The sequence below is a fragment of the Salvelinus alpinus genome, chromosome 3 (assembly GCF_045679555.1).
Source record: "Salvelinus alpinus chromosome 3, SLU_Salpinus.1, whole genome shotgun sequence".
Classification (NCBI taxonomy): domain Eukaryota; kingdom Metazoa; phylum Chordata; class Actinopteri; order Salmoniformes; family Salmonidae; genus Salvelinus; species Salvelinus alpinus.
The window spans coordinates 36,973,146-37,084,699 of record NC_092088.1 but is presented as its reverse complement, the minus strand read 5'-3'; the positions used below and the strand labels follow the sequence as shown (position 1 = coordinate 37,084,699).

Here is a 111,554-nt window from a genome sequence, read left to right as displayed (position 1 = left end):
TACTCTGCGAATGTTGTAGAGCATGAACCTACAGGAACGGGTCACCGCCTTGATGTTAGTTGAGAACGACAGGGTGTTGTCCAGGATCACGCCAAGGTTCTTAGCACTCTGGGAGGAGGACACAATGGAGTTGTCAACCGTGATGGCGAGATCATGGAACGGGCAGTCCTTCCCCGGGAGGAAGAGCAGCTCCGTCTTGCCGAGGTTCAGCTTGAGGTGGTGATCCGTCATCCACACTGATATGTCTGCCAGACATGCAGAGATGCGATTCACCACCTGGTTATCAGAGGGGGGAAAGGAGAAGATTAATTGTGTGTCGTCTGCATAGCAATGATAGGAGAGACCATGTGAGGATATGACAGAGCCAAGTGACTTGGTGTATAGCGAGAATAGGAGAGGGCCTAGAACAGAGCCCTGGGGGACACCAGTGGTGAGAGCACGTGGTGCGGAGACAGATTCTCGCCACGCCACCTGGTAGGAGCGACCTGTCAGGTAGGACGCAATCCAAGCGTGGGCCGCGCCGGAGATGCCCAGCTCGGAGAGGGTGGAGAGGAGGATCTGATGGTTCACAGTATCAAAGGCAGCCGATAGGTCTAGAAGGATGAGAGCAGAGGAGAGAGAGTTAGCTTTAGCAGTGCGGAGCGCCTCCGTGACACAGAGAAGAGCAGTCTCAGTTGAATGACTAGTCTTGAAACCTGACTGATTTGGATCAAGAAGGTCATATGACATCCCACTAGACTCAATAGGTTTGTAGCACAGGCAAAAATGCAAGGTCAGTTGATTTAGTGCAAGGATTGTTTTTTGGTTTTCTAGGGCCACATTCTATTTTAAGTGTTCTCTTAAAAGGCCTATGCGCTTATTTGTTTAACTGCTGGACTTTCGCTCAATGTGTTTTAAAGTGTATCTATGGTCAAGCCAAAGGTGCTACCAGTTTCCCATGAGGTTTGTATCAGACCAGATGTTGTGGAATTTAGACAACTGAACCTTATTCAGTACCAACCTCTGTGCAAATCTGAAATGGTGCCTTCTTCCCTATATAATTTTATTTTGGCCAGAGCCTTATGAGGAGTATATAGGGCATGGGTCTTCAAACGGATCCACAGCATGCAGGCACTGCAGGGGCTGTTAATAAAAAAAAATGTGTTTGTGAATATCCATGTACCGGGAAAGTGCCGATGGCTACTGGTAAGATTTCTTGACATGGACATCAATTTTTGCAGAAATGTGTTAGTCTATTAGCTATTAAGGTAATTCCAATTATAACTGAGGAGTTCAAATTAATATCTCCCAGATCAATTATTTTTATGTTACCTCTCCTTGCTATTTATTATACACATTATCATTTTTTTGCTAACATATGATGGGGGGTCTCTGGGTCAACAGATTGCCTGGGTGGGGGTCCCTGGGAAAAATGTTTGAAGACCCTTGGCATATGGTGTAATTTGGGATACAGACAATCAAACCACATGATCCTCTCATTCTATTGTGTCCTATCAAATCCTTGTCCCCCTGTGCCAAGAGCCTGATTATTTTATAGAGTAATATTTTGTGTATGTACTGTTTTACTGTTCATTTTATGAAATATCTCTGAAGCTCTACAATGACTGTTAAACAATCTTTCCTCTAATAGTTATCTCTGAAGCTCTACAATGACTGTTAACTACTATTAGAGGAAATATTGTGTTTGTAAGAGTTTATAGGCCTGTCAGAGTGAAATGTTGGAAAGCGTTTCAGAGAACTCCCCATGTGTCCACAAATAAAGTTAGTCTGACATTTTCACTGATGAACATTTACTGTGTTTCCTGTCCCTAGTTGGATCAGATTTTTGTTGATAGAACTGACGTCAGTGCCTCTGTGTTTTTAGGAAGCCACTAGAACTTGTCAGAGCCTAGGTCCACGCCACATTTTTTATCACCACTTTCTAGACAGAAACTCAGTCTTTCCTTCACTGTCACAATACGTGTCAACTGTTGTGTGAATATATGAATGTTTTGCTATGGTAGAAACAGAACCAGAGTCAGTCTACCATGGCCTTGAAGTGTATAGGCTCCATGCATTGTATAGACTGTATCCACTGTCAACCGCTCCTGTATTTTAATATACATCAGTTTCAATCAAGGACCTCTGTCTTTATACACATACAGCATCCCAGATATCTGTTATGCCATGACTGCATTCCATAGCTAGTTAGTCAAGAACAGGAGCTGACTCCCTCTTCTATACAGTGATGACCTGTTCACATGTATTCTACCGTGTCTTTTTTTTATTCTGATTTAGATTTTTTTGTTGTGTGGTCTTTATTATACTGTATTATTTTATGTTGAATGAAGGAATCACTAAACTGCCTGTTACTGTAATCACAAGTGCATTAAACAGAAATCGACATTCACGTTTGGTATGATGGTCTATACTAGTGTAAGTACATTAAATGTGTATGTAAAATGAATTCATTTCTGTATATTGAATATTATGCTATTTCATAATTTCCTTTTGTAGTATTCTCAGTTTAGGGAGGTCTGATACATGCATTCGCGGTGTACCTAGGAACAAAGACTAAAGCTGAAAGATTATTTTTGATATGATTTTTCCTCACCTGGGAATCATGAGTATCTCGGATGAGTTGTTTTTGCCACCGTCCATTTCCCGTGTTAAATGTGTATGGGTCACGTGATCGGACTGGAAGCGCTGCAACATAAAATCTTTGGCGCTGCTTTATTCGGAGTTGCATCCTGAGTGTTTGTTACATTCCTCTCTCATCAGGAGAGCTCGATAGAAATAACAAATAACAGCCTAAATAATTGCAGAGATGGGACTGGAATAAAGCGCCGAGCAAACACAGTCGAAGGACATGGACACCTAAATAAATGCTTTCTCTGCGGTGAAACCGTTTGACGTTTTCTGCTTTCGTGGACTAAAGCTTTTTGTCCATAAAGAAATGGTAAATACATAGTAACGTTGCTTTTTGATATTCTTAAAGGCAAGCAAGATGGCTGGCGATAACGATGACAAACGGTCTCGCTTTTAAAACCATTAACTGGATTTTAAGCGAATTAGGTGTAAATAAATACAATCCTTGACATGTAACTATTTTAGGAAAGCTGATACAGTACACAGTGTTAGGTTTAGTGTGCACATTTGTAACTGTTTGGCAGTTGAGTTGTGTTACAACGTATTCTTGTTTGATTGACTTAACGTTCTTGGAAGGGAATTCATGAATATTGTAATGAAACAGCAGGGAGCAGGTCTCGGACCTTCTAGCCCGAAGTCCGGCGCGCTATCGACTGTGCCGCAAAAGCATGCTCGTGCGGCAGGGTCGATTTCCGTGCTTATAAACCCAGGGTCGTTACACTACTCCCACCTTTCAAAGAGTGCGTCCTCGTGCTAGCTTGCGACTCTACGTCTTACAGGAACGCGCTCACCGGCCAAGCACACACACTGTCGTAGATGCAAGGTCCGAGCACTTCTGACACCAATGTAATGAAACAGCAGGGAGCAGGTCTCGAGCCCTCGACCTTCTAGCCAGAAGTCTGGCGCGCTATCGACTGTGCGGCAAAAGCATGCTCGTGCGGCAGGGTCGATTTCCGCGCGTATAAACCCAGGGTCGTTACACTATATTTGCGGTCACATTTTTGCACCCCATATCTGTGTCTGCCAAGAGCTTTTACAATTCATACTTGTTAGAGAAACGTCAAACGTAGACGAATATACCACAGCCTTCTATTTCAGCTAGCTAAAGCTTTTAATGCAAGAATGAAACCTCATACATATTTCCATAGGGAAAGCGAGTCACCTTTTTGGCTTTTCTCCCCTTAGAGACATTTGGTGGACCGGTTGTTTTGAGATTAGACTGACTATGCACTTTTACTTTTATTTCTGTCGGCTCTCTTCCAGTCTACAGATGGGCATCACATTGACATAGCTGCATTTAAAAATACTGTCATCAATATTGAATCTACTTGCAAATAATTTTTATTCATTGTCTTATGAAGAGAAATTATAAAATGTATCGGTGCTCATCGGCCATTGGACATAAACATTAAACAGCGATTTGGAAATCGCAAATTCAACTGAGTGGTTTGGAAGGAATCCGTTGCAATGGATAATTGCAAGCATTGCAAAGCAGTCACCAGCCTGCTATTCAGTGGAATGGCTGTGTGGTCCCAAATATGATATTAAGGGGCTCTTTTCCAAGTTTAAAATGATTAACATTCAACATTGGCCATGCTGTCAATGAAGTTGGAGTTGTGCCGCGCTCAAAACTGAACTTGGAACTGCGTAACCTTGACTTCAGTGAGTTCAAGACAACTGGGAAGTCGGGAATAAACAAGCTCTGACTGAGGAAAATACGTTTTGATCAGTCATCCGGCCTCTTTCTAGAGCTAAATACCTGTATCAGTGTCGTCATCCTGATTAGAACTTGTTTTTTCAGAGTTCCCAGTTGTTTTGAAAGCACCATAAATCCAGAGAATGCGAGATTTTGCCCATGAAGGACCGCTGCGCCACTTTCCTGTTCAAGTTAGCACAACATGAGGCCAAAAAAGTATTGTATGCTGCTGCATAATTTATGTAATATGCCAGGGAGATATGTAGAGGTCGACCGATTATGATTTTTCAATGCTGATACCGATTATTGGAGGACCAAAAAAGCCGATACCGATTAATCGGCCAATTTTTATTTATTTATTGGTAATAATGACAATTACAACAATACTGAATGAACACTTATTTTACCTTAATATAATACATCAATAAAATCAATTTAGCCTCAAATAAATAATGAAACATGTTCAATTTGGTTTAAATAATGCAAAAACAAAGTGTTGGAGAAGAAAGTAAAAGTGCAATATGTGCCATGTAAGAAAGCTAACGTTTACAGTCGTATGAAAAAGTTTGGGCACCCCTCTGAGGCTGCATAATAATTTAAAATGATCACAGTGGCATGCCATTCATTTTCTAATAAAAGCTGAGTACTGGGGTATTGTCCAGACAAATATTTTTAGTGTAGCAATATTAAGTTGTATGAAATTAAATCAGATGTGAAAAATAGGCTATGCAAAAATGTGGGCACCGTTGTCATTCTGTTGATTTGAATACCTGTAACTACTTAGCACTGAATAATTGGAACACACAATTGGTTTGGTGAGCTCATTAAGCCTTGCACTTCATAGACAAGTGCATCCGATCATGAGAAAAGGTATTTAAGGTGACCAATTGCAAGTTGTTGTTCTCTTTGACTCTCCTCTGAAGAGTGGCAACATGGGGGCCTCAAAACAACTCTCGAATGACCTGAAAACAACGATTGTTCAAAATTATGGTTTAGAGGAAGGCTACAAAAAGCTATCGCAGAGATTTAAGCTGTCAGTGTCCACTGTGAGGAACATAGTGAGGAAATGGAAGACCACGGGCACAGTTCTTGTTAAGGCCAGAAGTGGCAGGCCAAGTAAAATATCGGAGAGGCAAAGGTGAAGGATGGTGAGAACGGTCAAAAACAGCCCACAGACCACCTCCAAAGACCTACATCATCTTGCTGCAGATGGTGTCACTGCATCGTTCAACAATTCAGCGCACTTTGCACAAGGAGAAGCTGTATGGGAGAGTGATGCACACACGCCACAAACAGAGTCGCTTGAGGTATGCAAACGCACATTTGGACAAGCCAGCTTCATTTTGGAATAAGGTGCTGTGGACTGATGAAACAAAGATTGAGTTATTTGGTCATAACAAGGGACGTTATGCATGGCGGCAAAAGAACACAGCGTTCCAAGAAAAACACTTGCTACCCACAGTAAAATTTGGTGGGGGTTCCATCATGCTGTGGGGCTGTGTGGCCAGTGCCGGTACTGGGAATCTTGTTAAAGTTGAGGGTCGCATGGATTCCACTCAATATCAGCAGATTCTTGGGAATAATGTTGAAGAATCAGTCACAAAGTTGAAGTTACGCCGGCGCTGGATATTTCAACAAGACAACGACCCAAAACACTGCTCAAAATCTACCCGGGCATTTATGCAGAGGAACAAGTACAATGTTCTGGAATGGCCATCCCAGTCCCCAGACCTGAATATCATTGAGAATCTGTGGGATGATTTGAAGCGGGCTGTCCATGCTCGGCAACCATCAAACCTAACTGCAGATGTTTTGTAAGGAGGAATGGTCCAAAATACATTCATCCAGAATCCAGACACTCATTAGAGGCTATGGGAAGCGTCTAGGGGGCTGTTATTTTAGCAAAAGGAGGCTCTACTAAATATAGATGTGATTTTTCTATTGGGGTGCCCACATTTATGCACCTGTCTAATTTTGTTTTGATGCATATTGCACATTTTCTGTTAATCCAATAAACCTAATTTCACTACTGAAATATTACTGTGTCCATCAGTTATTTGATAGATCAAAATGAAATTGCTGATCCAAACACCCAATTATTTATAAATGGAAATCATGGAAATTGTCAGGGGTGCCCAAACTTTTTCACACGACTGTAAGTTCCTTGCTCAGAACATGAGAACATATGAAAGCTGGTGGTTCCTTTTAACATGAGTCTTCAATATTCCCAGGTAAGAAGTTTTAGGTTGTAGTTATTATAGGAATTATAGGACTATTTCTCTCTATACGATTTGTATTTCATATACCTTTGACTATTGGATGTTCTTATAGGCACTTTAGTATTGCCAGTGTAACAGTATAGCTTCCATCCCTCTCCTCGCCGCTACCTGGGCTCGAACCAGGAACACATAGACAACAGCCACCCTCCAAGCAGCGTTACACATGCAGAGCAAGGGGAACAACTACTCCAAGTCTCAGAGCGAATGACGTTTGAAACGCTATTAGTGCGCACCCCGCTAACTAGCTAGCCATTTCACATCGGTTACACCAGCCTAATCTCGGGAGTTGATAGGCTTGAAGTCATAAACAGCGCAATAGCTGCTGGCAAACGCACAAAAGTGCTGTTTGAATGAATGCTTACGAGCCTGCTGGTGCCTACCATCGCTCAGTCAGACTGCTCTATCAAATCATAGACTTAATTATAACATAATAACACACAGAAATACGAGCCTTAGGTCATTAATATGGTCGAATCCGGAAACTATCATCTCGAAAACAAAACATTTATTCTTTCAGTGAAATACGGAACCGTTCCGTATTTTATCTAAGGGGTGGCATCCATAAGTCTAAATATTCCTGTTACATTGCACAACCTTCAATGTTATGTCATAATTACGTAAAATTCTGGCAAATTAGTTCACAATGAGCCAGGCGGCCCAAACTGTTGCATATACTCTGACTCTGCGTGCAATGAACGCAAGAGAAGTGACACAATTTCACCTGGTTAATATTGCCTGCTAACCTGGATTTCTTTTAGCTAAATATGCAGGTTTAAAAATATATACTTCTGTGTATTGATTTTAAGAAAGGCATTGATGTCTATGGTTAGGTACACGTTGGAGCAACGACAGTCCTTTTTCACGAATGCGCACTGCATCGATTATATGCAACGCAGGACACGCTAGATAAACTAGTAATATCATCAACCATGTGTAGTTATAACTAGTGATTATGATTGATTGTTTTTTATAAGATAAGTTTAATGCTAGCTAGCAACTTACCTTGGCTTCTTACTGCATTTGCGTAACAGGCGGGCTCCTCGTGAGGCAGGTGGTTAGAGCGTTGGACTAGTTAACCGTAAGGTTGCAGATTGAATCCCTGAGCTGACAAGGTAAAAATCTGTTGTTCTGCCCGTGAATAAGGCAGTTAACCCACCGTTCCTAGGCCGTCATTGAAAATAAGAATGTGTTCTTAACTGACTCGCCTAGTTAAATAAAGGTGTAAATTTTTATTTTTTTACCGTTTTCCGATTGTTATGAAAACTTGAAATCGGCCCTAATTAATCGGCCATTCCGATTAATCGGTCGACCTCTAGAGATATGTATACTGTAGCTAAGAAAGTAATACGAAGTATATGTTGTGTAGTAAGATGTTAGTAACCCATGTGCCTCACCCTAATAATTTGGTCTATTTACCCCTCTTTTAATTTTGCCTACTGCTCTGACTTGGTGGTGCACATGTAGCCTATAGCCTGTTTCAGAGAAATGTAATCATCGAATATTGTAAGACCTTTCATTGTCTGCTAATATGCCCCCTTTATTTATCCTACGGTTCTGATTTGGTGTACAGGGAGAACACTAAGAATGGCCCATGTTCTGAATTCTGTTGCTGTACATTTCAAAAGTGTTAAACAAGTGGTTATATTGACTACGTCCATCCTAGTCCATCCTAGCTCGCTCATTATTGTCTTAATCAAAATTACGTATTGCCTCTAATCCGCTTGTCGTTCCCTTATGCCATAGTTTGTACATCTCAATTGTCAGTAGAAACCACATTTGTTTAAGCAAGTCAGTCATATCAGCTATGTTTTGTTTTTTTAAACGCAGTAAATGAGGCTGAGTGAACTGAGTGAACAGCTTTATGTAGGCTCTAACAGTTTGTGGGCACCGTTTGTCACCGTTATAGTACAATTAATGTATTGTTTAGTGTTGTGTAGTGGCTTTGCTGGCATGCATCCCACTTATTTTTTTGTTTGTTGCCCCACCAAGATTTACATGCTAAAATCGCCACTGTATACTACCTTAAGCATCACAGAAACACAACACAGACCTTAGATTAGAGGCTATGGGCATTTTTGAAAACTTCATCCTTCTTGGCATTGCCCCATCTGTGTAGGACTGTATCTCTGAGAGGAGTCTACTCCACACACACAGATAGGAAAGGCAGTGATCTCTAATTGGACAGTATAGGCCTTTCATAAAAGCCTAACAGCTCTGTGAGCCAGTTCGTTACAATGCTGATGGCAATGTTAAGGGCAGTTGGATGACATCAGTTGTGGGGAAGTGCTGTCAGTTGATTATGAAAGAGGTTCTCTGTTTGTTACCCTGGGGTTCCTCATTTATACATGAGCTAGTTCCTGGCCAACCCGTGGGTGTCTGACAAGGCGCCAAAATGGGGCTGTAGGGAAGGTAATCAGTGGATGGTTTTATCTTGATGAAGATAGGTTTTCAGTTCACACTGAGAGGTAGGCTTTCAGACACAAAGATGGAGAGAAAGGGGGATAGATGGACAGAGAGAAAGATGAGGGATCAGTCAGATCAGTTTCCAGATGAGGTGTAAGCAATGTTTCCATACAGCAGACCGGTCTCGAGACCACATATTGAGTGTCTCGATCTTGTCTTGGTGACAGATACATTTGTACTCGGGCTTGGACAGTGAGGACTCATTTCTTCCCGAGACCCGCTGAGTAAAAATTCTAAATTATCAGCTTTCAATCAGTTAGCGCTCAAAACTGCTTCGCCAGGCCAAATATACACTCCTTTCTTGAAACATTATCTTAACAGCCTTTATATCTATTATAGACATGTACAGTATGCGCAGTGGCGAACCGATAGACCTTCAGTGTGTGACAGGTTCGTGATTCTGAAAGGACAGCAACCGTAATACCATCGCACTCATGTAGGAGAGTGCAGTTTTTGTAAAACACAAAAGGCCAGTGGTGTAGTGGAGGGTATATACCAACTCAATTCATGCAAATAAAGTATTTCAGCAGATTTTGTGCATTTTTGTGTGGCTTAATTTGTGTGAAAATGCACACTTTTGTGCGACTTCATTCATAGGAAAATACATTTTTGTGGGGAAAACTTCGGAACAATCTTGAAAGTTATTGGAGCAATGCATTTTGGGTAATGGTGTTTGTCTTTGTGTCCCATATTTAATTATTTGTATGTATAATAAAAAAAAGTGTCAACACACCAATATTGTTAATCAACCAGGTTGTCACCAAAATACTTATAATAGTAGCCTTACTTAAAAAAAACATTTTTATTAATGCCAATGCTGTTTTCTATGCTTGTTTTTGCTTAATACTTTGGGATACTGGTGTTATGTCGGATTTTGAGGGTTGCCATATTGGAGTAAAAATCTATATTTGTCTGGGTTTTTGTGGTATCGAGGAAGGTATTTGATTGGAGAATGGGGATACATTTTTATGATGGGAATTTTTTAAATCAATAAATGTGGGGAAAGAAGACCTGCAAAAAATCTGTTTGGTTTATATTCCCCTAGTGCTACTGCATGGTATTTGCAACTATAACGAGTCTGGACTATGATCAATTAAGCCATATCAATGCAGTTTAATAGGTTAATGTAAACTAGTATATCATGTTGGCTTACACTAATGGCACTTCCAAGGCCGTTTCATGATGATTATTACGGTCGTGTCAATCATGTTATATACTTAGGCTATTGTAACAATGCATATGCCAGCATTATAGGCCTATATCTAGTGAACAGTGGATAAGTAACAATGGGCGTGACGGATAGAAGTAGTCACTACAGGTGTGATCAATCCTTACATCAAATTGCCTGAAGCTGAATGGAAAGTGCAATGCCCCAACCAGTCATTCAGAAGAAAACCTTCTGTGACTGTCTAATTTACATAAGTGAACTTATCAGTGAGGGTCCAAAACAAACACATTCTACACATTTACAAACTACCTGTTTAAAGTTATTACAACCATGGTGTTCTTTTGTTACTGAAGCTTATATATCAAATAACCTGACAATGATCCACATAATATGAGTGTGTTATGCAGCAAAACTATAATTTTTTAGGATGCAATATGATGCACTCTTGATCCATCCTGTTCTGATCTAATGAGATGGATGTAGGATTTTCTACGGCCTAGAATCGAGGCCTTTCCCAGTCATGAGTGACGAAGCTATGCCCCTATTGGTTCTCATTGGCGAAGACTGAACTAAAGTTATGGGTTATGTCAGACTCTCCTATACCATTTTGCCCAACATGTTATACCCCAGAGGTTGTAAATAAACCCCTTTTAAGGTGATATAACTTGTATTATTATTATAGGGCTATGAAACCTGTAGCCGAATGGATTCAGACAGCATTTCTCACTGGAAATTCCTACTGACATTGAATATAGCTTAGTATTTAATACATTTCAGACTCTCCTATACCACTATTCCCAACATCTTATACACCATAGGTTGTAAATGATTCATTTTTAAGCTGATATAACTATCATTATTATAGGCCTGTGAAACCCATATCCGAATAGCTTCAGACTGAGCATTTCTCACCATTTATTTACAGAGAGCAATTTCCATTTTATAACAGGTAGTGTCCATTTATCCATAGTAGCGTGTTGATTAATTATTGCTTTCTTCAGTGGATACAGAATATGTATAAAAATGCCAAGTATACCAAAAGTTAAATCATGCAGAGATTTACAACTATTTAACCATGTTAATCATTACTGAAACATGCAAACTACAAACATTTAACCAGATAAAGATAATGAATACATGACAACTAGATACAAATATTTTATTAAAAAGATTTCATACAAAAGTCAAGAGTTGGCTATAACACTCCCTAATCTATAAGGGATTTGCGTCAATTCAAATCTGGTATCAGGACAAAATGTGATTCAGAGTCACCGAATTTACTTTAAGTATTTTTATTAAACTCAAGCGATAAATGGTAAATGCAATTTTCGTATATACGGGTTCTCGCAGGGGCAGAACAGAGAACTGACTTGTTCCTGACAAAGATATTATAATATACTCTGACAGAGGTAGTTCCTGCTTCCGAGCCGGCCTATCACAGAGTAGAGACTGGGCGTGGTTTAGACTCACCCAGCCTATCGTTGATTGTTGGCGCACGAGCTGGTACCAGCCCCCGGGCGCTCCAGCGGTCAGTCGTTGTAGTTGTGTAGAATATACAGTTATCAGGCACCTGGCTCCTGTTATCTAACAAAATACCGTTTGTTCTCGCAACACTACGTTCTTAATGTGCCCCCCCAACTCATTGCACAGTTCCTGTCTTCATGTTATTCTGTATTTTTCCATCATGAGAAAGGCCCATGGCCCTGAAACTGTTAACAATGTCTCAAGTCAGCTATGTTGCATAACACATACATCCACACAAGCCAACAGCAAATAATATTCCATCACATATGATATGGTAAGGGCTATAGTGTATAACTCAGAACCTCACAAATCCCAGAATCAAATTCATTATAAAACGCAAATAAACAAAGTCAAAGTCAAAGATGGCTGCGCTCATTGCCTGAAAAATGTTATCTTAGTTTGGCCACATTTTTGACAAATCACAAAGCAAACAAAATGTTATCACCTCACAGATCATCACCCCAAATACAAGCCTACTTTCTAGCCTAACCGTAGCGCCAAAGCTAAACAGGGATGAAACCATTTTAAGGGGGTTTGTGGAGGGGTTAATTTCATTTGTGGGGGGGGGGTTTAAAGTCCATGGGGGTAGAAATGGGGGAAGGTATCATGGGGAGATATTATGCAGGAAATATTACAGGAGAAGTTTATACGTAAATAAAAATAAACCCCCTGGAAAGGAGGGTCTAAGCTGGCAACCCTGAGGTACCATAGTTACAATCTGATGCCATGTTCACAACAACTGGGAAATAGGAACTCTCCAACTTCCGATTTCAGTGCGTTCAAGACAACTGGGAACTCAGGAAAAAAACGAGCTCCGACTGGGTTTTTTTTTTTTTAAACTGTCATCCAACCTGGAATTCCAACTCTGGAATTCAGGCCTCTTTCTAGAGCTCCGACCTGAAGATCACCGACTTCATGATTTGACCTCGTATTTCTCAGAGTTACATTTACATTTAAGTCATTTAGCAGACGCTCTTATCCAGAGCGACTTACAGAGTTCCCAGTTGTTTTGAAAGCACCATAATTAAGATGAGTGAACTATCCTTGTTATATAACATCTTTGGTCTGACAGACGTTTACGTGACAACCAGAATGCATTGTATGATGTCAACAAACATGGTGCCACACATAGCTGGAATAGTGTAGAATTAGCACATTATAAATCAGTACAACCTTCAAAAATGTATTTTACACACATCATATGTGTCCATATGTGCCCATTACAATCTATGCAAGAATCGGAATTATTGATATGTCACCAGTACTTGAAAACAGAATAAAACATTAAATACATTATGATCTATACATGCATACGGTATGCTACAGTAGAAACGACAACACGATATACAGAAAATAAGGCACTTACTTTGATAGGAACGCACACATGCCCGAAGTCCAATTTGTAAGGAAAACAACACAAATTAACATAGCCTAGTTTCAACGGAATATAATCTGCAGACAGCAAGAGTGTGCAGCTCTCAACTAGTTTTGGCGTGGAGCAGCTCTCAGAAGAATGACATCGGTAGCCGGTAGGAAAGACATTTAAATGTATGATATCTACAAGGTAAATGATAACTAAGGCAAACCAGGTATTGAAAAAGTTTATTCCGATGGGTTGGTTAGTAGGCTATTTGTGATGCGGAATTGTCATCATGCGCTGTTTGCATCAGAGGTGTAAACATGGATGGGCCTGGTTGGACAGAGGCCCACCCACTGGGGAGTCAGGCCCTGACAGGCCCAACCAATGAGATTGATGTGGTTTAACCTCTTAAATGTAAAGTCCCCATATCTGGGTACCCTATTATATTTATTTTATTCAATTCCCAAAAAGCCGCAGCCCGTCTGGTGTTCAACTTTCCCAAGTTCTCTCACGTCACCCCGCTCCTCCGCTCTCTCCACTGGCTTCCAGTTGAAGCTCGCATCCGCTACAAGACCATGGTGCTTGCCTACGGAACTGTGAGGGGAACGGCACCTCCGTACCTTCAGGCTCTGATCAGGCCCTACACCCAAACAAGGGCACTGCGTTCATCCACCTCTGGCCTGCTCGCCTCCCTACCTCTGAGGAAGTACAGTTCCCGCTCAGCCCAGTCAAAACTGTTCGCTGCTCTGGCACCCCAATGGTGGAACAAACTCCCTCACGACGCCAGGTCAGCGGAGTCAATCACCACCTTCCGGAGACACCTGAAACCCCACCTCTTTAAGGAATACCTAGGATAGGATAAAGTAATCCTTCTAACCCCCCCCCCCCCCTTAAAAGAGTTAGATGCACTATTGTAAAGTGGTTGTTCCACTGGATATCATAAGGTGAATGCACCAATTTGTAAGTCGCTCTGGATAAGAGCGTCTGCTAAATGACTTAAATGTAAATGTATATGTAAATTCAGTCTGGTAGCCCCTACCTGCAAAACCAGGGTGTCTGCGGAAAGCTGAGTATCTTGGCTATTGAGCTGTGCCTTAAAATCTTTGGTGTGACTTACTACCATAAATGGGCATACACATGTATAGTCGCAGCCCGAGCCAATGACGTCATTTCAAGATAGCTGCTACCTACATTCCGGTTAGCGTTGTGAAGCATAAACGAAATAAACACGGATCATGGGGATGTCTTATTTGTCTGCCTGTGACCTACCGTTATTGATCACCAGCCCCGAGAGTCAAAATGTTTTAAATATATATTTTTTTTTACACAAGGTTTTCACCAAACATTTTACACGGTGAACTTCGATTTGGTCTGTGTTGGAGATATAGCTACATGGGGGTATGACATTAATCTTTAGATTGGCAGGAACACATCTAGCCAATTACATCTGATGATGTATGACTTATTGGCAACATCGAATCTCCACCGAGTGACCATATCTTGGCGCATGAAAACTGAAAACATCCATTACACGAGATTAGCTACTATGGCACCTTGACGGGTGGGTGTAATTTGTGGAAGTTCCAACAGGAATCCGTTCCAAAAACTTCGGAAATAGGTTGCCAACAAACAACGCATACAAAGTGTAGCGGTTATGCGTCATAGCGATATTCCATCCTCCCTGGAAGTAATCATTGCTTAGACATGATTGGGCAAGTCATGTATTTAGACATTATCATTGATTACAGGGGGGGATATGTTTTTTTTATTTTTTATTAATGTAATTCACTTTCAATCCATGTTCTTTACATTCAATGTCAAATTGAATGTATGACAAACATTCCATATAACATTCCATATAGTTAGCCTGTCTGGAAAACATGTCCTATGTGTCATCTCCATTCGTATCCCAATGTAATTTTAACCTAGAGCTGGCCGCCAGGCCAAACTGAGCAATTGGGGGATAAGAACCTTGGTCAGGGAGGTGACCAAGAACCCGTTGGTCACCCTAACAGAGCTCCTCTAGAAATGGGAGAACCTTCCAGAAGGACAACCATCTATGCAGCACTCCACCAATCAGGCCTTTATGGTAGAGTGGCCAGGTGGCAGGCACTCCTCAGTAAAAGGCACATGACAGCCCGCTTGGAGTTTGCCAAAAGGCACCCAAAGGACTCTCAGACCATGAGAAACAAGATTCTCTGGTTTGATTAAACCAAGATTGAACTCTTTGGTCTAAACGGCAAGCGTCACGTCTGGAGGAAACCTGGCACTATCCCTACGGTGAAGCATGGTGGTGGTGTGAGGATGATTTTCAGCAGCAGGGACTGGGAGACTAGTCAGGATTGGGGGAAAGATGAACGAAGCAAAGTACACAGAGATCCTTGATGAAAACCTGCTCCAGAGCGCTCAGGACCTCAGACTGGGTCGAAGGTTCACCTTCCAACAGGACAATGACCCTAAGTACACAGCCAAGACAATGCAGAAGTGGCTTCGTGACAAGTCTCTGAATGTCCTTGAGTGTCCCAGCCAGTGGCAGAACTAGAGTTTTATACATGGGGTGGCCAAGGCTACTTTAGGAGGTCCATAGACCATGACAGAAAATATGTGTAACCCTAACCTGGCATCTAAGGAGCATGAATGAATCCTATGATTGCTGATTAGAGGTAGAAGTGATAATTCACTTAACCCGGAGTTCTTCAATGTGACAGATAGTGTGGTCCAAAAGGGTTACTTCAGTAGAATTCTGTAACATACTATGAATAGTCAGTGTGTCTGCCTCGGAACTGCAGCACAATTTCTTTCTCACACACACACTGTACTGTACTCACATACTGGAGAGACTTGGATCACTCTGTTTTCATGAATATATAATCTGGGTCTATAAGTGTTGAACATCAACATATTTTCAGAAAATAAAGCTCAAGCACCAAGGAGATAAGATAGCATTTGTATGTTACAAAAATTGCATAGTTTATTTACAAAAAAGTAAATTTACAAAAAAACACACTGCAATTTGACATACCAGGTATCAAGCAGAAATGGACTTGAAAAAGAAAAATAATTTTAGGTGTCCATCAATATTACAAACTTACAGTATTCTATTAATGCTCATATATATATGATGTTAACTAATAGCAAAGAAACGCTTTGGAATTGGCCTAATCAAGCCCAAATTAAATCTGTGTGACATGATGCCCTTTGGATTTATCATTTTAGAATGTCAGTGTACTAGCTAGTACACAGTGCAGGTTTTAATCATGACCAGAGGGACCGCCTAAGTGCCAAATTATTCTAGGTAGATTTAAAACAGCATAATTCTGCGGTTCTGGTGAGAACTGGCAAAATGTTTTACAAACTCATCCATGTTGAGGGAGCGTGCCCTCCTTGACTCAACACTGAGAATTCCGAGGTGACATAACCTGTCATCAACCATTGTTGTCCTAAGGTGGGTTTTAATCAGTTTTAAAGCTGAGAAGCTTCTCTCGGAAGAAGCACTGCTGACTGGTGTAACAACAGAAATCTTACAAAGTCTAAATAGTTAATGGAAGACCTCTTTTATAAGGTTCTAGAAACACAACAAAGTCAAGGAGAGTAGACGGTCTGTCCCTTCCACTTTTCTCTCTCCTATCAAGAAGCCGCTTGTTTTGATGAACCTCATGTTTGAGGTCCTATAAATCTGACTCAAAGGTCTGAACAAAGGCAAACAGAGGCTCCTCATTCAATAATGTTGTACTCTTTGGGTTGAGAGACTTGACCCCTTGCATTATCTCGTAATTCTTTGAAAAACGCCTCTGCACCTAAGCTGTGAGACTGTCAAGCACGAAGCACCTGATAAAAGATAGCTCATCTCTTTGGAAGCTCTCACCATCACTTTGGTCACTATTTTTCTGTCCTACAGTGCTCATCATCAGTGAGTCTTGAAATCTAAAGCTTGTTTTAGGCTGTCTTTTACACACTGTTTGTACACTTATTTTGCAGTGCTCTGCAATCTCTTCAAACTCTTTCCATAGTTTTCAAAATTAACCCTCACTTCTGTAGTCCTGTAATGTAAAGGCACCTATTAGATCCACAGTCCTTGCTAGGTCAAGAGAGCTTGATTGGAGCATGTCAGAAACACATTTGGCATCACCAAGCACTTCACAAAAGGTAACCAAAAGCCCTATGAGAAAGAAGGCCCCTTGCCTCCACTGATCTATCCCCACTTTTTTTTTTCAAGTGTGATATCCTGTAGGACTCTCAGAACTGCTGGAAACTCCTGTCCCTCAGATTACAGCATGCCATGTATCTGCATGCCCACCTTACATCCGTAAGTCTCTGTAGTTCCCTGGGCTGCTGCTGTGGATACAGCTCTTTCTGAACTGCAAGCCACATGAGATGAACGTACGAGCCAGATACAAAGTTATAACTTTTTTGCTCTACTGCAGAAGCTTTAACTGCCTCAGGCACTGATTTTACAGCATCGACAAGAACCAAATTCAAACAATGTGCATTACAGTGCACATAAAATGCAAATCTTGCACTGTTTTTAATCCGTGCAGACACACCAGAATGCTTTCCGTTCATGACGGATGCACCATCATAGCCTTGCCCCACAATATTATTTCTGTAGTCCAGACCATGTTTTTAAGGCAATAAATTATCATTTTGTGAGACCTGCTGCATCTAAGCTTTCAGCTGACTGAAAGTGTAGAAAGCTTTCATGGATGGCCCTGTTGTAATAGTACCTCACAACTAAAGACATTTGGTGCTTTTTTCTTTAAATGTTTGGTTTCGTCTGCAATTATACTAAAAACTTCACTTTCTTTTACTTCTCTTATTATTTCACTTTGTACCATCTCAGCTAAGCCCTCAAGAACTTCGTTCTGAATTTGGTGGCTTGTGTACTTAGCATTGCAACATGCTTTCATCCTTTTCTCTGAGTGTCATGCTTTGCTATTTCTTCTAAGATTGTCAAAAAATGACCCTTGTTGTGAGAGTCATCAGACTCTCGATGACCTCTCTGCGCTATACTTTGAGTGGCAGTTAATAGGAGCACATCTGCAATAGTCTTAATGTAAGTACAGTTTTCCTCCACTTTATTTTTCCGGTCCTCATTTATGACATCTAACATTGATGAGTTACTGTCAGTAGCCCTTTTATGCTGATTCCAAGCATACATAGCATTGATATGATGCTCTGCCTTCGAATGGAGAATCTTTAAACCCAGAATCTTTAAACTGCGCCTTTTTCCAGTTACAAAAACCTGACTGTGATGTGAAGCCAGATTCAGGTGTATTGGGCAGAGAAAAATGCCTACAGGTGAAACAATAAGTAGAATCTTGACTTACAGAATATTCAAGCCATGAATTGTCCTTATACCAGGAGCTGTTGAAAGCCCTTTTCCTTGTACCATGCTGAGTTCTGGGAAATGTTTTCAAACACGGCTGTATAGGAGGGTACCACTTCTCTGGATCTTGAAATGTCTGAAATACACGTTAAATAATGTGTCATATCTCAATGGAAATGTATAATTAAGGGATCCACAAGATTAGATACTAACAGCTGCTAACTAAAATGTGTAGTTTAACGTATAGGCATGGCCTACCAATGGGTCCTTTTAGAAAAGCATATCTGGTGCTTGATGCAGTTGGGAGGGGCTCGATGACATCTAGTGGCAGCTCTGGCTCACTGTCTTGCTCAGAGCCAGAGGTCTCTGTGTCATCCCTTGATACATCTATTACATTAAAACAACACAAGAACCATTAGTGTATAATAACAATAAAAATGCCACAGCCATCAAAACAAGAACACACATAAATCAACAACCAACATTTTAAAGTGAGGCTTAATCTGACAATCATCTATTACAAGCTGAAGCTTAACTTAAATTCTGAACTGGGCATGTGACTGACTGCCTTGTAGATGCTTTGACCTGGTGGTGGTAGACTGGGTCCTTGTGAAGTCTGACCACACTGACTCTGACTAGCCTCAGGTAGGGAGCTGCTCTGGGGTCTGGTGGTGATGCAAGGGCTGGGGTCTGTTTGCACCTGATCTGCCTGTTTGTGCTTCTTTAAAAATAAGTCTCTCTCCATTTATTTTCATGTTAATTGACCCTATGCAAAAATAAGACAGTCTATGCATCCAATTACCCACATTGTTGTCCAATCTCAATCTATATTACAAATCCCCATTATCATAACTGTACCTTTTAAAATCAACTACCAGCCTAAGTTACTAGTTAGATCATGGCTAGCCCGACTCTGCAGTATGTAACTGAGCTAGCTATAATTTCTTACACCTTTACGATAGCAAACAGGCTATCTGCAAATTGTGGTAATCTTTTGAGTAACGCTAACAGATTGATAATAACAATTGTTCGTTTTCAGTTCAAGTACAAAAATCTGAGTTAATGGATTTCAAATTGCTGAATGTTAACTTGCTGAACACTGACAGCTGTAGCCTACTAGTTACCCCACATTAGCTAAACATTTGTATACTGTAACTTACAACTAGAGGTCGACCGATTATGATTTTTCAATGCCGATACCGATACCGGTTATTGGAGGACAAAAAAAGCCGGTACCGATTAATCGGCCGATTTATATATATATATTTTTTTAAATATATATATATATATATATATATATATCATACACACACACACATTTTTGTAATAATGACAATTGCAACAATACTGAATGAACAATGAACACTTTTATTTTAACTTAATATAATACATAAATACACACACGCACACAGCTCTGAAGTGACAATGATACTGAAGAGTCTGCTTAGGAGACAAATACTCTCAACTGTTTGAATAAAAATAGAGTTTAAGTTACCTGTGATGAATGTTGAAAACAAAAACTGTCATTTCTATATGCAGGAAATCCTATTTTAATAATGGGCATGGTAAGAATTGACAACCAAAGTGCGAGTCATAATTCCCATGACACCTAGCAAAATCTGAAAAGCGGTTCCTTCATTTATTCCATAGGATATTTTTAGATTCACTTAAAATAAGGTCTGTGTTTCGTGTAGGCTTACATCACCGTGCCAATTTTATAACTGTGTAGATATCCATAGGACAAGGTAACTCTGATCAATATTGGCTAAATATAAGCGAAGATAAAAAAAATGTGTAGAGTGGATTTATGAAAATATGTTGACAAACGTTACCTTATCCTAGTGAGATTTACACGGGTATCAAAACATCGAGGCGGTTTAAGCCTGCACGAAACACAGACCTTATTTGAAGTAGATCAAGACATTCTCTATGGAAGACATGAATGGTAAAATAACGAAGGAACCCCTTTCAAATTCAGCCGCAAGTTATTACAGGAATTATAACGTGTCGACTATTTCTCTCTAAACCAAATACCTTTGACTAATCAGGAAACTATCACCTCGAAAACAAAACGTTTATTCCGTTCCGTATTTTATCTAATGGGTGGCATCCATGAGTCTAAATATTCCTGTTACATTGCACAACCTTCAATGTTGTCATAATTACGTAAAGTTCTGGCAAATTAGTTCGCAAAGAGCCAGGCGGCCCAAACTGTTGCATATACCCTGACTCTGCGTGCAATGAACGCAAGAGAAATGACACAATTTCACCTGGTTAATATTGCCTGCTAACCTGGATTTCTTTTAGCTAAATATGCAGGTTTAAAAATATATAATTGTGTATTGATTTTAAGAAAGGCATTGATGTTTATGGTTAAGTACACATTGGAGCAATGACAGTCATTGATTGATTGTTTTTTATAAGATAAGTTTAATGCTAGCTAGCAACTTACCTTAGCTTACTGCATTCGCTAACAGGCAGGCTCCTCGTGGAGTGCAATGTAATCAATGCAAGATTGGATCCCCCAAGCTGACAAGGTTAAAAATCTGTCGTTCTGCCTCGTTCCTAGGCCGTCATTGAAAATAAGTATGTGTTCTTAAAACTTCTTGTCACTACAGGGGGTGCTGTTTCAACTTCGACATTTTGCGTCTCCAAATTAAACTGCCTCGTACTCAATTCTTGCTCGTACAATATGCATATTATTATTACTATTGGATAGAAAACAATCTCTAGTTTCTAAAACCGTTTGAATTATGTCTGTGGGTGAACCAGAACTCTTTCTACAGCGAAAATCATGACAGGACATGCGAAGGTCTGAAAACTAGGCTCTGATCTCGGATCAGTTTAAAACTCTGTGTGTGCCCTATGGATCGAAATGAACTGCACCCGCCTTCCCCTGGATGTCAGTAACCAATGAGAAGTGGAATGGAATCTCTACGTATTTCTCAGAGTTTATAAAAGGCAATGGAGTGACATGTCCCTTCTTTTCGTCGCTCGCCAAGGCGCAAGAGGGGACATCAGAATGGCATGTTGAATAGCTCTTGTTATCGGGCTAAGATATATCCGTCTGTGATTTAATTCGAAATAGGTGTTAGAAACATCATAACGAAGTTATTTGAAACCGATTTATATCAGTTTATGCGAGTATATTGCTATTTTCGGAATTTTCGTAGTATTGCGATTGAGGATTTGGACATGTGTGTGCCAGGTAGCTAATGTTAGCTGCTAGTTCCGATGTTGAAGTGGACGTTTTACAACAAAGCAACGATTATTTTGTACAAAAGGACACCTTGCCCAAGATTCTGATGGAAGCTCGTCCAAAAGTAAGAACTATTTATGATTTTATTCCGTATTTATGTGGAAAAATGTAAACGCATTTTTCGGCCAATATTGCGGCACTAGTCTGGCTGTAACGCACACTGTATGTCTAGTAATCCTTATCATTTATCGCCCTCCAGGTTCCCTTGGAGAGTTCATCAATGAGCTTGACGCCCTGATAAGTTCCTTTCCTGAGGATGGCTCACCTCTCACAGTTCTGGGTGACTTTAACCTCCCCACGTCTACCTTTGACTCATTCCTCTCTGCCTCCTTCTTTCCACTCCTCTCCTCTTTTGACCTCACCCTCTCACCTTCCCCCCCTACTCACAAGGCAGGCAATACGCTTGACCTCATCTTTACTAGATGCTGTTCTTCCACTAATCTCATTGCAACTCCCCTCCAAGTCTCCGACCACTACCTTGTATCCTTTTCCCTCTCGCTCTCATCCAACACTTCCCACACTGCCCCTACTCGGATGGTATCGCGCCGTCCCAACCTTCGCTCTCTCTCCCCCGCTACTCTCTCCTCTTCCATCCTATCATCTCTTCCCTCTGCTCAAACCTTCTCCAACCTATCTCCTGATTCTGCCTCCTCAACCCTCCTCTCCTCCCTTTCTGCATCCTTTGACTCTCTATGTCCCCTATCCTCCAGGCCGGCTCGGTCCTCCCCTCCTGCTCCGTGGCTCGACGACTCATTGCGAGCTCACAGAACAGGGCTCCGGGCAGCCGAGCGGAAATGGAGGAAAACTCGCCTCCCTGCGGACCTGGCATCCTTTCACTCCCTCCTCTCTACATTCTCCTCTTCTGTCTCTGCTGCTAAAGCCAATTTCTACCATTCTAAATTCCAAGCATCTGCCTCTAACCCTAGGAAGCTCTTTGCCACCTTCTCCTCCCTCCTGAATCCTCCTCCCCCTCCTCCCCCCTCCTCCCTCTCTGCTGATGACTTCGTCAACCATTTTGAAAAGAAGGTCGACGACATCCGATCCTCGTTTGCTAAGTCAAACGACACCGCTGGTTCTGCTCACACTGCCCTACCCTGTGCTTTGACCTCTTTCTCCCCTCTCTCTCCAGATGAAATCTCGCGTCTTGTGACGGCCGGCCGCCCAACAACCTGCCCGCTTGACCCTATCCCCTCCTCTCTTCTCCAGACCATTTCCGGAGACCTTCTCCCTTACCTCACCTCGCTCATCAACTCATCCTTGACCGCTGGCTACGTCCCTTCCGTCTTCAAGAGAGCGAGAGTTGCACCCCTTCTGAAAAAACCTACACTCGATCCCTCCGATGTCAACAACTACAGACCAGTATCCCTTCTTTCTTTTCTCTCCAAAACTCTTGAACGTGCCGTCCTTGGCCAGCTCTCCTGCTATCTCTCTCAGAATGACCTTCTTGATCCAAATCAGTCAGGTTTCAAGACTAGTCATTCAACTGAGACTGCTCTTCTCTGTGTCACGGAGGCGCTCCGCACTGCTAAAGCTAACTCTCTCTCCTCTGCTCTCATCCTTCTAGACCTATCGGCTGCCTTTGATACTGTGAACCATCAGATCCTCCTCTCCACCCTCTCCGAGCTGGGCATCTCCGGCGCGGCCCACGCTTGGATTGCGTCCTACCTGACAGGTCGCTCCTACCAGGTGGCGTGGCGAGAATCTGTCTCCGCACCACGTGCTCTCACCACTGGTGTCCCCCAGGGCTCTGTTCTAGGCCCTCTCCTATTCTCGCTATACACCAAGTCACTTGGCTCTGTCATATCCTCACATGGTCTCTCCTATCATTGCTATGCAGACGACACACAATTAATCTTCTCCTTTCCCCCCTCTGATAACCAGGTGGTGAATCGCATCTCTGCATGTCTGGCAGACATATCAGTGTGGATGACGGATCACCACCTCAAGCTGAACCTCGGCAAGACGGAGCTGCTCTTCCTCCCGGGGAAGGACTGCCCGTTCCATGATCTCGCCATCACGGTTGACAACTCCATTGTGTCCTCCTCCCAGAGTGCTAAGAACCTTGGCGTGATCCTGGACAACACCCTGTCGTTCTCAACTAACATCAAGGCGGTGACCCGTTCCTGTAGGTTCATGCTCTACAACATTCGCAGAGTACGACCCTGCCTCACGCAGGAAGCGGCGCAGGTCCTAATCCAGGCACTTGTCATCTCCCGTCTGGATTACTGCAACTCGCTGTTGGCTGGGCTCCCTGCCTGTGCCATTAAACCCCTACAACTCATCCAGAACGCCGCAGCCCGTCTGGTGTTCAACTTTCCCAAGTTCTCTCACGTCACCCCGCTCCTCCGCTCTCTCCACTGGCTTCCAGTTGAAGCTCGCATCCGCTACAAGACCATGGTGCTTGCCTACGGAGCTGTGAGGGGAACGGCACCTCCGTACCTTCAGGCTCTGATCAGGCCCTACACCCAAACAAGGGCACTGCGTTCATCCACCTCTGGCCTGCTCGCCTCCCTACCTCTGAGGAAGTACAGTTCCCGCTCAGCCCAGTCAAAACTGTTCGCTGCTCTGGCACCCCAATGGTGGAACAAACTCCCTCACGACGCCAGGTCAGCGGAGTCAATCACCACCTTCCGGAGACACCTGAAACCCCACCTCTTTAAGGAATACCTAGGATAGGATAAAGTAATCCTTCTAACCCCCCCCCCTTAAAAGAGTTAGATGCACTATTGTAAAGTGGTTGTTCCACTGGATATCATAAGGTGAATGCACCAATTTGTAAGTCGCTCTGGATAAGAGCGTCTGCTAAATGACTTAAATGTAAATGTAAATGTAGTAAGGTTAATTTAAAAAATCTAAATCAGCGGTTGCATTAATAACCAATGCATCTTTCATTAGCTGTCCAACCTGTATTTTTTTAGTCAATCTAATCGATAAATAATCGTAAACTTAGGTGCCCTTCCAAGATGGCGCCGGCCAGAATGCATGCCATGTTTTGACTGATTACATAGCATAACCACGATTTGTGATGCTAAATATGCACATTTTCGAACAAACTCTATATGCATTGTGTAATATGATGTTACAGGACTGTCATCTGAAGAATTCTGAGAAGGTTAGTGAAAAAATTAATATATTTTGGTGGTGATAACGTTATCGCGCTTTTTGCCTCGAATCAATGCTTTGGTGATGTTAGCTCATGTGGTATGCTAATATAACGATATATTGTGTTTTCGCTGTAAAACACTTAGAAAATCTGAAATATTGTCTGGATTCACAAGATGTTGGGCTTTCATTTGCTGTACGCTGTGTATTTTTCAGAAATGTTTTAAGATGAGTAATTAGGTAATACACGTTGCTCTCTGTAGTTATTCTAGTCGCTTCACAGTTTTGTGATAGTGGCTGCAATGGTAAACTGTGATTTATACCTGAAAAATGCACATTTTTCTAAAAAAACATATGCTATACCATAAATATGTTATCAGACTGTCATCTTATGAAGTTGTTTCTTGGTTAGTGGCTATATATATCTTTATTTAGTCGAATTAGTGATAGCTACTGATGGAGTAAAAAAATGGTGGACAAAAAAAAGTTGTGTCTTTTGCTATGGTGGTTAGCTAATAGAAATACACATTTTGTCTTCCCTGTAAAACATTTTAAAAATCAGAAATGATGGCTGGATTCACAAGATGTTGGGCTTTCATTTGCTGTATGCTGTGTATTTTTCAGAAATGTTTTAGGATGAGTATTTTGGTAATTGACGTCGGTCTCTGTAATTATTCCGGCTGCTTCCAACGCTATTTCAGATTGCAGCTGCAATGTAGAACTGTGATTTATACCTGAAATATGCACATTTTTCTAAAAAAACATATGCTATACCATAAATATGTTATCAGACTGTCATCTTATGAAGTTGTTTCTTGGTTAGTGGCTATATATATCTTTATTTAGTCGAATTAGTGATAGCTACTGATGGAGTAAAAAAATGGTGGACAAAAAAAAGTTGTGTCTTTTGCTATGGTGGTTAGCTAATAGAAATACATATTTTGTCTTCCCTGTAAAACATTTAAAAAATCGGAAATGATGGCTGGATTCACAAGATCTGTATCTTTCATTTGGTGTCTTGGACTTGTGATTTCATGAACATTTGATTATATGATATCCCTGTGGCTTTAGGCTAGGCTATGCTAGTCAGCTTTTTTGATGGGGGGGATCCCGGATCCGGGTTTGTGACTCGTTAGAGGTTTAACTGACTTGCCTAGTTAAATAAAGATTAAATAAAGTTGTAAAAAAATACCCATTTCCGATTGTTATGAAAACTTGAAATCGGCCCCGATTAATCGGCCATTCCGATTAATCGGTCGACCTCTACTTACAACACTGCGTTGTATATGCGTGTATTACTAGCACAGATGTCAACATAACGTTAGGCTAAATTGGGAACCCATCGCTCTTACCTTATCTGGTAGCCTAGTGGTTAGAGCATTGGGCTAGTAACCGAAAGGTTCCAAGCTCGAAATCCCCAGCTGACAAGGTACAAATCTGTCGTTCTGCCCCTGAACAAGGCAGTTAACCCACTGTTCCTAGGCCGTCATTGAAAATAAGAATTTGTTCTTAACTGACTTGCCTAGTTAAATAAAGGTAAAAAGAAAAAAAGAACTGTCTGTTAATGAAGCCAAAGGTCTAACGTTAACTTACACATTGACTCAACTTTCATAAAACTTGTTCAGGAAACCTAAACCCGATGCTAAACCTTAAAACTTACTTGAAAAATTATGCTTTCGCCAGTCGCGAAAAAAGCTTGTGGAGCTGTGGACATATTCTCTTCTTCTGTATGTTATTCTTCTGTATCTCGCAACCAACGTTAATATTCTCTCTTCCTTGTCCTCGATTTGAAAAATGCATCGCACGACGTCAAAATAAATGTTTCTTTCAACAGGTGAAATGAGATGTCAATCAGCATCAAAATGCCAGTAGTGAATTCAATTTTGGGGAGGCACCCGGGGTGGCCAATCAGATGTCAGGAGTGTCCAGTGCCACCCCGGACACCCCTCTTGCTCCGCCCCTGGTCCCAGCCAGAACGCGGACTTGAACCCGATCAAACATCTCTGGAGAAACCTGAAAATAGCTGTAAATATCCCAGCAGTTGACCAAAAACAACGGCGATGCAGAAGGGACAGACGGAGCAAACTTCTGGTCAGGCTTCGTAAACGGGCACATCGCTCACCGCTCCCGAGCATACTACTCACCAATGTCCAGTCTCTTGGCAACAAGGTAGACAAAATTTGAGCAAGGGTTGCCTTCCAGAGAGACATCAGAGAATGTAACATTCTCTGTTTCACGGAAACTTGACTCTCTCGGGATATGTTGTCGGAATCGATCCAGCCACCGGGCTTCTCCATGCATCGCACCGACAGAGATAAACACCTCTCTGGGAAGAGGAAGGGCGGGGGTGTATGCTTTATGATTAACAACTCATGGTGTGATCATAATAACACACAGGAACTCAAGTCTTTTTGCTCACCCGACCTAGAATTCCTTACAATCAAATGTCGGCCATTCTACCTACCAAGAGAATTCTCGTCAGTTATAGTCACAGCTGTGTACATCCCCACTCAAGCGAACACCAAGACGGCCCTCAAGGAACTTCACTGGACTCTATGTAAACTATAAACCCGGAGGCTGCATTTATTGTAGCTGGAGATTTTAACAAAGCAAATTTGAGATCAATGTTACCCAAATTTGATCAGCATATTGATTGCATGACACGTAGGGCTAATACTCTCGACCACTGCTACTCTAACTTCTGCGATGCATACAAAGCCCTCCCCCGCCCTCCCTTTGGCAAATCCGACCACGACTCCATCTTGCTCCTCCCGGCTTATAGGTTAGAAACTCAAACAGGATGTACAAGTGACGAGAACCATTCAACGCTGGTCTGACCAATCGGAAGCCACGCTCCAAGATTGTTTTGATCACGCGGACTGGAATATGTTCCGGTCAGCCTCAGAGAACGACATTGATCAATACGCTGACTCGGTGAGTGCGTTTATAAATAAGTGCATTGGAGATGTCGTACCCACTGTGACTATTAAAACCTACTCTAACCAGAAACCGTGGATAGATGGCGGCATTCGCGAAAAACTGAAAGCGCGATCCACAGCATTTAACCATGGAAAAAGGTCTGGTGATATGGCTGAATAGTTATTAGTCATCCCATCCAAGGCATTCAAACAAGCGAAATGCCGGTACAGGGACTAGGTGGAGTCGCAATTCAACAGCTCAGACACGAGACGTATATGGCAGGGTCTACAGGAAATCACGGACCACAAAAACAGCCACAAACTAAACACCTTCTTTGCCCGCTTTGAGGATAATACAGTGCCACCGTGGCGGCTCGCTAACAAAGACTGCGCCCCCCCCCCCCCTCCTTCTCAGTGGCTGACATGAGTAAAACATTTAAACATGTTAACCCTCGCAAGGCTGCTGGCCCAGACTGCATCCCTTGTCGCATCCTCAGAGCATGCGCAGACTAGCTGGCTGGTGTGTTTACGGATATGTGTTTACGGATATGTGTAGGGTGCCGTCTTTCGGATGGGACGTTAAACGGGTGTCCTGACTCTCTGAGGTCATTAAAGATCCCATGGCACTTATCGTAAGAGTAGGGGTGTTAACCCCGGTGTCCTGGCTAAATTCCCAATCTGGCCCTCAAACCATCATGGTCACCTAATAATCCCCAGTTTATAATTGGCTCATTCATCCCCCTCCTCTCCCCTGTAACTATTCCCCAGGTCGTTGCTGCAAATGAGAACGTGTTCTCAGTCAACTTACCTGGTAAAATAACGGTAAAATAAAAAATAAAAAAATAAATATATTTAATCGCTTCGTGTCCCAGTCGGTTGTACCCATATGCTTCAAGATGGCTACCATTGTTCCTGTACCCAAGATAACTGAACTAAATGACTACCGCCCCATAGCACTCACTTCTGTCATCATGAAGTGCTTTGAGAGGCTAGTCAAGGATCATATAACCTCCACCTTACCGGCCACCCTATACCCACTACAATTTGCATACCACCCCAACAGGTCCACAAATGATGCAATCGCCATCGCACTGCACACTGCCCTATCCCATCTGGACAAAAATAATACCTATGTAAGAATGCTGTTCATGGACTACAGCTCAGCATTCAACACCATCGTACCCTCCAAGCTCATCATCAAGCTGGCCCTGGGTCTCAACCCCTCCCTGTGCAACTGGGTCCTGGACTTTCTGACGTGCCGCACACAGGTGGTGAAGATAGGAAACAACATCTCCACTTTGCTGACCCCCCCCCCCCCCATCTATTGCATCTTAGCCGCTCTGTCACTGCTCATCCATATATTTTATACTTATATATTCTTATCCAATTCCTTTACTGGATTGTGTGTATTAGGTTTTGTTGTGGAATTTGTTAGATATTAGGTTTTGTTGTGGAATTGTTCCATATTACCTGTTAGATACTGCTGCACTTTCGGATCTATAAGCATTTCGCTACACTCGCAATAACATCTGCTAACCATGTGTATGTGACTAATAAAATTGTATTTCATTTGTTTCTAGGCTACATGGCTAAAATTCTTGTTCGCTAGCCTAACTTCCATTCAAGGGCAACTTTAGCTAGTGAACATTAGCCTTCTACATCTATCTACATATTGAGGGTCCATCCTCTCAGGCTAGGGGCAAAGCAATGTACTGTATGAGTTAATGATTGGGTCAGTATCGCCGTTATAATCATTGGTTGGTATGGAGAATTAAGTAAAACCACAAGTCCAAATCCCTATCTCCATCCATGGCTATTTTAGGAAAGGGCAAATTTTAACTAGCTGGCTAGCTAGCCACCCGTGGACAACAACACAACAATATGCAACAATTCAAGTTTTTCTGTCAATGACGTATGCTCTCAGTGGGATTTGATAGGAGTGACTGCAAATCCAAGTTGGCTTCCCTTTACACTTTTTTTGGTGTGCCAAGACCAATCACAGATGAACTCGCTCAGTTTAGCTCAACGCTGATTGGCTAATGTTTAAAACTTTATTTTGTCAAGGGAGGCCAGATAGCAGCAACAATGTCTTACTCATTTGGACCAGACAGCATCAGAGAGATGGCCTACACTATACGTAGAGAGACAGAGGGGCGCTGTTTCGCTTGCTCGGATGCTTTCTCCTGTGAAATTGCATTCAGCCTCTTGCGAATTGAAGGAAAATTATGAAACATAGAGAGACAATAGATTACGAATTATTTTATAAAAATAAATTATTGGTAAATTTTTTGGGGAAGGCCTGGCTTCCCTTGGCATCCATGAATACACACCACTGGTTAGAAAGGATTACCTACAAATACTGAGCAGCTCATGTTATAGACAGAAGCATGCTACATGGCAGACCAATCCGAACTCATCTCTCGGCATGTCCAGCCAATCCATTATCTCAGCCAATCATGGCTAGCGGGAAGGTCCCTGTCTTTAACATATTTCAGAATATATTTTGATATACATTAAATGCATTTTCCGACGCATTTAACATATATTTTGTGATGTACATTTTATATATACAGTGGGGAGAACAAGTATTTGATACACTGCCGATTTTGCAGGTTTTCCTACTTACAAAGCATGTAGAGGTCTGTAATTTTTATCATAGGTACACTTCAACGGTGAGAGACGGAATCTAAAACAAAAAAATCATACAATGTGATTTTCTGGATTTAAGTAATTCATTTGCATTTTATTGCATGACATAAGTATTTGATACATCAGAAAAGCAGAACTTAATATTTGGTACAGAAACCTTTGTTTGCAATTACAGAGATCATACGTTTCCTGTAGTTCTTGACCAGGTTTGCACACACTGCAGCAGGGATTTTGGCCCACTCCTTCATACAGACCTTCTTCAGATCCTTCAGGTTTCGGGGCTGTCGCTGGGCAATACGGACTTTCAGGTCCCTCCAAAGATTTTCTATTGGGTTCAGGTCTGGAGACTGGCTAGGCCACTCCAGGACCTTGAGATGCTTCTTACGGAGCCACTCCTTAGTTGCCCTGGCTGTGTGTTTCGGGTCGTTGTCATGCTGGAAGACCCAGCCACGACCCATCTTCAATGCTCTTACTGAGGGAAGGAGGTTGTTGGCCAAGATCTCGCGATACATGGCCCCATCCATCCTCCCCTCAAGACGGTGCAGTCGTCCTGTCCCCTTTGCAGAAAAGCATCCCCAAAGAATGATGTTTCCACCTCCATGCTTCACCGTTGGGATGGTGTTCTTGGGGTTAAAATCATCCTTCTTTTTCCTCCAAACACGGCGAGTGGAGTTTAGACCAAAAAGCTATATTTTTGTCTCATCAGACCACATGACCTTCTCCCATTCCTCCTCTGGATCATCCAGATGGTCATTGGCCAACTTCAGACAGGCCTGGACATGCGCTGGCTTGAGCAGGGGGACCTTGCGTGCGCTGCAGGATTTTAATCCATGACGGCGTAGTGTGTTACTAATGGTTTTCTTTGAGACTGTGGTCCCAGCTCTCTTCAGGTCATTGACCAGGTCCTGCCGTGTAGTTCTGGGCTGATCCCTCACCTTCCTCATGATCATTGATGCCCCACGAGGTGAGATCTTGCATGGAGCCCCAGACCGAGGGTGATTGACCGTCATCTTGAACTTCTTCCATTTTTTAATAATTGCGCCAACAGTTGTTGCCTTCTCACCAAGCTGCTTGCCTATTGTGCTGTAGCCCATCCCAGCCTTGTGCAGGTCTACAATTTTATCCCTGATGTCCTTACACAGCTCTCTGGTCTTGGCCATTGTGGAGAGGTTGGAGTCTGTTTGATTGAGTGTGTGGTCAGGTGTCTTTTACACAGGTAACGAGTTCAAACAGGTGCAGTTAATACAGGTAATGAGTGGAGAACAGGAGGGCTTCATAACCTTTACTTAATACCCATCCCGGATCCGGGATCCTCCTCATCAAAAAAGCTGACTAGCATAGCCTAGCCTAACGGGACAGGGATATCATATAATATAATTTTCATGAAATCACAAGTCCAATACAGCAAATGAAAGATAAACATCTTGTGAATCCAGCCATCATTTCCGATTTTTAAAATGTTTTACAGCGAAAACACAATATGTATTTCTATTAGCTAACCGCAATAGCCAAACACACAACCGCATATTTTCACCATGTTTCCACCGCATAGGTAGCTTTCACAAAACCGACAAAATAGAGATAAAATTAGTCACTAACCAAGAAACAACTTCATCAGATGACAGTCTTATAACATGTTATACAATACATTTATGTTTTGTTCGAAAATGTGCACATTTGAGGTATAAATCATAGTTTTACAATGCAGCCACAATCACAAATAGCACCAAAGCAGCCAGAAAGCAACGTGAAATACATAAATACTCATCATAAAACATTTATGAAAAATACATGAAAGATAAACATCTTGTGAATCCAGCCAATATTTCCGATTTTTTAAGTGTTTTACAGCGAAAACACAATATATATTTCTATTAGCTCACTACAATAGCCAAACACACAACGCAATTTACTCCCCGCAAAAAATAGCTTGCACAAAACCGACAAAATAGAGATAAATTTATCACTAACCTTGAACAAATTCATCAGATGACAGTCTTATAACATCATGTTATACAATACAATTATGTTTTGTTCGAAAATGTGCATATTTAGAGCTACAAATCCTGATTATACATTGTGAATACGTAGCATCGATTCACCAGAATCTCCGGAGATATTTTGGACACTCACCTAATCTGACCAAAGAACTCATCATAAACTTTACATAAAAATACTTGTTGTATGGCAAATGAAAGATACACTGGTTCTTAATGCAACCGCTGTGTTAGATTTAAAAAAAATAACTTTACCATAACATACAGCTTGCGTTATTGCGAGACAGCGCTCACCAAAACGGCGGAGAATAGGACTCAACATTTTACACAGAAATACGAAATAACATCATAAATGTTTTCTTACTTTTGATGTTCTTCCATCAGAATGTTGTACAAGGAGTCCTTGGTCCAGAATAAATCGTTGTTTGGTTTTAGAATGTCAATTTCTTCTGTCGAATTCGCGCCACAATGCTAGCCAAGGTTGCTAACATTCCCATCCTCTCTTGATGCAAAGAACGGAAAACTCCAAAAGTCCCAATAAACGTTGAATAAACTGATAAAACTCGGTTGAAAAAACCTACTTTATGCTATTATCACATGTATCAAATAAAATCAGAGCCGGAGATATTCGCCGTGTAAACCGAACGCTTTTCAGAACACAATGTCGAGCTCCACCGCGCGCTTGAGAAGACAAAGAAAATTCCGGACCTGTCACTCCAAAAGCTCTCATTCGACCTCAGATCAAGCTAGACACCCCATTCCACCTTCCACTGCCTGTTGACATCTAGTGGAAGGCGTATGAAGTGCATGCATATCGATAAATAAAAGCCAGTTGAATAGGCAGGCCCTGAAACAGAGCCTCGTTTTCAGATATTTCACTTCCTATATGGAAGTTTGCTGCAAATTGAGTTCAGTTTTACTCACAGATATAATTCAAACAGTTTTAGAAATTCGAGAGTGTTTTCTATCCAATAGTAATAATAATATGCATATTGTATGATCTAGAAAAGAGTACGAGGCCGTTTCATTTGGGCACGATTTTTTCCAAAGTGAAAACAGCGCCCCCGTATTGACAAGAGGTTTAAAGAAAAACTAACAGGTCTGTGAGAGCCGGAATTCTTACTGGTTGGTAGGTGATCAAATACTTATGTCATGCAATAAAATGCAAATTAATTACTTAAAAATCATACAATGTGATTTTCTGGATTTTTGTTTTAGATTCCGTCTCTCACAGTTGAAGTGTACCTATGATATAAAATTACAGACCTCTACATGCTTTGTAAGTAGGAAAACCTGCAAAATCGGCAGTGTATCAAATACTTGTTCTCCCCACTGTACATATTAAATACATTTCGTAATATGTTGGAATGTATTATAGGTAGACTCCGTGATATGACATAGATGCAGAAAGTAAACTGCATAGCGGGTCAATATCTTAAACGTCTAAGAGCGTTGAAGCATGAGGCTCAACTTCTCGGCTATTTTGCTGCCCTGGCTACCACTCTGTGAACAGCGTGAAGTGAACCATTGCACATGTGCAGATACTGTGTGTGACTGTGAGAGTGAAGTCTTACATCTCGCTCATCTCTTTGAAAGGAGGGAGTAGTGTAACGACCCTGGGTTTATAAGCGCCCGACCTCGGGCTAGAAGGTCGAGGGTTCGAGACTTAATCCCTGCCTGTTTCATTACAATATATTTTAAATGTGTTTTTTTCCATATGGGAGGACACCAGAGTTAACACCGTATGATAAGTGCCTTGGGATCTTTAGTGACCACAGAGAGTAAGGACACCCATTTTAACGTCCCATCCGAAAGACAGCAGCCCTCCATCAACACTTCCAGCAGCATCTGGTAATCTAGGGACCAACCAGGGCCAACCCTGCTTAGCTACACAGGCAAGCCAGCAGTGGGATGCTGGGTGGTATGTTGGTGGCAGTTTGTTAAATTCGGAAATATCAAATTTGGCACATTTTATTGTTTGGGTAGGCTTGCATAAATCTGCCTAGTGTGAAATGCAAACACACATTTCACTAGGCCTATGGTGCCGTCTACTGTTTGATTGATATGTCCAGTAGTATAGGAGGAACAGCCAGGTAACTCAAAGGTGCAACTGCCAATGGTAGGCTGTCCTAAAAAGCTATTTGGTGTTTTGATTTTATGACTTGCCAACAATACCGATGTACTATTTACCCAAAAATATAAACGCAACATGTAAAGTGTTGGTCCCATTTTTCATGAGCTGAAATAAAACATCCCAGAAATCTTCCATACGCACAAAAAGCTTATTTGTCAAAAATTTTGTGCACAAATTTGTTTATATCCCTGTTAGTGAGCATTGCTCCTTTGCCAAGATACCTGACAGGTGTGGCATATCAAGAAGCTGATTAAACAGTATGATCATTACACAGGTGCACCTTGTGCTTGGGACAATAAAAGGCCACCGCAGACTACGTGTAACAACGCCAGCCTAGGACCTCCACATCTGGCTTCTTCACCTGCCGGATCGTCTGAGACCAGCCACCCGAACAGCTGATGAAACTGTGGGTTTGCACAAACAAATAATTTCTGCACGAACTGTCAGAAACTGTCACAGGGAAGCTCATCTGTATGCTCGTCGTCCTCACCAGGGTCTTGACCTTACTGCAGTTCGGCTTCGTAACCGACTTCAGTGGGCAAATGCTCACCTTCGATGGTCACCAGCATGCTGGAGAAGTGTGCTCCTCACGGATGAATCCCGGTTTCAACTGTAGCAGGCAGAAGGCAGACAGCAGTTTGTGTAGTCGAGTGGTTTGCTGATGTCAACATTGTGAACAGAGTGCCCCATGGTGGCGGTGGGGTTATGGTATGGGCAGGCATAAGCTAAGGACAACGAACCCAATTGCATTTTATCGATGGCAGTTTGAATGCACAGAGATACCGTGACGAGATCCTGAGGCCTATTGTCGTGCCATTCATCTGCCGTCATCACCTCAAGTTACAGCATGTAAATGCACAGCCCAATGTTACTAGGATCTGTACACAATTCCTAGAAGCTTAATAATTTTACAGAAAAGTACTAGTCCTGTATTAGCGGACCGATATGCAGTGCATTCAGAAAGTATTCAGACCCCTTGACTTTTTCCACATTTTGTACCGTTACAGCCTTATTCTAAAACTGATTAAATTGTCCCCCCCCCCAATCTACACACAATTCCCCATAATGAGCAAAAACTGTTTTTTAGACATTTTTACAAAAAACTGAAATATCACATCAACATAAGTATTCAGACCCTTTACTCAGTACTCTGTTGAAGCATCTTTGGCAGCGATTACAGCCTCGAGTCTTCTTGGGTATGACGCTACAAGATTGGCACACTTGTATTTTGGGAGTTTCTCGCATTATTCTCTGCAGATCCTCTTAAGCTCTGTCAGGTTGGATGGGGACCATCGCTGCACAGCTATTTTCAGGTCTCTCCAGAGATGTTCCATCTGGTTCAAGTCCGGGCTCGGGCTGGCCCACTCAAGGACATTCAGAGACTTTGTCTTGGCTGTGTGCTTCGTCTCATTGTCCTGTTTGAATGTGAACCTTCGCCCCAGTCTGAGGTCCTGAGCGCTCTGGAGCAGGTTTTCATCAAGTATCCCGCTGTACTGTACATCTTCCGTCGATCCTGACTAGTCTCGCAGTCACTGCCGCAGAAAAACATCCCCACAGCATGATGCTGCCACCACCATGCTTCACCGTAGGGATGGTGTCAGGTTTCTTCCAGACGTGACAAAGCGTTCAATCTTGGTTTCATCAGACCAGAGAATCTTGTTTCTCATAGTCAGAGTCTATGCCTTTTGGCAAACTCCAAGCGCGCTGTCATGTGCCTTTTACCATCTGGCCACTCTACCATAAAGGCCTGATTGGTGGAGTGCTGCAGAGATGGTTGTCCTTCTGGAAGGTTCTCCCATCTCCATAGAGGAACTCTGGAGCTCAGTCAGAGTGACCGTTGGGTTCTTGGTCACCTCCCTGACCAAAGACCTTCTCCCCCGATTGCTCAGTTAGGCCGGGCGACCAGCGCTAGGAAGAGTCTTGGTGGTTCCAAACTTCTTCAATTTAAGAATGATGGAGGCCACTGTGTTCTTGGGGACCTTCAATGCTGCAGAAATTTGTTGGTACCCTTCCCCAGATCTGTGCCTCGACACAATCCTGTCTCGGAGCTCTATGGACATTCCTTCAACCTCATGGCTTGGTTTTTGCTCTGACACGCACTGTCAACTGTGGGACCTTAAATAGACAGGTGTGTGCCTTTCCAAATCATGTCCAAACAATTGAATTTACCACAGGTGGAGTCCAGTCAAGTTGTAGATAAATCTCAAGGATGATCAATGGAAACAGGATGCATCTGAGCTCAATTTCGAGTCTCATAGCTAAGGGTCTGAATACTTATGTAAATAAGGTATTTCAGTTTAAAACATTTGCAAAAAATGTCTAAAAACCTGTTTCAAGTGGTCTGAATACTTTCCGAATGCACTCTAGCCATCTGTAGCCCCATCAAAACAAACTCTCTCTCTCAACAACAAAAAAGCACCCCCACCCCCAAACATCTTCCCGCAGCTATGGTTCAAGTTCTTCCATGGCCTACATATCCCCAGACATGCCACCCATTGAGCATGTTTGGAATGCTCTGGATCAATGTGTACAACAGCGTGAAGAGTGGGACAACATTCCACAGGCCACAATCAACTCTATGCAACTCTATGTGTCATGCTGCATGAGGCAAATGGTGGTCACACCAGATACTGACTGGCTTTCTGATCCATACCCTTACCTTTTTTAAGGTATCTGTGACCAACCGATGCATATCTGTATTCCCAGTCATGTGAAATCCATAGATTAGGGCCTAATACATTTATTTCAATTGACTGATTTCCTTATATGAACTGTAACTCAGTAAAAGTTTGGAAATTGTCGCATGTTGCATTTATATTTTTGTTCAGTGTACATTTTTATTATGAGTACTTTGTTTTTGTTTGTTGTTTATTTCAGTGAAGTGAGATCCCTGTAGGGATGAAGATAACCCCAACCTGAACCTTAACTACTTCTACCCATACACATCACCTTGACCTATATCTTCACATGACTTCTACCAAGCTATGTATCCCATTGCCATCACCCCACTGATGCAGTGGCGCAACAACTACAGTCACGACCTTCAATCTTTCCCTACCGAGCATCAATTCACCTTAAACCTGGTCTCCAGGAGTATGAGGAAACCCCAGGGACCTGATCCCAGGGCGTTCCACCACTATCATCAACCTTACCACCTGCCCTGGTGTAACCGTAGACTTACAGTGAGCTCCAAAAGTATTATTTTGGGCTCTGTACTCCAGCACTTTGGATTTAAAATTATACAGTGACTGTGAGGTTAAGGTGCAGACTGTCATCTTTAATTTGAGGGTATTTTCATCCATATCGGGTGAACCGTTTAGAAATTACAGCACTTTTTGTACATCGTCCCCCCATTTTAGGAGACCAAAAGTATTGGGACAAATTCACTTAAAATAAACGTTCGACATCCAAACTCCAGATACTATATGTTTAATACAAAGCAGCCAAATGCTACTTATTTGTTCATTTTCTCCATCTCATTATTTTATTAATACATAGCTACCTCAGGCTACTTCAATGTTGGAGTCATTCAGGTCTGGTGTTTTCATTTGGCTACCATGTACTACTATAATTTATCAAGGTGTTCTGTAACATTAGCAAGTTTGCATAAGAAGAGAGGGGATTACTCGTTTTACTATTTGCTTTGCCACTCCTTATATAAACTCCTGTCATTTGCCTCTTACTGTATAACCTCGCCATGCATTTAAACCCTATCTCTCCTACATAACCCACTGTCGTTCTAACCTTTGTCTTTCATATATGTCACCTATGATTGATCTCTCTAACTGTATAACCCTCTGTCATATACTGTATTAAATCCAGTCGAATCTCTCATATCTCATCACTCCTCACATTAGACTGTCCATCAGCATAGAAATATAAGTACTAGAATGGACATTCCCATTGAAGACACTAACTGGTAACTCTTCCATGGAACAGGCTCTGGGTCTGAGTCACCTTTCCCAGTTGAGAGATAACACATAGTTGTGGCCAGGGTGTGTTGGTTGGGAATACGCCATCCTATTACTCTAGTTTAGAATGTTCCCTGAACTGTAAAAATGTACAGTAAAATCTATGTGCTTGAGCACACACCCTGTTTCTCTATAAATAAGTGTCACTGATGATTTTACTATACATGAATGTTTGACTGTCAATATTAATCCAGTCTGTAGTGTAAATAAACATTCATTATGATGAGATTGTAAAGATGAATGAGAAAGTGTATTTTCTGAAGACACATTTATTAATTTACATGATGTGTACATACAAAATACATACCCCAATTACAGACATTAGCAGTTTATTACTTAACAAAGCTGAATTGTAATGTGCTGACTACATGTAATCTAGAGAAGGACATAATCATTATTTTATTTGAAACCACAAGTTTGCCATGGAAAGTCAGAGAATCCATATTCCTCATATAGAAGTATAGGTGCTGTCTTGTTATGCTGATAAGCAGTGCCTTGCCAGAAGAACTGAGCCCATAGATGACATCTCCAGTAGCCACCATCTATGGAATTCAGTTCTCAGGGCACAACACCTCTCATTCTCCTCCCACATTGTCTTCCTGAGGTTCTCTTTCACTCTCTAGGCTTTAGCACCTTTTAAATCCATTCAAATGGCTGCTGTAACACCTGGCTCAAAATGGTATTTGTTTTCGTTCAAAGTCAATCTGTGACACTTTAGTATGATATTTTACGTTACTTTAGGTTACATTATGAATGGAATAACAGTGTACGATATCGTACGAATTACAAAACATATAGTTCCATACGTCTTACTGAGTACTACAATAGCATATGAATTGGATGATTCATTTATCATACATTTTGGAGGACGTATAGTATTATACGTCTTTCTCTAAGGCCAGGTTGCTTGTTGCGCACTCATAACAACAAAGGAGAATGACAAATTACGGGAAGAATATATGTTGGCGGTTAGGGGAACTAACGACAAAGGTTATGATCATTTACGTAGCAGGTTATGTGAATTGGGTTAAGTTTAGAATAAGGGTTAGCTAAAATGCTATAATTATCCCAGAAGCGACTCGAACACAGTACCTTTGGATTGCTAGACGGTCCAGGATTATACCCACCCGGATTGCTAGACGGTCACGGATTATGCCCACCCCTACTCCCGACCAACCTCCCTATTTCGTTTCTGTCTAAAGTAACTAGACCATTAGTAGGTATCATACATCTTGGAGGTGCTCAGAAAAATGTCAAGTATGTTTTGTATGGCTCTGAGGCCAGGCTGGTTGTGCGAGGTTTGCACTTTTGGGACTATTCAACCAGACCCATCAGGCAAGTTCAATCAAGTGTACCTCTCTACCATGTTGAAACATCTTTTAAAACCTCAGTAAACGGAACTGGTCTGACTCCTATTTAGAACGAAACCTCTGTACAGCTGAGTGATTAAAGGCAGTGAAACGACGAGGTTGGGCAATCTTTATTTCTATAAAAAGTCACTAAAATGGATGTGAGAAGATGGTGATAGAAGATATCAGCACCTCTTCCTCCTAAGAGTAAAATGCTATTTGGTTGGGCATATTCCATCTTCATCTTAGACTGAACGATGAGCCAGTTTGTTAGAGGGGTATGCAGTTCCTGATCCTAGATCTGTGCTTAAGGGTTACTCCTACTCTTAACCTTGCCAAAAGATGTTTAAAGGATCCATCTGCAGCAGCCAAGATTCCTGAGCGTTTCACAACTTCTGTGATGGAAGTTGGCGGGGAGGAAAGGGAATCTTCTGTGGTGGGGTGATGCAAGGCCTGATTTAGATTGCAATGCGAGATACTGTACAGCAGTGGTCAGCCACAAACAAGCACACACACACTACCAGCCACAGCACTGGTCAAGCCGAGACATGACTCGTTACATAAAACAGTTCCACAGAAACAAGGGGAGTATTCAGGAAGGTGAAACGTTCAGATAAAAATAAATAGTTGATTCACTACATGAAAGACAATCATACTGTATATGTACACAATACATATCTATCTTAACGTTCTGTAACGTAGAACCCTGGACAAGCCCCAGCAGTGTGATACAAACACACAATACTTATTTTATGTTGCTCAGTATATCTTTAAATCCACAACAATAGATATGGTTTGCCACTCATCGTCATCTGAACAATTTATGTTGCAGGAATATAACCCATTCAAATGACTAGAGTCAATATTGACAGTGTGAGTACAGTTCGAGGAATCTTCAGTGTTATCCCTGGGTGGTTTACAGTGCATTCCTGAGTGGACATACGCACACACAAACAAACAAGTACCACACGCACACAGAAAGTTGTGAGGAAGAACACACCTTAATATATGCTCAGGAAACTGCAGTCTTCCCGTCAATTAGTTGAACTGAGCAACAACCGGTTGAACTGCCTGGAACTAAACTGGAATAACCTTGCCTGAGACCTGGAGTCTTGTGTTAGCTCCAGGTCTTGTGTTGTTGACTAGGAACTATTGTTATTCAAAAATATCAATGAAAAGATATGAATCATACACACATGGAGTAGACTAAAGCGGGGACAGATCTGGCTACCAGGCAAAGTCTGAACACAGTCTCTAATATTTAATCAACCTCTAGCATATGTAACCCAGACAGAACCGGTTCAATGGCCCCTCATAGATCAGATACTCTAACTCCACACAGCCCTTGTAGCCTTTGGGTTTCTGCCATGTTGCTTACATCCATCCAATTCTCACAGAACGTTGAAAGGCCAACAAGAAGTGTACAAGGGTTTAGTGGTTAATTTCAGACTAGGCGATTTACACTACTTTGTGTGATACATAATGTCGAATAGTAACAGCTCCACAATCTCTTATTCCAATACAGAAATTATACTCACACAGATTAAGACATTTGTTACTCAAATACTTACATCAGACTACATACATTGTCCCATTGCTTCATCGTGTCTTTCCCAGAAACAATGTTTTGGCTAATTAAAAAACGAAACTCACAATAGTGACCTGGCCCTCACCCAACAAATAGCGGTATCTTCCATTTTGGCATCTGATATGTCCATTTAAAACACCATTGAGGATATTCTGTTTCATTCTGAAATCCTACTGGAGTTGAGGCCAGCCTCCACATTTCTCCCTCCACCATCCTCCACTGATATCCACCTGTACTGTCCAGCAAGGTCCCACTGTTCCCTGTCCTAGTCACACCACACTGTCTGACATTGAGTTGAGACTCGCTTAAATACCACTCCCCTCCACACTAGTCTCCCCCTCCTTGTTTTTCTAGCTTTCTCTCTGTATGACAAGCAAGGCAGTCACTTCCCAGCAAGGAAACAGTGGGAGTGAGGCTCACGCCCCCACACACAGTGATTCAACATAGCTGCTTCTGAGGAACTCCATCAGACCAGCCCTGCCCTCCCTCTCTCCCTCACTTCCCATCAGAAAACCCGGGGAGAGGCTAGGGGTTGCTTAATAGTCTATAGTCACTTCCTCTGCTTGTCTTCTCTTTTCTCTCACCTTCAACTCTCTCTTATTTCTCTTTTCTGATCTAAAAACATTGGCAAAAATATTAAGCTGAATTCTTGAGAGGAATTGTGTTGTCACGTCCTCTCCGGTCAGATGAAGAGGAGACAAGGGTAGGAGAGGAGGAACCTGTGTTAGAGTATTGATATGAAGCCCTAGTCTGGTGGAGGAAACAGGAATTCCCCTCAACCTCAGAACAGCTGCTGAGTGTAGGTGACAAGGCACAGGAAAACATGCATTGGTTGGTTTCTGTGTGTTTGAGTGAAAAGGAAGTGGATATTTTATGGTCACTTGTTGCCCTTTTTAACAAAGAGGCATGCTTCAAGAGTTGGTGGAATACAATTAGGTTTCCACAAAACCACAAATATTTTTTTCTCTCATATATGTCAATTAGGTTATTGCGTCATTGATTCCGATTAGTGCGTGTGGAGAAGGGAGTCAACTTGACCAATCTAGACAAGCTTGAAGCCTAAAAAATAACATTGACTCCACTGTTAGGTCTACACTATGTGCATGATTAAACTGATAATTAGCCTAGCGGTTAGAGAGGCAAGCCAGCAACTGGAGGGTTGCCAGTTCGAATCCTGGGTCTGATGGGAAAAATCTGGAGGGAAGTGAGCTGGCAATCGGAGGGTTGCTGGCGTTAAATCCTAGATGACATTTCCTGCTGTTGAGCCCTTGAGCACTTAACCCCCCACAACAGCAGCTCCCAGCGTGGCAACCCTCCACACCTTTCCAAAACCTGTATACAGTGCCTTCAGAAAGTATTCACACCTCTTGACTTTTTCCACATTTGTGTTACAGTCTGAATTTAAAATAGATTAAACTGAGATGTTTTTGTCATTGGCTAACACACTTTACCACATAATTTCAATGTTTTTAGAAATTTAAAAAAATTAATTAAAAAGGAAAAGCTGAAATGTCTTGAGTCAATAATTATTCAACCCCTTTGTTATGGCAAGACTAAATACTTTTAGGAGTACAAATTTGCTAAAAAAGTCAAATAATAAGTTGCATGAGTGCAATAAGTGTTTAACATGATTTTTGAATGATTACCTCATCTCCGTACCCCACACATACAATGGTCTCTCAGTCGAGCAGTGAATTTCAAACAGATCTGTGTCATAAAAGCTATTCACCTCACCCAGTATTGTAATCAAAACTTATCAGAAGGCATGTAGTCCATGCTTCAGTGTAGTAGTGTGGGCTCAATGGCATCTCATTAGTGTGCAAGATCTTGAGAATCAGCTGTACATGTGATGGAAGAATGCACTGTGCATGCAGAGGGTTGCAATTCCATTGAATTGGGGATAGTTTAACCAAAATATGCCACAAGACCTAGAATTGCCTTATGTGTATCCCACAAAAAAGGTTCACTGTTATAACTTTTTTGATGGATTTAAGGAAAATTCCCAGGCTTAACTTCACATGGAAAATTTCCATAAATTTCCTGGAAAGTTTCTGACCCTTTGCAACCCTAACGGCAAGACCTGAAAACGGTTGTCTAGCAATGATCAACAACTTATTTGACAGAACTTGAAGAATTTGAAAAGAATAAATGGGCAAATGTTGTACAATCCAGGTGTGGAAAGCTCTTATTAAGAGACTTACCTAGAAAATACTCACAGCTATAATCACTGCCATAGCTGTTTCTACAAAGTTTGATTTAATTTTCAATACATTTCTAAAAGCATGTTTTCACTTTGTCATTATGGGATAGTGTGTAAATGGGTGAAAAGAATACACATTTCATCAATTTTTGAATTCAGGCTGTAACAACAAAATTAGGAATAAGTAAAGTGGTATGAATACTTTCTGAAGGCACTGTATGTGTATCTTTCTGAGGTGGAAACAGGGGAAGTCAAATTTCAGTTGGAATTGACCAATAAAGTAATCTTAATCTTATTGGATGAAACAGGGCACTCGAGTTGTGAAAGTGTCAATGACTGGAACAGATTAGTCATACACAGAGATGAATGCGAAACACAGAACATAGATGAAAGTGTACACAAACTATCAGTAAGTGGAAGATGTCGTACGATAACCGTAAAACCCACGTTATCCTTCTTCCTCATCATGTTACATTGACACCAACACAGGTGTAACCCGCTTAGGTGGTGCTGCCCTGTTTATTATTCTTCCTAGGAAATCCCCCCTTCTCTCCCACTGGTTTTACTGTGCATTATCCTCCCTTCTCTCAGTCTGTGTTACAGTATTTCTACAAGCTTTAGATTTCCATGATAAAGCTAAAAGGGAATTCCACTCTAGCTATACCACTCTGTCACCATGCTGGACTTCTCTTCCTCAACAGAATCTACCCTGGTTTGTTCCTACTCATAGGTTTACCGTAATAAGTTAAGTGAAAAAAGTGTCAATCATGATTTGTGACACGTTACTATATTTATTCGATGACACATCCAATATGGTCACCCTTCTAGAAAATTGCCACAAGACATTTTGATATGCGTCTATCTTTGATAACATTAGATTGTAACATGACATTGCCAAGTCTTTAAAGCGTATACAAAATAATATTGATGGGGAACAAAATGTGAAAAGGTGAACTAGGAGACAGAAACCACAAAAAGCCCCACTGCAGAATAGATATGCTACACTACAGTGACGCCGGACTCCACTTTCAGACCTCGTCCTTGGGCAGATGGGACAATTTACATTTTGCAGCGGACTTCAGGAACAAGTCTAGCTTTCATGGTGCTATTTGAACACTTTGGGAATCACCTGCAAAGGTCACTGAGCCCATTTCCTTTCCTCCTCCCTACCCCCTATAAAGACCTTCATTTCCTTTCCACTTTTCTCCTGCACTAGCCCTATTCTAAATAAATAAATATAGAAAGTGAGAGAGGTATGTGAACAAAGGGTAAAGTTGACATGAAACGGTATCTTCTTTAGGGTAGTATATTGTGCCTACTTCAACTACCACTTATGACCCCACAATCAAAAATGAATACAAACTCAGCTTTTCTTTCTAGTGTATTTCACAAACATACACATAACAAATGGAAACTGAGTTGAAGACATTTTCACATTCACTAAGTATTGTACAGAAACTTCTACAGTATGTAGAACACAAGAAGCAACGTCCTGTTAAAAACCGACCTGCACCAAATACACTTGCCAAAATACTTTGAAATACTTGAGGTATGCTTGATATTGGCCTAGTTTGCACACTACAATGGAAACAATGGAATAGTGCCACGGTAATGGAATATCTGCTCATCTCCTCTATCTTCTTTATCAGACTTCTGCTTCTTTCCCTCCATCAGTGCAGCTATCCTGTTGTCCTCTTCAACTGGCGAATATTCAAACTCCTCAATCTGCCTTCTTTTCGTGAAGCACATCTCCAGTATTTGACATACAAGGTTTTACCACCAAGAAAAAAAAAAAAGCCAGACTGACATACCTACAGTAAGTCTTAAATATTCTATATGTCTTTTCATTATCTGTCAAACAATCAAACATATGGTCATTTTAATTATGCGCAAGTCCTGTTTCTTTGTCACAATTGACACCCGGGTGATCTTTATAGGAAAACGTTTATTTGAAACTGATTGAAGTTAGCACACCGTAGGTAGCATAGAAGTTCCAGGTGCATTGAGTAGAAATTAATTTGAAACTACACAAAGTAAAAAGTCAAGACTTGATTGGTGTTTTGAAGTGCATGGCCACAACATGTCTCTGTAGCCCCTGGTCCACGTCCCACAGTTTCTCCATATCAAACACTCCCTTGTCCTCTATAAACTGTTCAAATAGGTGCAGCCCACCCCCCACCCCAAAGTAGTGGGCCTTGGTGGCCAGGTAGACCACTCCCCTCGGGGCCAACAGTCTGTGGAGGGTGTCGTGAAGAGCTGAGTAGTACGCCGTGTTGTAGATGGTCTCTGAGGTGAAGATGATGTCATATTTAGGGAACAGGTCTTCCTTGAGGACCAGTGCTAGGAACGTTGTCCAGTCGCCCGAGAAGAAACGACAGCAGGTCAGCTTCGTATGCTGGGATGGGTCCAGGGCTTGCCTCTTGGGCGACGGGCTGCCATCCTCTCCCTCTTTTTTCTGTTCATTCTTCTTCTCCTCATCGGACTTTGCCTCTTCATCCTTTTTCATCTCGTCCTCTTCTATAATTGTCTCATCGTCCTCCTCCTGCAGCCCCCGTTTCTTTCCCTTCCTCCCCTTCACTTCTTCCTCCTCCTCCTCCTCCTCTCCTTCCACCTGACAGTTGAGCAGTGCGTTAGGCAGTGTGAGCTGTTCTATAACAGTACTATTATAGTCCTGGAAATGGACCTGACTTGCTCCGCTCTTTAGCGCCAGTAGGCCCAGCAGTCCAGCACCACAGCCCAAATCCAGAACCATCTTCCCCCCGAACGTCTCCCCCTCCCTCTCTAGCAGCTCCAGGAGGTCATAGGTACACTCCCACACCTTCAACCCTCCCTCGTACACCCCGGAGATGAGGTCCGAGCTCTGGGCGGCGGTCCGCGACAGGATCCTCTCGTTGTCATCTCGCTCGCTGGCCGTCCGCTCGAACACAGACTCATTCAGGAAGTGGAGGGGTGGAAGCGTTCCTATGGTAACAGTCTCAGAGACAGCATCGTTGAGGAGAAAGTGGGGATCTGCAGGGGGGTGGTGTTCAACAGCTGCTTTGACAGTTTCTGCTGGAGTGGTGGTGTTGTTGCCGGGCACCTGTTGATTACACACAGGTAAAAGATGCCCATTGTCATGTACAATGCAAAGTACAATCTGCATGCATACACAAGTGTTGTAACTGTCTTGTCTCCTGGTAGTCAACTACATACACATGAATAGAAAAGACATAGTGGGAAGAAAAAGTATGTGAACCCTTTAGAATGACCTGGATTTCTGCATAAATTGGTCATAACATTTTATCTGATCTTCATCTAAGTCAAAACTATAGATAAAACACAGTCTGCTTAAACTAACACACAAACAATTTCATGTTTCATGTCTTCATTGAACACACTGTGTAAACATTCACAGTGCAGGTTGGAAAAGGTATGTGAACCCTTGGATTTAAGAACAGGTTGACACTCCTTTGGCAGCAATAACCTGAACCAAATGTTTTCTGTATCAGACCTGCACAACGGTCAGGAGGGATTTTGGACCATTCCTCTTTACAAAACTGTTTCAGTTCAGCAATATTCTTGGGATATCTGGTGTGAAGCGCTCTCTTGAGGTCATGCCAATCGGGTTGAGGTCAGGACTAACTGGGCCACTCCAGAAGGCGTATTTTCTTCTGTTCAAGCCATTCTGTTGTTGATTTACTTATGTCTTTTGGGTTGTTGTCCAGTTGCATAACCTAACTTCTGTTGAGCTTCAATTGGCAGACAGATAAAGACATTTTGTAGGAGAATGTTAGGCTAAACTGCGATGATAGCAAGTTGTCCAGGCCCCGAGGCAGCAAAGCAGCCCCAAACCATGATGCTCAATTTGTCTTACCCTGTACTGACTTTGAGATACTTCTGTAATCCTTTCCAGATTTATGCAAGGCAACCATTCTTAATCTTAGGTATTCTGAGATCTCTTTTGTTCGAGGGATGGTTCACATCAGGCAATGCTTCTTGTGAATAGCACTCAAATTTGTGAGTGTTTTTCTGGGGGGCAGGGCAGCTCTAACCAACATCTCCAATCTCGTCTCCTTGATTGGACTCCAGGTTAGCCGACTCCTGACGCCAATTAGCTTTTGGAGAAGTCAATTAGCCTAGGGGTTCACATACTTTTTCCAACCTACACTGTGAATGTTTAAATGTTGTATTCAATATAGACAAGAAATACAATAATTTGTGTGTTATTAGTTTAAGCACAGTTTGTCTATTGTTGTGATTTAGATGAAGATCAGGTAAAATTTTATGTCAAATTTATGCAGAAATCCAGGTAAATCCAAAGGGTTCACATACTTTTTCTTGCCACTGTAGAAGCATCCTAATGCTTACGCACAAGCAAAGATGCCTAATGTCATGAATAACACGGACTCCCTCTTGTGGTTGGCTATACACTGTCCCAGTATCTGTGTGTTAGAGATGTTGATGAGTATGACGCATCTCATCTCTAACACCCAGGAAGCTCAGATTCAAACTTCCATTAGACAGCTCTGCAATCATTGTCAAATAATGTTTGTTACTCACCAAATAAGGCGGGTCGCTGTGCAACTATCTTCATCTACTACCGTTAGGGCTGATATGTACTTCCCAAGTTCTAAATAAACATGTACAAGCAACCGAAAAACTGTGTCTTTGGCACCTCCAATGTATTGAGCTGTTGCAGAATTTCAACCTGTGCGGGGCAGTAATGCAGGTGCCAAAGAGGCATTTTTTTCAGTTGCTTGTACATTTTTATTTAGACCTTTTTAGGAAGTACATAACGAAAGTTCATATTAGCGCAACTCAATTTTTTGACATAACACTTGCAGAGCTGTCTAATGGGAGTTTGAATAAAAAAACTATAAAAAATAAATAATAAAAAACATTGGCCGAGACGATATCAGGCTTTTATTGGCCTGCCAATATTCCCGCTAAATAGCAAAGCTGCTGCTATGCTAGCCGCCACTCACGCCTGAGCCACGAGCACTGCACAATGCCGTGGAATGTCTAGCTGGGAAAAATCAGCAGCAGCAAGCTAGCTCATTTTCTAACAGAAATAGAAATGAATGGATTTGGATGAATTGACAGTGACCAAAATTTAACTTCTGTTGCAAATATTAGTTTAGTTAATTCACTAATAGTAAGGCTTGCGTCGACGTGCCTGGACATGCATGCAATAAGCAAGCTAGCTAAACAGATATCCTAATCTTTGCCAACAGGTCACATAGCTAGCTATATACACTGCTCAAAAAAATAAAGGGAACACTAAAATAACACATCCTAGATATGAATGAATGAAATATTCTTATTAAATACTTTTTTCTTTACATAGTTGAATGTGCTGACAACAAAATCACACAAAAATGATCAATGGAAATCAAATTTATCAACCCATGGAGGTCTGGATTTGGAGTCACACTCAAAATTAAAGTGGAAAACCACACTACAGGCTGATCCAACTTTGATGTAATGTCCTTAAAACAAGTCAAAATGAGGCTCAGTAGTGTGTGTGGCCTCCACGTGCCTGTATGAGCTCCCTACAACGCCTGGGCATGCTCCTGATGAGGTGGCGGATGGTCTCCTGAGGCATCTCCTCCCAGACCTGGACTAAAGCATCCGCCAACTCCTGGACAGTCTGTGGTGCAACGTGGCGTTGGTGGATGGAGCGAGACATGATGTCCCAGATGTGCTCAATTGGATTCAGGTCTGGGGAACGGGCGGGCCAGTCCATAGCATCAATGCCTTCCTCTTGCAGAAACTGCTGACACACTCCAGCCACATGAGGTCTAGCATTGTCTTGCATTAGAAGGAACCCAGGGCCCACCGCACCAGCATATGGTCTCACAAGGGGTCTGAGGATCTCATCTCGGTACCTAATGGCAGTCAGGCTACCTCTGGCGAGCACATGGAGAGCTGTGCGGCCCCCCAAAGAAATGCCACCCCACACCATGACTGACCCACCGCCAAACCGGTCATGCTGGAGGATGTTGCAGGCAGCAGAAGGTTCTCCACGGCGTCTCCAGACTCTGTCACGTCTGTCACGTGCTCAGTGTGAACCTGCATTCATCTGTGAAGAGCACAGGGCGCCAGTGGTGAATTTGCCAATCTTGGTGTTCTCTGGCAAATGCCAAACGTCCTGCAAGGTGTTGGGCTGTAAGCACAGCCCCCACCTGTGGACGTCGGGCCCTCATACCACCCTCATGGAGTCTGTTTCTGACCGTTTGAGCAGACACATGCACATTTGTGGCCTGCTGGAGGTCATTTTGCAGGGCTCTGGCAGTGCTCCTTCTGCTCAAAGGCGGAGGTAGCGGTCCTGCTGCTGGGTTGTTGCCCTCCTACGGCCTCCTCCACGTCTCCTGATGTACTGGCCTGTCTCCTGGTAGCGCCAATTATAGCAGCAGGCTCAAGTTACAACCTGCCCATTTCTTGACAGATAGCTGAACTAGCCAATCGAGTCACTTCAAATGTCATCCTGGCAGCTGTGTTTTTTAGAGATGCGTCCTGACAGCTGAAAAATAATTTCTCTACAAATCATGACGTCACATTGGAACCATTTTCATTGGATACGTGTTCTTCTAAACTCAGCAAAAAAATAAACGTCCCCTTTTCAGGACCGGTCTTTCAAAGATAATTCGTAAAAATCCAAATAACTTCACAGATCTTCATTGTAAAGGGTTTAAACACTGTTTCCCATGCCTGCTCAGTGAACCATAAACAATTAAATGAACATGCACCTGTGGAACGGTCAATAAGACACTAACAGCTTACAGACGGTACATCTGAACATCACACTTGCGAGATAGGTACAGGATGGCAACAACTGCCCGACTTACACCAGGAATGCACAATCCCTCCATCAGTGCTCAGACTCTCAGCCTATTGCGGACAGAGGCTGGACTGAGGGCTTGTAGGCCTGTTGTAAGGCAGGTCCTCACCAGACATCACCAGCAACAACGTCACCTATGAGCACAAACCCACCGTCGCTGGACCAGACAGGACTGGCAAAAAGTGATGTTCACTGACGAGAAAAGTGCTCTTCACTGACCCCTGGTTTTGTCTCACCGGGGGTGATGGTCAGATTCGCGTTTATCGTCGAAGGAATGAACATTACACCGAGGCCTGTACTCTGGAGCGGGATCGATTTGGAGGTGGAGGGTCCGTCATTGTCTGGGGCGGTGTGTCACAGCATCATCATCGGACTGAGCTTGTTATCATTGCAGGCAATCTCAACGCTGTGCGTTACAGGGAAGACATCCTCCTCCCTCATGTGGTACCCTTCCTGCAGGCTCATCCTGACATGACAATGCCACCAGCCATACTGCTCGTTCTGTGCATGATTTTCTGCAAGACATGAATGTCAATGTTCTGCCATGGCCAGCGAAGAGCCCGGATCGCAATCCCATTGAGCACGTCTGGGACCTGTTGGATCGGAGGGTGAGGGCTAGGGCCATTCCCCCCAGAAATGTCCGGGAACTTGCAGGTGCCTTGGTGGAAGAGTGGGGTAACATCTCACAGCAAAAACTGGCACATCTGGTGCAGTCCATGAGGAGATGCATTGCAGTACTTAATGTAGCTGGTGGCCACACCAGATACTGACTGTTACTTTTGATTTTGACCCCCTTTATTCAGGGAGACACATTATTCCATTTTTTAGTCACATGTCTGTGGAACTTGTTCAGTTTATGTCTCAGTTGTTAGGTTTATATTCTTAAACTAACAGCAGCGACCTATATGATGTCCTTCCATACAGGCGTGACATGCCGAGTGATGCTTCTATGCAAATGCTGTTGATCAGTAGGCTAATTAAGTCCCAAATGAAAGGCAAACAGATTGTCATCTGCAGCACCATGGATTCCACTGATGAGCCAAAAAAAACACTCCTACTGAATATGCATTCACCTGTATTGTGATTAGGCCTATGACATCTTAATTTACCCAGTTCATCAAGAGATTTACCATTCAAATACAATTATTACCATTATGTAATTATTTTTGATTAAATGTGATAATGCATTAATGAAAAAATCGTGACGTGTCTTTGAGCAAGGCACATAACCCTAATTGCTCCTGTAAATCGCTCTGGATAAGTGTGTCTGCTAAATGATTAAAATGTAAATCAATGCACACATGGCTGTCTCTGGGAAATATCATCAACATTTTCAAATTTAATGATGTTGAATATTGGTAGACCGTCATCGTAAATAAGAATTTGTTCTTAACCGACTTCCCTAGTTAAATAAAAGGTTACATAAAAAAAATGTTGAACAGGAAAAATCTCAATCGTCTCACAAAAAATCCATATCGGACATGTCTGGTTTAAATCTGAGTTTCCTGGGCATTAGAGATGAGACCCGTCATACTCATCGTCGACAAGGTTAAATAAAAAATTTAAATCTCTAAAGGGCTATCCACACCAAGGACAATAACTATCATGAAAGTACGGTTGATATTTTTTGATTTATCAGGGGGTGATGCAGGATCCTCAGCACCCCTACTTCCTGTAACTATGCGATCAACAGCTACTTATTAATAGGCCAACAGCATGCAGTAGGATGCGTTGATCAGTTGATTTACAGGTATACTGCAGAACAATAAACGACCCACTGGTGTGGATGCTCGCCAACGTTTAGACTGAAATAAGAGTTTCAGGTTGGATATTCGCGCTTTCAAACCACTTTAGCCACAAACTCCAAATAAGTGTCATGATGTTGGAAAAATTGCACACAACATTGTACAGGTCTTATTTTCACGATTTGGACCTTAATTTGCTTTGCAAAGCTAATAAACATGTGAGCAGCATTTTGTATTCCTAGTTGAATTAGGTAAACAAGCCTTTTTTTTCTTCTTTTTTTTTTTTACATTTGAATTTCAATAGCTCCTTGGTCATGTGACCTACTGACTTCAAACAAGGTTCAGAATGTACAATCAGTGGGCCGACACATTGCACACCCTTTAGTTTGTCCATTTTAATCTCATGCAATTTTACATTAATTTGTCTGCTCTGCCTTCCTTCCTGACCTCCAGGCAGGCCCCCCGTTGACCTGGTGACCTCTAGGCCTACACTCCCTGCCTGCCTTCTCCCTGGGCCTGAGAGTGTATAGCTTACTCCCTGGAACTACAGACCTACTCGGTCAACACCCCTCTCCACTGGCCTTAGAGTATAGCTTACTCCCTGGAATTACTAAAACGTCTATAGTCCCGCTGTCAGGATCCACGTGGACCTGATAACCCTTAACAGGCTCTGGGCACATGGTAATCCGCCAGCTTTTATTCGCTCAGAGAATAAGTCCCCAACCCAACCTCCACAGCCTGAGTGCTGCCCCCAGCCCGATTCCAGCCACCCCTGAGTGCCCCCCCCCCGCCTTGGGGGAGGCCTCCTCGTGCACCTGGTAACCTTTTGACTTCCACAGCAAGGCCCAACCTGACGTACAGTCCCACCAGAGGATGGGCCCGGGCGGATGGGCGCCCACCACCTAGCCCCCTACCTATCCAGAGCCCAATGTAAATGTCTTATGCCTTCTACCCGCCTGCCTGGGCTCTCTCACACTCCATGTCTGGCCTCTGGCCCTTCTCCGTGGACCTGTAACCCATAAGTAAAGCAGGAGGATGGTGGAGGAAGATGCCTTCCGTCCCCAACAAAAGCTTGGATCAAGGGCTGACTTTCAATAGCTCGCAGCGAGTGAGCTGCTCTGCTACGTACGAAACTGACCCAGAATTAGATCGTCTACAAGTGACTTAGCACCAGGTTCCCCACAAACATGCGGTGCGCATCAGGAGAGGGGCAGCAACGCTTCCGGTCGCACCCCAACCCCGTCACGAACGGCTCTACTCACCTGCCAAAAGAGGCAGGCTATCCCGGGCCAAACAAAGAGCCGTGGCGCTACGGTATTGTTACGTTTAGGGGGGGGTTCTGACTTAGAGGTGTTCAGTCATAATCTCACAGATGGTAGCTTCGCACCATTGGCTCCTCAGCCAAGCAAATACACCAAATGTCTGAACCTGTGGTTCATCTCGTGCTGAGCAGGATTACTATTGCAACATCATCAGTAGGGTAAAACTAACCTGTCTCACGACGGTCCAAACCCAGCTCACGTTCCCTATTAGTGGGTGAACAATCCAACGCTTCACAATGATAGGAAGAGACACCCCACTTTCACGGTCTGTATTCATACTGAAAATCAAGATCAAGCGAGCTTTTGCCCTTCTGCTCCACGGGAAGTTTCTGTCCTCCCTAAGCTCGCCTTAGGACACCTGCGTTACTGTTTGACAGGTGTCCCGCCCCAGTAAAACTCCCCACCTGCCACTGTCCCTGGGTCGCACCCAGCGCGAGCACCCGGGTCTCGCATCCTAAAACGATAAGAATAGTGGTATTTCACCGGCGGCCGAGGCCTCCCACATTCTACACCTCATGTTTCTTCACAGTGCCAGAGTCAAGATCAACAAGGACTTCTTTCCCCGCTGATTCAGTCAAGCCCGTTCCCTTGGCTGTGGTTTTGCTAGATAGTAGGTAGGGACAGTGAGAATCTCATCCATCCATTCATGCGCGTCACTAACTGGATGACGAGGCATTTGGCTACCTCAAGACTCTTAATTATGTCCCGCCGTTTACCCCCGCGTCATCTAATTTCCTCACTTTGACATGAGGGAGTCACAGCCACCCCGAAGGTGGTTTGAGTGCAGCCGCAAAGGGAAGCATGCTACGGTCAGATATCATCAAATTGACATCCATTCGAATCACGCCCGGTGGCATCAGAGGCTTTTCTGTCTTACAAACTGGACATCAGTTGCCACTACTAACCTTCAGTGGCCTTTAACTTGGTTTTTACACCCAATCGACATCAAGTGCCAGCGCAATACTTATAGGCTTGAGAACCAAATACCCCTTTCAGTATCTAGCGGCACCATCGACCGGGTGTCAGATGAAGCAACAGAAAATAATCCTCCCCTTTCAATCATTTGCTTGCCTAGTCAGCCCTCCAGGATAGAGCCATAGGAACCACTTTTACCAGCGCTTCATCAATATTCCTCACTTTGACATGAGTGGGTCACAGTCACTCCAAGGGTGATTTGAGTGCGACAGGTGGGTACACTCCTTTGAATTTCATCAAGTTGACATTCAGTGATCTGTGCCCAGTGGGAACCTAGGCTTCTGCCGTCCGTTTTATGGTTCCGCCTCCCTCCCCAGACAAGCTGGAGATACCTCTCCCCACTTCGTAGGGCATGAGCCAGATCCATGCAATGCCCCATCACTGCGGGGCCAATGGGTTTTGTCTCTGCCTCAAGTCTAGTGAGCGTAGAGGAGACCTCCCCACCTACAATGTGTGGTGCCGGCGAGCACCGTAGCCGGGGTGATCCGCGAGAAGGGCCCGGCACGCGTTCGAGTTGCCGACACCAACCACCGGACCCAAACCCCCACCTGTCCACCTTCGGCTCGCCAATGGACACCACCCCGACGAAACCCCACACGCAGCCCCTTGCGAGTCCATGCAAGAGAGACCGCGAGATGGACCGCACAACAAACTTCCAACGGTGGTGAGAGGAGGGCAACGGAGCGACTGCTCCCCAGGCCGCGGCTCGAGCCCAGCCCCGCCCTCGCACCCCAGCCTGACCGACCCAGCCCCTAGAGCCAATCCTTATCCCAAAGTTAGGGATCTTTTTTGCCAACTTCCCTTACCTACATTGTTATAACATGCCAGAGGCTGTTCACCTTGGAGACCTGCTGCGGATATGGGTACGACGCGAGAATTACACCCTCTCCCCCGGATTTTCAAGGACCAGGGAGAGCTCACCGGACACCGCAACGCTTTCCAGGGCTTGGGCCCCTCTCTCAGGGCGAACCCATTCCAGGGCACCCTGCCCTTCACAAAGAAAAAAAGAGGACTCTCCCCAGGGCTCCCGCCAGCTTCGCCGGGATCGGTCGCGTTACCATACTGGATGCCTTGCGGCTCCCGTCTCCGCCAGTCTGTGGACATTCTGAAAGTCATTAGGTCACATTAACAAGGAGCTTTTTGAAATTTGAAAGTTTACAAAATTAATGTAAAAACGTGAGATGAAAATGGACAAGCTTAAGGGTATGCAATATAGAAGGGTAGTCAGTGTACATTCTGAACCTTGTTTGAAGTCAGTAGGTCACATAACTAAATAGCTATGGAAATTAGAATGTTTACAAAATTAATTTAAAATCATGTGGGATGAAAATAGACAAACTAAAGGGTGTGCAACATAGAGGGGTAGTTAGTGGACATTATGAACCTTGTTGGAGGTCAGTAGGTCACATGACCAAGGAGCTATTAGAATTATTAACATTGAAAAACCATGTAAAATTGTGAGATGAAAATGGACAAACTAAAGGCTGTGCAACGTGTAGGCCCACTGAGTGTACATTCTGAACCTTGTTTGAAGTCAGGTCACATGACATAGGAGCTATTTAATTTTTTTAATTTAAGTGTGTAATGTGTGTCTATGCAACGGGTTAGCTAGAACCAGTTTTGAAAGTTTTAGGAGTAATGGTTAAAGAGATATTGAAATTAGAAAAAAATGTAATTTGTCACTATGTTGTCGGTCCCTAACTGCTGTTGGTGGACGTAAGTTAAACGACAGGCGAATATCTGTCGAATATCCAACCTGATTCTGTCTTTACCTCGGGCGTTTATAGTTATGTTGCTCTAATTTATTGTTATAGTTATCATACTTGGTGTGGATGGCCCTTAACGCAGATACAGGGGCAGCTGCACACCATCCCTTTTAAACAAGAATATAAAGCCAGGGTTACTTCTACTTCATAAATAAATTATATTCAGTTCCATTTAATTAACGTAACAGGAATTCTGCTCTAGGTAACAGCCCAAAAAGCCTGGGGGATTCTTTGGGACCTCATAACTAACCTCATAACTACTTGTACTGGCTCGAGCTAGCTAGCTCTGTTACTCACAGGTTTGACTGCACAATCCTGCTTTCCAGTTTGTGGTTTACTTTCTTCACCTTGTTGCCCCTTTGTCGTTAACTGCACGTCGAAATTGAAACTGAACGACATAGTTCTAACGAAGCAGTGTATTTAACTAGTATTGCTATAAAAGGCAGGGAATCAATTCAGCAACCTACATCAACTACACGCGGACTGGAAGGAAAAGGAGTTAGCTAAATACCCAGAACACCTTGCAGCACTGAGTCTGCGCAGTAGAGGAGTAGCGTTTGAGCTAAAAACGAAGCTCGCGCCAGAGTATCTCTCTCAAGTATTCGCCTCCGAATAATTTAAACCTACTTCGGTATAATGGCCAGAGATAACACCGTTCTCGCGGGTGGCGTGCGATCCTAAGAAAGTGAGTAAATGCATTCATTGTATTTGTGCAATGGTAGCTAGCAAGCAGCATACAACGCTACTCTTCAAGCTTGTTACTGGTAAGCTCACGACACTGCTGGTCTGTGACAATGGGCTTTTAATTTCAATAGATTATTTTTGGCAGACAGGGCGGTGAGGAAGATGTCAGCGTTTAAATTGATATGAATGTCTGCATATTATTGTTTAGCTATCTTTTCTAAACAGCCTTCAGTCCGTCGTGTCATCACATTGAACCCCCATCCTTTTGTTTTTACACTGCTGCCACTCGCTGTTTTATCTATGCATAGTCACTTTCTAAATTACCCCGACTACCCTGTACCCCCTGTATAATGGCTCGTTCTGTCATTTTGTGTTATATCACTTTAGTTTGCTTAGTAAATATTTTCTTAACTCTATTTCTTTAACTGCATTGTTGGTTAATTAAGGGCTTGTAAGTAAGCATTTCACTGTAAGGGCTACTACACGTGTTGTATTCGGTGCATGAGACAAATACAATGTTCAAATGAAATCAAATTGTATCACGAAAAAGCTTTATTCGTTCTGTGACACTGGCAGACCGAGGTAAAGACAGTTTCAGATTGGATATTCGCCTGTAGTTTTCCTTACGTCCACCAACAGCAGTTAGGGACCGTCAACATAGTGACAAATCAAAATGTTCAAATTCCAATAGCTATTTAACCATTACTCCTAAAACGTTCAAAGCTGGTTCTAGCTAACCCGATGGCATAGACATTTTTTGCACACATTTATTTTTTGTTGATTTACATCTTGCACTATTTTAAATTATTTATTTACATTTTTGAATTTCAATAGCTCATTGGTCGTATGACCTACTCGACTCAAACAAGGTTCAGAATGTCCACTGACTACCCTTCTATATTGCATATTATATCGTTTGTACATTTTCCATCTCACACGTTTTTACATTAATTTTTCCAAATGTAAAATTTCAATAGCTCCTTGGTCATGTGACCTAGAGACTTCAAACAAGGTTCAGAATGTCCACGCAGTGGGCCTCCACATTGCACACCCTTTAGTTAGTCCATTTTCTTCTCACAAGATTTTACATTAATTTTTCAAAATGTAGAATTTCAATAGCTCCTTGGTCATGTGACCTACTGACTTCAAACATGGTGCAGAATGTACCCTTCTATATTGCACACTCTTGTTTGTGTACTGTAAAATCACGTGGTTTAATGTACATTTTTCATAGTTTTAAACTTCAATAGCTCCTTGGTCATGTCAATTACACACCTAAGAAGCGTGCAGTGGATATACACCCATATTGCATAACCTAGTTATGTCTCTTCTATATTGTTGTACATTAATATTAGTTTGACAATTAGGGGGTTCAGTCCAGTGTTTACCCGTTTCTTTAATATTTATCTATAATTATTGGTAGTTCTAAGTACTTATTTTCCCTGTTTAGCAGCGGTACACAATAGGAGAGAGACAGATAATATCTCCTTTCGTTGTTAATATCAACCATAAAGGAAAAGGATGAGATGAGGTAGGCTGCAGTGGGTTTGCTGGTCAATACATATACTGAACATGTAACCACAGTGATGGTGGCCAGTAAATCAATTAATAAAAATGGAATATTGACAAATTAAACAGAAATTGTAGACCTTTAATCTTTTCCAACATGTCAACAGACACTTAACTTCAAATAAGTATGAAACATTAACTTTGTTAACTTTCTCTTTATCCCCGGTTGATGTACATTTCAGAGCCTCTTCGGTGTGGATGGGGTATAGCATACATTTTCAACAACAAAGACTGCACTTCCAGTTTCTGTTCTTTACTCTGTTGAACTATTTTGTCTTCATTCCTAGTTACAGCACATGGAGCCACCGTTGGCATGCAAAACATTCAATCTAAAACAAAACAAAGTGTAACACGTTATAAATAATATCAAATATCAATGTAGAATGAAGAATTAGCCATCCATTGTGTTATATCATAAATTGTTTTACATGCCGCCACTGTTGTCAAAAGATTATAAACATGTTAAATGAAGTTACTAACCCAGTCAGTCTTTGGGCCACATCCGGGTTCTTTATCAGTGGCACACATGAAGCAGTTGTTGGCTTTGTTGAACTCTGAAATCATAGGCATGAACTGAACATATGGCTGTCTGACACAACTACATAAAAATAATGAATTTACTTTGAATTAAATGTCATTACATACCAGACATTTTTAGTATATCCTCAGCCATTTTTTTCCGCAGTTCCATGTGGTTTTTGAAGGTTCCATATCAATTTGGGAGGGGATGTTGGGGAAGTTCTGTGCAACTTCCTTGGCCATCTACACCAAAAAATAAAATTGAGTTTTTGACCTAATTGTCACATAACAGCTAACCATTCATTATTGAAAATATAACTATCAAACCTGCATTACAAAGACCTCGCAGCTGAAGGTGTCCTGCTGCATGGTGTGAGTTATTTTCCGTCCATTCCACTTTATGTCCACCCAGTCGTCTTTTCCATGGCAGGATCTTCTCATTTTGAAGTATTCTCTTTTTTATGTAAACATAATGGAATTCTGATTAGTTATAGGCAAATGAATACACAAGCCAAATTTGTATGCTGTTTTCCTTATCACTTTAAACTAGTAGTAATTTAGTAGTAGAGGTAATTTCCTTTATGCCCCATTACACACACACACACACACACACACACAGCCTAAATTATAGGCACTGAACCATTTACAGGACAATAATAAAAGTAGCATATAGGATCCAACCCTATCAGAGTGGATAAATGTAGAGCGTTTGTAGATAAGAAAAAAATATTAAGTGACCGTTTCATCAGTACGTGCTTAAAAAAAGTAATATCACAGATGACAGTGCCCACCAAATCTATGACAATAGAGAATGAATTGTAAGCACCAAAGTGTGTTTGTAAAAAAATTATATCTGAAAATGTCAGTTGTTGAACATAATACTTCTATTTTGAAATAGCAATTTATGATATATGCAGTTGAGGAATATTCCATGTACCAACACTACATGTAGGACAGACATTCCCACATACATTTTTTATTTATTTTATTTTTTATTTCACCTTTATTCATCCAGGTAAGCCAGTTCTCATTTAGTGCTCATCCAGTTCTCATTTACAACTGCGACCTGGCCAAGATAAAGCAAAGCAGTGTGACACAAACAACAAAACATAGTTACACATGGAATAAACAAATGTACAGTCAATAACACAATATAAAAGTCTATATTCAGTGTGTGCAAATGAAGTAAGATTAGTGAGGTAAGGCAATAAATAGGCCGTAGTGGCGAAATAATAATTACAATTAAGCAAATAAACACTGGAGTGATAGATGTGCAGAAGATGAATGTACAAGTAGAGATACTGGGGTGCAAAGGAGCAAAAATATAAATGGCAATATGAGGATGTGGTAGTTGGATGTGCTATTTACAGATGGGCTATGTACTGTTTGGGCACAGACCTGGATAGCATGACAGAACTATGTAGTAGCTTGCAACTCCACCCCCTTTGGCTTTCGACTCTGCCAATAAGAATGTTGTGATTGACAGACTCAACAGCCTTGGTTTCTCAAAATGACTGCCTCGCCTGGTTCACCAACTACTTCTCAGACAGAGTTCAGTGTGTCAAATCGGAGGGCCTGTTGTCCGGACCTCTGGCAGTCTCTATGGGGGTGCCACAGGGTTCAATTCTCGGGCTGACTCTTTTCTCTGTATACATCAATGATGTCGCTCTTGCTGCTGGTAATTCTTTGATCCACCTCTACGCAGATGACACCATTCTGTATACTTCTGGCCCTTCTTTGGACATTGTGTTAACTAACCTCCAGACGAGCTTCAATGCCATACAACTCTCCTTCCGTGGCCTCCAACTGCTCTTAAATGCAAGAAAAACTAAATGCATGCTCTTCAACTGATCGTTGCCCGCCCGTCCAGCTTCACTGCTCTGGACAGTTCTGACTTAGAATATTTGGACAACTACAAATACCTAGGTGTCTGGTTAGACTGTAAACTCTCCTTCCAGACTCACATTAAACATCTCCAATCCAAAATAAATCTAGAATCGGCTTCCTATTTCGCAACAAAGCATCCTTCACTCATGCTGCCAAACATACCCTTGTAAAACTGACCATCCTACCGATCCTCGACTTCGGCGATGTCATTTACAAAATAGCCTCCAACACTCTACTCAGCAAATTGGATGCAGTCGATCACAGTGCCATCCGTTTTGTTACCAAAGCCCCATATACTACCCACCACCGCGACCTGTACGCTCTCGTTGGCTGCCCCTCGCTTCATACTCGTCGCCAAACCCACTGGCTCCAGGCCATCTCAGCTCACTGGTCACCATAGCAGCACCCACCCGTAGCACGTGCTCTAGCAGGTATATCTCACTGGTCACCCCCAAAGCCAATTCTTCCTTCGGCCGCTTCTCCTTCCAGTTCTCTGCTGCCAATGACTGGAACATACTGCAAAAATCACTGAAGCTGGAGACTTACCTCCCTCACTATCTTTAAGCACCAGCTGTCAGAGCAGCTCACAGATCACTGCACCTGTACATAGCTCATCTGTAAATAGCCCATCCAATCTACCTCATCCCCATACTGTATTTATTTATTTATCTTGCTCTTTTGCACTCCAGTATCTCTACTTAAACATTCATCTTCTGCACATTCTACCACTCCAGTGTTTAATTGCTATATTGTAATTACTTCGCCACCACGGCCTATTTATTGCCTTACCTGTCTTATCCTACCTCATTTGCACATACTGTATATACATTTTTCTACTGTATTATTGATTTTATGTTTGTTTATTCCATGTGTAACTCTGTTGTATGTGTCGAACTACTTTGCTTTATCTTGGCCAGTTCGCAGTTGCAAATGAGAACTTGTTCTCAACTAGCCTACCTGGTTAAATAAAGGTGAAATAAATAAATAAAATAAAGTTATTTCTTGGGGAAAATGTATACACATACATAGAGGCATTTTTCAGCTATGATTTTACCACTCAGAATCCAGAATGTCATATCCAATGTGGCCAGCACAGGATGTAATACACCCTTACAACAATCTACATTTTGATCTTCTTGACTTCTTATCTGGTTAACTTCTATGTGTCAAGAAAAGAGCCCCAATTAGGGGTTAGTGTACTCCAGTAAAAAAGGGCTGATTTAGATTAAAAACTATTGCCCTGTGTTCATAGGGGCATGAGAGACTCGTCACTGGTAGAATTGAGTTTGCACTTTATTGGCCAAAACACCCACAGACCCACAAGGTTGAGGTTACTCTTGGACAGTAATTAGTATTTTTTTGTTTTTGATGCATTGTGTCTTCTAACTGTCCAAGAATAGGATCCAAAGTGTTAGGAAAGATTTGTTCCCATAAATACAAAGGAGGATGTCTCTCCTCATACCTCTGGCACTTTAGTCAGACTGCCAGACTGTGCACCACAGAGCCAATCAGGAGAGAATACATACAGGTCAACGGTGCCAATTGAAAGTCAAGGGGTATGTCTGTGCCTTTTGGATTACTCTCTCTTTACAGAGAAGCCCTGTGGTTCAAGTCAAGAGCTACCCTTCCCCTTTCAGTCTGCTCTGCACATGTCTGAAAGTGACAGAGCCAGCAGCCAAGAGTTTTTCACAGTATGTCATAAAAAGTTATGTATGTAAAATGCTAATATGTATTAGATCCAGTACAATGGAATAACTAAGACCTGAATTTGAATGCAGCGTGTTCCGATTCCTCCTTCTCTTTCTGTCCAGCAGGGTCAACCAAAAACACTTGGCCTGATGGTTCATGCAGATACTGGGGAAGCAATATAGAAATGTATTGATCCCTTAAATGATTTTACTATTAAATGACCCATATCACAACCCTCATACCTCTTCACAAAAATGTACCTAAATCAATTTTGGAAAAATGATTTTTTTTCACAAAAGACGTAGGAATTAATTTTTACAGTTAGAAATAGTAGGCCATGCATCAAATAATTATTTTCATCAGAAAAACCAACCCTCAAATGCACTATTGCATTTTGTCTGCAGGGGGCTTGTTGTGAATGCACTCAAATGTCAAGTCATTATCAGGTTATGGAAACTGCGTTCTAATACTCAACGTAGAAGGATTTGTCTTAATGTACAGAATATGAAAGTGATGCTATGAAAATGATTGTTTCACCTTATCAAGCTCACTGACAAATCACTGCCTATTACTGTGATTAAAAAGAGCATATGAAACATTGTTTTTCATGAGGCCTACCTGTGTGCCTTCCTTTAAGCACTTCTGTTCGAACACCTCTCCTGTCCTTTATTCCATACCACTTACAGCCATTATTTTTTTTTAGCACCCATGTGAAATGAAGGCTTGCAAAGCTTACAGATTTAAGTCTAATAGCATGATATGAAAGTAGACAAACATCAGAGTGTGCGATATGAAGGTATAGTCAGTGGACATTCTGAACCTTGTTTGAAGTCACTAGGTCACATGACCAAGGAGCAATTGAAATTCTAAATTTTGAAAAATGTATGTCAAATCTTGTGAGAGGAAAATGGACAAACTAAAGGGTGTGTAATATAGAAGGGTAGTCAGTGGGCATTCAAGTAGGTCACATGAGCTATTGAAATTTAAATGTAAAAAAAGTTTGTACTTTGTTTACGCTCCCTAACTAATTCAACTAGGAATACAAAATGTTGCTCACATTTCCACATGTTTATTAGCTTTGGAAAGCAAATTAATGTCGAAATCGCAAAAATAAGACCGGTGCAATGTTGTGTGCAATTTTTCCAACATAATGACACTTTGGAGTCTGTGGCAAAAGTGGTTTGAAAGCTATTTAGGTTTGAAAGGGCAAATATCCGTCGAATATCCAACTTGAAACTGTCTACCTCGGTCACTGGCAGATGGTTTAATAAAGGAGGGGATTATGTGGTGGGCTGTAGCAATCTGCTTTAGTTTACGAGATGGATCGAGCACTGTAGCGGGAGGAGCTGGTTGTTACATATTGTGTATATTTATTTCATTTGAAGACATTTCCGTTTGTTGGCAATGTCAATTCTTGCATTTTCTTCTTCTAAATACTTACTTTTATGTTGGCTAGGTGGAGGAGAAGGGTGCAACTGCGAACCGTAATTAGAGGTGTTCCTGCATGTGGGCATTCCTGCATCTGCAGGAACCCCTCTTTTATACTTACATTGGTCCATTTTTAAGCTAGGATTCCGGTACACAGGCGGGGGTGCTTTCGTACAGTAGGTGGCAGTAATACACCATAACGTTGGATGCCATCGGCTGATAAACCCCACAGAAGAGATTAGGCATGGGTCCCCAGATTCTCAAAAAGTTCTACAGCTGCACTATCGCGAGCATCCTGACCGGTTGCATCACCGCCTGGTATGGCAACTGCTCGCCATCTGACCAAAAGCGCTACAGAAGGTGGCCCAGTACATCACTTGGGCCAAGCTTCCTGCCATCCAGGACCTATATACTAGGCGGTGTCAGATGAAAGCCCAAAAAATTGTCAGTCTCCAGTCACAGACTGTTTTCTCTGCTACCGCACGGAAAGTGATACCAAAGTGCCAAGTCGAGGACCAAAAGGCTCCTTATCAGCTTCTAAGACTGCTGATCGATTAATCACCCCCCACCCCCCCCCCCCCATTTGTTTTTACACTGCTGCTACTCGCTGTTTAGTTTATTATCTATGCATAGTCACTTTACCCCTACCTAAATTAACAAATTTCCTCGACTAACCTGTAACCCTGCACATTGACTCGGCACCGGTACACCCTGTATATAGCCTCGTTGTTTTCTTATTACTTTTATAATTTTTTGCTTTAGTTTATTTGGTAAATATTTATAAAACTCAGATAATACTTTTATTTGCCTTTTGACCAATATTTTAATCGCATAGCCACTGTTTCAAAACCGCCATAAAAAAGCCAGACTACGGTTTGCAACTGCACATGGGAACAAAGATCGTACTTTTTTGAGAAATGTCCTCTGGTCTAATGAAACAAAAATGGCCATAAAGACCATCGTTATGTTTGGAGGAAAAAGGGTGATGCTTGCCAGCCGAAGAACACCATCCCAACCGTGAAGCACGTGTTGTGGGGGTGCTTTGCTGCAGGAGGGACTAGTGCACTTCACAAAAAAGATGGCATCATGAGGTAGGAAAATTGTGGATATATTGAAGCAACATCTCAAGACCTCAGTCAGGAAGTTAAAGCTTGGTCGCAAATGGGTCTTCCAAATGGACAATGACTCAAGCATACTTCCAAAGTTGTGGCAAAATGGCTTAAGGACAACAAAGTCAAGGTACTGGAGTGGCCAACACAAAGCCCTGACCTCAATCCTATAGAAAATTTGTGGGAAGAACTGAAAAAGCGTGTGCGAGCAAGGAGGCCTACAAACCTGACTCAGTTACACCAGCTCTGTCAGGAGGAAAGGCCAAAATTCACCCAACTTCTTGTGGGAAGCTTGTGGAAGGCTAACCGAAATGTTTGACCCAAGTTAAACAATTTAAAGGCAATGCTACCAAATACTAATTGAGTGTATGTAAACTTCTGACCCACTGGGAATGTGATGAAATAAATAAAATGTAATAAATCATTCTCTACTATTATTCGGACATTTCACATTCTTAAAATTAAGTGGTGATCCTAGCTGACCTAAACAGGGATTTTTTACTAGGATTAAATGTCAGAAATTGTGAAACAGAGTTTAAATGTATTTGGCTAAGGTGTATGAATTCTGACTTCAACTGTAGATGCCTTCAATCTCACACAAATTATCAAAGAACCTACCAGGTACAACTCTAAATCCGTAAACACGGGCACCCTCATAGATATCATCCTGACCAACCTGCCCTCTAAATACACTTCTGCTGTCTTCAACCAGGATCTCAGCGATCACTGCCTCATTGCCCTGCGTCCGTAATGGGTCCGCGGTCAAACGACAACCCCTCATCACTGTCAAACGCTCCCTAAAACACTTCAGCGAGCAGGCCTTTCTAATCTCCCTGGCCCAGGTATCCTGGAAGGATATTGACCTCATTCCGTCAGTAGAGGATGCCTGGCTATTCTTTAAAAGTGCTTTCCTCACCATCTTAAATAAGCATGCCCCATTCAAAAAATGTAGAACTAAGAACAGATCTAGCCCTTGGTTCACTCCAGACTTGACTGCCCTTGACCAGCACAAAAACATCCTGTGGCGTACTGCATTAGCATCGAATAGCCCACGCGATATGCAACTTTTCAGGGAAGTTAGGAACCAATATACACAGGCAGTTAGCCTTTGCTTTCCTATCTTTTTCAAACAGAAATTTGCATCCTGTAGCACAAACTCCAAAAAGTTCTGGGACACTGTAAAGTCCATGAAGAATAAGAGCACCTCCTCCCAGCTGCCCACTGCACTAAGGCCAGGTAACACTGTCATCACCGATAAATCTACGATAATCGAGAATTTCAATAAGCATTTTTCTACGGCTGGCCACGATTTCCACCTGGCTACCCCTACTGCTGTCAACAGCTCTGCACCCCCCACAGCAACTTGCCCAATCCTCCCCCATTTCTCCTTCACCCAAATCCAGACAGCTGATGTTCTGAAAGAGCTGCAAAATCTGGACCCCAAACAAATCAGCTGGGCTAGACAATCTGGACCCTCTCTTTCTAAAATTATCCACCACAGCTGTTACTAGCCTGTTCAACCTCTCTTTCGTATCGTCTGAGATCCCTAAAGATTGGAAAGCTGCTGCGGTCATCCCACTCTTCAAAGGGGGAGACACTCTAGACCCAAACTGTTACAGACCTATATCTATCCTACCCTGCCTTTTCTAAAGTCTTCAAAAACCAAGTTAACCTCTCTGGGATATTTGGGACGGTAGCGTCCCACCTCGCCAACAGCCTGTGAAATTGCAGGGCGCCAAATTCAAAACAACAGAAATCCCATAATTAGAATTCCTAGAAGTATTTTACACCATTTTAAAGATACACTTGTTGTAAATCCAGCCACAGTGTCCGATTTCAAAAAAAGCTTTACGACGAAAGCACACCAAACGATCATGTTAGGTCAGCACCTAGTCACAGAAAAACACAGCCATTTTTCCAGCCAAAGAGAGGAGTCACAAAAAGCAGAAATAGAGAAAATGAATCACTAACCTTTGATCTTCATCAGATGACACTCATATGACTTCATGCTACACAATACATGTATGTTTGGTAAAGTTCATATTTATATCCAAAAATCTCAGTTTACATTGGCGCGTTATGTTCAGTAGTTCCAAAACATCTGGTGATTTTGCAGAGAGCCACATCAATTTACAGAAATACTCATAATAAACATTGCTAAAAGATACAACTATTATGCATGGAATTTTAGATCCACTTCTCCTTAATGCAACCGCTGTGTCAGATTACAAAAAAAATTACGGAAAAAGCACACCATGCAATAATCTGAGTACGGCGCTCAGACACAAAAACAAGCCATACAGATACTCGCCATGTTGTGGAGTCAACAGAAGTCAGTAATAGCATTATAAATATTCACTTACCTTTGATGAGCTTTATCAGAATGCACTCCCAGGAATCCCAGTTCCACAATAAATGTTTGTTTTCTTCGATAAAGTCCATAATTTATGTCCAAATACCTCCTTTTTGTTTGCGCGTTTTAGTACACAAATCCAAACTCAGGAGGTGCGGGCAAGTCCAGACGAAAATTCATATTACAGTTCGTAGAAACATGTCAAATGGAGTATAGAATCAATCTTTAGGATGTTTTTATCATAAATCTTCAATAATAATTCCTTTGTCTGTAGAAATGCAATGGAACGCAGCTAACTCGCGCTCCCTTGAGTGAGACTGAGCTCATGGCACTCTGCCAGACCCCTGACTCAAACAGCTCTCATTCCCCCCTCCTTCACAGTAGAAGCATCAAACTAGGTTCTAAAGACTGTTGACATCTAGTGGAAGCCTTAGGAAGTGCAACATGAGCCCATAGACACTGTATATTCGATAGGCAAACCTCAGATTTCCCACTTCCTGGTTGGATTTTTCCCAGGTTTTTGCCTGCCATATGAGTTCTGTTATACTCACAGACATCATCATTCCAACTTCAGAGTGTTTTCTATCCAAATCTACTAATTATATTCATATTCTAGCTTTTAGGACTGAGTAGCAGGCAGTTTACTCTGGGCACCTTTTTATCCAAGCTACTCGATACTGCCCCCCAGTACCAAAGAAGTTAATAAACAGATCACCGACCATTTCGAATCCCACTGTACCTTCTCCGCTATGCAATCTGGTTTCTGAGCTGGTCATGGGTGCACCTCAGCCACGCTCAAGGTCCTAAACGATATCATATGATCACATTGATAAAAGACAGTACTGTGCAGCCGTCTTCATCGACCTGGCCAAGGCTTCCGACTGTCAATCACCGTATTCTTATCGGCAGACCCAACAGCCTTGGTTTCTCAAATGACTGCCTCGCCTGGTTCACCAACTACTTCTCAGACAGCATTCAGTGTGTCAAATCGGAGGGCCTGTTGTCCGGACCTCTGGCAGTCTCTATGGGGGTCCCACAGGGTTTCATTCTCAGGCTGATTATTTTCTCTGTATACATCAATGATGTCGCTCTTGCTGCTGGTGGTTCTCTGATCCACCTTTACGCAGACGACACCATTCTGTATACTTCTGGCCTTTCTTTGGACACTGTGTTAACAAACCTCCAGATCAGTTTTAATGCCAGGCAACACTCCTTCCGTGATCTCCAACTGCTCTTAAACGCTAGAAAAACTAAATGCATGCTCTTCAACCGATCGCTGCCTGCACCTGCCCACCACCCATCTAGCATCACGACTCTGGACGGTTTTGACTTAGAATATGTGGACAACTGCAAATACCTAGGTGTCTGGTTAGACTGTAAACGCTCCTTCCAGACTCACATTAAGCATCTCCAATCTAGAATCGGCTTCCTATTTCGCAGCAAAGCATCCTTCACACATGCTGCTAAACATACTGACCATCCTACCGATCCTCGACTTCGGTGATGTCATTTACAAAATAACCTCCAACACTCTACACAGCAAACTGGATGTAGTCTATCACAGTGCCATCCGTTTTGTCACCAAAGCACCATATACTACCCAAATATATATATATATATATTTGTAATAATGACAATTACAACAATACTGAATGAACACTTATTTTAACTTAATATAATACGTCAATAAAATCAATTTAGTCTCAAATAAATAATGAAACATGTTCAATTTGGTTAAAATAATGCAAAAACACTGTGTTGGAGAAGAAAGTAAAAGTGCAATATGTGCCATGTAAAAAAAGCTAACGTTTTAAGTTCCTTGCTCAGAACATATGAAAGCTGGTGGTTCCTTTTAACATGAGTCTTCAATATGCCCAGGTAAGAAGTTTTAGGTTGTAGTTATTATAGGACTATTTCTCTCTATACCATTTGTATTTCATATACCTTTGACTATTGGATGTTCTAATAGGTACTTTAGTATTGCCAGCCTAATCTCGGGAGTCGATAGGCTTGAAGTCATAAACAGTGCAATGCTTGAAGCATAGCGAAGAGCTGCTGGCAAATGCAGGAAAGTGCTGTTTGAATGAATGCTTACGAGCCTGCTGCTGCCTACCACCGCTCAGTCAGACTGCTCTATCAAATCATAGACTTAATTATAATATAATAACACAAAGAAATATAAGCCTTAGTTTCCGGATTTGTCCATATTAATGACCTATCATTTCGAAAACAAAACGTTTTATTCTTTCAGTGAAATACGGAACCGTTCCATATTTTATCGAGGCATCCATAAGTCTAAATATTGCTGTTACATTGCACAACCTTCAATGTTATGTCATAATTATGTACAATTCTGGCAAATTAATTACGGTCTTTGTTAGGAAGAAATGGTCTTTCCACAGTTCGCAACGAGCCAGGCGGCCCAAACTGCTGCATAAACCCTGACTCTGCTTGCACAGAAAGCAAGAGAAGTGACACAATTTCCCTAGTTAAAAGAAATTCATGTTAGCAGGCAATATTAACTAAATATGCAGGTTTAAAAATATATACTTGTGTATTGATTTTAAGAAAGGCATTGATGTTTATGGTTAGGTACACATTGGTGCAACGACAGTGCTGTTTTCGCGAATGCGCTTGTTAAATCACCTGTTTGGCGAAGTAGGCTGTGATTCAATGATAAATTAACAGGTACCGCATTGATTATATGCAACGCAGGAGAAGCTAGATTAATTAGTAATATCATCAACCATGTGTAGTTAACTAGTGATTATGTCAAGATTAATTTTTATTTTATAAGATAAGTTGAATGCTAGCTAGCACCTTACCTTGGCTCCTTGCTGCACTCGCATAACTGGTAGTCAGCCTGCCACGCAGTCTCCTCGTGGAGTGCAATGTAATCAGCCATAATCGGTGTCCAAATATTACCGATTACCGATTGTTATGAAAACTTGAAATCGGCCATTCCGATCTACTTGGTAGTTTGTATTGGTGCTTGACCAATTGGCGAAAGCCAACATCACCCGCGACAGAACGGTTGATTGTCATGGGCAATGAATTCCATTATCTTGGCTTCAATGGATTTCGCCTTTGAGTTGTCTCGCTGAAATGTTCTTACTCTTTCAAATGACTGCTCGATCCACACAGCAGACATTGTGGGCTAGGTTAGGAATGCTGTTTTGCACATGTAGCGCAAAAATTTACGTCTTTAATTGAATAATCTCCATGGATGATTTTCCATAACTGGGTCAAATTTTGCCAGTAATTCAACCTCTTTTAGGAAGTTGCCATTATCTGGCAGGAAGAGTTTGTCTGATGTACCTCTGAATGCTAGGTTTCTTTCAGCCAGAGACTGAGTGATACTTATGAAACGTGAGGACATCCCGCTATCTCTTTCTTTCAGCCTCCAAAATTGTCATTTGTATCTGGTCAAGAGTCTGTCCAGACTTAGGCGCAGATCAAGTTCTCTCCACTCAATCATATTGTTTGTGTGTTCAGGACTACCCTTATGGTGTTTCAGAATGGTGTTGATATCTGACCAGTCATTCATGCCTTCATTATTTTGTAATCTTTTGTAGAAAAGAGCTTGCAGCAAAAACGATACACAGAGTTGTTTTTGAGTATGAAAGCCGGCTTCTGGTAATCTTTTCCCCATTTGACAGCTGTCTCTGTAATAAGCCTGAATGGAAACCTCTTCTATACTTGTCTTTAGGGTAAGAAAAATTCAGTCCTGGTTTGAATGGACCTCTGCGCACTAACTCAGTCCCCCTAAAAGTCTGTTAAGACTGGGGGCCAATCTGCTGGGTCATTTGGTGGAGCAGCAACTGTTCTATAATGGTCTGAGCTGCTTGTATCTGATGCTGGCTGTACAACTCTGGTTGTGCTAGTACTGGATGAGGCTGCCTGTACTTCACCTGGGTCTGTGTTAGTACTTGCTGAAGACTGCTGTATTGGGTCTGTGTTAGTATTTGCTGAAGCCAGCTGTACTGGGTCTGCGTTAGTACTGTACTTGCTGAAGCTGCCAGTACTAGGTCTGTGTTAGTATTTGCTGAAGCCGGCTGTACTGGGTCTGTGTTAGTACTGGCTGAAGCTGGATGTGGATTACCTGAGTCTGTGCTTGTACTGGCTGATGATCCAGCATCTACTCTACTGACAAACGTAAGCATAGCACCTGTAAATTATAGATAACAATACTATTATACATTTTATAAGCTGTATCAGGCCCATTCTAACTGGCTCCCCCAGATTTCCTTTTATACATTTTCAAATATAAATACTATTTATACTATGGCTTGGCTGAATACTTGATGGTTATTATTTACTGAGAGATGTGCATCCATATTGCCCAGTATGCCTAGCTAAACAAACATTTTTAATTCAATATATAAATCAATAGTCAATGCCAATCCATTGCTTTCCATCTTGCATTAGTCCAGAGTTGTAACTAAACCTTGACTGAGAGACTAGATAATCATTGCCTTGTTTTAAAATTCTGTGCACCTATGAGGAGTGCCAACACGCCCAAATATTGTCTGGACTGGTCCCCACAGAGGTTGCTGCTGGAAAGCGTGAGATTCATTTCATGAATGCATGTTCACACATAACCGCGTCATCTTTTCCGAGCTGCAGTTTACACCGTTGGCGTTAATCAAACGTAATAAATAGTTGTATTTCACTTTCACTCTCAAACCTGGAAGTGGCTGGAAAGCAAGCAAGACACCGACAGACCAAGAGATGCACTGCCCAGCTATGTTAGCAAGACAGACTAGAGAGCGATGCACATCAACGTTACTGTTATTTGCTGACATCAAACTTGGGGAGGAGAGAACACAAGTTTCGCTGTTCCCGCAATTCACTCATGTTGTTTTTTTCTTCTCTTTTTGTGACCAGGAGGATAGTTACGCTTCATCCTCTCATCGAAGTTGTAAACATTGATACCAACTTTGACACGAGGGGGAGGTGAGGATCTTGCGTAATTTGCGGGCCCTACGCAACTTGCGTATAGGGCCGCCCTGCTCTGACTGGGAATACAGATATGCATTGGGTCACAGATACCGTAAAAAGAAAGTAGGGGCACGGATCAGAAAACCAGTCAGTATCTTGTGTGACCACCATTTGTCTCATGTAGCGCAACACATCTTCGCATAAAGTTGGTCAGGCTGTTGATTATGGCCTGTGGAATGTTGTCCCACTCCTCTACAATGGCTATGGTGATTTGCTCGATATTGGCGGGGATTAGAACACACTGTCATACACGTCGATACAGAGTATCCGAAACATGCTCAATGGGTGACATGTCTGGTGAGTATGCAGGCCATGGAAGAACTGGGAAATTGTCAGCTTCCAGGAATTGTGTACAGATCCTTGCGACATGAGGTTGTGCATTATCATGCTGAAACATGAGGTGATGGTGGCGGATGAATGGCAGGACAATGGGCCTTAGGATCTTGTCATGGTATCTCTGCATTCAAATTGCCATCTGTAAAATGCAATTGTGTTTGTTTTCCGTAGCTTATGCCTGCCCATACCATAACCCCATCGCCACCATGGGGCACTCTGTTCACAACGTTGACGCCAGCAAATCCGCTCATACACGTGGTCTGCGGTTGTGAGGCATGTTTGACATACTGCCAAATTCTATAAAATGTTGGAGGTGTCTTATGGTAGAGAAATGAACATTAAATTCTCTGGCAACAGCTCTGGTGGATATTCCTGCAGTCAGTATTGAGTTGTGTGACAACTGCACATTTGTGGCCTTTTATTGTCCCCAGCACAAGGTGCATCTGTGTAATGATCATACTGTTTAATCAGCTTCTTGATATGCCACACCTGTCAGGGGGATGGATTATCTTGACAAAGGATAAAATGCTCAATAACAGGGATATAAAAAAAATAACACAATTTGAGAGAAATTAGCTTTTTGTGCATTTGGAATATTTCTAGGTTATTTTATTTCAGCTCATGAAGGCATGTTGCGTTTTTAAAATATTTTTTTTTACTTCGACACCTGTGACCCTTTCAAAATCTTTGTTCGCGACCCACAAGTGGAGAATCGCTGATTTTTAAATACCTAAATATACTCGCATTCACTGAATATTTAGTATTTGAAACTAAAACATTCATTTCCCAACTGCTTTTTCTATAATCCTACAGACTCTTTATCATTCTCCATACCTTATATTCTAATGCATCCAACATTATGCATGCCCACCTTGGTATTGGGCAGCTGCTGGTTTAGAATTCAAACTCTGGATATCTTATTGCAGAGCACATTGTACAACTGTTTTTAGAGAATATTGTATTGCAAGGTGTGCTATGTGTAGGCTATGCCAAATGGATTGGTCAATATGTATTTACAGCTGTCGTTGTTAAACCTCCATCCTTTGACCTATCAAACTATCTCCGATCTCCACAAGTGCATTGAGCGTAGGGTCTAGATATCGGTTTGGAATTGGGCCAGTGATTTATAAATGTACATTTGGCCTGTTTCCACATTATCCCTTAACGGAGTCCCCTTTTGGGGCAGCAGGTAGCCTAGTGGTTAGAGCGTTGGGCCAGTAACCAAAAGGTTGCTAGATCGAATCCCTGAGCTGACAAGGTAAAAATCTGCCATTCTGCCCCTGAACAATGCAGTTAACCTGTCTGGCTCCGGGGTTCCGCTAGCGGAACTCCTACCACATTCCACTGAAAAGGCAGAGCGCGAAATTCAAAAAATATTTTGTAGAAATATTTAACTTTCACACATTAACAAGTCCAATACAGCAAAGGAAAGATACACATCTTGTGAATCCAGCCAACATGTCCGATTTTTAAAATGTTTTACAGCAAACACCACGTATATTTATGTTAGCTCACCACCAAATACAAAAAAGGACAGACATTTTTCACAGCACAGGTAGCATGCACAAAACCAACATAACTAACCAAGATCCAACCAAACTAACCAAGAAACAACTTCATCAGATGACAGTCCTATAACATGTTACACAATAAATCTATGTTTTGTTCGAAAAATGTGCATATTTGAGGTATAAATCAGTTTTACATTGCAGCTACCATCACAGCTACCGTCAAAAATAGCACCGAAGCAGCCAGAGTAGTTATAGAGACCAACGTGAAATACCTAAATACTCGTCATAAAACATTTCTGAAAAATCGATGGTGTACAGCAAATTAAAGACAAACATCTTGTGAATCCAGCCAATATTTCAGATTTTTTTAAAGTGTTTTACTTAAAAAACACAATATAGCATTATATTAGCTTACTACAATAGCCTACCACACTACCGCATTCATTCATCAAGGCACGTTAGCGATAGCAATAGGCACGTTAGCGATAGCGAATAAACCAGCAAAATATATTAATTTTCACTAACCTTCATAAACCTTCATCAGATGACAGTCCTATAACATCAGGTTATACATACACTTATGTTTTGTTCGAAAATGTGCATATTTAGAGCTGAAATCAGTGGTTATACATTGTGCTAACGTAGCATCTTTTTCCCAGAATGTGCGGATATTTTTATGACACAACTATTCTGACCAAATAACTATTCATAAACGTTACTAGAAAATACATGTTGTATAGGAAATGATAGATACACTAGTTCTTAATGCAATCGCCGTGTTAGAATTCTAAAAATAACTTCATTACGACATCCAGCTTAGTTATAGCGAGAGAGTGCCCAAAATCTGGGCGCAAACTACTAGTTCACATGTTCGACAGATATATGAAATAGCATCATAAAATGGGTCCTACTTTTGATGATCTTCCATCAGAATGTTGTACAAGGGGTCCTTTGTCCAGAACAATCGTTGTTTGGTTTTAGAACGTCCTCTTCTCCAGTCAATTAGCACGGAAAGCTAGCAAAGTGGCGCGAAGCTCTCCTTCCTGAACAAAGGCACACAACGCAACACGCCTAACGTCCCGAAAAAATTTCAATCTAATAAAACTATATTGAAAAAACATACTTTACGATGATATTGTCACATTTATCAAATAAAATCAAAGCCGGAGATATTAGTCGTCTATAACGACAGCTTTACAGAAGGCAATACCAGGTCCCTTCTCGCGCGTTCCAGGAAACAGGAAATGGGTGTCACGTCATGCCAAGAGCTTTTATTCCACCTCAGATCAAGATAAACACTCCATTTCTTCTCTCACTCCCTATTGACATCTAGTGGAAGGTGTATGACGTGCATGTATACTAATATATATCAAGCCCATTTATAGGCAGGCCCTAGAACAGAGCGTCGATTTCAGATTTTCCACTTCCTGTCAGGAAGTTTGCTGCAAAATGAGTTCTGTTTTACTCACAGATATAATTCAAACGGTTTTAGAAACTAGAGAGTGTTTTCTATCCAATAGTAATAATAATATGCATATTGTACGAGCAAGAATTGAGTACAAGGCCGTTTAAATTGGGCACGATTTTCCCTCAAAGTGAAAATAGCGCCCTCTGTCCTCAACAGGTTAACCCACTGTTCCTAGGCCGTCATTGTAAATAAGAATTTGTTCTTAACTGACTTAACTGACTTAAATTCATTTGGACTGTTTTAATCCAGATTTCATCATACATTTTTCTGCACGTTGTAGTCAACCCCCATCTGAGAAGGATGTGAAAGTATGAAACAACACTACGGCCACAATTTAATTTGATTTCCAAATGGCTGGAATGTAACTTCCCACCATCCAATGGCAGAGATTAAATGTGATGTCATGGGGGGGGGGGGTTTAATCTAATCCTAAATTGGAATTACGGGTAGGCAGAAGGGCCAGCCAGCAGGTCCAACATATGCCGTTATTCCCACGGAGCCAGGGGAATGTCAGAACATAGATCCCAACGTCATAATTGCTACTTCCGGCAGATGACAAGAGAAGGAGTAGGCCTGAACCCAGAACCAATACCATTCCTTACACCCATGTGGTCTTTGTAGCTTTGTGTGTGTACATTCATCCCTGTGTGTGTGTTTCAGGAGCAGAATGCGGCCGTGCCCCACCTTCCTGCTGGTGCTGCTGCGCTGGGTGCGGTTGCGCATGTGTGCCAGACGGTGGCGCTACAACAATGGCAACAACAGTAGACTACCGCTGTGTGTGAGACAGAGATGGGCCTACCTCAAACTGATGGTTAACTCCCTCTATTACAACTCCCTCACCAACTCTGATGTCGTCATGGACTCACTGATGGAACCCATCTTCTGGATGGTGGACCTACTCACCCGCTGGTTCGGGGCGGTAAGTATGTGTGATGGATAGTTGCACAGATGTTCTTGCTCATGAAACAATTTCTCCATCTCTTAAATTGATTCTCTGGTACCTTTTTTGTATACTTTTTAGCCAGTAGTTCTGAAAGTAGCGCTCGAGACAAGTGGTTCCTGACAATTACGTACTATATCACATTATGTGCAGATATGTGCACCACGTCATTGTTCTCTTGCTCTGCGGTGGGTGCATGATATACCTCTTGCTAGCTGTCACTTATATGGCGATGGGCTGAAGCTCTTCGGTAGAAATCAAATTGCTAGGGGGTGGGCCCATCTGGGGGGGTGGGCCCATCTGGGGGCAAATGTAATTAAGACTATTTCTGCTCATAGATTATGCATGTATGAACTACACATTGACACATCCAGCCCAAAGCGGGAGGTTTAAAAAAAATACTAAGTAGTCGCCAAAGTTCCGTATCATGTCTTTAATTTCTCTCTCTCTCTCTCTCTCTCTCCATCTCTCCAGGTGTTTGTCTGTCTGGTGGTGATACTGACCAGTTCTATCCTGCTGATAGCCTACGTGGGTCTGCTGCCCTTGATTCTCAACACCTACTCTCCACCCTGGATAGTCTGGCACATCGGTTATGGACACTGGAACCTCATCATGATTGTCTTCCACTATTATAAAGCCACCAAGACCGCCCCAGGATACCCCCCTACGGTACACACACACACACACACACACACACACACACACACACACACACACACACATAGGGGTGTAATAGATATCTGTGTTGTGTTTATTCCAGGTAAAGAATGACATTCCGTTTGTGTCCGTGTGTAAGAAGTGTATCATCCCCAAACCAGCCAGGACTCACCACTGTGGCATCTGCAACACGTAAGACAAACTCAGGTTGCCCCTAACCACAGATCTAAGATCAGATGACCCTATCGCATATCCTAACCATAACCACTAGGGGGATGAAATATCTGACACTGGGCCGGTGGTACGGGAATTACTTCTACCTACTCGATAAACTCATAACCCTGCTACAGTATGGTAGCGTTGTAGATGGCCAATGTTAACATGACATCTTCTACTTCACAGGTGCATTCTGAAAATGGATCATCATTGTCGTATCCTTTAAATGGAGTTGGAGAATGGAGATTATGATTGGTAATGTCAAGTTATCAGGGATGGGTGACACATATCAGGGATGGGTGACATTTAGATTGTGTCTCTACCACAGCTACATCTTTTACAAGCAAGTCTGTTAGGCACAAGAATGAAGACAAAATCACAGGATATAAAACATTTAAACACATGACAATTTGTAGTATTTTGAGGATGGGTGTTAGTGTTTTTGGTTTCCTCCTTAACTCCCGTTCCCTCCAGCGTGGCTGAATAACTGTGTTGGCCATTTTAACCAGCGCTACTTCTTCTGCTTCTGTCTCTCCATGACCCTGGGCTGTGTCTACTGCAGCATCAGTGGCCGTAACCTCTTCCTAGATGCTTATAGTGCTATAGAGGTACACACATACACACGCTTGCAAACTCTTTGAGAGAGACCTGAGCCTGCTGGTCTGCTATCTCCTCCATTGTGGGACTTCTATTGTTGAGAGGGTCATGGTCTACTTTAACAGTCTCTGTGTTCAGTTTTAACTCTTGAAGTGTTTCTTTTTATCTCTAACTCTTGGTTGTCTCGGTGTGTCTTTTTGCATTGTCCCCATAGCGCTTCAAACACATGGACTTGGATAAATCAGGTGTCCCGGTGACAGGGATGGGGCAACTCATAGGAATCTTACCTCCTGGGCAGGTAGTACGCGTACACACACACACACACACTGTCCCTTCCATGTCATTCTGCTTCTCATAGTTACTTTCTTGTTCTTAGTGGTGGTAAGTCAATGGATGACTTAGATTTAAAGGGTGATATTGTTCATATGATCTTTGATCTTATATTATACTTATTATTGCATACTCATAAAACCGGTTACTTAGGCACAACCTCAGGGTCCCGACTAGGATATGTTTTACTGTTTAGGCGTTTGTATGACCTCTGTATGTTGTTGTCAATCAGAGCACCTACCAGACCCCCCCTCCTCCCTACACGTTCAGAGACAAGATGTTCCACAAGAGTATCATCTACATGTGGGTATTAACTAGGTGAGATCTACTTCACAATATTACTATTATTGTGATTATTACTGTAATATGTAACTTTTTGGGTGACCTGACTATGTTCACATAAATGTTAGTTATAGATTTGTCATTGAAAGGAAGTCTAAGAAGCAGTAGAAATGTTCTATGTGAGCTATTTCTGTGCTTCCCATTCTTCCCATTTTGTTTTTGTATCTTTTACTTTCGGTTTTGTACACCAGTTTCAAACAGCTGAAAATACAATATGTTTTGTTATGGAAAGTATATTTCAGTGGTGTAGATGGTACAATGATTCTTTACACAATACCTGCTTGTTTTGTCACATTAACTGAAATTAGGCGAAAATATAATTTTTGCAACCAAGTACATTATTTCCCCGTGATGATGGAACTTCAGCCTCACCGTACCGTGTGTGTTGTCATTGGCTGTTTTCCCCCCAAAAAACTGTGATTGGTCATTTTAGCACGGTGGCTGTAGCTCTGGGGGGGCTGACTATCTGGCACGCAGTGCTGATATCCCGAGGAGAGACCAGCATAGAGAGACACATCAACAACAAGGAGGCCGAACGCATGGCCAAACATGGCAAGGTGAGCACACACACGCCACTTGTCTTAAAGTTGGCGGATACAAGCTATTTAAACTGTATTCTTCTCTTTGTCCCAGGTGTACAAGAACCCCTTTAACTATGGCAGACTAAACAACTGGAAAGTCTTCTTTGGTGTGGAGAAAAGAAGGTTAGTTACATGCTTGTCACCAAGCAGTGTGATATTTAACACGCACATTGTGACTCTTGTGGTCAGAAATAAAACACTATTAATAAATATTATATTGTATTTAGTTGTGGTAACCTCTGCCTCTCTTCTCTCTCCAGTCATTGGCTGACGCGAGTCCTCCTGCCCTCTGGACATGCCCCCTATGGGAACGGCCTGACCTGGGACATCTATCCAATCAGAAAAGACATGATCCCCGTCTGAGCCAAATAGAAAATAACTGACTTGAGACATCTACCCAATGAAGAAATACCTGATGGCTGTCTGACCCCTGACCCCACAGACTCTGTCTACAGAGAAAACTACATCTCCCTGTGGCCCCTGCTCCCTACAGGTGCTAAAGACCGATGACCAGGTTCTATAGACGAGAAGTGGAGTTCTGAGCTGGAGAGTGAATACTCAGAGGACTACAGGGATGGCCAGCAGGGAAGAGATGGGGAATGTTTGCAGCGCCCAAGTGAAACAAACCTGGTCATTTCCATGTAAAAGGACCCATGAGCACCAACGTAAAGTTCATAGGAGCATGTCAAATTGGGTATCAAATGAAAGCTAAGAGTCAATATTTTTTTGAAATTAATGCATATATACAGTTGAAGTCGGAAGTTTACATACACTTAGGTTGGAGTCATTAAAACTTGTTTTTCAACCACTCCACACATTTCTTGTTAACAAACTATAGTTTTGGCAAGTCGGTTAGTACATCTACTTTGTGCATGACACAAGTAACAATTGTTTACAGACAGATTATTTCACTATCACAATTCCAGTGGGTCAGAAGTTTACATACACTAAGTTGACTGTGCCTTTAAACAGCTTGGAAAATTCCAGAAAATGATGTCATGGCTTTAGAAGCTTCTGATAGGCTAATTGACATCATTTGAGTCATTTGGAGGTGTACCTGTGGATTTATTTCAAGGCCTACCTTCAAACTCAGTGTCTCTTTGTTTGACATCATGGGAAAATCAAAAGCAATCAGCCAAGACCTCAGAAAAAGATTGTAGAGCTCCACAAGTCTGGTTCATCCTTGGGAGCAATTTACAAACGCCTGAAGGTACCACATTCATCTGTACAAACAATAGTACGCAAGTATAAACACTGTTGGACCACGTAGCCGTCATGCCGCTCAGGAAGGAGACACCTTCCGTGTCCTAGAGATTAACGTAATTTTGGTGCGAAATGTGAAAATCAATCCCAGAACAACAGCAATGGACCATGTGAAGATGCTGGAGGAAACGGGTACAAAATTATCTGTATCCACAGTAAAACGAGTCCTATATCGACATAACCTGAAAGGCCGCTCAGCAAGGAAGAAGCCACCGCTCCAAAACCGCCATAAAAAAGACAGACTACGGTTTGCAACTGCACATGGGGACAAAGATCGTACTTTAAAAAAATAATGTCCTCTGGTCTGATGAAACAAAAATAGAACTGTTTGGCCATAATGACCATCGTTATGCTTGGAGGAAAAAGGGGGAGGCTTGCAAGCCGAAGAACACCATCCCAGCCGTGAAGCACGGGGGTGGCAGCATCATGTTGTGGGGGTGCTTTGCTGCAGGAGGGACTGGTGCACTTCACAAAATAGATGGCATCATGAGGGAGGAAAAGGATGTGGATATATTGAAGCAACATTTAAAGACATCAGTCAGGAAGTTAAAGCTTGGTCGCAAATGGGTCTTCCAAATGGACGATGACCCCAAGTATACGTCCAAAGTTGTGGAAAAATGGCTTAAGGACAACAAAGTCAAGATATTGGGAGTGGCCATCACAAAGCCCTGACCTCAATCCCATAGAACATTTGTGGGAAGAACTGAAAAAGCGTGTGCGAGCAAGGAGGCCTACAAACCTGACTCAGTTACACCAGCTCTGTCAGGAGGAAAGGAGGAAAGGAAAATTCACCCTTGTTTTGGGGGAGCTTGTGGAAGGCTACCTTAAACGTTTGACCCAAGTTAAACAATTTAAAGGCAATGCTACCAAATACTAATTGAGTGTATGTAAACTTCTGACCAACTGGAAATGTGATGAAAGAAATAAAAGCTGAAATAAATCATTCTCTCTACTATTATTCTGACATTTCACATTCTTAAAATAAAGTGGTGATCCTAACTGACTTAAGACAGGGACTTTTTACTAGGATTAAATGTCAGGAATTGTGAAAAACGGAGTTTAAATATATTTGGCTAAGGTGTATGTAAACTTCAACTGTAAATGTTTAAATGATTTTACATCCTAAAAATGTGGAATAGGCAAACATTTTGATTTCTTGTCAAACAGATGGAAAAGGAGTCTTAGAAGACATCTACCAGAAAAACTCTTAAAATGAATTAGAAATATATCAAAAGACAATACTATTGAAGAAAAGACCCCTGCCAACTAATGGCAACACATTTTAGCTTAGGATAACTTGTTCTGCCTTCTGTAAGTTTTAAGAAACATTGCCTTTTGCCTTGAAATTCCGTTAGCAAAAACCCACATATCTTTAAGATATTTAAAAAATTTGTCCTTTACTTGTTACTCCTTCCAGAAGTAACAAGTAAAAGAACTATCAATTAGTGATATTGTTTTTACTTTATGAATTAAGGTATTCAAACTTTTAATTCTGTTACCAAATCGGTAACAGAATTTCTGCAATTGAATTGGCTACAATGGGAAATCATAGTATTCACATACCACAGTTGTGTCACCTGCTACTGTCCTCCCTTCCACTGGCATACTGTTATGTTCAGCTTATAACTGTTTTATTTCGTTCTAGTGGCCAAAGTCACTAGACAGAAATTAATTGTAACCTCTTAACGGCTTTTATTGACACCTACCCATGAGTCCTCTCTTTCCATTTACTGAAACCAGCCTCCTCATCCACTGAGCATCGGACGTCCATGGACGTAAAAAGTAGTTAAAATTTGGTTCAATCTGCCCTGGCCTTGATTTCATTGCCCACAGATGTTTTTTGGTCCGGACCAGCCTTGGTTTCAACATCCACAAACATCTGGACCGGCCTTCATTTGACCCAAACATAGTGTTTCACAAGTTTGAACAGTACACTACAGTAGAGTATTGTTCAGTACATTACAGCACCGTAGGTGGAGTACAGTAAAGTATACAGCACCAGTCAAGTTTGGACACACCTACCCTTTCCAGGGTCTACATTGTAAAATAATAGTGAAGACATCAAAACTTTGAAATAACACATATGGAATCATGTAGTAACCAGGTGTTAAACAAATCAAAATATATTTGAGATTCTTCAAAGTAGCCACCCTTTGCCTTGACAGCTTTGCACACTCTTGGCATTCTCTCAACCAGCTTCATGAGGTAGTCACCTGGAATGCATTTCAATTAAAAGGTGTGCCTTGTTAATTTGTGGAATTTCTTTCCTTAATGCGTTTAAGCCAATTAGTTGTGTTGTGACAAGATAACCCTATTTGGTAAAAGACAAAGTCCATATTAGAAGTGACAGTCCATCATTACTTTACGTCATGAAGTCCAGTCAATCTGGAAAATTTCAAGAATTTGAAAGTTTCTTCAAGTGCAGTTGCAAAAACCATCAAGCGCTATGATGAAACTGGCTGTTATCTCTGCTGCAGAGGATAAGTTCATTAGAATAACTGCACCTCAGATTGCAGCCCAAATAAATGCTTCACAGAGCTCAAGTAACAGACACGTACGTCTAACATCAACTGTTCAGAGTAGACTGCATGAATCAGACATTCATGGTCGAACCACTACTAAAGGACACTAATGAGAAGAAGAGACTTACTTGGGCCAAGAAACACGAGCAATGGACATTAGACCGGTGGATATCTGTCCTTTGGTCTGATGAATCCAAATGTGTGATTTGTTTTTTTCAGTGATATGCCATCCCATCTGGTTTTGACTTTGTGGGACTATCATTTGTTTTTCAACAGGACAATGACCCAAAGCACACCTCCAGGCTGTGTAAGGTTTATTTGACCAATGAGAGTGATGGAGTGCTGCATCAGATGACCTGGCCTCCACAATCACACGACCACAACCCAATTGAGATGGTTTGGGATGAGTTGGACCAGAGTGAAGGAAAAGCAGCCAACAAGTGCTCAGCATCTGTGGGAACTCAAGAAAGGAAAAGCAGAGTGCCAAGAGTGTGCAAAGCTGTCATCAAGGCAAAGAGTTGCTGCTTTGAAGAATCTAAAATATTACATGATTCCATAAGTGTTATTTCATAGTTTTGATGACTTCACTATTATAGTAAAAATAAAATAAAAACCCTTGAATGAGTAGGTGTGTCCAAATTTTTGACTGGTACTGTAGTTCAGTACAGTGAAGAATAGTAGAGTTCAGAACAATACACAGTAGAGCACACAAGTTGAGTACACTAATGTACTCTACTGAATTATAATGTACTGAACTACACTACTGTTCAAAGGTTTGGGGTCACTTAGAAATTTCCTTGTTTTTGAAAGAAAAGCAAAACATTTTTGGTCCATTAAAATAACAAATTGATCAGAAATACAGTGTAGACATTGTTAATGTTGTAAATGACTATTGTAGCTGGAAACAGCTGATTTTTAATGGATATCTACATAGGTGTACAGAGGCCCATTATCAGCAACAATCCCTCCTGTGTTTCAATGGCACGTTGTGTTAGCTAATCCAAGTTTATCATTTTAAAAGGCTAATTGATCATTAGAAAACCCTTTTACAATTATGTTAGCACAGCTGAAAACTGTTGTGCTGATTATAGAAGCAATAAAACTTTGGTCTTGTTTGGTGGCATAGCTCATTAAAATAATAGCTAGTGTGTAGAATAATACCCAAGTATGCAAAGAATGATATTGCATATTTCTACCTTTTGGTCTAACTATTTAGGATACATCACCATGAACAGAATTACATTCATATCCATCATTTTGCATTTCTGTGTAGTACAGATCAGGGACCCATGATAAAATGCTGTTACCAGGTGAAAATCCACTTCACTTATTGTAATTCAAAACTCAAGCTGTTATTATAGCTGACACCACATTCTTTCTGCAGACATAATTGAATCTTAATTCAGAGCAGATATTTCAAAGTTTTTGAAAATGTGGTCATGTAAAAAACTGAGGGAGATTTTAATGAAATTATGTTACCGAAATGTGCACCTGCACAGTTCTTCCAGTAAATGTGTTTTTGTAAAATGTTCAGTGTAAATTGTTGAAAGTTGTCGTTGTGCATAGATGTGTATGGTTTGTTAAACTTTGGACTCAATGGTTTTTGTTTGGCATAGATTTTAAGTGTAAAATCTGACTCAGTTTACCGTGGAATTTCCCCCCTACAAAATGTTTCAAACCTGGTCCTCTTTAAAAAAAAATAAAGGATAACCGCACACTCTAGGAGCTCAGATGCAAAAAATATTTATGTCCAACGTTTCGACAAACAAGCTGTCTTCATTCGGGTATAATGACAAACACTGCGGGATGACTCATTTATATAGTGTCAAAAGACACACGTGTCTGTAATCATGGCTGGGTGTAGCCTGATATCATTGGTTAATTCTCATATATTAAAATGGCATTAAAAAATGGTAGCGTACGATCATAGATACAATTTGGCTACATAAGCCTACAAACATTTACAATAGCAAAATCACAAGAATGGCTTCAGATCAAAGTCTATGTTGAGACCGAAGGCAGCAAGGGTCTTTCAATTAAAGATCAAAGCAGCCTCTCGTTTTAACAATAAATTGACGAGGTTACCCCCTCCTAGGTAGGGTGACTTGTTCGATTCCAATATAACGTATAGACAAAATCGAGTGGTTTTATCCCAAAAAGTGGGCCGCAACCGGGTAAATAGAGTTTTTGCACCTAATGGTGCAACGATGCTCCGAGATACGTACTTTTAATTCGCGCTTTGAATTACCCACATAATTTTCGCCTCAAAGACAAGTTATAAGATAAATAACTGCCTTAGTGGAGCACATGATAACATCTTTGATTGGGCTCTGTTTCCGTTTGGGGGTGTTTGAAGGATCTACATTTATAAGTGCCATTGCATTGAGCACAGCCATTACACGTTATGCAGGGTTTCTTGGGGTGGTAAATCAGAGTTTACCAGTTGATCTCTGAGGTTTCTGCCCCGTGAGAATACGACCAAGGGAAGGTCTGAAAACACATCACCGATACTATCATCGGATCTTAGAATGTGGCAATGTTTGTGAACGATTCCCTTAATTTGTTCAGAGCGCTTTGAATAGCGGGTAGTTAGAACGCAAGAATGCTAATTTTTACGATTTTTACCTTGAAAAAGGTCATGTCTCGTTTTTGTTTTGAATTTTCTCAATGGCAATATTAATCGGACCATTTTTGTACCCCCTCTCCTTGAATTTTCTTTGCGTCTCAGTCATATTTCTGTCTGGTTTTTTTTACAAATTATTTTGATTCGACAGAATTGTAAAGGACACCAGCAGTATGATCTCTATTATTGAATTTCTTGATCCTCTCCCAGATAATACTTTGTTAGTTACTTTTGATGTTGTCGTTATACACAAATATTCCACAAGAGGGCAGTATTGAAGCTATGGAACATTTTCTTCTGTAACGTGACCATAATGAACAACCTTCCAGTGCATGCATTATAAAGTTGGCTGAAATAGTACTCACACACAACTACTTCGTGTTTCTAAATGATTTCTTGATTCAGACGAAGGGTACTGCTATGGGATCCCCCATGGCTCCTAACTATGCTAATTTGTATGTGGGTTACATGGAGAAACAAATGTTTTCTTGCCTAATATCATTCATTATTGTCACGTTCCTGACCTGTTTTCTGTTGTTTTTGTATGTGTTAGTCGGTCAGGGCGTGAGTGTGGGTGGGCATTCTATGTTATGTGTTTCTATGTTGGTTAATGGGTGACCTGATATGGTTCTCAATTAGAGGCAGGTGGTTTTCATCTCCTCTGATTGAGAACCATATTAAGGTAGGTGGTTTTCACATTCTTTGTTGTGGGTGGTTGTCTTCCGTGTCTGTGTCTGTTTGCACCACACGGGACTGTTTCGTTTGTTCGTTCGGTTTTTGTGTAGTCTATTTTCCTGTTCGTGCGTTCTTCGTGTTATGTAAGTTCGTTTGTTCAGGTCTGTTGTCTACATCATTTATTTGTTTTGTAGTATATTATTCAAGTGTTATTTCGTGTTTCGTCATTTTCATTTGAATAAATATTATGTCTACCTTCAACGCTGCATTTTGGTCATCTGATCCTTCTCTCCTCTCCTCGTCCGAGGAGGAGGAAGACGACAGCCGTTACAATTATATGGAAACGGTAGATTGATGATATTTTTGTTCTGTGGAGGGGTGATGCAAAACAGCTCCAGGCGTTCCATGCTTTTCTTAACTCTTGTTCTGAGCATCTGAGATTTACTATGCAATCTGATACACCTCAAATCAGTTTTCTTGATCGTGTGTGAAGATAATGTTCTATACACTGATCGTAACAGTTTGTTGAGGGCTGATAGTTGTCACCCACTTCCCTTGAAAAACAGTTTGCCTTACAGCCAAAGGAGGGGAGCTGTTCTGCGAGTGGTGTAATAAAAAAACTCAACAAAAGTTGATAGAGGGGCCGTTACTGCATCAATGCCCACTACAATAGGGCGCCTTGGAGGTTTTGTAACATTCTTGTGTAATTTCGGCAAAGTATAAAAAGTGGCAATTTTAGGGTGTTGAATAGCCAAAGAGTCGTGTTCTTTTTTGGTTATCTGACCAGAACTTAAATACCCATCTAGGACAGTAAAGATCGTGTTCTGAAATTGGGCAGTGGGGTCACTTCTGAGTTTCTTGTAAAAGGTGTTGTCAAACAGTTGTCTATGACACTCATTTACATAAACTGGCCTATCCATGAGTACAACTGACCCACCCTCATCAACATGGCGGGTAAGGACTGACGTATCGGATTGTAAATCAAGCAAAGCTTGTTTTTCATCCTTAGGTAAATTATGGAAAGATATGTACTTCTGTTTGTTCTTAAGGAGATGAACAACATCTTTTTGAACAAGTCTGCAATATGTCTTGAGTGATTGCGATTGGCTGGAGGTACAAAATAACTCTTACTTCTAAAAGGAGTCGGAGTATGTGCAGGTGAGCAACCTACATGTTCAATAGAAATATCACGATTAGGGGAGCTAAAGTATTCCCTTAAACGGATGTCTCTAAAAAACTTAAACATGTCTACCTTAACATCAAAATCGTTACACTGAGTTGTAGGCACAAAAGATAACCCTTTATTAAGCAAGGAGAAAAGGGCAGGACGCAATATCTTGCTTGATAAATTAAAAACACTCAGTCCCGTGGGTTATGGGACTGTGTGAACGGTCCCCTCTGCCTCTGGTAGTCGCTTCTTCTTACCCCATCGGGTGCGGCATCTCGTCGGTCTCTTCAATCGTGTTATCCTTTTTCAACTGGTCAACAATTAATGTAATTAAATCAATAGAGCATTTGTTCAGGATGGCACACCAGCGCTCACATAAATCATCTGTGCGCTGTCCCAATGATGGTTATTTTTACCACCTGAGTCCCCGTGGAATAATGCCTTGACGCACATAATCACTAAAAGTGACTATATGTAGATGCATTCTCATCTGGCGCTTAGATAAATTTAACAGTTCTTTCGAGAGGTCAGAACGCACACCTAACCTAACCTCAAACCTGGTCCTGGCACTTGGTTCTGGGCTTGCGTAATAAAGGCCTACCACACTCCAGTACTTGTTTTTGTAATTTTTTTATGTGGGGAGGGTCAGGTGAGAAGGGGATGCAAGGGGGGGTGCGGTGAAATTATTTAAGACACTCTTTAAAAAGGTAGGGTTTTACATTTTTTTTTAGATGATGGGTAGGGACTCTGCTGTCTTAGCTTCAGGGGGAAGCTGGTTCCAACATTGGGGTGCCAGAACAGAGAAGTGCTTGGACTGGGCTGAGTGGGAGCTGCCCTCCCATAGGGGTGTGAGGGCCAAAAGACCAGAGGTGACAGAATGGAGTGCTCTGGTTGGGGTGTAGAGTTTGAGCATAGCCTGAAGGTAGGGAGTGGCAGTTCGTCTTGCTGCTCCGTAGACAAGTACCATGGTCTTGTAGTGGATGCGAGCTTAGACTGGAAACCAGTGGAGTGTGCGGAGGAGCATGGTGACATGGGAGAACTTAGGAAGGTTGAACACCAGGCGGCCTTCAGTATTTTGTATAAATTGCAGGGATTTGATGGCACAAGCAGGGAGCCCAGCCAACAGCGAGTTGTAGTAGTCCAAAAGGGAGATGACAAGTGCCTGGATTAGGACCTGCCCTGCTTCCTGTGTGAGGTAGGGTCGTACTCTACAGATGTTGTAGAGCATTAACCTGCAGAAGTGAGTCACTGCTTTGATGTTTGCTGAGAATGACAGGGTGTTGTCCAGGGTCACGCCAAGACGCTCCGTCTTCTTGAGGTTGAGCTTGAGGTGGTGGGCCAAGCTGAGATTTCTGCGAGGCACACAGAGATGCGTGTTGCCACCTGGGTGTCAGAAGGGGGGGAAGGAGAAAAGTAGCTGTGTCATCCGCATAGCAATGATAGGAGAGACCATGTGAGGATATGATGGAGTCGAGTGACTTGGTGTATAGAGAGAAGAGGAGAGGGCCTACAACCAAGCCCTGGGGGACACCTGTTATGCGAGTATGTGGTGCAGACACAGATCCTCTCCACGTCACCTGGTAGGAGCAGCCTGCCAGGTAGGATGCAATCCAAGAGTGCAGAGCCTGACACTCCCAGCCCTTAGAGGGTGGAGGGGAGGATCTGATGGTTCACAGTGTCAAAGGCAGTGGATAGAGATTTTGCTTTGGCAGTGCGGAGAGCTTCTGTGACACAGAGAAGAGCAGTCTCAGTTGAGTGAACCGTCTTGAAACCTGACTCATTTCTCTCTCAGAAGATAGTTCTGAGAGACAAAGCGAGAGAGTTGGTCAGAGACAACACGCTCAAGTGTTTTGGAAAGAAAAGAGATTACAAGTCTGTAGCTTTTGAAGTCAGAGCATTCTAGTCTTGGTTTCTTGAGGTGGAGCGACTTGGAACATTTTTAAGTCAGAGGGACTGCAGTCAGTGGTCAGGAATGAGGAAGTTAGGAATGGGAGGTCTCCAGAGATGGTCTGGAGAAGGGAGGAGGGGATGGGGTCGAGTGGGCAGATTGCGGGCGGCCGGGCCTCACTAGTTAGGATTTCATCTGGGGAGAAAGAGGTCAATGCGTAGGGTAGTTCTGTGTGAGTGGAACCAGTAGACTCAATAAGCTGAGTGAATGAGGAGTGGATGTTCTCAACCTTTTTTTCAACGGGGTTGACAAAGTTGTCTGCAGAGAGGGAGGGGCAGGTGGTTTCCTTGGGTTAGAGGCAATAGCTTGAAATTTAGTGATAGAAAGTGGCTTTAGCAGCGGATACAGAGGGAGTGGAAGGATGGTAGGTCCTCCGGAAGTGTAGGTTTCCTCCATTTTCACTCAAGCTTCCTGCAGACCTGTTCTGTAACCTCGCAAAGAGTCACTCAGCCACAGAGCAGGAGGGGAAGGCCAAGCCGGCCGGGAGGAAAGGGGACAGTGCGAGTCATAGGATGAGGAAAGGGAGAAGAGAGGGTTGAGAAGGCAGAATCAGGAGGGAGAAGGATTTAGCAAAAGGGAAAGATTAATGGGAGAGCGAAGATTGCGACAGCTCATGGCCATCTGGGTAGGGACTGAGTGGCTAGGGTTGGAGGAAAGGGAGACAGAAAAGGAAACAAAGTAGTGATCAGAGACCTGGAGGGGGGTTGCAGTGAGATTAGTAGGCGAACAGCCTCTGGTAAAGAAGAGGTGAAGCGTATTGCCTGCCTTGTGAGTGGGATGGGACTGGGAAAGGGTGAGGTCAAAAGAGGCAAGGAGGGGAAAGAGAGTTGGAAAGAAACAAATCGAAGGCAGACGTTGGGAGGTTGAAGTTGCCATGTACGAAAAGAAGTGAGCCATCGTCAGGAAATGAACTTATCAAAGTGTCAAGCTCATTGATGAACTCTCCAAGGGCCCCTGATGGGCGATAGATGACAACAATGTTAAGCTTGAGTGGACAAGTGACAGCATTGAATTCAAATTAGGAAATGGACAAGTGAGAGAATGAGAAAATAGATGTGATTTAACTTTTCAATTGAGTGTTTTATCAACATGTACACACAATGTCTGTGGGACTTAAAAGGCACTCTATTTGTGGTATTACCCAGGTACACTGTAGGAGAAGATGGAGTCTTTTATGTCCCACAAACTATTAAGAACACCAAGGGCCTGTAATTGCACCCTATTTCCTGTTTAATGCACTACCTTTGGCTGGAACCTTTTTTAGCAGAACCTTTTTGGCATAAGGCCAAATGTAATCTGATTCTAATCAACCATACCAGACTGCCAACATGGTAGAGAAGCTGTGCTTCCACAATATCTGAATGTTTATCTGTATTTTTATTGATCGTTAAATTAAATGCTTTTTACCCTGTTTTCTTTACATCATTAAAGAGGTTTGTTTTTTCTTCTCTGGCCTTTTCTCAAAAGTCCATTCACTCCTCGACTCCTCCGTCCTCCTCTTGGGTGATAACTGACCAATGCAAGGGTGAAGGTTGAGGAGGAGGGGTGAAGCTTGACTAGTGCAGAGATGATACTTGACAAGGGGAGGGGTGAGAGTTAAGGAGTAGGGGTAAAGCTTGACTAGAGCAGGGTTGATATCAAATAATACTGTCTTTTATTTGTCATATGCACCAAATAAAACTGTTGTAGACTTTACCGTGAAATGCTTGCTTAAGAGCCCTTCCCAACGATGCAGTTTAAAAATAATAATACAAATAAAATAGTAACACGAGGAAAAACATTTAATACACAATGGAACTATATACAGAGATTACCAGTAGCAGATCAATGTGCAGAGTTACAAGGTATTTGAGGTAGATATGTACATGAAGGCAGGGTAAAGTGACTAGCCATCAGGATAGATAATGATAAGAGTAAAATAAAGAACAGAGTAGCAGCAGCAAATGATGAGTGTGTGAGTGCTTGTGTGTCGTGTGTGTGTGTTTGTGTTGTGTCGGTATGTGTGTGTGCGTATGCAGTGTATGTGTGTGGGATTTGTGTGGGACTGTCAATGTAGTGTGTGTGAGTGGGTGTATACAGTGCATTCGGAAAGTATTCAGACCACTTGACTTTTTACACCTTTTGTTACAATATAGCCTTGTTTTCTAAAATGTATTAATTTAGTCATCAATCTACACACAATATCCCATAATGACAAAGTGAAAACAGTTTTGTAATTTTAGCAAATGTATTAAACATAAAAAACAGAAATACATTATTTACATAAGTATTCAGCCCCTTTACTATGAAACTCGAAATTGAGCTCAGGTGCATCATGTTTCCATTGACCATCCTTGAGATGTTTGTACAACTTGATTGGAGTCACACACCTGTCTATATAAGGTCCCGCATGAGGTCAAAGGAATTGTCAGTAGAGCTCCAAGACAGGATTGTGTTGAGGCACATGTCTGGGGAAGGGTACCAAAAAATGTCTGCAGTAGGTCCCCAAGAACACAGTGGCCTCCATCATTCTTAAATGGAAGAAGTTTGAAACCACCAAGACTCTTCCTAGAGCTGGCCGCCCGGCCAAACCGAGCAATCGAGGGAAAATGGTCACTCTGACATGGCTCCAGTTCCTCTGTGGCGATGGGAGAATCTTCCAGAAGGACAACAATCTCTGCAGCACCCCACCAATCAGGCCTTTATGGTAGAGTGGCCAGACAAAAGCCACTCCTCGGTAAAAGGCACATGACAGCCCTCTTGGAGTTTGCCAAAAGGCACTTAGAGACTCTCAGACCATGAGAAACAAGATTCTTTGGTCTGATGAAACCAAGATTGAACTCTTTGGCCTGAAAGCCAAGTGTCCCGTCTGGATGAAACCTGGCACCATCCCTACGGTGAAGCATGGTGATGCCAGCATCATTCTGTGGGGATGTTTTTCAGCGACAGGGACTGGGAGACAAGTCAGGATAGAGAGAAAGATGAACAGAGCAAAGTACAGAGAGATCCTTGATGAAAACCTTCTCCAGAGCGCTCAGGACCTCAGACTGGTGCGAAGGTTTACCTTCCAAGAGGACAACGACCCTAAGCACACAGCCAAGACAACGCAGGAGTGGCTTCGGGACAAGTCTCTGAATGTTCTTGAGTGGCCCAGCCAGACCCCGGGATGCTGGCCTTCTAGGCTGAGTTACAAAGAAAAAGCCAGAAGCTCAGACTGGCCAATAAAAATAAACGATTAAGATGGGAAAAAGAACACAGACACTGGACAGAGGAACTCTGCCTTGAAGGCCAGCTTCCCGGAGTCGCCTCTTCACTGTTGACTAAGTGTTTTGCGGGTACTATTTAATAAAGCTGCCTGTTGAGGACTTTTGAGGTGTCTGTTTCTCAAACTAGACACTCTAATGTACTTGTCCTCCTGCTCAGGTGTGCACCGGGGCTTCCCACTCCTTTCTATTCTGGTTAGAGCCAGTTTGCGCTGTTCTGTGAAGGGAGTAGTACACAGCGTTGTACGCGATCTTCAGTTTCTTGGCAATTTCTCGCATGGAATAGCCTTCATTAAACAGAATAAGAATAGACTGACGAGTTTCAGAAGAAAGTATTTTGTTTCTTGCCATTTTGAGCCTGTAATCAAACCCACAAATGCTGATGCTCCAGATACACAACTAGTCTAAAGAAGGCCAGTTTTATTGCTTCTTTAATTAGAACAACAGTTTTCAGCTGTGTTAACATAATTGCAAAATGGTTTCTAATGATCAATTAGCCCTTTAAAATGATAAACTTGGATTAGCTAACACAACGTGCCATTGGAACACAGGAGTGATGGTTGCTGATAATGGACCTCTGTACGCCTATGTAGATATTCCATAAAAAATCTGCAGTTTCCAGCTACAATAGTCATTTACAATATTAACAATGTCTACGCTGTATTTCTGTGATTTTTAATGGACAAAAAAATGTGCTTTTCTTTCAAAAACAAGGACATTTCTAAGTGACCCCAACTTTTTGAACGGTAGTATATATATATATATATATATATGTGTGTGTGTGTGTGTGTGTGTAAGGTCAGTGCAGATAGTTCTGATACCATTTAATTGACTGTTTAGCAGTGTGGCTATTTTTAAATGTCTTATGGCTTGGGGATAGATGCTCTGCCGACGCTTTAATGCCATTTGCCGGACGGTAGCAGAGTGAACAGTCCCATGGCTTGGGTGGCTAGAGTCTTTAGCAATTTATCCCGCCTTCCGATGACACCAGCTGATATAGAGGTCCTGGATGGTCGGGTGCTCGGCCCCAGTGATGGACTGGGCTGTTGGCACCACCCTCTGTAGCACTTTGCGGTCAAGGAAGGTGCATTTGCCATACCAAGCGGTGATGCAGCCAGTCAAGATGCTCTCAATGGTGCAGCTGTAGAACTTTTTGAGAATCCGAGGACCCATGTCAAAACTTTTCAGCCTCCTGAGGGGGAAGAGGCGCTACCGTGCCTTCTTCACGACTGTGCGGGTGTGTGTGTGTGGACCATGTTAAATCTTAAGTGATGTGGATGCCAAGGAACTTGAAGTTCTCGACCCGCTCCACAACAGCCCTGTTGATGTGGATGGGAGCGTGCTCTGCCTTCTTTCTCCTATAGTCCACGATCAGCTCCTTGGTCTTACTGACATTGAGGGAGAGGTTGTTGCCCTGGCACCACACTGCTAAGATCCTCCGACCTCCTCTGTCTCATCGCTGTCGGTGATCAGGCCTTCCACCATTGTGTCGTCAGCAAACTTGATGATCGTGTTGGAATCGTGTGTGGCCACGCATTCATGGGTGAACAGGGAATACAGGAGAGGACTAACCACACCCCCTGAGGGGCCCCGTGACTAGGAGAGTTTTAAGTGTTGAACAGGAAGGGTGATGCTTATCTAGTGCAGGGTTGTTGAGACTTTACTAAGTGAGGGGTGAGATCTGAGTAGGAGGAATGACAAGGTTCCTAATATACAGGTAACTGCCAAAATAAAGGAAACACTAACATAAAGTGTCATAATAGGGCGTTGGGCCACCACGAGCCAGAACAGCTTCAATGCACCTTGGCATAGATTTTATAAGTGTCTGGAACTCTTTTGGAGGGATGTGACACTAGTCTTTCACGAGAAATTCCATGATTTGCTGTTTTGTTGATGGTGGTGGAAAACGCTGTCTCAGGCGCTGCTCCAGAATCTCCCATAAATGTTCAATTGGGTTGAGATCTGGTGACTGAGACGACCATGGCATATGGTTTACATCGTTTTCATGCTCATCAAATCGTTCAGTGACCACTCGTGCTCTGTGGATGAGGGCATTGTAATTTTATGGGGAATTATTTATCTCAAATGTTCTTCATCTAAATAAAATCAGGAAATATATGGTCTGAACAATTTTCTATTAGATGTAGGGTTCTTAATGAACTATATTTACATACATGCATGTATACCATTTTATGGTTGGCTGTTTTAAGAGAAATGGTTGATTTAGATATAAATTATATTTCTTGCTGCTGCTGTTTCTACTGCGCATGCGTTTCCGATTAATTTGTCGTCGGGACAGTGAACGCCGAGTGAAAGGCGATTAAATCTATAAACAAGCTGCAGATTGATTGCATGGATGAATCCACATGTTTACCTTATCAGACACGGCGGAGGGCGTTTTCAATCTATTGCAAGTACATCAACTCTAGCTTTTATACAGCGGCCTTTTTTTATTCGAACGAAAAGATAATCTAGTTTTGGGACGCAGGGGTCAGAGCAGGCACAGTTTTGGGCCTGTGTGAAGCTAGCCATAGTTAAGGATTAGCCACGCTAGTTGAATGTGCGGTTTGCCTTCAAAATAAAAGTTGCCTCATTGAAAGTGATTCTAACGGATAGAACAAATAGTGGAATCATTCCATATTTTGACTAGATAATGCTTAACAAGGTCGGAATGTTATAAATTAAACTAAATGCAATAATGTGTAGATTGATGAGGGGAAAAAACGACGTAATCAATTTTAGAATAAGGCTGTAACGTAACAAAATGTGGAAAAAGTCAAGGGGTCTGCATACTTTCCGAAATGCACTGTAAGTCTCCAATGCAATTCTAAAGTCTAATACATCCGGAGTGCGAATTCAACTGATGTTTTCTTTTTTGTCTTTTGTTGAATTTTTATAGAACATTCCGACCTTGTTTAGCATGATCTAAATAAAGTTTAAAAAAAAAATCTAGTCCATGATTCCACTATTTAAATCCGTTTGAATCACGTTCAATGGGGACTTTTATTTTTAAGGCGAACCTCAAATTCCACTATTGGGGCTATTCCTTATTATGGCTAGCTTCACACGGGTCAGGTTTGGCACAGCGGCTGTGAGAATAGGCACCTGTTGGCGCAAAGGTGACATGACAAACACAGCGCAAAGCTGCTGACTCCTCTCACGTATCGCTGCAGCTGAATCCAGAACTAACTTTGGAGTTTAAGTTATTTGGATGTGGCAAGCCAACTGCAGACGAATGCTGAGTTTAACGAACTGGATATCTGGTAAATAAAAACCTGTTTTGTTGAATTGATTGTTTACCAATGCAATAATTGCAAATAACAGCGCTGACAGAATTGTTTAATGTGTGTAGTTTTTAAGCCACAGTAGTTTTTAAGCCACAGTTGCATTGATTTGATAGATACAAAACCAAGACATGTGGAAACAGCCTGAAGACCCGACATTGAATTGCATTAAATTCTACGTCGGGCATAAATGAGCGTGTATGTGGATCAGAAAAGTTCCTCTCAATCCCACAATCCAGAATGTTGAATGACATTTGCCTGGGAAACCGCTAGTGGTTTTATGGATCTTTACTATCATCTTGTCTTGATGTGTACAGATGGTAATACACTTGTGACCCGCAGCGACCAGTTCGTAAATACACCATTCTTCATTCATGCAAGGCTTCGATTTCCTCCTTAACTAAATTGAATTGTGAAGAGGCAGAAAAAAGGGGGAACTATGCTTACTTTCTTCCCCTTCAGCCTGACTGATGCAACCGGATTGGCTGAATGCGAAAGGCAACATCTGGGACTAGTATTCCTAGGCATTAGTGGCTGCCCAGGCTAGAATACAATTATATTGTAATTTACTTTACTGGTTGTCTGTGTGGTTTGTCATTTTGCAGGTAGGAATGTGAGACAAAATATCCATAGGACAATATAATTACATGAACGTTTCAAAGTACTATGCGTTCATATTTCTATCATCTGAAGCATCAGCAGGAGCTCGTGCATGTGTTTACATGATTCTGCACGTGCTTCAGGTGACTACCAGTGCTTTTCAAAAGTTAGTGTAATCATACTTTCCTGTGGATATATTGTGACAACCAGTAAAATATAATTTTATTAAACATACTGGGTTTGTAGCGGTTGAGAGAGGAAACTTTCCTGATCCAAATTCACATTTATGCGGAATGTTGAATCCAATCCAATGCAATTCAATGTCAGGTCTTCAGGCTAATGGAAACAGCCATCTTGCTATCTTAATTGCAGTTTGTGAGCTCGAGCTGTCAGACACGTTGACAGCTCATGGTAGACGTGGCATGTAAACGTTGCCATTACAGCATTACCAATAAAACAATGAGCAAATGTCATTGACCATCCAAATATGAGATGTGTTTTGCAGGTATATATCAAACTGACAAGTATCGTCTTTGGATGAATTAAAAAAACACAATGTTTATGATTTGTTTTGTTTCTATATTTCAATAGCTCCCCTTGCATTTGTTTGGCAACATTATAACTGATTGATAACTGTTAATCTTTTATCTCTTTCGTGTGTGTGTGTGTGTGTGTGTGTGTGTGTGTTTTCCTGATGTTATGTAGCTACTGATGTTATGTAATTGTATGGCTCTGCAGAGACAGTCATGGGCGGGTGTGTAGGGAGGGATCAGCTGGACGGACCAGGGCCTGCCAGGAACTCTACATGGAGCAAAAAACGAGGAGGTAAGAAATTCTGACTGTATAATGCTCTGCAGACAGTGGTGTAGTGGAGGGTATATGTCATATACCCACTCTTTTCCAGTGGGCATTGTGTATACTTCACTCAAAGTAGCCTATGCCTACCTGGCAGAATGATATCATGATTATTTGCATCAATCCAGTGGCCATTTGTTTTGCAAGCTCCATCTCATGTTCGCTACAGAAACACCGGTAACTAGGGCTGTTATGGTGACCATATTACCGCCGGCAGTCAGGAGTCATTACCGCAGTGAAATTCCACGTGACCATTGAGTCACAGTAACTAGACTTCTCCAAAACTGTGCTCTGATGCTTCCGATGGTCATTAGTAGTAGCCTACCAAACTTGCTAACTGCCAGTTGCTAGTGTCCCTCTAATCACTCTGACATCAATGCTAATGCAATCGAAAATCAAATCAAACACTTCATTAGAGCCCTGTTATTCAGAGTTATAGCAGAATATGATCACCTGTTGCGCAGCGAGAGCCAGCTCCTCATAGCTGGTTGATGCATAGGATGAAATGTGTTCCTGTTGCACAACATTTCTATAGGCTGTGCTATGAAATTGTGTGAGAAAAGAGTTTTGATGGCCTCTATTAAAAAGAGGAGGAACCCATCAGCTTTCAAACAGTGTTTAAACTTTGAGCACCTCTAATTCCTAAATATTTTGGCATTAAGGTCCAAAAAGTCACTTTCTGACTTTCTTCTATGGGCAAACACATATTGAAAGTTTTGTTTAAATGAAAAGGGGTGTGGTCAAAAAGTGATTTAATTCAAATGGATTTACCCATATACTACATTATTTGTTTATAAATGTCGCCTATGACAACAAAAACATTTGGTCCTTTTTGTTAGGATTGTCATATGATTGTACGTGGTCCTCTGTTGCTCAGTTGGTAGAGCATGGAGGTTGCAATGCCAGGATAGTGGGTTTGATTCCGTGGACCACCCGTACATAAAATGGATGCACGCATGACTGTTAGTCATTTTGGATAAAAGCGTAATTGGCATAATATATACATTATGGTTAAGCTAATGTAAGACCCTTGTTCTAAGCATTGTTCTACAGAAGCTATAGTCTCTGGTCTAGGCTGGTCTGCAATGGATCATACCTGGAACTTTCCAGGCCAAGTTTGTTTCTTAACAAACAGGTAACCTATACATTGGATTATACCAAGAAGTAGCCCCCCCCCCCCTCCCCCCAAAGAGATGTACAATGGATTCTACCTAGAACTATCTACCCCCAAACAGCCGTACAATGGTGTAAAACTTGAACTGCCCATCAACAGGTGCAATCCCATTCACAGCAGATTAGTATGGTCTGACCAGAGTTTAAAGTCTATAATGGGGTTGTGGTGTTGACTTGGGTTATTCTTGACCTCTTCCACCTCTTCCTCTAAATAGCTAATTGGATTAGTGCTGTTGTGTAGGCATTAGCTGCCTACCTAGCCAATCTGGATAGGATACTATTGATAGATGCTGTTTATGGCATATGTAGCCAGATATTCCCTCTGTCATATATTGATCCTGTGGTATTTTGGGTGGCTGGGTGTGTGTGTTTGTGTGTGTGTGTTATTAAGGCATTTGTTAGTAAAGAACTGGGGAAGTGTCACAACAGCTAGCTAACCTAGCTCAGACTCCACAAGGATAACTGTAGTCGTCACGGATAGCCAAAGCGTGAGAATCTAGTCCAGGTGGTGGGATCATACCCTTGACCACTGCAACCTTCTTAGACAGAGAGACGTAAGCTTCAATTTCTGGTTGGAGTCTCTGAAAGGCTGTTCTTTCTGATGCTGAGTCAGTGTTGTGTTTGATTTAAACAACGGTATCTGGAACTAAGAGATTGTGTGTCTGACACACACACACATCAAATCTCTGGGAGAGAGAAAGAGAAAAACATGGGAGTCGCTAACTCTAGGGACTACCATCCGTACCACCCCTCACAGTCTCCCATTAAGGTGGTGCTGAAAAGTGAGTATGTATGCAGATGGACTATGGATTGTTGGAGTGCTGTATGACTGTGCTAGTGAGCCTCATCTTTCTAGAGCTGCAATTGCCAATAACATAAAAGTATTAAGTCTGTGTGTAGTTTGTTTTCCAACATGTCAAGTTGAAGAAGTGTAAGATGTGGTCATTTAAATATTAGTAACAACTTATTATTAGGTTGTAATACATCTGTTTTAAGCTATAGTACGTGTTAATATAACCTACCTCATTTCATGAATTCAGTTGGCAGGGGACAGGGGATGTTTATGAAGGAAAGGGGAAAGGGGGATACCTAGTCAGTTGTCCAACTGAATGTATTCAACTGAAATGTGTCTTCTGCATTTAACCCAACCCCTCTGAAGGGCTATGAGGAGAAGGAAGTGTGTAATGTAAATAAGGGGACTTAGACTAATTATTATGGAAATATACTGTAGTAGTATCAGGAGTCAAACTTGTGTAATAACTATATAATAGTGACTATTAAAGGGCAATTCCACCACTTTTCAACCTAATTTTCATTATCTCAAACATAACACCAGTGTCTAAATATGTGAAAACGGCACATGTCTACCTTTTGTAGAAAGAAATATAAAGTTAAAAAGTTCTACCCCATGACATCATCAAAAGTTAAAACATGATTTTAAAACACTATGAGATCCACAGTGTCACGTTCTGACCTTAGTTCCTTTTTTATGTCTTTATTTTAGTTTGGTCAGGGCGTGAGTTGGGGTGGGCATTCTATGTTGTTTTTCTATGTTTTGTTCTGTACGTTATATTTCTATGTGTTTGGCCTAGTATGGTTCTCAATCAGAGGCAGGTGTCGATCGTTGTCTCTGATTGAGAATCATACTTAGGTAGCCTGTTTTCCCACTATGGGTTGTGGGTAGTTGTTTTCCGTTTCAGTGTTTGCACCATTCGGGACTGTGTCGGTTTTCATTTGATTCTCTTGTTCTTTTTGTATTTTGTATTCATTCTCATTAAAAGTTATTATGGATACGTACCACGCTGCACATTGGTCCGATATTTCCTACTCCTCCTCAGACGAAGAGGACGAAAGCCGTTACAGAACTTCCCACAAACCAAGGACCAAGCAACGTGGTATAGAAAGGCAGCGATCTCTGGACTCATGGACATGGGAGGAGATTTTGGACGGCAAGGGACCCTGGGCACAGGCTGGGGAATATCGACGCCCTAAGGAAGAACTGGAGGCAGCGAAAGCTGAGCGGCGGCGGTATGAGGAGGTAGCACGGCAGCACGAGAGGCAGCCCCCAATTTTTTTTTTGGGGGGGGGCACGCGGGGTGTGTGGCGGAGTCAGGTTGGAGACCTGAGCCCACTCCTCGTGCTTATCGTAAGCAGCGCGTTACTGGTCAGACACCGTGTTATGCGGTGAAGCGCACGGTGTCGCCAGTACGCGTTCAGTACCCGATGGGCTATAGGCCAGCCCCCCGCAAGTGCCATGCGAGTGTGGGCATCCAGCCAGGGCGTGTTGTGCCGGCTCAGCGTGTCTGGTCTCCGGTACGCCGTTTCGGGCCAGGGTATCCTGCGCCGGCTCTGCGTGCTGTGTCTCCGGGGAGCTGGGAGGGTGCAGTGCGTCTTATGCCTGCGCTCCGCTCGTGCCGGGCGAATGTGTGCATTGAGCCTAAGGGAGAGGTGCGAGTGGTATGCACCAGATCTCCAGTGCTCACCCACAGCCCGGTTCAACCTGTGCCTGCACTCTGGAGGGTCCGGGCTAAAGTGGTCATCCAGCCTGGAGAAGTGGTGCCAAGGCTGCGCACCAGAGCTCCAGTGCTCCCCCACAGCCCGGTCCTTCCGGTGCCTCCTCCAAGCACCAGGCCTCCTGTAGGTTTCCCCAGCCTGGTGGGTCCTGTGGCAGCCCCACGCACAGCAAACAATGCACACAATAAAGTTATGAAACAATGAATGGCGGGAGAGAACGCATTCTGGAGAGAGACGTGCCTTGTGCATCTGAGCCACAATCTCCATAATCTTGGACCGTGTCATCTCTGTGGCCTCCTCAATGGATTAGTCCACAAAAAGAAACGTCCTCTCACTGTCAACTGCGTTTATTTTCAGCACACTTAACATGTGTAAGTATTTGTAGGAACATAGGATTCAACAACTGAGACACAAACTGAACAAGTTCCACAGACATGTGACTAACATAAATTGAATAATGTGTCCTGAACAAAGGGGGGGTCAAAATCAAAAGTAACAGTCAGTATCTGGTGTGGCCACCAGCTGCATTAAGTACTGCAGTGCATTTCCTCCTCATGGACTGCACCAGATCTGACAGTTCTTGCTGTGAGATGTTACCCCACTCTTCCATCAAGGCACCTGCAAGTTCCCGGACATTTCTGGGTAGGATGGCCCTAGCCCTCACCCTCCAATCCAACAGGTCCCAGATACAACAAGCTCAGCCCGATGATGCTGTGACACACCGCCCCAGACCATGACAGACCCTCCACCTCCAAATCGATCCCGCTCCAGAGTACAGGCCTCGGTGTAACGCTCATTCCTTCGACAATAAACGTGAATCCTACCATCACCCCTGGTGAGACAAAATTGCGACTGTTTCCACTGATGTCTGGTGAGGACCTGCCTTACAACAGGTCTACAAGCCCTCAGTCCAGCCTCTCTCAGCCTATTGAGAACAGTCAGAGCACAATTTTTTTGCTCAGTTTAGTATGTTCTATGGATGGTCTTAAACTGCAGTAATTTATGTCTGAGATAATATGAACATGACTGGGCATTCAAACATATCTGTATCCATTCATCATCATCAATAGCTTCTCCCAGGTATTCCTCACAAGGACACCAATAATAATAAGAGACTTGCTTGGGCCAAGAAACACGAGCAATGGACATTAGACCGGTGGAAATCTGTCCTTTGATCTGATGAGTCCAAATGTGAGATTTTTGGTTCCAACCGCCGTGTCTTTGTGAGACGCAGAGTAGGTGAATGAATGATCTCCGCATATGATCTCCCATGAGGCATGGGGGAGAAGGTATGATGGTACTTTGCTGGTGACTTTGTCTGTGATTTATTTAGAATTCAAGTCACACTTAACCAGCATGGCTACCACAGCATTCTGCAGCGATACGCCATCCCATTTGGTTTGCGCTTAGTGGGACTATCATTTGTTTTTTAGCAGGACAATGACGCAACACACCTCCAGGCTGTGTAAGGACTATTTGACCAAGAAGGTGATGGTGTGCTGCATCAGATGACCCGGCCTCCACAATCACCCGACCTCAACCCATTTGAGATGGTTTGGGATGAGTTGGACCACAGAGTGAAGGAAAAGCAGCCAACAAGTGCTCAGCATCTGTGGGAACTCGAGAGGAAAAGCAGAGTGCCAAGAGTAAAGTATTCCAGGTGAAGCTGGTTGAGAGAATGACAAGAGTGTGCAGCTGTCATCAATGCAAAGGGTGGCTACTTTGAAGAATCTAAAATCTAAAATACACTTTTTTGGTTACTACATGATTCCATATCTGTTATTTCATAGTTTTGATGTCTTCACTATTATTCTACAATTTAGAAAATAGTCAAACTAAAGAAAAACCCTTGAATGAGTAGGTGTGTCCAAACTTTTGACTGGTACTGTAGCTAGCTAACGTTAGCCAACTTTTGGCTAGCTCTAATGGTACATCAACTGACGAAAACAAGCCAAGTGAATTTACTTCTGTTGAAATGGGACAAAAACATTTCCATACACACAACAGCTGACAGAGACCAGAGCTGAACTGGCTGTGGTATCTACTAGCTAGCTACAGTGGTTCTAACTTTATAAGTTGCGTCATACTGCAGCACACCTTGCGGGTTGCCGCAGAATTCTATGGCACGTTATTTAATTGTCAGCCATTGTTACCATTAATGCTAGTTAGTGCTAGTTTGACCACCAGAGGGCATCTTTGTGAAGCATTTGATAGCCTTCAATATTGACTGTACTAGAGAATTAAAAACCTTTTTTTGTAAGAACATAGTATATGGGATTGATTTTTAAGAAATGTAGCTTAATTAATTTGATTAATATTATGGTGTTTCTATTCCAAGAAAAACGAAACCCTCAGGGGAACGGAAAATATGGAGCTGTACAACGTGACGGCCGGGAGTAGGCTACAGTACTAAGAGCATAACATTTCCACACCCTAATTGTAGTCTAACGAATACCCAAATGGAGATTCAGTGAAAATATTATTTTATTGATTTATCAAGACCAATCCCCATGCTTGTCTCAGAGCAGCACGAAACGGTGCTGAAATAGTTGACCATACGCGGGTAGGCTATTGCTTCAAATCCAATTGCTTCTAACTTCAATAGGCTTTTTAAATAAATAATACCTACACCACTTTTAACAGCACATTACTCAACACTAGTGATACTCATGTCACCTACGGTAGGCCTACAGAATATCTACAAATATTTGTTTCAATGACATTTAGAGGATTGGAGGATTCTAAATTAATATCTAAGGGCCATTTTTCGTTAGGGCAAATCTGATCTGTGAGAATATCTTAGCGGCTTTTATATAATTCTAAATGAATTAATAATAATAATAATTTAGCGCCGCCCTATGGGACTTTCCAATCACGGTCGGATGTGATACAGCCTGGATTCAAACCAGGTATTGTAGTGAATCCTCTTGCACTGAGATGCAGTGCCTTAGACGACTGCGCCACTCGGGAGCCGTGATCAACATGACCAATATATATTGTCCTGCTAATAGCCCATCCTAGAAACGTTGTTTGCAGAATTCACAGCCTGATACACTTGTGAAAAACAGGGTTAATAATAATTATAATACTTTTTTCCCCTTCCACTTGTTAAAGGTTCCAATTGCTAAAGTTTTTTTAATCAATTAGTATATTTGAGTTTAACCACAATTTTTGTTGGATTGTTTGTTCGGTCTTTTCTGGTGGATTAAACTGAAATTGCAACCAACTTTCTATGGCTTGTTTAAAAAATAACGAGATTTTGGAGATTTTGTTTTCAAATAATGTAAAGTGAGCGAGGAAAATGGCCATCCGTGAGACATTGCTATTAATTTGTAAATAAAGCCAGTTTGTTATTTAGAATGATTTATTTCTGTTTTTAGAGGGAGAGAAACCAAAAGTCTACCGTCACCTCATGGGTCTCTCAGTCACGGCCAGCACAAGTATTGAACCAGCATCTGTAGCAACGCAGTTTGCACTGCGATGTAGTGTCTTATACCACTGCGCCACTCGAGCGCTGTACAACATGACTGGTCGGGAGTAGGCTACAGTACTACAGTAAGAGCAAAATAATCCTAACATTTCCACACCCTAATTGTAGCCTAAGTTTCTCTTAGAATAAAAACCTTAGTGTAACAACAGTTTTACTAAGTAATACTGACAAGTAGTAACAAAAAAAAGTGTATTTTTCTGGGTGTGCACGTTCAGGACAGAGGAATAGCAATTCTTACGCTATTGTTCTAAATTCAATCACCTTCTTCATCCTCATCATTTAGTTAATTGAAATTAAATTTTGAAGTCGTGCACAATTATCAGTTTCTATTTGGTTTATGTCACCCATTCATTGTCAGTTAGAGACAAAGTAGCGCCTTGGGACCCAAAAGCATAATCAGTGCTCTAACTCCCCCTTGCTCTGGCCTGGAGCAATGAAGTAGTGACGCAGGGTACCGTACTAAACCACAAATTACCTCTAAGTCCCGCAGCATAATCACAAAACTTTTAGTTGAGCTATCACAGTAGTTCATTCTCTTGAGACACAACTTCAGCCAAGAGGGGATGAAACATTACTGTAGCAACGTTACGTTTCTGTTACACTACTAGCTCAGCACTGGGAATAAATGTTGCTGCCCCTATCATCGCCAAGCCTATCTCTGACCTTTTTAACCTGTCTCTCCTCTCTGGGGAGGTTCTCATTGCTTGGAAGGCAGCCACAGTGCGTCCTTTATTTAAAGGGCAGATCAAACTGATCCTAACTGTTATAGGCCAATTTCTATTTTGCCCTGTTTATCAAAAGTGTTGGAAAAACTTGTCAATAATCAACTGACTGGCTTTCTTCACGTCTATAGTATTCTCTCGGGTACGCAATCTCGTTTCCGCTCAGGTTATGGATGTGTCACTGCAACCTTAAAGGTCCTCAATAATGTCACCATTGCCCTTGATTCTAAGCAAAGTTGTGCTGATATTTTGATTGACTTGGCCAAAGCTTTTGATATGGTAGACCATTTCATTCTTGTGGGCCAGCTAAGGAGTATTGGTGTCTCTGAGGGGTCTTTGGCCTGGTTTGCTAACTACCTCTCTGAAAGAGTGCCGTGTATAAAGTCAGAACATCTGCTGTCGCAGCTACAGCCTGTGACCAAGGGAGTATCTGGGTCATGTCCCCCCTGTTCCCAGTGATAGTTGCACCCCTGGTTGTATGCTTTCCATTCCCATTTCAGGTTTATGTTTGTTCGTGATCTAAGAAATATGGATTTGTTTCAGAATGCAGTTGTTATCATAATTTTGAGGTCCGTTGAGTCTATAGCAGTCACCTGTCAGTCTCCACTCAGCACTCACCTCTCAGAGCAATGCATTGTGGGATAGCAGGAGCTAAATCCTGTTATGTGGTGCCTGATTACTGTGGTAATCCACTGGACTGTTGTCCACTAAAATGAGCGTGTGTGTATGTAACTCTGGATAGTCCACTGCACTATAAATAATCACTTTGATTTCCCCCCTCTCTCTCTGAATCAAAGTGACCTTAGTTTCCTGTACTGTATACTCCACTATGACCACAATGACTACCACTATTATACTGAGAGTCTCTACGCTGAAGATGCTTACAGAGGGGTACACACATCTCTTCTTGAGATGTGCTTCAGCAGTATAAAGTAAAGCCCCAGATATCCCTGAACCTTACATATGGAGTAAGGTAAGCTCTGGCCAATCATTAAACCTTGAGAGACCTAGGGACCTAGGCCAACCTGGCAACCACAGTGGAGATTTACTCAAAGGTTTCTGGTTTTCTCAGAGGCAGACATTGACAGAGTGCCTAAATAACTATTCCTGTTGAGGGTTACTTTCTGCCTCGTTACATTTTCTTGTCACTTTTTTATATAATGATTGGTGTTTATTGTTATTCTGTAGTTCTGTCCATCCTGTAAGCTGATTGTTATCCACCTTGAAGATGAATGCATCTGATCTTCATGTTTCATGCACAGTTTTGTTTTTCTAGAATGTGGTGCGCTTGCATGTTGAGGTCCAGGACTATTCACTTCTGTACTATTTTGTCAAATTATACGATTCTGCTTTGGTTGCTTCTGTTCTCCCAACATGTTCTCACTCACTGTTCATCAATTGATGCCATGAGTCAGACAGACAAGAGAATAGTCTGTGGATGTCCTACTTCTGAATGTAGAAAAGCCTCCTAATAATCCTTTATACAATGGCTAGTTCCAGCCACACATGATTGGCATTTGAAAATGACAATGAATGAGAGCTAGTAAGCTACACTCTGTAATAAGTGTTCTATTACATGATTTTCAGAGGAATGGCAGTGTACATTCAGATCGAAACGCTGAATTAAATATCCTCATTAAATAGACGCAACCTGATGTATTTACTTTTTCTTTATTTCCATTCAGGACGCAATGAGCCCCTGAAGAAGGAGTGCCCTAAATGGAAGAGTGAGTACCCTATGACTGAGGGCCAGCTGAGGAGTAAGAGGGATGAGTTTTGGGACACGGCTCCAGCCTTTGACGGCAGGAAGGAGATTTGGGACGCGCTCCGAGCGGCAGCAGTGGCTGCAGAGGTGAACGACCTGGAACTGGCTCAGGCCATAGTGGACGGAGCCTGCATCACACTACCACACGGTGAGACATGCATGCGCACGCACGCACACACACACACAAACTCACACGCACGTTCCATCTTAATCACTAACTTGTAACATCTAACTAATATAACATTAGTATTTATAACATTTGGCACCAACCTGATGGACATTATAATGCTATATCAAACCTATGCCTAAGCCCAAATCGACACCAAAAGTGTTCTCCGGCTGTCCCCATAGGATAACCCTTTTTGGTTCCAGGTCAAATCCTTTTTGGTTCCAGTTAGAATAATTGTTGGTTTCATGTAGAACCTCCCTGTGGAAAGGGTTCTACATGGAACCCAAAACGGTTCTGCTTAGAACCAACAAGGGTTCTTCAAAGGGTTCTTCTATGGCAACATCCAAAGAACCCTATTAGGTTCTAGATAGGGAGTGTAACTCCCTATATGCACTTGTGGAGATCTGAATGGATTGCACTGGCATTGATATAGTAATAGCTCCTCCATGTATTTGTATAGCCTGGGTGATGTATCCTGATGGAACCAGCCTGATCACATGACAGAGGGCTTACCATTTATGTTTCACTTAACACTGCGATCAGTCTGGTTCCACCAGGCTACGGGTGACATAATTCATGACCAGTTAGCTGATTTGAGATCTGTGTGTGTCTGTGGTTGTCAGATTACTGCTGTGTAGTTATATAATAGTCCTGGGCAGCATGACAAGAACTCAGGGATTTAGCTACATAGACATTATGGACACAGCAGAGGGGGAAAGCTCCTCTATAATGTATGTGCATGTTTGACATGTGGTATTGCATCATTCTAGTATTATTTTCTAAACAGAACATTGCAGAATCGGGTGTGTTTCAGCAGGGCTGGAGCAAAAGCCTGCGCTGTAGATCCGGGCAGAGGGTTGGCCACCTCTAGTCTAGGGGTCCCTAGAGGCTGGGAGTTGATTTCAGATAGGACTTGTTACTGAGGTTTGTTTTGTGTTTATCTGTCCCATCCAGGTATGCTGACAGAGAGTTATGATGAGCTGGGGAACCGCTACCAACTTCCTGCCTACACTCTAGCCCCTCCCACCAACCTCATCACTGAATGCACCAATGAGAGCCAAGCTCCCAATCTAAAGGAGCAGAAAAAGCCTCCCCCTCCTCCTAAAGAGGAGTTCCAGCTACGAGTGCGTCTCTCGTGCGGTAAGAGAGACACCCTATTCCTTTTCTCTTTTGTCGTTTAGTTGTTCAATTTCTCTCTGGGGTTCTTCATTGAGATAAGAGGGGTATACTATGAATCTAGATAGATGTACTCAGGCTTTTCTGAAATTAGCTACCTTCAGTTAACTTCCCATTCAAGCTCAGGCTTCATTCATGTTACAAAGGTAAATATTGATCAAACACCTGCCTACATCCTATCATTACCAGCCTGCTCGAGCTGGGCTTGTAACTGCGTGTTCATGTCGCACTTGACTAGTTGCAAGTCGATCCATGTTGGAGTTAGTGCCACATTTTCATTTTTGCCCAAATCAAAATGAAAGAAAAGTTAACCTGAAAATTCAGCAGACTATGGTGTGAAATGTGCTATTAGAAGTTTTACTGCGTGTGACGTTTCAAATACATCCTATCATTTCTAACTGTGTTGTGTGATATGTATTTGAATGTGACTATTAAAAAACATATATTCCTCAAATATGGTCCGGAGAACGAAGGGGTGATGATGCACTCTTTGCGAGAGGGAGGGAATCTAATTTGATTGGTCCTCAACTCACGGCTCAAAGACTTTTGTCACCGGTTATCCCGAGTTGAACTCAGAGTTGACCAAAGTTAGCTCGCTTACTCATCTATCTAGATTAGAGTAGTACACCACTCAGGATAAATCCATGCCCAATCCCCAGGGTCATTCCAATACTAATAATCTGGTGTGTGAATGTCAGCCCCTCAGGCCTAGTTATTATCATCTTGTTTGACAGTGTGTTTAAAGGGGGCCTGAAGCTCTAGATTTGGCCTTGTTTTTCGGCTTGGTCATGAAGAAATACAGCTGCCATGACTGAAGCCAAACGAGAGTTGTCTGGGGAGGGGGGTTATAATGTGGGTGTCTCTTGTGGATGTGCACGCATGTGGCAAGTCTTTGTACATTCAATCTGCCAAAACAGTACACAGTTAGTCACTCACCCTTTTAGCTAACTTGAAGCCATCTAACCAGGTCTTGGGTCTTGAAATCGCCTATGCCAGGGGTTCTCAAACTTTTGTGATAGCAAATTCATCAGGGACCCCCTCGTAACTTGAGTGAGATAAAAAATAGCATACAAGGACTTTTACTATGACTTCGGCAGTGCATGGCTGGGTGAACCAAGTCTCGGCCCTGGGAATGAACTTTTTAAAGGCTCTCCTCTTGGCATCTTAGAGGAAATGTTGCAGTTTTAAAGCTAATTTCCTGCAATTTTACACATTTTGCCATGAGGCAGAGAGAAATGTTGCAGATTTAATGCTTGAAGCTAGAGTCCTTAATTGAAAGACACCATTCTATATTCCTGAACAGACCCCTGATTGTAGAAGTAACTTGACAAATGTCTTTCTCCTCCACAGGTAAGGACCTACGTATAAGCGCCTCCATGTCAGACTCCATTTCCCAGCTGAAGACAGCCCTGGAGGGGCAGGAGGACATTGAAGCGGCCCACCAACGCTGGTTCTTTGCAGGGAAACTGCTAACAGATAAGACCCGACTCCAGGACACTAAGATACAAAAAGACTTTGTGGTCCAGGTCATCGTGAACAACTACTCACCCGTAACCAAACTCATACCAAACTGAGAGAAAGAGAGAGAGGTGGCGCAAGGCCTTGTTTCACTCCTCTGGAAGTTAAGCACACCAGGGTTGTGTTCATTAGCGCACACTGTAGGGAAACGTTTTGCAACAGAAAACAAACATGTTTTTATTGTACATGTTCAGATAGTTCCTCCAAGTTTCGGACCACTTTCTTACATTTCATGTCTAGTGGACACGACCCTGGACTGTTGGTTACTGCAAAGGAATTTGGGGTATAATATTTGATAATTAGTTTACGTTTGCTTTTGTATTTCCTATCCTCTTTTTGTATTTCCCAATATTTTCCAAATAATCCCACATTGTTAATTTGTGTATTTTCACTCCGTATGTGTAGCCTGGCAAAGAACTGACAAACTGTAGACTGAACTGGAAAAGAATCATGGCATGAGGAGAATTTACTACAGTACCTGTCTGTCTACAGATTATCCACTACCATTACATCTCTGTCCCCGACAGTATATCAATTATTTTCCTTGTGAGTGTGTCCTTGTGTTCATCTGGAACTTTGAACTATGAATAGGGTTGGACAGTGGAAAGTATCCTGCCTGACGATACAAATATTCTATTGGATCTCTATTTATACTGAAAGCCATTCTATTTGTATTATTTCTATTGTCTGATTGTTACATAATGGTAAAGAAGAATATTGACAGATTTATGAAATTATGTTTACATACTGTTTCAATGCTTGTTTAATTGTGAATATTTATATATTTAATAAGCAGAAATGTATTTTTAAGTGAAAATGTTCATGAAAACTCAACAATGTGATGAACAAGTGAAAATACTGGTTTATAAGGTGGAAATAGCTGATTTGATTTTCTCTATTTTTCCAACCAGGTATGGATAACATGCTGTAGTTTTGTATGCTCCAAAGTGCACTAAAAGTGGATGAATATTTGTGAATTAATTTATGAATAAACATTCTAAATGAATCAAACCTCTGTATATTTGATTCAGAATTTTGTGCATAAAGGCTCTCTAAACAATTTTTTTTTTTCATGAAGTAGGTAGATTCATAAATACCTTCCTAACCCTAAATAATCTACAAGATTAGATGTTTTTAAATCTACTATGTCTTCATAAGGTAAGTCTGAATACCAAATACTGAGTGCTTAAACCAAAACGCTTTAAAAAATCATACATTTCCTAAGTCTGAATCGTCCCCTGTGTAATGACAAAATGTAACTACAAATGGTAACCGTGTCAAAAACTGTTTTTATGGTAGTCAAGTGTATACATTTAAATGACTAGTGTAGAAAAATTGGGGCTAGTAGTAGAAGTAGTGACTGTATTACAAATATACCGAACAAAAATATA

General features: G+C 42.1%; 3 protein-coding genes across 4 annotated transcripts; 2 read left to right on the top strand and 1 right to left on the bottom strand.

Annotated features, from left to right (window-relative positions):
* Positions 1 to 44,974: 44,974 nt before the first annotated feature.
* On the bottom strand, positions 44,975 to 56,773 carry LOC139570621 (histidine protein methyltransferase 1 homolog). Of its 2 annotated transcripts, XM_071392637.1 has the most exons (3): positions 56,537 to 56,693; positions 55,395 to 55,578; positions 44,975 to 46,690 (listed from the first exon to the last, which is right to left on the bottom strand). In XM_071392637.1, the coding sequence occupies exons 2-3, from the start codon at positions 55,575 to 55,577 to the stop codon at positions 45,653 to 45,655; spliced, it is 1,221 nt and encodes a 406-aa protein (XP_071248738.1). In that variant the 5' UTR covers position 55,578; positions 56,537 to 56,693; the 3' UTR covers positions 44,975 to 45,652. The 2 variants fall into 2 exon arrangements, with proteins under 2 accessions (XP_071248738.1, XP_071248739.1); XM_071392638.1 differs by lacking the exon at positions 55,395 to 55,578 and having other exon boundaries at positions 56,537 to 56,773.
* A 4-nt stretch (positions 56,774 to 56,777) lies between these two features.
* On the top strand, positions 56,778 to 86,800 carry LOC139570622 (palmitoyltransferase ZDHHC16A-like). Its single transcript, XM_071392640.1, has 11 exons — positions 56,778 to 56,924; positions 76,454 to 76,712; positions 77,208 to 77,402; positions 77,494 to 77,582; positions 77,793 to 77,821; positions 78,081 to 78,214; positions 78,418 to 78,501; positions 78,766 to 78,851; positions 79,309 to 79,432; positions 79,509 to 79,579; positions 79,717 to 86,800. The coding sequence occupies exons 2-11, from the start codon at positions 76,461 to 76,463 to the stop codon at positions 79,817 to 79,819; spliced, it is 1,167 nt and encodes a 388-aa protein (XP_071248741.1). The 5' UTR covers positions 56,778 to 56,924; positions 76,454 to 76,460; the 3' UTR covers positions 79,820 to 86,800.
* A 9,092-nt stretch (positions 86,801 to 95,892) lies between these two features.
* On the top strand, positions 95,893 to 111,166 carry LOC139570620 (ubiquitin domain-containing protein 1-like). Its single transcript, XM_071392636.1, has 5 exons — positions 95,893 to 96,160; positions 97,520 to 97,606; positions 107,221 to 107,448; positions 108,424 to 108,609; positions 109,996 to 111,166. Exons 1-5 carry the CDS (start codon positions 96,109 to 96,111, stop codon positions 110,217 to 110,219), a joined length of 777 nt encoding a protein of 258 aa, XP_071248737.1. The 5' UTR covers positions 95,893 to 96,108; the 3' UTR covers positions 110,220 to 111,166.
* The last annotated feature ends 388 nt before the right edge of the window (positions 111,167 to 111,554 follow it).

Excerpts from the sequence above, each read along its gene's own strand:
- LOC139570621 (XM_071392637.1), bottom strand. The coding sequence starts at position 55,577 with ATGTCCACAGACTGGCGGAGACGGGAGCCGCAAGGCATCCAGTATGGT. Across the intron at positions 46,691-55,394 it reads GGAAAGCGTTGCGGTGTCCG|GTGCCCGGCAACAACACCAC; the intron begins GTGAGCTCTCCC and ends TGTAATCAACAG.
- LOC139570622 (XM_071392640.1), top strand. The coding sequence starts at position 76,461 with ATGCGGCCGTGCCCCACCTTCCTGCTGGTGCTGCTGCGCTGGGTGCGG. Across the intron at positions 77,822-78,080 it reads GAAAATGGATCATCATTGTC|CGTGGCTGAATAACTGTGTT; the intron begins GTATCCTTTAAA and ends CGTTCCCTCCAG. Across the intron at positions 78,852-79,308 it reads TACATGTGGGTATTAACTAG|CACGGTGGCTGTAGCTCTGG; the intron begins GTGAGATCTACT and ends TGGTCATTTTAG.
- LOC139570620 (XM_071392636.1), top strand. The coding sequence starts at position 96,109 with ATGTGGCAAGCCAACTGCAGACGAATGCTGAGTTTAACGAACTGGATA. Across the intron at positions 97,607-107,220 it reads ATGGAGCAAAAAACGAGGAG|GACGCAATGAGCCCCTGAAG; the intron begins GTAAGAAATTCT and ends ATTTCCATTCAG. Across the intron at positions 107,449-108,423 it reads CTGCATCACACTACCACACG|GTATGCTGACAGAGAGTTAT; the intron begins GTGAGACATGCA and ends TGTCCCATCCAG.